The sequence below is a fragment of the Cyrtonyx montezumae genome, unplaced genomic scaffold (assembly GCF_038088225.1).
Source record: "Cyrtonyx montezumae isolate F1298 unplaced genomic scaffold, pur_monq_1.0 scaffold_13, whole genome shotgun sequence".
NCBI classification, from domain to species: domain Eukaryota; kingdom Metazoa; phylum Chordata; class Aves; order Galliformes; family Odontophoridae; genus Cyrtonyx; species Cyrtonyx montezumae.
In genome coordinates this window covers 37,189,376-37,333,554 of record NW_027071859.1, presented here as the reverse complement: position 1 = coordinate 37,333,554, position 144,179 = coordinate 37,189,376, and the positions used below count along the sequence as shown (strand labels likewise).

The window sequence follows — 144,179 nt, the reverse complement described above, 5'->3', positions numbered from 1 at the left end:
TGTGCAAGGTCTTTGACATTGTTCCACACCACATCCTTATCTATAAGTTGGAGAGACTTGGATTTGGAGGCTGGATTATTAGATGAATAATAAATTGGTTGGATGATCGCAGCCAGAAGATCCGTGGACCTCTGTCCAGGTGGTAGTCAGTTATGAGTGGAGTCGTCTAGGAATCTGACTAGTGCCTTTCAGTATCTTCGCTGGTGACACAGATGAGTGTACCCTCAGCAAGTTTGCTGATGATACCAAGCTGAGTGGTGCAGTTAACACAACAGAAGGAAGGGACACCATTCAGAGGGACCTGAACAGGTTTGAAAATGGGCCCATGGTAATCTAATGAAGTTCAACAAGGCCAAGTGCAAGGTGTTACACATAGGTAGGGGCAATCTCATATATGTGTACAGACTGGGAAAATAACTCATTGAGAACAGCCCTATGGGGAAGGACTTGGATGTCCTGGTGAATGAAAAGCTGGGCACCTCTCAGCAGTATGTGCATGCAGCCCAGAAAACCAACAGGAATCTTGGCTGTATCAAAAGAGGAGTGGCCAGCAGGAACAGGGAGGTGATTGTCCCTCTCTACTCTGCCCTCATGAAGCCACATCTAATGTATTGCATCCAGGCCTGTGGTACCCATCTTAGGAAAGATGTGGAGCTATTGAAGCCAGTCCAGGGGATTGAATCATTATGATTCTATGATGATGATCCAAGTTCTCTGTAACTTCTGACTTATCATGACATGCTATGAAATCTGCTTGGTGAGAAGGAAAAGGGATTCCTGGCTAGAAAATTCTCTGAGTACATAAGTCAAGGCAGTAAGAAAATGCCCAGTCTCATTACTATAAAATTTACTTAGCACAAGATTGACATTATTGAACAAAATGTTTCATCAAAGTGATAATACTATTATTTCAACTAGTATTTGTGAAGGAACTATGATCTTAACGTTTCTAAGTTACTGTCCCTTCAGAACACTGAACTCTTTGTCTACCATTGTGCTACTGTTTTTAAGGTAGTCAGTTAAGGCTTCAATCTGAACTTTCTATTTAAAATACACTGGTTTTATTTCTATTTTCTCTGGCATCATCTCTCCTTAAACTGTTGGAAGTAAATTCATCATATCAACCTATAAAATGAAGGTTAAATCCAAAGCTGGAGGAAAAAAGAGAAAAATAAAAAATCCTTTGGTGATCAGTCCAAAAATTGAGAAGGGAGGTAATTCTGGTAAAGACACCGGTGAGGCTACACATGCAGTGTTGTGTCCACTTCTAGGTTCCACAGTAGAATAGAGACATGAACATACTGAAAATAGTCCAGATTCCTCCTAGGAGGAAAGACTGAGTGAACTGGGACTTTTCACTTCAGAGAAGAGAAGGCTCAGAGGGGATCTTATCAATGTATATATAAATGTGTAGGAAGGATGCAAAGAGGATAGAGCCAATCTCTCTTCAGTGGTGCCAAGTGCCAGACCAAGAAGCATTGGATCCAAACTGGAACTTGGGAAGTTTCATCTGAACATCAGGAAGCGCTTCTGTACCATGCAGGTTGAAACTACTCTTCAAATATAATTTAAGTTGTAAATAGTTTTAATTACTGTGAAAATTAATCTGGGTAAAATTTGTTGAGATCATGTCTCACAGATCCAGAGATACTGATCCAAGTTCAGAAACTTTGTGAAATGTTAAACTGGTATGGAGTCTTTGCAGTCTTGAATGAAGTGAAAACACAAAAAGAATGCATTATAATTGTTAAACAGTTTAGTGAGGTACTATAAATTCTACAATGACTATTCAAGTGAAGCAATCCTTCCTTCCCCTTCCAGGCTCACTTCCTTCTTAATAGACAGATTCCAGAGCTTAAACTTGTCTAAATTAGAATATTTCATTACATCAGTGTATAAGTTAAAACTGCTTATCAGTGAATCCTCCAAACTAATCTTGGTGCAAAATACTTCTTGTGAAACAACTTAAAAGATGTAGGAAACTGTGAGTTCATACAGCTGACCTCAAAGTTTGTAACACCAAATTGAACCTAATATACAGTGAACTGCTTCTTGATGCATCAACTTCATTTGGTACAGAGGACTTTCCATAGTAAACTGATGGAAATAAGTCAATTAGCTCACCATGCACTCCATACTATTCCATGTATGTAATATATGTACATACAATATATTGACATCAGTTTCCTTAGCACCACTGGCAATCACAGCAAAAATAAATATGCATATGTTAACTTAGTAATATATTTTAAATGAAACTAAATTCCAATATATCTTGATTTTTTTTTCTCATTTCAGGGACAAAAACAGTGAGGTATTAAATGTATGCCAGGAACCCTGTACCAAGCATCTGGCAAATTTATGGGTTCTTGCATCCATTTTCCAGTGCTACAGTCCCAGAGGTGCATGAAATGAGAAGAAACATTTGTTGTAGTTCCATGGAGAGTTTGTAATTTTGTAACTCTTATTTAAGATACTTCCATGATAAAAAATTAAATAAAAGTAAAATAAATAAAAACACAAAAGACTTGTAACTGTGTTTACACTAGTTCCTTACGACAGGCATCCAGAATTTGAAATGACGTTTAGTATACGTTTAGTGGGGAACAATCCTTCATTAATGAGAACTAGGTGAAGCACAGTGATTTTCTATTTTTATCCACCTTTCTTTTACACTCTAGTTACTATTTTAACAACAGATGAGGTAAGTGTAAGGACAAACAGTGCTAGTGCTGAATAGCAGATGTAAAATGATCTGTTTTCAGCAATCTTGAAAAAGTGGTTTGTTTTTTCAGTGTTGGAAGAAAATATTTTCCAAGATTTTTCCGCACTGTGGTTGTTTGCTAAATAAACCATTATACCACTAACTTCAAACCCTAAACTTGATCTGCCTAAGACTTACCTATTCACAGGACAGAAAAAAAAAAGGAAAAAGATTTTAAAAAGATTTAAAAGATTACTAACTTCCATATTCCGCTTTCAATACAGAATTGCTCTATTAACTGTATTCTCTAATGGTCTGGTCAGCCTACCATTAAATTACTCAAATCAGGATAAGGGACCTGATTCTCATCTGACAGATGTCAGTATAGTTTCATTGATTTAAATAGGGCTATACCATTTTGCATCTCCTGTGAATCATGCTTATCATTACAATCAGAATAATTAAATGATTAGTTTCCTAGAATATTAGCATAAATTGGTAATAACTAATGAGTGCTCACAATTCTCTGCCTTCTTATAAAGCCCTTTTCAAGCATAGGAGCATTCACATGGTAGAAGATGGGGGGGAAAAAGTAACATGAGGACAAATGCTCAATGCAAAACTTACTTTGCAGCAAAGATAATAAACTAAAGATGTGCTGTGAAACTTGAGAGATAAAACACTGATTCAAAATTTTTGCCCATAGAATGAGTTCACAGAATCGTAGAATCACAAAATATCCCAACTTGGAAGGGAAAGGGAAGGATCACCAAGCCCAAATCCTGTCTCCACGCAGCATCACCCAAAAAATAGACCTTACATCTGAGCATTGTTCAGACGTTCTTTGAACTCCAGCAGCTCAGGGCCATAACCACTGCCCTGGGGAGCCTGTTCCAAGCCCACCACAGTCTGGTGAAGAATGTGTTCCTAACCCCCAGCCCTCGGGCCCTGTCATGACAGCAGAGCTCAGCACTGCCCCTCACCAACCTGCAGCCGCCATGAACCTCCCCTCAGCTCCTCTGCTCTGCACTGATGAAGGGACCTCAGTCACTCCTCATATGTCTTGCCCTATAGACCCTTCCCCATCTTCGCAGCCCTCCTTTGAATGCTCTCTAATAGTTTTATAACCTTCCTAAATTGTGCCCAAAACTGCACACAGAATAATGGCGATGTCAGATGATGTAGATTAACATATAACCTTGGAAAGAATATATTAAGCCAGGGTCCAGGCCAGCAAGAAGCATTTCCTTAGATTTTGTGTACTTCAACTACAGCTGTATTAACATGGCACATCATAAGATCAGAAATTCAGAAACAAGTTATATCTGCTCTGCATACAGCTTGCAAAATAGCCAGAACAGCTAAATAAAGAAAACACAGACTTTGGAAAACAGAATTAGAAATGATAATGAAATCATTAAAAATTGCTTTGAATTGAAAAGAAAGAAAAAATGGATGAGGTCAAAACACAGAGAGAACAAGAGAGAAAAAGAAAGAACATGAAACTAACCTTACTCACAGTCAAAATGCCATTCAAGTACCTTGTTTTCATTCCTAGAGAGTACCTTTATTTAACCTATTTTTATTAAAAGTGGGGTTTGTTACCCAGCTTGAATTCACTTTCTAAACATACATATATGTATACAGACACACTATCAATTTTTCAGTCCTGACCATAATAATTAATTTCAAATCCTCAGTTCATTTTTTTTTCTATCCAAGAACTCTTTGGAATTTCTGTACAAATTTAAGAATATCAAGACGTTGAGCTTCACCACAAGTGATCCCAAGTAGTTTGTATTGGCAAGAAGAATTTCTGCATGTATCTTGCTAAGACCATGTACCTTTTATATCATATTTTTTTAATTTTGCTGAAGCTTTGTTGTTTTTATACATTTGGATGAATATCTATTGGATGTGTGTAGCAAGCAATCTCTAATATGCATTTTACAAACATACATATGCTTATATATTTATTCATCAAACTGCTCAAAACAGATCAAGCAATTAAACTGATTTTTTTCCAACAATTAAAAATCATTAAACAACTTCCTCAACAACCCAGATTTCACTTTGAGATTCAAATTCACCAAACCTCTTAAAGATCCAAATTAAAAACAAAAACAGCAACAAGAAAGAAAAATTTCACGTGTCTATTTTGTCTGACTTCCCTAAAATAATTGAAACTTGGCAGTTACTTTAAATTCTCAGTTAAAGGAGCTGTCCGTTAAAGCTATTTTTCCAAGAGCCATGCTCCATTAAATGTATAAAGTACAGCCTCATTTTAGGTATAGCTTCCCCAGCATTTGCTCATGTTTTTTTGTCTCCTACTAAGGGCAAAACGTTAAACAGAACACAGAGATCCCATCAGTTGGATGACTGAGATCAAATGTGTTTTCCTATGAACGCCACACCTAGTTTAATTACTACTAGTATTTGCTGCTTGGGTACATTTACATAGAAACATTTCTTCTTCTCAGCTCCCTTTAAAGTCAGTGGGAGGTTTTCGATTGACTTCACTGATGTAAGGATGAGGCATTATGCAGCCAAAAAAAGCACTCTTGATGACCCACAGTTGGTGTGCATGTGTGCCCTTCTCAAGTTTTACTCCTTCACCACCTTCTTCCCTCTGAGACTAGAGAAATGCAATAAAGTCTGTATCTTCTCCACAACCTCTGTCTTACAGGGTGTGGAAGGAAACAAGAGAATGAAACTGAAGTGTTTGGCACTATATTTCTGCCACCTAGCAATACAATAAAAGTCCTTTTTGCAGTATAGAAACAAGACTCACGTATTCTACATTACAATAGGGGAAAAATAAGGGAATTGAACTGATTCGAAATACAGCTGTCTCGTTTGACTCTAATGTGTACTTCTAATATATACAAACAATAATATCTGCTGTGTTCTGTCATAGAGTGCAATTCTATGACTAAGCTATTCTTTGCGTAATATTTTGGTTAGGTTAGAGCTAGTGAGTTTCCTATGCTCTGAGTGTATCTGCACAGTATCTAATGAATATTTTAATTACAGGATCGTTGTCACTAGTTTGAAATTTTAGAGAAATATGACAATACTTTTAAGTTTATAAAGATCTCATAAACATAAATGTTATAAATGTAATTTATAAATTTTCAGTACAGAATGTGAAATAAAATAGCATTGGCAATCAATGTAAAGAGTGTTATGCTTTAGATTTTATATACCACATATCATTCAAGGGTTACACGTGGAAGAAGTGTGTTCCAGTTTGATACCTAATCGGTAGCCTTTTCCATAGTTACAGTTTTCCTGCTGTGCTGCCAAGCATCTGCATATTAATAAGTAACGGCATTTAATGAGAGGAAGCACTCCAAAGTAACACTCTTAACTCACTGTCTTTATTCACTGTATCATAGTAAAAATGTATGCTTATGCCAAAGGGAAGTTATGCCTTTAAACTGCAACTATAAATTGCAACTAACATTCTGAAGCAAGGATGTCACAGTTACACGTAATTACCATTTCTACAGAAACCTGTTTCCTGTGGTGACAGTAACATATTTAAAAGATACCATTTTCAGTCTTTGATGTCACTTTTCTCATACAAAACTATGGGTTTTTTTCACTAAGAGTCCCATTCAATAGCCCAGTCTTATCCAGTAAAGCACTTAAGCATATACTTAGATCCCATATTTTTCAAAAGAACTTAGGCCTGTGATTATGATTTTTTTTTCTGAAAAGGGATAGAACTTAAGTATATGTTTCAAGTGCTTTTTCATGCTGAAACCTAACTGCAATACTACTCATGAGCCCTATTACCCAGGATTTTTAGTAGCTACAAGTTTTATCAAGTTTTACAGCTTTATTTTTCCAAATAATATTTCAGTATCACCTTGCCTTATCATATAGCACATGCTGTAAGCTTATTACAAGCCAACAAAAAGTTTGAAAAAAACATTAATCGTATTTAAATCTTTAATTCTGTACCAGTGCTCCTCTTGGCTTAAAGACCTTAAGCTTTAAATGCCACAGATTTATTTATTTTTTTTCATATTTGAAATGAGAACACTGAGAAAGGTAACGGCTGCTTATACAGCAGGCTGTAAACCAGAAATTCAGAGAAGACAGGAAAAAACCCTCTTATGTCTCCTGCATTTCTCTTTCCATCCTTTGATTTCTCTTCTAGACAACCACTACAATAATATGGATGTTTTCATGGATAAATATTACGGGACAAAAATACAGTGTGATTGACTCCCTTATACTACCAATTTTATTTCCAGTGACCTAGGTGTAAGCAGTGCCTAGACTGTATAGCAAGGAAAACTACCCCCTGTTCCCCTTGCACTAAATACTTCTGCACTACTCAAAGCCTGGGGTAAGTCTTCCAGAGTAACCCTATAATTGAAGCCACCCTTTGCAGAAATAATTATTGTCCAATGTCTCTGTGTTTATTTCTTTATTTGTTGTTACCTTGTTTGTTTTATGATGTTTATTACAGCAGTTTGTGGTGGTTTTACGCTGTGTATACTAGTCACACTAAGCAAGCTGTCATCATTATTCTTCTGACAGAAAACTGGGTGGTGCAGTTTTCCTCAGGGCCCTTCAGAGATACTCATGAATAGGGTAGACCATAACGACTGTTGAGGTATATATTTAATGCATTGCCTCTTCTTCATAAGCTGATTACATTTTCTCTCTTAGGATAATTTCTTACAGCTAGAGTACAGAATTGAAAATTCAGAAATGTATTTTCTATTTCTCACTGGGCCACAGACTTCCTACGTGGACCTTGAACAAATTGTTTTACTTTACCTCTGCCTTTCACATCTGAAAAGTAGAGATAAAAGCAATAGGAGCACTTCATGGCTTACTTCATCAAAGCTGGCAAAGAACTTTCAGTTCAATGAATGGAGGCTGCTGTAGATTAACATATTACAAGTTTTAGTATTTTATTTGTGACCTATTTTAACTGATGCAAGATGCTTACAAAATAACAACACCAAGAAAATTTAACACAATGCCACTGGTATAGATGTCCAGTTTTATAGACCAGTAACTGTACCTGGAAAATATTAATGAGTTTCATCTCTAGCACACTTTAGGAATAACCTACTTCAGGTGGAATGCAAAAATGAAGCTGTATGTAATAGAAATATATATTTATATATATACTTATACACATATATACATCACATATGGAAGAAGTGTGTGTCACGCTCCAATATAAAGGAGGGCGACGAAGGTTCATTTGATTATGTATATACCCAGCGTGAGATTAAGAAACAACGGTTCAGATGTTGGTCCGACCAGTTTATTACCACTATAAACCAGGGAGATGGGGAAGGCGGACACTGTTAGGGTGATGGGGAAGGGAAGGTGAGCGATAGGAAAGATAGGAAGGAAGCAAGGGCTTGTACAAAGCAGGGATAGTCACCAGCCAGGATCCCAGGGGCGGTCCGGTTGCAAGCGGCTCCGACGGTCCGAAGCAGAAGAGCAGGGGCGGCAGAAGCGGGGAGAACAGCAGCAGCGACGGGCAGCCCTGAGCAGCAAGCAGTCGTCCGTAGAAGCAGCACCGGGTCAGCACAGGAGGAGGGGTGCGGGGTCAGCACGGGAGAAGCGGCGAGGGGTCAACCCCCGGAGGGGCAGCAGCGAACAGTGATCAGCTCGTGAGGTCTCTCCAAAGAGAAGGCCTCTCCAGGAAGCAGCAGGCAGTGATCAGCTCGGGAGGTCTCTCCTAAGAGAAAGCTTCTCCAAGAGAAAGCCACTCCAGAGAAAACCCTCCAACTTCGTGGCTGCAGGACCCCTCTATTTATCTCCCAGATTTCTCCAGTCTACGTGACAAACCCCTCGAACCTCTCCTGCTTGGGCATCAGGCGGGTATCGCCTAAGATGGTTATCTCCCCCTGGAGATGAGTTCCATAAACGAGTGTTCTCCGGTCATTGAGCTGCAGCATCAGGGGAGTATCACCTGAGATGGTTATCTTCCCTTGGAGGGGAGTTCCACAAAAGAGTGTTCAATGGCCACTGAGCTGCAGCTTAGGCCGCCCCAGGACATGCCCATCAGCTTGTCCCTGGGACAAAGGATTTCACAACCCTTTCCCAGGACTAACTTGGACATGTTCGGACATGTTCATCAGCAACCTTTGAGGCAATGGTAAAAGATATTAGTCTCTTACAGTGTGCACTGAGGTACTAGTTAAAAGAGAGAAAAGCATTTCTTCCTTGATTGTATTATAAGGACATAACTGTCAAGATCAAAGATAAATGTGGTAGAAATGCTGTGGAAAAAAAAAAAGATTTTAATTAAGTAATATAAGATTTTATATAAGATCTTTTGTTTAAAATATGTCTACATATTAATTGCTGTAGTTAAAGTAAAATAGGTAGCATACGAAGAAAAGTCATATTTGTATTTTTTTAAATAATAAAATCTATTTTATTCCAATGGCATTTTTCCTCTTTTTTTTTTTTTCCTTTTAAAAATAAAAATTCCATTTTCCAGTCTGAATTCAAAATGATTGACTGGAGCACAATATTAAGTAATAAATAAAACAGTCCCAGTGCCTGAAAGACTCCTGAATAAAGAGAAAATTATTTTTGGATTTTCCTTCTGATCAGATATGAAATATTCCGAAACGCCACCTCTATAATTTGATAAAAAGCTTGATATCCCCAAATGAAAATAGGATTCAGCACTTTCATTTTTCTGTCTCTAAAGGAACCTCTAGGTAAACTGATTTTAAAAAAATGAAAATCTCAAGCATAAAGGTGGGAGTAATGAAGGAAGTTTAAATATGCGCTGACCTTTGAAATGAACTGCATTCCATGTTGTTTGGCCAAGAAGCTGGCTGTGTTGCTGTCTCCATCAATTTCCACAGTATGAAAGATGTGGGATTTGGAGCTGCCCTGCTCTCTGGTGGATGTTGATAGGCATCGCTGCAAATACACCAGTGCTGATAGTAACAGCCATATGTTCATTGCTCTGAAATATTAAAAAGAAATCCACAAGGGATAAAAGTATAAGCATCTTCCTTTGTTGTTGTTGTTCACTATAAGAATTTACCCAGAGGTGGCTGTATTTTATTTTACCCTTCTTTGGTTAAAAAATAAAATCTGACTATGTTTTATTTAGTAGCACTATTAAAATAAAAAAAGAAAGCAAAGGAATATGAATTATTTGAGGAAGATAAGGCTATTGTACTGTTTGACAGTATCTAAAAACAAAGTAATATTAATGTTATGTGATTTTATTCAGACATTCAAAAATAAAAATGTAAACTATTTTGCAGTTTTGGTTACACAATTATCTCCTTTTCCCAATCTTGTTTTATTATCTAAGTTTCACTAGTTTTATTCATTTATAATTTGCTAATCTGAAGCTGCTTCAAAGACCTACAGGTCAAATAGCATTCTCTCAAAAATTTTAGTTTTTGTGTATCAAAACAGAAGATAACCACTTGAATAGTTCCAGTAACAACATAAACAACTAAATAACCATGTATCAATTCTTAATATTCTTTTTTCATCATATATCAGTAATATATTCTATTAGATACCAGTTTAAAGAGAATCTTACAATCCAATCATATAACGCCTAGAAAAATAAATGATAGAAAGATGACAAGGTCAAGATTATACATCTGAGAAGTACTACAGGTAACTTAATTAGGCAATGTTCATAGCTGCCTGAAAATTTATTCTATGCTCCCTAACACTACATTCTGGATTTAAAAATGTGACAGTAGCAAATAACGAAATCATCCTGATTGACACACTGATGTTTCACATGTGATAAAACAGGGGTAGTATTTAAGTAGATGTACTATTAGTTGCAAACAGAAATCCAAATAACTTTTCCATTACAATCCCATTCTTACATGTCTGTTAAGATACACTACTAGAATTAAAATATTAACTTTAAAATGGATGAAATAAAACATTTTTGCATATTGTAAGTGGTCACATTCATTTACATGCTCACAATGTGTGGAATAATTATTATTCAAATAGTCTTTTAAAATGACAGTTAAATAGAAGTTATCGGTGGGACCATACAAATAAATAGAAAAAGCCATTGTATCAATAAAATCTTTGAAGATATACATCTGTCTTTACTAAGCTATGCCTTTCAATTGCATCTTTCTTGGAAGACCCAGAACTAACATGAAGCAGCCAGTGACTGAGTTCTCCCCCCACCACACACGCACACACACACATAGAGTGGGTAGCTTTTTATAATATTAAGTGCAAATTAAGGTGTAACAGAAAAGGAAAAAAAAATCATCTCATAACTTGCAGTCTGCAATAATATAATCCAATTATCTTTAATAAGCGCTGCCAGACTGGAAAAAATATATGTACTTAATGTTTCTGCACAGTTAAAGATGTAACTCAGATCTTGAATGAGATCCTACTGGCTGGGCACTTCTGAAAAAGACTAGTAAAGGGCCTCATTTGGAATACCCTCCGATTATGCTTCAGGTTTTCTGGATTTGGATTGCCCTCCCACAGAGGTGGGGGACTTTTAGCCAGAGAAATGTAGCCTACATTTCTGAAGTTGCTCTTCCAATTTTAGCTATATAAGTAAAAAGGACACTACTAGTCTTCACTTGGTATTTTTTTGGAACACTGAGGATTGCAGTAGTGAGAACTGCAATTCCTTTATGTTTTGTAATATTACATCCCTTATGAAATGAATCTCAGTAATCAGTAGAAGAGAAACCATGCAGATTATGGAATACTAAATTTCATCTCCCACATCTCACAAAGAGATGAAAATTTCACCAAGTATTGTCCATATTAATGAGGCTGGATAATTCTTGTCTTTCTGTTTCTTCTGCTAATGCTGTTCTGCTCTGTCTGGACTATTTATTTATATGGTGATTGTGTAAATAAATAAATAAATAACAGACCTTACAGCTCAGTCTATTCTAAGCATTATTTCAACCAAGATTATCTACTAACAATTCTAATGCAGTCTAGAGCTATGTCAGTTTCTTTGTCTAGCTCACTGAACTCCTTATGCTGGCAAACTACCCAGGTGCACAACTGTCAGAGAATTAATTTAGCAAGTTCTCCAATCAGCCACAAACTTTGGCATACAGCAATGCTGTTGGCCCACATTTACATTAAGCTGAAGCCTAGGGGGTGTACAGAGAATAACAGAATCACAGAACTGTAGGGGTTGGAAGGGACCTCTAGAGCTCATCGAGTCCAACCCCCTGCCAAAGCAGCTCCCTAGCCCAGGTTGCACAGGTAGGCATCCAGGCAGGTCTGGAACGTCTCCAGAGAAGGAGACTCCTCCACCTCTCTGTGCAGCTGTGCCAGTGCTCCGTCACTGCACTGTGAAGAAGTTCCCATGCACATTTGCGCATCACTTCCTATGCATCAGTTTGTGGCCATTTCCCCTTGATTTATCACCACACACCACTGAGAAGAGTCCAACCTCGTCCCTTTGCCTCCCACTCCCTAGATATTTATAGATGTGGATAAGATCACTTCTGAGTCTTTTTTTCTCAAGGCTGAACAGACCCAGGCCTCTCAGCTTCTCTTCATATAGGAGGTGTTCCATGCCCTGTATCATCTTTGTAGCCCTCCACTAGACTCTTTCAAGAAGATCCCTGTCTTTTTTGTACCAAGGAGCCCAGAACTGGACACAGTACTCCAGATGAGGCCTCACCAGGGCAGAGTAGAGGGGTAGGATCACTTCCCTTGACCTGCTGGCCACGTTCTTTTTAATGCACCCCAGGATCCCTTTGGCCTCCTTGGCCACCAGGGCACACTGCTGGCTCATGGTCAGCCTGTCATCCACCAGGACATCCAGGTTCCTCTCCTCAGAGCTCCTCTCCAATAGGGCGGCAGAGAAGTAATAAAAAAATGTAGTTGATTATTTAGACTCATTCTGTATAATTTGTGCTTAATTTACAGAACAAGCAGTCTAAATCACCGTACCCCTAAGCGTTCTTTTAGAAAAATACAGGTCCATTGTTCTTCAGAGACATAAAGAAAGAATGCAGGAAGGGACTAACTAACTCTACTGCAGTACTGATAAAGAAGTTTTAAAGATACTCCTCTTCTCTGATATTTGTTGACATTCATTTTTCTGACTTCCAAACAAAGTTCTTCTGATAGCTACTCTACTTATGTAGAGATTTGCAGAATTTACTTACTTTAGGCTGGCAGATAGGTTTAGCCAATTTGATCTAACTGGACTGATGCCATTCTGTAGACATGTTTCTTTTTTCTTTTTCTTTTTTTAATTGTCTATGTATTTAAAAATAATTAAATACAGAAAAAAAAGTATATACAGATACACAATGCAAACAAGTCTGAGAATAATTTTTTGTTATGTCCTAGCTGCTTATGCTAACATTCACTAAAACAGAAAAGAAAATTCTAGGAGATTAAAGGAAAAACAATATAAAAAGCAGTAATCAGTGAAAGATTCTACTAATTTCTTCCCATTACCGTTATATTTAATCTACATCCACTTAAGACAAACTCATATTGGATATTTTCATTCTAATTATCAGTATCTGAAAACAAAGCATATGAGAAAAGTTCTTTACATATCTTACCTATACAAACACTACAGTATTCTTTATGGAAACATTTAGGTCTCACCCAATGGGGTATAGAAGATGGACTGAAATTTGGCCTGAGATGAAGATTTACCCAAAATTGGACAAAAATTGCAGGCAAAATAAGATCAAGAAAAAAGCATATGAGTAGAAAGCTTAAATCTTGAAAGATTCTCTCTGCAAAGAGTAATGCTCATCCTGAGACCGATCCTTTATTTCTTCTATAGTGAAATTTTCCTGCATTCCATTCAATGCACTAAGGGAAAAGGAAACCAAGGGTAAGTTACATAAAGGTGAATCTGTGTGTCTGTCAAATATGAAAATGGACCTCAAATGATTGTTGTTGGACATGAATGAAACTGAACATGTATATGAGAGGCCTTGGATTGATTGAATAGGATGACCTTTAGGACCTCAGTTTACACAAAAGTTGGTTCGAGTTAACAGGAAGTGCAATTAGTTAAAGGCAACTATAAAAAAGTCAGTTAAGATAGTAAGACTAGAAAGGCCAAACATTAGACAAAGAGAGAGATCTGAGTGATTTAAGGAGGCAGAGAACAAAGAGAAGGAGAACCAGCAGAAAAACAGACAGTTGAAGAACAGCTGATTGCAGAGAAACAAATATGGCAAGGATCTGGTACTGTGCAACTGAGGTTATCTGAGCAAAGAGGCTTGGGAGAAGGATGTTAATTCTGAAAGAAGAAAGAAAAAGGACAAATGACAAGGAAAACTTGATCAGGCTGTAAAGATCAAAATTCCTGTATAACCCTTAGGCTTGTTCTTCTCCAAAACCTGAAACCAAATCTAGACTTCCATATCTTGCTGTTCCACTGAAACTGAGAAATACAAAAGCAACCAAGCATATTAACTCCATCTGTTGAGCAACAGGGACAGTTAAAACTGGCAAGCTGACAAAACTGTGAGTGCATTACTTTAAATGGATTTAAGTTTTTCCTCTGTGTGTGATAATAGTTCTTCTACTGTGCAAATTAAATTCTCCAAATGAAAAGCTGAGATTTTTCAATACAACGCACCTACAGTAGCAGATCAGACTTTCTTTAAGAATCTGTAATATGGAACCATGCTATAACAGGAGAGTTTCTATCATTAGGTGCTGATCACATCAAAGAGTATTTTGAGTAACACTGAATTCTTTCAAGGTCAGTAGCAGATGATTATTGTGTTTTACAATTACTAGTCTTGAGAGTATTCTATGTTTTTTATATCCACAATTTCAATTTAAATTCTAAATAGGAATAATAAATCCTACAACAAAGCTGTAGCTTCCTGAAGTTATTGCACAATGCACGGTTCTGTTTCTGAATCATAATTTTGCTATGTAGGCACATATACACACAAAAAAAGATTATATTAATGTTTACAGTTACACAAAAAAGTAGGCAGATGTGGATCCAAATTTCTTAAGGTGATTGAAGTTAAGTATACTTTGATCATATTAGATGGTAAATAACAATTATTACCACCAGAAAGATTTGCAAACATATGGAAAAAAATAATGAAAAGTGAAGCAATAGTAAATTTCCACTTTTCTTCAGGAACGTCTGCTTGTTTATAAGATAACTGGAAAGAAAAGGAAGACTGAGAGTTCTTTCTTATAAATTAAAAGAACTGGCTTCCGTCCTGTTTCCACAGGGAAAAAATGATCACCATTAACTGTATAGTGAGATATTCTTTAGTTTCTGAGGAAACATGGCAAAAGTGCTGAACTACAAGCACCATTTTTTGAATTACAAGCAGTTCGCTTATAGGTTTTGTGCCCTATCCTGACTAAGTCCAGTTTTGCACCAGTTTGTGAAATGTAACAAGATCATAATTAAAGTTGATCTATGCTGCAAGGTACTCTGGTGATATGTCATAATGCCACGAGTTTGGGTACTGTACCTTCTTTTTTTCTTTCATTTATTTTATTGAAGTTTAATAACAGTAGAGATAGAGCCAAGATCTGAATTTATGGTGTTGTTACTTTCAGATAAAAGTAAGCACCAAATCATGAGGGTGTATTCAGAAGCATCTCCTGTGAAGTCTCAGACTTGTGAAGACAGAGTTATTCTCTTGATTCTGTTGTTTGGGCTTTTTTTGTATGTTTGTTTTGTTTTTACTGAAGAATCACAGAAGTAAACAGTACGTAACAATACACACCTTATTGCATTTTTACACGATATTTTGAGTGATATGTTTTGCCTTCTAAATGTGTTTCAGAATTTTCCAGTTTCCATCAAAATACTAACAACTGAACTAGAAATCTAGTAAAATTCAGTTACAGCCCAGAGTTAAGCAGATTTTCAGTGAACATCACTGAGAACCAAGAAACTTCAGAAATTCCATATATGGATTTTAATCTTGAAAACTGAGACATTTATGATCAAGTGAATTTTGTAGTTATTACTGGTTTTTGCTGGCAAATAAGAAGTAGGACAATTATACGTTGATCCTCGGCTGGATAAAAATAAAAATAATAAAAAAGAAAACATTAAAATTACAAAAGAACAGCTACCTAGGAATTTGAACTGACAAAACAGCTCATTAAAAGACTAAACTGCTATAAAGCTTCTGGAGCCAAAAAGGAGGAATTGTATCTAATCAGCACATTACAGTGAATTATGTGGCATTATCCTAGTCTTGTATTCTACATGCTGAGAGTTCATAAGACTTACTTCTAAGAAACTAAATGAAATACTTGAGGGAAAGATGACAAGCTTACAGGCATTCAAGACTTTCCTCCAATCTGAAGTGGAATTATCAGTATTTCAAACTAAATAACAGTTGAGAACCATTGCTCTGATTTAAATTTAATCCAACTTGGCAAGTAAATTGACTAAAAGAAAAGATACTTCAACAAAATGAAGTGGAGAAATATTAGAAATGGAAAGAATACATTTGTTTACACCTACAGGACAGGGAAAGAGAGATAGAAGTAATTTATTGTCAGTGCAGCATAGAAAGGTTATCCTGGGATGGCAAAAAATATAATATGCCATAAAACCAATGTCTCTGCTCAGTCCGTGGTTTTTAGAGCCCAGTAGAGTTATGAATTTTAGTTCCAGACTTATCTTTTGAAGGTATTTTGTATGTTTCCCTTGAGCTTCAGGGCTGAGTGGACAGAAATGAAGTGGCTGTTCTGTTTAAAACAAATGTAACATGGATATTCAATTTGGAATTCACAATTCAATAACATCTGTGCAACTATCCTACTTCAAAGTTCTGTTTAATTGCCAAGAATGGTCACAGCCAGAAATAAAACTAATGCAAAGCCCCTGCTTAAGACTTTTTCAGTCAGAATAGTGCAAAACAACATTCGATCAGGTTTTAATGATGTCTGAAGACAACCAAACTCTATGACGATGTAACCACTAAAGCAAATGGAAAATCTGTTTCTAGTATTAAGCACTTGTTGCTGTCTATTCTGACAAAAGAGAGAGAAAAGATAGAAAAATTCTGAATATAACTTTTTATCCAGCATAACCTTATTTAGTTGGCTTAACTTCCTTAGCTGTTGTAAAGGAGAATCCATATTAACTTGAGGGTCAGAAAGGAAGACTCCAAACTCTCGATTTAGGAGAACATTTTCCAGCTTATGCAGTAACACTGGCAATGTTGAAACAATGGTTTGAAGGCTCCAAAATTTATTTGATAAATTACCACAAGCACTGTTTCCATTCAAGAAGAATGTCAAGCTGCAGTCCTTAAAGAAACTGACTTATTTTAGAGAGTTAATTCTAAATCATATCTCAAACACTCTGTATTATTTAACTATCCACTGAGTGTCTTACACTTAAAGCTGCCTAAATTATGCTATCACTTGAAGGATGATATAATAGATTATGATAAAACATGGGTGTAAACTTTGCCTTTCTATAAAAAAAAATGTAAGGGGGAAAAAAAAACTGTTAAAAATGAACCACTTTCTTTGGAAACAACTGTGCAACAGAATTAGTATCTCAGAGTATTATCCTGTCTGACACCTAATATTAGATGGTTTGTTGGCTCTTCCTTACCTCACAGATTTAATGTTATTATGAAAACAAGGTTCTGAAATTATCAAAAAGGAAAGCTACTTGATATGTACCTTTCTGTCAACTGTTTAACTCATTGGATCAAAATAAACTGTTCTACAAACTTTACTAGTACTAGTAAGTAAAATTCAAACCAGAGAAATATTGCTTTCCTGTAGCAATAATAATTAAAAAAACCTTTAGTTTTTTCTTTAATAACATATTACAATGCTTCATTCGTCTGAGAAATATTCTATACAATCTCAAAGGACAACAAAATCTAAATCTTGCCTAAAAGTCAAGAAGTGCTGATGATGCTTCAAAATCACCTTTAGCTCAATACTGATTTCTACAGCCAATTAAACAGTGGAATTGATGGACTCTGAGAATGCCATTTAGTGTCCCCTGCTGAAAAGATGATCATTATGACACGAGGTCTTAAAGCTGGAAGGTGTGACGAAAGGGAAAAATAAGTGGAAGATCCTCTGACCTGAGGGACATGGATAATTCCTTCAGGGTGAAAGGAAGATTAAATGCTCACCTGGGCAAAGAAAAATTTCACAGAACATATGGTGTATGTATAAATTATCTTGACAAGAGCACAATTCAGCAATTTGGTTATTAGAAATGTAACTATTGGGAGTTACATTGATTATATTCAGAAATATCTTTATAAAATAGAAACCTGTCAAGCAGTTTAGACCTAACATGTGACTTAGAGTTTTATAACATAATGAGTGTCTTACACTGTCAAAAATATATCCTATCTGTACTTCATTCACTGACTGGTACATATAAATGTAGATGTGTATACTTCAAATTCACTGTGCAAAAGTTAGCAATAACGCTACTGCTAAATAAATAATAAAATATTTACACTCAGGAATATTTTCACAGAATCTTCTATCTTTAAAAAAATGTACGGAAATGCATTTTTCTAGGGTTTACTGTATCATAGCCCAAGCTGCAGATAAACACAAAAAAGAATAAACATTAAAGATATAGGCAGACTGTATGTTATGCCGAATGAAACTAGCTGTATGTTTCATAGGGCAACCATCAGAGGATGAAATAATTGAACTTGCCTACTTAACAGTATGCGTCTGTGTTTTTAACTGAAAGAAAAGAGAAAGATGTTTAAATATATAAATAATTAAGCAACGTTTTATTCTAAGAAGTAAGGGAGTCATCGTTTTTTCTAAGGTAATGAAGCATCCTGCACTGTAATGCCATACAGTAACCACAATAACAACAAAATTAAATTGTATCTCAGTGAGAGTACAATTATAATTGCACTTTTACAATTATAATTGCACTTGCTGCAAAACTATATGATCCCTAGTACTACCTAGAATAATTTGTAAATCAACACTGAAGTACTGTCATAGTACTGTCCATGTTACACAGGATTTTATAAAAATAGATGTCCATTTATCTTAGATTTCTCCTGCTAGACTACTTTGTTATTATGAATGTATACATAAATATAATGTTAACTTGTCTTTGAAATATTGCTATTTTGATAGCATTATACATTCTCCACAATATGGCACTGGAGGTACACTATACATGCATAATACTGTTTTTCTGGGATGATTATCATAGAAGAATCAGTGCAGTGAATTTTGGAAGAAACTAAAAGAATGTTCAATGGTGAAATTTGTGTTTAAATAATATGATTGATGGCTATTTCCCACAGATTACAAGTATTAACTCATAGCCACTATGAGCATAATAGTATGTGATTTACCTTCACCATATCTTTACACTCATATATCTAATGCATAGGAAGTGTTGGATTTCTATTAATGCTTTTTTAATTATTATTTGTCATTTTATGTCAAGTTTGATAATTCAGGAATATAGTTTAGTTTTCATGCAACATTTTAAGATCATTCTGCAACATAACAGTCAAGGGAAAAATGTTGTACTATAGGCAGCCATATTTGGAATACTGAAGTCTTGATTTATACAGACTGGTCAGGCAAAACACATGAGCTGCTCCAAAAGTAATGCCTCCCATTTTATTCTGCCTTCCCTCTTCAGCAGGACAGGAACGAAAACAGGAAGTGAAGGAATGAGAAAGCTTATGGGTCAAGATAATGACAGGGAGATTGCTCGCTACTTATCTCTGCAAGAAAAAAATGGGCTTAGGGAAAATTAATTTATTGCCCATTAGGACAATAATGTACTTACTAATTCAGGTGGTGGGAAACAAAAAGACAAATATTAAGACATATTTGCTTCACACCTTCCTAGGTTCAACTTCACACCTTCACTCCAGACTCCTAGTGCAGGGAAGGATGGGGCAGGCTGAAGTCACCTAACAGTGGTTTCTCTTGCCCACAACTTCCTGATCCAATGTACTGATGAGGAAGATCAACTCATGTGGGGTCCTCCAAGGGCTGCATAAAGCATGTGTTCCCTCTGATGCTTGTCACCCTTCTTGTTTCCTCCTCCTCACTCCATCTTGTGGTTTCTACCCTTTCTTAAATATTTTCTCACAGGAGCAGCAGAAGCTTGGCTCATAGGTTCAGCTTTGGACAGCACAGGGTCCATTTTGGAGCCAGCTGAAACCAGCCATGTAGGAATAGATTGCCAGTTTTCATGGTGAAAGCTGCAGAGTCCCACTGGGATCTGTACTATGACCTGCTCTGCTCAGAAGATTAATACATGTGCTGAAAGAAGGTTGAAAGATGACAAAGTAAAGGCAGTGGTTGTTTTAAATGTCATCGTTCTGTGTGATTCCATAACTAAGAGGAAGATGAAGTTCAGTATAGAGAAAATATAAATTGATTGACCAAAGGAAAAATAATTCTGCCTTTACATACAAAGGGATAGACTCTGAAGCATTCTAACGTGAAGCTAACAACAGATCAATATCAGGAAATATCAGGAATATGCTTAATATATTGTCAAAAACAACAAAATCACAAATCACTATGGAAGGAATATAAAAAACTTAATGTTGACAAATAAATTACTAGCTCAGCTCCAGACTCAATACTGCGTGTAATTCTAGTTGTTTTTCCTGACTCAGAAAGAATATTGTGTAAGTGGAAAAGGTACAGAAAAGGACAAAGTATGTATGAAATTGACACAATTTCTTTATGAAAAATGTCCTGGATTCTTTAGCCTGGAAGAGGGGACAGACAGAAGTGTCATTAAGAACATGAACAGGAAAGTAATTTTTACTATTTTCTCCAGTTGAAGAGATAGAAAACAGTTAAGGAAAATAGCTAACGGAATTAAAGGAAGATTTTAATCAAATAAAAAAGATAATTCTTCAGACATGTCATTAAATTATACCTTTGGCCACAGAATCATAGATGCTAAAATTAATTTTTAAATTACCATACAAATTTTTAAAGAAATAAAGATCTAGTAAGGGTTGTTAAAATAAAAATCCATGATAAAAAATCATCTACATTCAGGAGTTCTTTGAGTATTAAATCACTTACTATTTGAAGAGCATTCTGGAGGAGTATCATTTCCAGATAAAAACATGCAGAATCAAATATTTATATCTTGAATACAGAGCTATCAAAAGTAATGTCTCCTATACAAAGAGCACAATAACACTATTTGTTACAAAACACGATTTTTACACTATTTTTACATAGTCACCATGTAAGAGACTAATATTTTATATCATTGCCTCAAAGTTTGCTGATGAACATGTCCAAACATGTCCAAGCTAGACCTGGGAAAGGGTTGTGAAATCCTTTGTCTAAGGGACAAGCAGATGGGCATGTCCTGGGGCAACGAAAGAGAGATAAGCTGCAGCTCAGTGGCCGCTGAACACTCTTTTGTGTGGTACTCATCTCCGTGGGGAGATAGCCATCTCAGGAGAAGCTTGCCTGGCAGGCTAGCACGGGATTTGCCACGTAGGCAAGAGAAATGGAGGATAAAAGAGGGATCGACCACCATGAGATTGTTGTGGTTTTGTTGGTGTTGCTGTGTTGGTGTTCTTCCATCGGAAACCTCATGAGCTGATCCCTGCTGCTGAACTCCCTCCTGGGCCTGCTGCCTGAGACATGCTGCTTTCTCCTGGACCTCGCCGCTCCTTCGAGGTGTTCCAACACAAGAACATCGAGGTGCTGCAACAGATCCATGAGGAGGGCCGTGAAGATGGTCAGAGGGCTAGAGTACCTCCCCTACAAGGACAGGCTGAGAGAGATGGGGCTCTGCGGCCTGGAGAAGAGAAGGATCCAAGGAGACCTTCTAGCAGCCTTCCAGTACCTGAAGATGGCCTACAGGAAACCTGGGGAGGAGCTTTTTATAAGGGCATGTAGCAACCTTCCCCTTCCCCTGTAAGCATTCAAGGCCTGGCTGGATGGGGCTTTGAGCATCCTAGTCTAGAGGGAGGCGTCCCTGACTATAGCAGAGGAGTTTGAACCGGATGATCTTAAAGGTCCCTTCCAATCCAAACCACTTTATGATTCTACGATTCAGTTGCTCAAACATAGCTGCAGAGGGAAATATTAGACACCCAAGTTATCTGAGACCTAATGCTCATAAGCATGACATTAGAGGAAATCTGAGTCTTGGAATTCCAGATGGAGGTTATGTTAGATGTGGTAGGCGATTTTGAATAGCATTAGATGTCAGTATTTTGTTATTAAATCATACTTTTTAGCTTGAAAAAGTGTGGCTCAGGTCTATGGAGTCATCCAAATGTCAGTGCTATCTATTTCCATTTCCAAGAACTTGGAAGCCAATAAAAATCTTTCCTTGTATGTCAAATGTATGTATTTATACATGTATGCATGCTTATTGGTGCCACAATCAATCAAAGGACCTCAGATAATTTTTCTTTAATGTTAAAAACTAGCCCACTAGGAAATTACAACAGCTGGCTTTTTTGATAATGTTTACATCTAAACTGTTGAACAGCTTCTTTCATACTGGACTATCTAGTTCTGCTGTGTTAATTTTTTTAAGACCAGTTAGTATTTATTGTTTTTCTAGAGTTTGTGCTTAGAACTGAGGAGTAGTTGTTTACCACAGCTGAACATTTCAACTTCAGATATTGCAGTTGCCTTAATAAATTAATGGAGCAGTAGAGGAATTGCATATCAAACAGTGAAAAGAGATTTACATACTCCAATTCAAAAGTAATTCAAACTCTATATACATTTGAATAACAGCATTGTGGTATTTTATGAACATCTACTAATCTTTTCCAGGAAACTCCAGATTCAGTTAATGCTCAGAACAAATCTGCTATGATGGAAAATCGCGATTGCAAGTGTAATCTTTATTTCATTTGTCACAGCACCTGGAAACTGTGTAACAAATAACTGTACAATTGAAAAGAAGGTACAGTGATCAAAACAGGTGATAGTTTCCCTGGAAAACCTGAATTGTACCCTCCTGCAGCATTACAGATATTGATAAGACACTTGAAGCAAGCCTTTCTGATGCATCATTAATTGTGCCCCCACATCCTGTCAGCTTATTTCATAAAATAGCTTTGGCAGAAATGCTGATACCACAGCTGCAAATGTAATCCATAGAAGCTCCACTTTTAACATATGGAAGTTAATAAGAAACATACATGTAATGCTGAGTAAACTAGGTTCTGAGTTATTTTCAATTTGCATATCCTGAATTAGTGATATCTAATGACTGTGTGTCTCCATTTGACAAGAAAAACACCATTCCCTTCATGTTCCTCAAATCTCCAGAAGACTGTGAAAAAAATATTATGAATATAAAATGATAGTGTTGGAGCAGATCCAGAGGAGGGCTATGAAGATGGTCAGAGGGCTGGAGTACCTCCCCTACAAGGACAGGCTGAGAGCTGGGGTTCTGTGGCCTGGAGAAGAGAAAGCTCCAAAGAGACCTTCTAGCAGCCTTCCAGTACCTGAAGAGGGCCTACAGGAAACTTGGGAAGGAGCTTTTTATAAGGGCATGTAGCAGCAGGATGAGTAGAATTGGTTTTAAACTGGAAGATGTTATATTTAGACTAGATATTAGGAAAATAACTAGATACTAGTTTTCTACTGCAAGTGTGGTGAGACACTGGAACACATTGCCCAGTGAGGTTGTGAACAAATCCCCCTCCCTTCACCTCTCCTCCCTCAGCCCCTGTAAGCATTCAAGGCCAGGCGGGCTGGATGGGGCTTTGAGCAAACTGGTTTAGAGGGAGGTATCACTGCTTATTGCAGGGGCCTTGGAACTAGATGATCTTAAAAATCTCTTCCAACTCAAATCATCTATGATTCTACAATTCTATTATTAAGATGTTGCTTGACTGTCAGGAAATGGAGATACAAAGACAGTTTGGACAAGGAAAAAAGAGATGGAGGAGGGAAAAGAATTTGGAAAGAGTAGTCTGACAAATAGGCAAAGCATGTGGAGAAAATTGGGAGCAGTTGGACAAGCGTAAGTAAAGGGAATAAGAAAAGGATTGCAAGAGACACTTGTTCTATTACAGTACCCACACTAGATCAAAGAGTCTCTGACACACAGCAAATAAAGGAGAAATTTGCTGAAAGGGAAAAAAATGTAATAGCTGACATAAAGATGAACAAAACTGGCAGCTAGGAGCTTTGGATTAAAAATTGGAGTGGCTACATAGGAAGTCTGGGACTGTGTTCTTTACAATTACCTGAAAAAGGAGGTTGTGGTGAGGTGGGGGTCAGCCTTTTCTCTTGAGGAACTAGAAATAAGAGTAGTGGGAATGGGCTCAAGTTGTGCCCGGGGAGATTCAGGTTGGGTGGTAAAAAATAATTATTTTCCCAGGCAGTGGTCAGGCACTGGAACAGGCTGCCCGAGGAGGTGATGGAGTCACAGTTCCTGAAGATGTTCAATAAGATCTTGTATTGAGGGATGTGATTTAGTGGAAAATAACACTGGATGGTTGGACAGGATGATCTTCGAAGTCTTTTCAAACCTTGGAGATTCTATAATTCTATGATTCTTAGATCATAATCAGAAGCCACAGGACTAAGAGACATAAAATACTTGGATGGCAGTGGAACAAGGAACCATAGGCAAAGTTAATGTGATGGAGATGTCAGGAAAACTCAGGTTGGAACTGGACAGAAAATTAAAAATATGTCACGTCACTGTATTTTTCTTTGAAGTTTGAAATTAAAACCAGCGTTCTCAGTGGTTTTAGCCCTCTCTTATCTCCTATCTGTAAATATCTGTGAAGCCCCGATGGAAATCATGTTCTTCTCTCACATTCATCTGTGCAATGGATGCACAGGCAAATGTAATTTATCCCTTCATCTCCAAGTTCTAGCTTCTCCACTGAAAATCAACTTCCAAAAAAAATTCTTATAATTACTTTTAATTTCATCCTCCAACTAATGGTCTTTTTTTTTTTTCTCACTCTTTTAACATCAGTCTCAGCAGACTTTTTGTTATGAACATCAGACTTACCCAAGAACCAGTAGTTGGACTGGAGTAAGCAATGACCAGACTGAAGGAAGGTATATTACAACTCACAATTCTAATACCTCACTGCTATTCTAGTTCAGAATTACACTGAGAGAGAATTTTATGCTGAATCTGGTATGTGTTTAGAAGCCATGTATGAGAGGCACAGTGCCACCAGCAATGAGAGAACAGCATGTCTAGGGATGATGCACAAGTTCTTGTTAGATGTAGGAGATGCAAAAGGAAGAATTATCTTCAGTTGCTTCCTGTTGACATTATAAACTGTTGACATTATAAACTTGAGTATGCTTAGTGATCACAAAGTATTAACAAGTCACAGGAAGACATTACTGACTATATACATACTAAGCACACAAACCAGATTTCAAAATGCTGAAAAATGTTGGAGGAAGGGAATGAGAAACCTGTGAAATGAAGTCAGATTCCTGATGTAGAAGCTAGTTCCAAATCAAAACACAAGGGTAGTGAAACATTAAAACAGAAAATAGTTTCCTTTTTTTTTTCTTTATCTTAATTCCCTAAAATTATTGTGCTTTTTTAGTTTTAATTGCAATAACAAACTAGAAAAGGCTGGCATCAGCATTACTTCAAGTTCTTAAAATTAGCAAAGATGTGAACAAGTGAAATTAGGCCTTCAACACTATTGGCTATATATCCATAGCTGTTATATCCTTCCTTGGGAAATACTGTTCCTTTGTGAAGACCTAATCATTTGTTATTGGTACATGATAGCATCTTTTAGAAAGAGAGCATTTTTCCACAACAAACTTGGTAAATTTACCTTAAACATCATCCATTCTCTAACTTCACTATTTGTTTTTTGTACCTTGTCAAAATAAGAAATCAAAACATGATATTTGCTGCTAAGTTTCCTAACCTGTAATTTCAAGACATTCTCAAGTACACTGCTGAATTCAAGGATATGCTCAACTCTATTTGAAACACTTAGATATCCACACTATCACTCTGTCCATGTGGAAAAGTATTCTCACGTGCAGTAGTAAGTGTAAGTTTGTCTACTGAAAGCTAGTTAAGATCTCCCTCACTTGAGGTGAATCCTCTAATCACTAAACTCTCACACAGTATATATATAGCAATACAACTATCATTTACATTGTCAGACCAGTCACTCCCCTTCTTCATTTCGCCTGATTCTTCCTAAGGCTGCCATTTTGATAGGTTCATAGGTTCATAAGGTTGGAAAGGACCTACAAGATCATCTAGTCCAACCATCCTCCTATCACCATCCCTACCCACTGAACTACTAAATCAAATCCCTCAGCACCTCATCTAAACACTTCTTGAACAACGCTAGGGATGGTGCCTCAACCACCTCCCTAGGCAGGCCATTCCAGTGCCTGAACACTCTTTCAGAAAAAAAATGTTTCCTCAGGTCTAATCTAAATCTTCCCCGGCGCAACTTGTGGCCATTTCCTCTCGTCCTGTCATTATTTATCAGGGAGAAGAGGCCCACCCCTTCCTCACCACAACCTCCCTTCAGGAAGTGGCAGAGTGCAATAAGGTCTCCTCTGAGCCTCCTCTTCTCCAGACTAAACAATCCCAGCTCCCTCAGCCGCTCCTCATAAGACTTGTGCTCCAGACCCCTCCCCAGTTTTGCTGCCCTTCTCTGAACACGCTAAGCCAACAACAAACTATTATTTACTGTAGTAAACTGAAAGCAGAGAACTAAGACTGTATTTTAGAAAATTGGGAACATAATGTCACTTCAGTTGCAAAGACAGAAGCATAACAAGACCCAGAGGCTAGAAACTGAGGACAGGAGAACTTGGAATTAACAGCAAAATTAACTTTGAGGAGTACCTTATTGAAAATTGTGGTTGATACTCCAATCCTTTAAGTATACTTTTTAAAAAGCAAGGTGGAATTTTGTTTTATCCTTAGAAAAATATGACCTAGTTCAAAAGAGAAGAAACTGAAGACATCTATGAGGTCTCTGTTGTACAGTATGCCAAGCTAGATGATCACAGTGTTCCCTTCTGGCTTTTAATCCATGAAACTGTGTACATTTCCATTTCAATGAAACTGCGTCTTTCAATGAGCATTTTTTAATGGAACAGCTTTTCAGTGAGCTGTAGTTATGCCTTGAAGGCATAGCACTGTTTTGGGGGAGGTTTGTGAAAAACTTCTGTTTTTTTTCTGAAAACAATATGATGTTACTCTGAATGGGGACAGCATTCAGCCCTTCCTGAGCAAAGTTCGGGACCGTGCACAGTACATGTCCTTCTACAATTTGCTTTGTTTGACATATTAATTTAAAAACTAACTCTTTGTGGCAAAACCCTGGATCATTTTATGCTCACAGCTCCATCATGATTTCATGAATTTGACATGGGCTTAGCACAACCTAATTTTAACTGGTTTGGTTTACTTTATTTTTACTTAAATCACTACAGAAAAGGAAGTATAATGTTAGTACTGGACTATGTTTCAATTCTTATTAAGGGATTAAATTTCCTTAAAAGGAAATGTTCTGCTAGAACATCAAGCTACTTGGAGACATGAGCCACTATAAGACAAATGGATAATACTGTGCAGTTTGCATAGAATATTTCTTATTGCACCGAGACAAATTGCTAGGGTAGACATAGCCTTCAAAAAACCCCTGGCTATGGCAATCTAGCCGGTTTTTTATCATCCATCTATTTTAAACCACCACTATATAGTATTACAAGGATAATAAAATATTTTTTAAAAATCCACATCGTGGTATGATTTTGAAGCTTTTAAGTCACTGGTTATGACAGCAGTAAATTCAATCTAATGTATTTTCGGTACGTAATGTTACTTATTCATATCTATTTCATTTTCTTACAGTAGTTTCCATTTCATTGATATCTTCCTGTGATTTTTATTATCTCATTTCAGACATGTAAGTAGTCAGTCAGAAAAAAGGAATTTCTGACTGCTGACACAAATGTAAACCTGTAGATCCTTTACATGAAGCTAATTTTTCTGCAGGTAATACAGTAAAATGAGCAGACTTCCAAGTTCAATGACATATTATCATCTTAAATGCAGTTTCTGAATGATTATACTGTATAAAGACTTAAAACACAAGCATATCTTAAAGGCAGAGAAGATAATCACAGCTACCTGTTGAAAAGACCTCATTATTTTGTGATTTAATCTCTGTCTGCAATTTGTATGTGTTTGCTATAATCACACTTAACCTTGAGAAAATCATGCATCTGATACATTTCCAGCAGAGAGTCCTAGTACTAGTAAATGTGAGAACTATATCTGACTTTGTATTCGCTTTGACGCCAACAATAGCTCACTCAGTTATTTATCTTGCTTTTATGTTAGTGTTTGTGAATAACTTTTTATATTAATTGATCTCTCAATTTAACCCTTTTGTTAATATTTTTCATTGTCATAACAGCAGAGAGCAAATAATAATGAAAATATCCGTAGTTATAAATAAAATATTAGAAAATAATGCTATTTATTTTCATAGTTTTATTTATAACACTGCTTTCCACAATCTGCTTTCAAATGTGTAACAGCAGCTGATGAGATAGTAAGAATAGCAATAGCTATGTTTGTCCACAGTTACTGTCTGTCAGTCATTTCTTGAGTATTAACAACATTCCAGTCCACTCAAGGTCAGCTACATCTTATGTTGAGGGACAAAGCCCTTCTTACCAAAAGAAATGGGCAAGCCAATAAAATCCACTGCCAACTTCCAGATGAGTGCTTGATTCTGGCACAGTACAGTGCCCATGACTAAGGAAAGCAAAGCACTGAGATTATTCTGGTATTACAAATTGATGACTGAAACAAATAAAAATATCACTAGTAATGATTTTCACTTGGTATATGTCCACAATCAGAGAGCCAAATTAGTGCCCTGAGATGACTAACCTATAAACTTAGCATTCTAGAGGATGTCTATAAGAAGAAAATTCTCAGTTTTTAGAGTAAATATGCTAATATGTGTAACATTTCATGCTTCCCTTATTCTTATTACATTCACTATTGAATCTGATAAAAAATAAGCTAGATTGAATAGTGTGATGTTACAGATTTAGTGTAAGATCCTTACCAGCCACACAAGAGCTGAAGAATCAGGTAGATACTGCCTTAGTAGAAAGATGTGAGAGAAACAGGACAAGGAGGAAACCAACTTCAAGAGAACTTTTTTTTTTTTTTTTCAAAAAGTAGGCAGAAATAACCAACCACAAAGACAGTAAAAATAGGTAGGGAGGTAGAATATAGTGTTTGCTGCTTTCATCAGGTGCTACATAATACAATAAGAAATAAAGTATTTTATACTTTGATTACTCATATTATTGACAGTGGAAATTTTTTTTGTTCATCGTAAGTTAGCTTATTTGAATAGAAATTAATTAATTCTCAACTGCTTTTAGAAGGACAATTAAAACAAATCCATGAAATAGTCATCCACTCACATTAGAAAGGTATAGAAGTAAAGATTTATTCAAAGGTAGAAACAACAATAAGAAAAAATATTCAGAAGCTTTTTCAAGAGAAAAATAATTTCAGATTTTATATATTCTGAGCTACTCATCCTTTCTATTGAGTATGAAAGGACAGAATTAACATATTCCAGTGTTTTTTTACTGAAGATTTTAAAATAAATACTAAGAAGAGTCTAATGCCATGAAACAAATGGCATTACATCAATTGACCTTATGCACCAATTGTTTCATCTTTTTTTTTGAAAACAAAATTACTTTTTCTTAGATCTACAAATCTGATCTTTGTCCCATTGCCAATGCAGTCCTTGACACAAAGAAAAGAAATTCTGGTGGCAGCAGATTCTGAGGCATCAGAAATGGTCTGATCTCATCAGTCTTAGGATAGCAGTGGACTACACTATGAAATTTTCCTTAAAAAATATTCAGTATCAACCTACTTTACTCGTATAAGTTGAGCAATGCTGCTTCTCCATTGATAAATACCATGCAGACTGACTATTCTAAAATATCAAAGAAAGTTTCTCTTTATTCCTAGCTTAAACAGAGATACATTTTTTTCCACAGGGGAACATCAACTAATGAAAGTTGACATCAAGTTAAACACAGTTATAAATTATCTATGAGGTGTTACAGAGATTGTTCAAGTGAGAAGTGTTACAGCTCTGTTAAGTCTGAATTTCAGGGTTAGAATTATGATGTGTATTAAACAATACTGTCTGGACTCCATAGATCACATTTGGGTCTTGTCAATATAATAATTCAGTCTATAATTAACAGATTAACTCTACTCTCCCAGTCTCTTCCATGCATATTTAAAAAAAAAGAAAATATGAAAGAGGAACATGCAGGTGTCAAGGTAATGTACTTAATGAACTTAGTAATGTAGCACAAAAAATATGTAACAAAATATGTTCCTTGTCCCTACATAGAGTGTAATTTAATGTGAAATGACAGCCTACCTACTAGATTGCCATTGCCCAGAACTACTTGATCATCTAATCACCAGAGGTCTTATTGTTATCTGTATAAACATGAAATAGAAAGTATCAAAAAGATGACAAGACAAAACAGAGAGAAAGAAGATTTAGGGAGAACAAAGACTGAAAAAAAAATATTATTTCTAAAATTTCTTGCTTGTATTAAAGCAAGCAAATTTTTCTATTATTATTTCTTGCTTTTTGAAGTTTTGTTTATCTAGATAGTACTCAGGAAAATATATGCTTATAACTACATATTTTGACTACAATAATCCTTTTGTCACTTTTGTTCTTGGGTCCCTAGTTCACTATAAACAGATGTTTAATTCTAATGTACAGGCAAAGTGAATTATTTGGAATGTAAATATTGTTTTCATACATATCCTCCTTGCAAAGGTTGTAATTTCAGATCCTCACACAAGCGTCTCCAACAATGAATTTAGTGTGTAACATTCAGACTCTTTCATGCACATATTCAGTGGTTTAATAAATTAAACAATGATATTAGTACATATATACCACACTTTTAATTAGGTATAAAAATGTAATATATTCTCTAAAGGACAAATTATTATGTTTTTAAACTCTTTATACAGTGGAAGAAAAAAAAAAAGAGACTTAAGTTTGTTATATTACTGTTGAAACTTCTATTAGAAAATTCCTTCAGAGACAGTTAATGTAATAGTGCTGTCCTAGAGTAAGAAGACATGCTTGCTCAGCATGGTGTCAAAACTATCCACAAACTTCAAAAGGAGTATAGATTTCTCAGTACTGTCTTTTTCACCTTTATTTAGAGGCGTGTCATAGAATGACCTCATGGGATACACAGTCCGTTCAGTATTGTGAATGGGAGAAATAGAAAAGCCAAAGCCACACAAGAGTCACTTGATACAGGCATGTGCATGGCATTGTTAAGTACTAATAGCTTTAAACATTTAAAGTCTACTCCAGACTCTTTTGCAATCTCTTAAATACAGCAAGGATGTAAAAAAAATTCTTTCCTTGACTGCCCATTCACAACTAACAGCATTAATCACTGTGCATCTAAAACTACAAGTTTAGATCATTCATCTCCAAACGTTTTGCAATTGAAAATCTCATTCTATAGCTAGGTTAAGGAAGAGGCTCTCAATGAATTCTTGTATTAGTCTGTACATATGTCTGGAATTGCCCTGATCCAAGTGCAACACCTTGCATTTGGCCTTGTTGAACCTCATTAGATTCATGTGGGTCCATTTTTCAAGTCTATCCAGTTCCCTTGGGATGGCATCCCACCCCCTTGTTTCCAGGGTCTGGTGTTCTGAAGGCCAGCCTTGCTGGCAAAAACTAAAACAAAGAAGGCATTCATTATCTCAGCCTTTTCCATGTTCTGAATCAATAGTGCACCTGCTCAGTTCAGCACATCTTCCCTAGTTTTCCTTTCTTATAGAAACCCTTGTTGCCTTTGGCTTCCCTTGTCAGATTAATTTCTAGATGAGCTTCATCTTTCCTATCTCCATGCTCAGACAGCATCTGTCTCTGCATTCTTCCTATGTTATTTGTCCCTGCTTTCACCTTCTATATACTTTTTTTTTTTTTTGTCACAAGTCTTGTTTGTCTATTCAGGCCTCCTGGCATTTTTGCCTGACTTCCTGCTCGTTAGGATGGACCATTCTTGAGTTTGGAGCACATTAACCAGTTTTCCTGGGCATCTCTTCCATCCAAGGCTTTATGCCACAGGACTCTTCCAACTAGGTCCTTATAGAGGCCAAAGTCAGTGATCCGTAATTCCAGGGTTGTGTCTTTGCTTTATGTCCCGCTCTCTCCTCTCAGGATCCTGAACTCCACTATTTCATGGTCAAGGATGCATTTAGGCCTTTGCAACCCCAGCGAGCATTTCTGCTTTTGTCAGTATGTGGGCCATTAGAGCACCTCACCTTCTTATCTCCCTTATCCCTCGGGTCAGGAAGTTGTCACTGATGTTTACCAGACACCCCCTGGTCTGCTTCTGCTCTTCTCTGTTATTTCTCCAGCAAATATTGGTTGGTCAACGACCTCATGAGGCTGCCTTTGCCAGAGTCCTGAGAATGTGAAGTCATTTTCAGTTGAAGAAGGCTTCATCCACTTGTTCTTCTTGGTCAGACAGCCTATAGCACTGCTACCCACAGTGATCTGCTCTTTCATCTTTACCCGTAAGTCATACAGTTGGTCAAGCTTCAGCAGCCTATCCAGAACCTTCCAGATCCAGTCCCTATACAAGCAAAAAACTTCCCTAAACAACAGACTAGGGTGGAATTTGGATGCCACCATTCTCTGTAGCACAGTCATCTACACCTAACAAGAGCACTCATCATTTCCTCCTGTTGGTTTTGTACAGCTCAAAATCAGTTGGACCAGATGCTTTGCTTACAAGCATATGTAGCTCTTCCTTAGTGTTGAGAAATTTAAAGAAACTTCCTCTCTTCTCCTCTCTTCACAATATATACACCTTGTATTATATGGATGTTATGAGTTACATTTATTATGATTTCATATTTTTATGAAAGGCCTTAAAATGCCAGACAAGTATTTATTAGAAGGGTGTGAAAATCAGTGAAACAAAAAAAGAATAATTTTTATATATCCAATGCCAAAAACTTTCTTTGTATATTTTGTATTCTGAAGAATCTATGATATATGAGCCAATTAGACAAAAAGAACCATTCAATTTACTTTATGTTTTACACAAAGTGCCCTTGAAAGCAACGAAACACATCCTGAGTGTTCCTTCCTATGTACTTTTTAATCATTGCCAATGAAATTAGTCTTTATTGATTTCCTAGTTCACTAACAAAAATGTCAAAATAGAAGAGATAAATGAAAACACTACTGACCTCAGTTTTGTACTTTCTGTTCCTCTTTACATACATTACAACTTTATTAAAGTGTTTTTTTTTCTTTTAGAAGTTCCTGTCTAACACAGAACTTAAAGAACATCAGAACCTCACCTGCTGATAGTTGTCTTTTTTTTTTTTTTTTTAGCTTGAGGCAAAGGAAGATAACACAAATTTCTACCACACACCACAGACTTCTCTGGCCATGGGGACCATCCTCCACATTTTCAGCTTTTCCATCACATGCATATTCCATTTCTCAGCAGGCAGTAGCATCTGTAGGCTACATAGCAACATTCTTCCCCAAAGCCAGACAAAAATAAGAAAAAAAAAAAAAAAGAATAATGATTTCTAGATGTAGCACAGCTATTAGGAACTTTTCCTGGCTTCCCACCAAGTTCAATTATTCAGTGTTAACAAGACCCATATTTTCATTATGATACCAGTCTATTAAGTATGTCCATTCAATTTAGAAGACAATTATAAATAATTTTTTATAAATGCATTGGAAAATTGTCCTTCAGATCACACTCTAAGACACCTGTTTCATTATTCTCAAGTATACAGGATGAGATCTGCCATTACACAGGGAGACAGTACTCCTCCCTAAATACATTATCTCATTACTAAATGAAGCATGTCGGTTTGGCTGCCTGTTACAAGTGATAGGTAAGGAGTTTCTAGTATAACAAAAAATACAGGAAAAAAAAAATTGTTGAAGTATCAGTACAAAAACTTTACTGGCTACCTAACTAAAAAAAAGAAAAATCTCTGCCTGAATTTAACACTTCGACAAAGTGAGTTTAAATTATCCTCTTTAAATTCCAGAAAACTTAGAGTTAACACAAAGTACAAAGAAGTTGTAGCCTCATAGGCATCAAACCTGAAACTGAGTGACACTATTTTAACAGATCTGAAGATAAAAAAAACGTGAAAGGGGACAAAATATGAACATCAACAAAAAAAATCCTAGTGGAAAAATAACTGAAGTAGCCTGCTATATATAGAGCCAGTCAGTGGAATTGAAATAGAAACACAAAAAAAAAAAAAAAAAAAAAGATAAAATGTGGCTACCAAAAACTCCTGATAATATGTTAAAGAGAGACATCTAATGGATATGGAAAAACCAGCAAAACACCTAAGCTTGCTAGGAATTTTGATGAAAAATTTAATATAAAGCAGCATATTAAATGGAAAAGATTTCTCAGGTACTTAGAAATTCTGAACTTGAAAATGAGAAGTTCAAAAGTAGCCATCAATGTCATTCCTAAAAAAATGTGTAAAATGCAGCTTTCATATAGTATTTATCTTGAGGGCTACCTATCTTCCCCTTATGGATATACGTACCATTTTTACATTTTAGTATTTGCATAGAAGACCATATTTCCATATTTCTCATTTGTGATAACACACTACGACACAGAAAGCAAAGAATGTTCAGATTTTATGATAAATGTTGAGAGTTTCAAAAAAGAAACAACATATGATCAACAAGTTTTTCTTGGTTCACAAACTCATAACCTGAGTATTTTGTAAAAACATTAAAAATGATCTAAAAAAAAATAAAAAATTAAGCATATTACAGCACAGATTATCATAATAGGAAAAGGGATAAACAAACAAGTACATAAACACAAAAACATACAAAAACATGAAGTATACAAAAGCTTCTGTTTTGAAATAAATGACTGAAGACACCTCTACTCGTGGAATGAAGTTATCATTCATCCAAGCAAAACAAGAAGAGGATTTTAAAGCCACATTTTAAACAGTTTCTCCTTCATGCTCCAGTACTAATTTTCTCCCAGCTCCGTATCAAATACAGCAATTTCTATCTAAAAATGCCTATGTAAATTTCTCAGAATAGTGAAGTCCCTTCAAGAATCAGCCCCAGGATTTCCTATATCAGGTCTCAAATCTGCACCAACTTTTATGATATTAAGATAATTGAGATGTTAATAAGCCATCAGAACTATTTACTTTTCTGCAGAAGCTTTCATTGTTTGGTTTTGGGAAAATATCCTGACACAATATTATGTCACATTTATGGGCCAATGATGCTCAAGAAGGAAACTTAAATGAGCGTTTCCAACTAGAACAAACTTTACCCTTTTTTCACTGCCCCTTCTGATTCAAAAATCTCACTTTGACAGAACAAAGTAGTCATTTGCTTACAAGTGTTGAAGCATCTGAAATAAGTAAAATCCTAGTACAGATCAACAGATTTATGGATATCACATTTTCAGTATACCCAGAGCAAGAAGCCAGGCTGGATGAGCTAGGAAAAATGCTCAAAGAGCAAGAAGAGTAATGATTATTTAAGAGTAAGTGAAAAAAATAAAGAGTAAGTATGATTTAAGTACTCTTAACCTCTGAACCATAAACTTCTACATAAAACATAACAATATGAAATAATCAGTGCTTAAAATCTGGTCATGCATTTGGATCTACTGGTATGTGTTTGGTTGTGTGGAGTCTGATTCTCTTTAACGGGTTAGGACTGTGTATTTCAGTTTTAGGACACTGGCAAATTACAAGGTTACCAGAGGAGAGTATTTAAATTCAGCCAAAGCAGCAGATGTTCTGTGTTAGTTCAGTGGCTATTCAGGAGCACACATAACAGGTATCAGAGGGGTTGTTTCCAAATATGGTCCTAATAAAATAGTATTACCAACTGCCTACTTTTTACTATTTATCACTTTATGTTGCTAGACATATTCCTATTTGCTTTATTTTCATAGATAAAGAATATTAATGACACAGAGATAATACGTGAAATGACATTATTTTAACTGAAAATTCTAAAGATTTCTACAGCATTAAGAAATAAAAGTGATGCTTTTAGAAAGCACACAAAATGTCTAACTGGATGATTTCTCATTTGTTTTTTGCCATTGATTATGAAGTATTAAGGGAAAGGAGAGGATTATTTGAAACTAGAGAAGTGTTACAAACCCATTAAAAACAATTGTTTGAGAAAAGGGTAAAACAATGAATGCTAAACACTGTGAAAGAATAGAAAAAATGAAGAACAGAGAAGAGTGAGGAAATAAGAATGCAGCATATGCAGTGGAGTTTTCCAGGGTAAGAGAGAGAAGAAGCAGTAGTAGCTTTCCATTGGAAGCTGTTACTTCTAGAAATCTGGCATCTGATGTTATTCCTCAGGATATGGATCAGATTTCTCTGAATAAGAAATAATGAGGACGCTTAAATAAGTTTAAATGAAAGAAGCACCAAACCTTTTCTAAGACATCAGACTTTTTTGTAGATTCTGAGAGAACAGAAAACTTCTTGGACCAAAGACTATTGTTCCTTTCCATGTCTTCCTAAAACAAATCAGTAGTGTAACAACACTGTATGTCTCTGTGTTGCTCAGCTTCTCTTGATCACTTCTAGTAACCAATTCCATCTGACCACAGTGCACAGGAAAAGGTCTCAAAGAAATGGTATTCTTGAAGACTTTTTAAAAACAGGCAGCTGGGTAGGGTGCCACTGAATATGAAGTGAGTGCAACCTCTACTTAGCAGAACCTCTCTTTAAAGTTGTTTCTTGTCTAATAAAGGGTGAGTTTATCATGCAGTTTGTGTATTACTCAATTAAACATAAATTCACAAGCACAAGCCCACAGGATACCAATGTGTATATAGTCTTACAGAACTATTGCTTAAACCAAAAATATCTTACACAGATCAGTACACCACTCCTTCCATTCCATCCTCCCTCTGCAGTGCAATCAGTCCATTTCTCTTATCCTCTCTTACCTTTTATAGACAAGCTCTCTTGTGTCTTCATAATATTTATCGTAAGTTTATGCCACTTATGATTCATATAGGGTCCAGAAAGGAAGTGTCCTACACCTCTCATTACATGACTGACCCCTCTGTACTATCTGAAGTGAGGACCAGATGATGAGACGAACCAAAACACGTTCATGAGCAAAGCCCTGGTAGAACCTAAAGTCAACATGCCCAAGTCCAAGATCAGCTATTAGAAAAGAGGTCAGAAAGTTTTTGACTTATTTCCCACTATAATATTTTCTGGAAAAAAAAAAGGGGGGAGAGAGAGAGGGAGAGAGAGAGAGAGAGACTTCATAATACAGAAAGTATTTAATAAGTAAGGTATGTTTTAGACATATCATTATCTATGTTTACTAAAGCTCTCTGGAAGCACTGAATAATCCTGTACCTAACAGCAACTGGAGAACAATGCTATGAAGATTATTCATACCTTTTGTGTAATCAATGCCACTTAACAAAGCAGAATTTAGATAGAAGAATCTCCTACCAGTCTTACATGATACTAAGTCATGCATGACAGTTTACTTAACATTACTAATGATCTTTATATTTGAGCTGGAATAAAACCAAGCTCTTAAACAGTGCCAAAACTAATGAATTAGGAAGCCTTTTCAACTATTTAGTAGCTTGACAAGCATTAATATTTTGAACATTGATTTTCCAAAGTGTAATACTCAAAAATAATATGCAAAGAGTTAAGTTTATATTTGCAGCAGATCACTCAGAAGATATCTCCCATGTTTGGTTGGATCAAAGTAGTTCTTGAACCAGAAGAATTAAGTTCCTCTTGGTCAGTGCACAGCTGTGTCCAATTTAACCGTTGTGTTAACAGGTACAATATATTAGCTTGGATATAACAATACATTGATTCAGTGCTATTATGTTTGACATCTTAGTGTCAATTTCCTTCAAATATGGCATAATCAGTTTGATTAACACTAATTTTAGGGCTGGAAAAAATCTTGTGGGTTATCATACTGTTTATTTATAATGAATAGACGGCTTTTGTGGCTTTGAAAATCTGGTATTTAGCTTATTTCAGTGCTATTAATAGCTTGCTTTAAGAAGTATCATGATATGGAACTGATTTCAAAAAGGTTATATCCCAGCAGTAATTTACAAGACATTCAACTAACAAAGGTGACAGGCAATATTTATTTTTAAAATGTTCCTTCCCTTCTTATATAAATTGTGACTTAAGTAAATACTAAAAATCAAGATCAAAATATTCAAAATTAGTCATAAATGTGAATTCTAAAATTTTAGATATAAGAAACAACTTCCAGAGAATAAAGGTTTGGAAAGCTACATTACTTGGAAATATCTCAAACTGCATATTCAGAACTTGAAAATTAAAAAAAAATAGCTGATATTTTAAAAAGTCTTTTAAGTAAATCTACTTGAAAATAATGTGTTGGATTTTCATTATAAGTAGTGCTAGCCATTCTATTTTATCATATTTCCTATTACAATAAAATAAAATAATAAAAAAAATACTCCTTCAGATGAAGTCTAAACAGTTTTCATTATTTCAACCAAAAAAACTGTCACTGTTGTCCATTATGCTTAGAACAACAACAACTAAAAAATCTCTTTTCCTTCTGTGTATGAAGAATCTAATATCTGATAGTCCAAACATCTATTCGAATAAACATCACACTTAATAAAACTGCTAATTTTGTCAAGAATTTAAATGATCAGATCTTAAGGTTTGTTTTTTGCTGAAAAAGAAAAATATTTGTACAGTACCAGGACACAAGACAACACAACCTCCTATTAGGGATGAGCTCTGTGTGCTTGGAGTTGCATGGACTACTAGAAGTTGTCCCTTGGTGAAACACAGATGGCATTAATTCAGTGTAATTGAAAGTGTGTTTTTCCCCTGAAAGGAACAGAGATAAGAGAAAACCATTTCCTCAGTCCTTTCTCTAAAACGAGGCTGACATATTTTCATGGAAAAATCAGCTCATATTTGCACTCTGAACTGAGAGAGGTTATTTTTTACTGTTTAGTCTACAAAACATAGCCACTTATTGACAACTACGTTGGTGTACGCAGGAGATAAATTAAAACATCTTACACCCCTTATCAACTTACTTAAATTATTATATCTAATCTATTACATAATACCATTGTAACATCTTCATTTTTCAAAAACAGAAGTTTCTGTGTTTTGGTAAGAATATACAACATGCAATTACATCAGTTATATACAATTCATTACTTATGCCCACTAGTTAATGTGAGACATTTTCTAGTACAGTTTTCATGATAGTGTATTTTTATTTCTATAGATTAATCTCGAGATGAGACAGCTGTCGGTTTAATCCCTCTAGTCTCTAATTCCATTCTTCCAAACTTAAACTTCTCATGTCAGACAGTTTAATGTACTTCTAAGTCATATAAGTGCACCATGTAAATTAAAGTACACAACTCTCATAATGAAACCTGAGGAATCTCTAAAAATATCACAGTTCTTTGCAGCTACTGTGTGTGTGTTTGTTTACTAAACATTCTGTAGACAGAATCAAACATAAGGCACTTTCTCAAGTGGAAAATTACTCCACTGGCAGATGGACAAACTTCCTGTTCTCTATTCCTGGGAAAAAAATTGCCACTAGAGGTTTCAGATTTTGTCATCACACACAATCATGACCTCCTAGCTCATAAAATCTTTCTTTGCAGAAAGGATAGTGAAATGCATACTCATTCTTATATGAATATCTAGAGACAATATCATAAAAGTAGCATCATTTTCTGGTACTATACAGACCCAGCTCCTTGAAGGCTAGCTACCAGATATCAGGAAGAAAACTCCTCCTTTTCCATCCATGATAGACACTTCAGAAACATCCTTTTGTACAGTCATGCTCAAGTTTGCTATTACTAACAGCCAGAGAGACCATTTCAGCCAGATTTATTTGATTGCTGTCAAAACAAAGATTACATCATTTTACATCTCTGTTTTACAGATTAGGTTTTCAGGACATCTGCAAAATGAAGGTTGCACTCATTTAGTTCAGCAAACGCTTTGAGTTCAACTGATGAAAAATTATAACTGTAGATAGTTATTTTAATAATGTACTGGCTACTGGCTCATTTTCAGACAACCCATACTGATTTCCTCAGACATTTTTAAAAACATTTATTTTTACTAGTTCCTATTAGATTTTAAAATCCCTTTAAATAAAAATAACTTAGCTTCTTCACTATTCACTTTTAGCTGGGAAAAAAAAAGAAAGAAAAAAAAGCAATAAGAGATAAACATATACTTAGCATAGTTTGCTATAGTTTGTTAAACAGTAGTTCCATGACACACAGTTCAGACAATCTCATCCAACATGCTGAAATCAATATCATGGCTGACGCAATATAAATAGATGAAGCAAAGTTTTGGCACTACATGACTGTGTTGTCATCAGGTTCTGAGAAACAGAGCAATGGAAAATCATAGTAAAGGTGTGAAAAAAAATGAAAAGGGTAGTGATGACTTCAAAGAAATGGCAAAATAAAATTATAGAATTAAATTCAAATCTGGAAATTTCAACAGAGAATGTGTAATTTGGTAAATTTCCCTTACAATTCTAGAAATACAATACTGCTATAAAAAATATTTAATGTGAAAAATATTTCTCAGGCCACATACTAAATGACTGCCTACACAGGCTGTTCCTGTTTCATTTTAAAAACCAGCTCTTTCTTTACCTCCTCTCAGGAGACCCACTACATAGATGCTTAACAGAACTTAATTTCATTGACAGTTGGAAACATATGTTCATCTCCATACTTGTTGATACCAAGCAGTTTTTATACATTTACTCTAGTCCTGTGCTAACTCCCTAGAGTATCTACATGCCTTATGGAGACTTTAAATCATATTAAACGAGCATAAGACAGCACTGGTATGCTTTAATAGCAAACTAAGAGAGAAAACCTGTCCAAAAAGGTTTGAACTTTTCTGCGAAGTGCAGGAAGACTTCCATTTCTATTACACAGCTGAAGAACTGAGATATAAAGACAAACTGAGCTCCTGAAATCAGACAGATAAGCTAAGTAGAATGAGAGACTGAATTTGAGCAATTGCCTTTGTATCCTCTTCGAAAATAAAATATCTTTTTTCTAGGTTGATAAGTAAAGACTGAGATATGCAGAGTACTTTTTCTTTCCACTACAAAAATATTACTAATAAATTCAGAGGAAAAAAAAATCAACAGATTTGTTTACTTGTGAAGTACCCATCAGTCATCCAAAATTTTCATTTTGGCAGGTTGCACTGAGGCAAAGAGCACAAAACACTGAGACAATTAAAATGGGATATTACAAAGCTGAAATAAGAATGCACAAAATAATATACATTTGGAAATCACACATGCAGTTTATCAGAGACCCGTGTTCCTGAATTATTATTGTAATTCTCACAGAGATATTTTACTTTTTTATACACCTGTTTGACAGTGTGGTTTACATTCAGTGTCTTTATGAGACACAAACATGAATGCCCATACAGAACATTGATATGCTGTCTAAATTTACAGATTCTGTACAAGTTACGAGAAGAGCTTTGCAAACTAGAAAAGCAAGAGCCCGGTCTCGTTCACCAGCAGTGTCCAGGCAGTATGAACTGGGGATTTGTCATGACAGAATTATACTCTTTTCTGATTAAGCACTTTCATTTAAATACTCCTAATTACATACCCACTCAGTGCTGGTAAAGCATTGTGCTTTTAAAAAATCTGCACCAAGTAGTCTGTGATATGGTTTAACCAGAGGTTCATGCTGTTTGAAATTGGATGGCAGAGCTGCACCTTCCATCTACCAAACTATCTCTTTACATTTGATAATACCATCAAATATACAACAGATAAACAGAAATCCATCCACTAACTTCTAAAACATATGAATCTCTTCATATCTCAAAAGTATTAATTTCTTCCATGACTATGCATCATCTTCTCCATCACGTTCTTCAAACACACTCCTTGTTGATGTTGCCTAGTCTCTATTGTCATCTCCCAGTTCGATTTTGATTCTGAAGCCTGCTCACATTTATATTCAAGAGCTCGTGGTTCTGGATGTACTTCTGTCAGTCACACTTCCATATCTATCCTTGCTTCATAACCCTTCATGGACTGCCATTTCAGTACCACACCAGCAGGTTGCATTGCCTTTCAGCACCCCAACTCCACTTTGCATCACAGTGCCTCCCCCTTGCTTTATGACCTCATTTTCACAAAAATTTTTTGCTCCACCATACCACTCTCAACCAAAGCCCTTTTGGCAAAAGAAAACACAACTCTCAGTCTAACCTGAACTGATGCAATCTTTTAGCCATACATACAGAATCTGTCACACTGATTTATGTGCCCAAGAGACAAAACACTTTCAGCTTAAATGTTACTGGATCTAGTGTATGTTTGATGATGAGGGAGAAGGAAAGATAATAAACAGAGAACAATGAACAGAAATATTTTGAGGATAAGTTCTCTTTTGCCCTTATTTGGCCTATTTCTTCAAGCTTCCCACCACCCCAACCCATCACATTTCCAGGATCAAAATGAAAATCCATTGCAAAGTATTTAGGAGTTGAAAAATCTCTGCATTACTAGGAATTAAAAGAGTAGCAGTTAAGATAACTATGTAGTGTGCATTATTTGTAATGCTATTGTTGCACTTATTTATCGTTCTAAGATAGAACCTAAGATCCCTCTGTTTAAGCTTTCTACAAGCACGGGAATAAAAACTGTATTTTCACTAGAGACCTTACAGTCTAAACACAGAGATACAAGAAATAGGATACTATGAGAAAATAACAAACACACACACACACAAAAAGATAGTGTGATAGGGAGAGATTTCAAGCCAGCCTAACTTGTCAACTCATGTAACAACATAAGAGAATTGTAAGGAGGGATGCTTTGGGAATAGTAAAAGACTCCTAACCTTCAAACAAAGCATGGGAAAAAGTTTTAAAAGAATGGCTGGAAAGTTAATAAATGAGCAATAGAAGTTGGACCAAGCTTTTTAATTAAGAATATGAAATAATTCCTAGCATGAGAGCATGTTGCAGAAAACAGTGAGAATACAGAAGGAAAATATAGAATCACAGAATTGTAGGGATTGGAAGGGACCTCTAGAGATGATTGAGTCCAACCCCCTGCCAAAGCAGCTCCCTAGCCCAGGTTGCACAGGTAAGGTCCAGGAGGGTCTTGAATGTCTCCAGAGAAGGAGACTCCACCACCTCTCTGTGCAGCTGTGCCAGTGCTCCGTCACTGCACTGTGAAGAAGTTCCCATGCACACTTGTGCGTAACTTCCTATACATCAGTTTGTGGTCATTTCCCCTTGTCCTATCACCACACACAGCAGAGAAGAGCCCAGCCTTGTCCCTTTGCTTCCCACTTCTTAGATATTTACATAGTTCTCAATGAATGGCAGCACAGCCTTCCAGCGTGTCAGCCATTCCGCACAGCTTTGCATCATCAGTACAGATGACAAAACAGAACAGAAGCTGTTTTGAAGTAGAAAGATGTTTTGTGCAGTATTAAGAATCCTTATTCCTATTTCTTTCTGGCCAACTATGTATGTAGATAAGGACTGTAACAATTTATGGATTTACATTTTATAGAAGGTTGAGTATTTGAATGCATACAGTGCCTTATGCTATTTTTAGTTCAACTTCACACACACACAAAAAGCCCAAACTGAGTTTATAGTATGAATATTTATCACTATTGTACGTTATAAAATCTATACCTGGGCTCAAATCTAGGTTGGCATCCTGAAAATTCTGTCAGTTATACAGAATTTTACTGAATAGAAAACATGATCTGGTGAAACATTTCCTGGAAAATATTGGCAAACATACATGCATTTGAGATTACTATCAGAAACTCTGATTTCTGTCATTTCATCCTCTTATAGTAGATAAACAAATAAATTTGGAATTTAAAATTTTCTCAATCACTATTTGCTCTGATCATTTCTCCTTTGGTTAGCCCCATTTATTATTCAACTTAAAACAATGAATCAAAAGTAAGACACCCTGGCATATGTATCGATTATTCTTTCTACAATGTAGTACTGCCACTGTTGGGGTTTTTTTGTTTGTTTGTTTGTTTTAATATAAATTATGCATTTGAAAGGATTGCATTGTTAGGCTAGATTAAGAGAAGACATTTGGAAATACTTAAGTCATCATGCAACTTCAGAATTTAATGTTTATCACGGTTACTTGAGCTTGATGCAATATTAATAATAATGTAAAACAACACACCTTTAAACATATGAGGGTTCCTCCAAAAGTAGTGCCTCCTATTTTATGATAATGTCCCACAACATCAGTAGCAGATGTTAGTGATATGGCAGTAGAGATTGTACCACCAATATTTCATTATAATTTGTTGCTATGTGATGGATGGCAGCAGAGGTGCAGTCTGATACATGATACCCTCCATGAAAGTGCATCTGAAGCAAAGACATGTCATTACATTCCTAAATGCTGAAAAAATTACTCCCATTGACATTCAACAATGCTTACTCAGCATTTATGGAGACCAAACAGTGGATGTGAGCACAGTCATGTAGGTAGTGCATTTCAGCAGCAGTGACTGTGATATGAAAGACAAGCCATGCTCCATATAGCCATGTAGAGCTGTCATGATACAATGCACATATCACCTGAATTATGACAAGAAAACTGTGTATGGAGCTCCATGTAAGGCAGTGTTGGACTATTGCGAAGTTTGAGCTAGGTGGGTGATACAAGTGCACACACAGGTTAAACCAGCGTGAGGTTGAAGGGTGACAGTGTCCTGGATCACATTATTCTTGGTTACAAGATGTGGTGTCACTATTAAAAGTCAGAGTCAAAATAGTAGTCCATGAAGTAGCAACACGTGAATTCCCCATCAAAGAGAAAGTTCCAGACACAGACCTCAGCAGGTAAGGTGGCATGAACTGTTGTTTGCGATAGGAAAACAGTGATCCTCCTGGATTTCCTGGTATCCAGACAAACCAGTTAGTCAGGCTGCTAGATTGCAACACTGACTAACTCAAAGGCTCAAGCTTCCAGAGTCAGGCCAGAGAAGGAGACAACCTTTCTGCTTTAAGATAAAAAAGTCTAGACTCCATATCAGTTTGAAGACCATGGAGCACACTGCCAATCTTGGCTGGACTGTACTACCACATCCTCTGTATAATCCAGATTTGGCACCTTTAGACTCCCATTTGTTTGGACTGATGAGAAATGGACTGTGTGGGCAACATTTTCCCAGCAATCACAACATCACAGCAGCTGTGAAACAGTGGGCCAGCTCCACTGGTGTGGATTTGTATATTTGCAGGCTCATCCCTGGTGAAAATAAATAGCTACAGGTGGTAACCATGGAGAAAAATGCTCTTTTGTAGCTGTCAATTTAATCTATCTTGTTACTGTGCTCTTTGTATCTATTGTAGTTTCCAGGAAAAAAAAAAAAAGAAGGCATTACTTTTGGAGCTATCTATGTATTATGGGCTGTTTTTTTTTAACCTTTATTTAGATTTAAATTAAACTGAGTTAAAAATGTTTCCTCAACTTCTTAGTATTAGAATAGGTAAATAAATGAGTTACATCTCTCCAAAAAAAGTTAGCAATAGTCCTAAACATGGGAAGTAAGAGCACATATGAATTAGATACCTGTGTAATCACATAAAGGTCTTTTTTCTTTTGTAGATTATATAAAAACTGATCCTCTGTCACAAGTCATCTTTAATTCTTCCAACATGACTCTCCCACTGTTTCTTTGGAAGTGTTATCCTTCCATTCCACAGCAACTCGAGCATATATGAACTAAAAATGAACTCATCTTCATTTTACCATAACTGAGTATACCACAGTTTGATCTTTTCTAGATACATACTACAGATGTAGAATGAATTTGCTAGCCTTGTTAGAATTAGCTAAATTTGTAACTCTTTTTTTTTTTTTTTTTAATCTGGAATACACTATTCATCTTTACTGCACAGTTAAACCTGGACCTTAATTTCCAGTTGCCACTGATGATATTGCCACTCCCATAAATACCTTTCTCACTTGATTCTTTTATTGCCTCACATTGGGATTGTCCAATGCCAATATGAGAATTCCAAAGTGAATATGTGGAAAAGTTAATTTTTCAACTTCTTTTGGCCACCAGGATGTTTTAGAGCAGGGGAACACACTAATGTTTTGTCACTCTGACAGTACTTCCAGACTATGAAACAATCAATGGAGGATTTAACCCTTCAGATACACTTTTTAAGTTGATGGCTCATATCTGGACATGATCAAATCATAACCAGGTACTCATACTGAGAGTTAAGACTAACAGATAACATATACATACACTGGATACTGCTGGAACATAAACTTTTGAACTAAAACTCATTCAAATACATGTTGCATCTTTTCATATTGTTCTAGACTGTTGCTTGGATTAAGAGATATCATTACACTTGGAAGATCAAAGTCTTACTGTTAAGCCTCCTTTAAAACAAAAGGGAGAAAATTACCTTTATTTAAATTAAAATGTAGAATTTATTTATATGACAGCTGGAACACTGTTCCTGAGTCTGAAGCAGTGCATTTAAATAAAGAAGAAATAGAAAGAGTTCAGATGAAAGCAACAAGAATTAATTATCCAAAACGTAAGAAAAAATGAACAAACAAAAAAAAAATCCCTAAGATCTTCTTTTTCAAAATAAGAAAAGAACAAGTTGGGATTGTTTGAGAGTAGAAAAGAGTTAGAATATGATTAAGGAACTCCAATATGTAAATTTGCTACAGGAAGCAAAATAAGTTCACTGTAACCCCTGTGCAAAAAAAAAAAAAATAATAACACGCTAAAGAAACTTTCAGGAAGCCAGGCTTCGTATCAGAAATCAGGAAAAATATTTTAATGGCAAGGCTTGTGAAACACTGGAATAGATTATTTGAATAAGTAATCACAACAAATCTTTAAAGACAAAAGTCAGCAAGCACCCATTAAAACAAACTATTGATCTTTGTTTTGAAGGAAGAATGAGAGGGTGGGTATGAAACCTTCTTGGACTCCTTTTCAGCTGTATGATACTGATATCATATATCAGTACGATTTGTTGTGGGATATTGACTTGGAATAAAGGTCTCAAGTCAGTTTCTTCATGCAGGTGATCACTTGTTTCTCATGCAAACATCTAGTTATGTATCACCTAACTACTCTGATTTAGTCTGCAGCTTCCTTATTTAATAGTTTAATAATAATTACTTTCAGGATTAGGCTATATATAGACAATGTTTAGTCTAGTCACACTGTATAAGACTTTGCTTGCAAAGAACAGTGGCTCACTAACTGGTTCCTAGGCCTTTAAACAAGACAACACTAGCAACAGTTGATAACAACACAGTATTCCAGATGTAGTTTTTAATGGAAGAGTTCAAAAGGAATTAATTTCATATTGTTTACCTTCAAAATCCTAAATGTACCCAAGATCATTAATCCTTTATCTGCACTTAATTATCTTTTGTGTTACTTTTGGTGTTTTGTTGTTGACCTTAGTTGTGGGAATTTTTTTTTGAGACATTTAATGTTAGATCATTGTTAATAATTAGAGTAACCATCCTGCACATACTGCATGAGAATGTTTACTTCAGAGTAGTTTGTGTAGAGTTAACACAAAATAATTGAATAAGCTTCTCCAGTTCATCTGTTCTGTTTCCAATAACAATTTATGCTTGTTCAAATGCAAGAACTCAGGACAAATGCACAGCTGCCAGCCTGACAAGCCACTAAACATGAAAAAGTAACATTCTCCAATTTCATTTATACAAATTCCTTACGTTTAAATCATCTGACATACACCAGGTAAAGGATATGAGAAAAAAAAAAATCATGATGATGTTTTGGATGCTGAGAACTGAACTGCCACTTAGACATGTTTTCTAAAATGGGACATACAATGTAGACCACGCTAACTGAAAATGATACAGAGGTAAAACAGCAAGCATCAGGTGTTTACGAAGTTTCTACTCTTAACAAAGTAGCTCCCATTCAAAACACTGTCATCTGATAGAAGTTACAAGCATCTGTGCTTCAGATAAAACCAATATCTTTAAAATGCATGGAATCTCTGCTATAGGCAATCGCTCTCTGTCGGTGGGTACATGATTGCCCTTTTCACAACCTTTTTAAAGATGCATAAAGCAAGACTCCAACCCTTCCAACCCTCACCCCCCCCCCCCCCCCCCCCCCCCCCTTCAAACTCGCAATAAGAAAAGATGCCAAAAAGACAGAGTTCAGTGAAGCAGCCGTTTGCCCCTTGGGCTGCCTGTAGTATACTCACCGCGGCGGGTTAGTTTTGGAGACTTTCTTCCCCTCCCCCTGCACAGTAAGGGAGAGTGGAGAGTAGTTAAATTTGAACTTCCCTGCTTTTGTTAGCATGAGTCACCACCTTAACATTATCTCAACTGTAGACTTTTATCTGTGAATATCTAAGCCCTGTCTTGTGGAAAACTAATTACTGAGCCACTGAGAGGCTTCATAATGTCCTGCATTTAAGTCCTGAACATCATACATAATGCATAGGAAGCAGTCTCTGCACTCTGATTACAGAACACTGTCATTAAGAGAGCAAATTAAAGATGTGAATAATTCACTGGCTGAGCTTATTGTCAGTGCTGCATTGTGAAATTAGAATTTCTAATAAGTACTGCAATTTTTTTAACCCAATTAACACAGAGAACATCTTGAGTCTGATTAGTACAATAAAAATTATTACCTTATTCTTTTGCTTCACAACAGCCAAATTAAATACTGTACTTAATTATGCAGCATTCATTGCTTCTGTGCTAGAAATAATAACAAAAAAAAATCTCACTATTGCTTTAATAAGACTTCCAAGATTTAGAATACAACTGAAAAATAAAGCACACAAATCTCTAACCACAATTTCATAATTGCAAAGTTACTGTCTTTTTTTAAAGACTTTGCAAATATCAGCAGTTGACCATGATGTCACTGCTGAGGTCTTCTCTGGAAACAATACTGCATTAAAAACAAACAAACAAACAAACATAAAATGACCCCCGGAACGAGCTCTGAATATACATTGTGAATTAACTTTCTCTAGATTCATGTGAGGACAGAAAAAATACATGCACACTAACTGACTTGAAACCAAACACACAAATATATAAGCATCCATACATATATTGTAAAAAAAAAAAAAAAAAAAAAGCTTAAAACATGCTATCCAAAAGCAAGAGCTGAACCAGCTCTCTTACCTCAGTTCCCTCTTGGCATGGGATAGATCACATCCTTTCATCCTAGAAAGGAGGAAAGTCCAGTTCAACATCCAGCATGTTGATTTCCCCACACACAGTGCCTGCTGCCATGTTAAATAAAGAAAATGATCACTGAGGATGCAGCTTTTGTCTCCAAATATTTTTATGCAGCCTTTTAGTCTCCAGGACCCCGGGAACGTTCACACATCTGGCAGCAGACACCACTGGCTGCAGCTGCTGCAATGATATTTTCCTCATCCCTATTTCAATTCTATCTCTTATTTCTTCCCCATCTTGGGGAAGTTTAATCACTGAGCACAGGTGGGAAAAAAAAAAAGAAGAAAAAAGTGGCATTGTAATCATGAGCTTCTTTTTTTTTTTTTTCCTAGAGACATGGACTGCAGCAAACACCTTGCATCTTTGTCTAGTTATTTTAGCATATGTGCATGAGAAGAAAGAAAAAAAAGAGCCTGAAAATTATTCAGGCACAATGCAATAGACATAAAGAGAGACAAAAAGACAGAGAGGGAGAGAAAGAGGGAGAATGAGGCAGAGAGAGGAGAGAGAGGAAATGCTGAGAGGGAGAGGGGGCTGTCAGTACAGATAAATCTGCATATGGAAATCAGGGTTATCCTGGGTACAGTTTTATTTAACCATGATGTACTGTTTTTTTAATTAGACAGGAATTTAGTGGAGGAAATGAGGGATTCTTACACACGCAAGAGCAAATGAAGCATTTTTAAAGGCAGGAGTTTCCACAGCAAGCTGCAGCACTCACAGCAAAACTTTTTATAGCAACTTTCTGGTGAGGAACAGAAGTTTCACACACTGCTGAAAATTTATACATGCACAAAAGCAAAACTGGAAGGGCAGCTTGAAATGAAATGAAATCGAGACAACCCACAGTAATGCAATCATTATTGTAAAGAAGACCCAGAGGCCACCAATTCCACGATACGTAATTTAAACTAAGTTTATGGTAGGCACAGGCTTTAGGACTTTTGTCCCCAGTAGTTCCCCTGCGCTGTGGTGGTTTTCACAGCCAATGAAGACTTCTCAGGCAACGAGACCAGCCAGTGACCAGCTTGGATTTCAGATATACAACAGTGTAAAGCTTGTGTTTGGTGAGATCAGTGAGCTGAGCTGTGAGTAGCACCTGATCAATATGGAAAGGAAGGACAGAGGCAAGAAGTCCCGGACATTCTTCATGCCTGGGGCTGCTGGGATGACTGTGGTGGCAGAGGTGACAAATGAGGTTCTGGCATTGCATAGTCCAGGACAGGCTAGAGTAAAGGAAACCAGAAAGAGATAGTGGGGAAAAAAAAAACAAAAAACAGGAAAATGGGAGCGGCAGAGCGCTGTAGGGGTTCACTAGAAGATGAGACATGGCCAGAATCAATTGGCGGTGGCTGCCTAGCAAAGCAGTGACATTAGACTTGAGGTCACTGACGAGAGCGCAGCCAACAGCAGCAGGCCCGCGGCGACGGGCTGCCAAGAGGCAGAGAAGATCCGGGCAGCGGGGCGGGACGACGGGGAGCAGGAGGAGGGGCGGCCGGCGGCCAATCGGCGGCGCGGCGCCTGCGCAGTGCCGGGCTGGCGGTGGCGCGCGGGACGCGCGGATAGTGTTCCGGAGCGGAAGAGGAGCAGCGGCGGCGGCGGCGGCAGATTCCGGCTGCTGCCCGCAGGTATTGGGCGGTGCGATGTGGCCCTTTGTACCTCTGCCTTCCCGCTCTGCTCCTTCGGGACCGCTGCAGGCGGCGGCTCGCGCTGCTCCGGCCCCGGCTTGTCCCGACCTGGCAGGGAGGCCTGTGGGCAGGCGCGGCGGGAACTCGCCTTAGTGGGGAGGGAGGAGGCTGAAGGCAGGGCGTGGGGCAGTTTGGATCCCTTTGATTTGAGCAAGCGTTCGTTAAAGCGGCAGTGAGTGTTGCTGTGCCTTTTAATGAAGCTGATGGAGCCTGTTTCCTTTGCCTGCCTGCTTCTGCTGTGCCTGCGCGTAGCTAAACTCAGTGTTTAATGCTTGTAGTTATATTGTTTGCGTATTATTGCAGAACGCAGTGGTGCCTGTTGCCTAGTTCTCTATGCAGTGAACTTTTGGCCATGACCTTCCTTCTCAGAGTCAAAACAAAGAAGTTCTGACTTCTTTTACTTTTATGAAAACTCAAGTCCTGCTATATCAGGATCAGCCCTACAGTCATCTTCTAAACTTTAACACTTCAGGGTTCCATAATTATCACCTGAGGTATATTTACTGCTCTGGAAGAACTTGAGCTGTGGTATTGCTTTAAAGTTGTGACCAGCTGGGAGCTTGTAATGCAGGATGTGTTTTCATCGGGTGGCTTGTGCCGGAAGAGACCTTTTAGACTGTGTAGTTCCACCCACCTCCCTGCCATGGGCAGATGCTTTCCTATAGCAGTTAACTCTGTTCACAGAGCAACTTGTAATTCACTTCTGCCACTTTTTACACTGGTGCTAACACAACTTTGTGACAAGTCAATTTAGTCTGGATATAAGTTCTTTATTTTTTGCAGCAAAGGCAGTGAAGCGCTAGAACAGGTTGCCTAGAGAGGTTATGAAAGCCCCATCCTTGGAGATGTTCATGGTCAGGCTGGATGAGGCTCTGAGCACCCTGATGTAGCTGCAGGTCTCACTTACATTCATTGCAGGGCAATTGGACTAGATACCTATAAGGGCCCCTTACAACTCGCATAATTATATGTCTTTGTGATAATTTAAAGAACTGAAACAGAAGAAAATGAGTGTACTTTTTGTAGGATTAGCTTTTTGATTATATAACTTGCTGAACCTGTATTGATTGTGGAAGGTGAAGTTGCTCAAAACATCAGAATTATGTGGCAAGGCATGGGACAATGACTATCTTCTTGGTAGTTTCTCTTGGTGTTAGTTAGGCTGATATTGTCCTCGTTTGTGCTGGTGGATTGTGAAGAGCTGTAATAATGAAAAAATTGTTTGAAGAAATGCCGAGGTTTTTAATTTTAATTATTAATTATCTGTTTATTTTCTGGATTAGATGGAAACAGAGGATGATGACTTTATGGATTCTTTCACACCTCCACTTCTCAGTGACAGGCTGCAGATGGCAATGGAGGTGGAGATTGAGAAGTCAAAGCCTTCTTGTTTTTCCTGCATTTTTGACAACCAAAATGGAGGGAGAAGCTTCTCTGCAGAGTCTTACTTAGCAAGTGGGTCTCTTAAGAGGTACGGTTTGTTGGTTTTTCTTTTCTTTCAGAGTTTCAATTGTAATATCTTTTTAAGATGTTCTTTCCACTATTGTTTTATACCTCTAAATGCTGACAGCATTTCCAAATGAGTTTATTCTTGAGCTTTTATGATCCGAGATCAGCTTTGTGGTGTACCAGACCAGGGAAGGTACAAGGGAAGGGAAACAATTTTACTGATATTCTCCTTTGATCAGAGTTCTGGGTGCACATTCTAGTACTGTGAGCTTATTTTAAGATACAGTAATGGACCTGACACTGACTTCTTAAAGTTCTTGTAGACAACACACTTCAAAATTGGTCTGGGTAACAACATCTGAGACTTCTTAAATTTTGGATGAGACTGTATCATTGCTTTTTCCAATTTTATGCTCTCCTGGGTACTGTCCCTTTTGTTTTCCATGTGACAGAAGCAAATATGCTTTGCCCAGTTTTCCAACGCCTCTGATATGGTCTGTTAGTGCTTTATTTAATTCCATCTTTCTCAGAGCAGAACCTTTGTGTTCTTTCTGGATTTAAAGTTCAGAAGTCATGTGTGTAACGTTTTTTTTAATGTGATATTTTAAAATGTTGCTTTATTTAATACCTTCTCTCTGTGATCCACCTTTAGTTTTCTGTTTCATTTGTTGATCGTGCAGGGGCTGTCTTGCTTTTGTGCAGAAACATAATTTTTCCTTCTAGCTTTCTTTATACTTTTGTACCCACTTGCATGTTTTACTTTTATTATTTTTTTAACCTTTACTTCAGCAAGCTAATTTGTAAATCCTTAAATAGGGTTAAAGCCCTGCCTCCCCCAGTCTCTACCTTATTACTCAGTCTCTACCTTATTACTCTTACTTTCATTCAGAGTATGTTCATTCATGTTGATGTCAAGTATAGGAGTGTGAGAACCTATGTCTTTGTGAATGGATCAGTAGTAGATTCCACAGTGACAAAGAATGCATGACAAAACAATTTCATATGAAAACTCACTCAGGAACTTGTACAGGTTTACCAAGTCACTTTGGCCATGATAATTCTGTTCTGTCCTTTATTCAACTTATCTACTTGCATTGTAAACTACTGAAAAAGCTTGCATGTGAGAGACTCCTCTGTCTTCATTACCTGGATCATGGTTAAGTGGACTTAATTGCTACAGGTTTCAAAACAGTACAATGTGTAGGCAGTTACCAAGAAAGCTACAGATGTTGTGGGAGACTGAGTCAATTATTCAACAGATGCTCTTTTTATCTCTCATTGGGAACTGTACTGGGAATAGGGCATAGTTCAAGCACAAAAAAGTTTGGTTGTAATATAATGAGAAATAAGTGTTTGCCCAGAATCTCTTCTTTGTTTTTAAAATAGACATATTTCTTAAATCTTAGTGAATTGAGCTGAATTATTTTATGTAAGTTTGAGGGAAAATTCTGAAATAGTTTTTTAAATCTTTGTTGTTTTTATTATACATTTGCTGTACTTCTGTAAGCAGTCTTGAAGTGCGCTAGTGAAACATTTTTATATTTACACAATCGGTCTACTGAGAAAATATTTCAGGAAAAATGTATACCCTGTAGCTGATTATTAATCCTGAGACAGGTTCTGAGCATAAGTTTACAGTGGTATGTGTTATCTAATGCACTGGCCTCTTTTGTTAAGGACCATTTGTATGTTATGCCTCAGGTTGGCCCCTCTGTAAGATGTTAATTTTCCTTTATTTCTAAAATGTATCGTGCCCTGTGGCTGGACCATGTTTTTACAGTGTTGAAGCTAAAATTTGTCTTATTTTATATATTATATTGCTATAAAAGGTATAAGTCTCTTGAAAGCACTGCTACACCTTCTTATCTGTAGTATTGGTATTGCCATTACATTTATAAAAATCAGCACTTTAGATTTACTTGGTTTACTACTGAGAAGCATTGGATCTGTTTTACAGGGTTTTGCTGAGACTGGATCCTTCTCCAAATGACTATGAAGAAGATACAGTAGAAATATTTGGTTTTCAGTGGGTTACTGGAACTGCATTGGTTGAGTCCTGTGAACTTCTCTTTGGATTACTTAGGTATGATGTTAAGTGTATTTTATGATACACTTTCAGATACAGTTACTCAGTGTTTGATTAATTCAGTGTTGGTGTTTATTCTGGTCAATGCAAATACACAGATCACCAGTGCCTACTGATTATCCTCAGGTTATACGACACGCAGGGAGGATGGATGGAAGAGGCTTTCCTATGATTCTGCAAACATGCATGATATATTCCACCACTCCATCATAGTAGATTCTTCCATCCCTTTACAGTATGGCCAAGAGAGTCATGTGAAACGTCATTAATGAAGTCTGGTTGTTGAAATATGATGGTGTAGATGACAGGAGGTGTATTAAGACAGTATTAATTAGCTTTACTCATTTGACACAAAATTCTTCTCTGTGGTTTCAAAAATGTGATAATGAAGCAGGCAGGTTAACTTAGTTAAAAGTAATGCTGTATCCCATTTAGCATCCAATCTGATCTGCAGAGTAACTGTTTGTTGACTTAATGTTGCTGTGGAGTGAGATAGCGATGTAGTTAATCTCTTGAATGGAATCAAACTCTCTTTGTAATATAAACCCCTTTGTAGTTACCTTTGAATTGTAATAGGGATTAACATTTAAAAAAAAGAAAGAAAAATACCAATAAAATATATTATGCCTTAATTTATTCAAGCTGTACATGTTTTAAAAGGTACTGAGCTGCTAGCAGTAATGGATTTCAGCTAACTCTTTGCTATAAGAATTTAGTTGCTAAGCTGTCTTTTGATATGACAAGTCTCTGCAAAGATCTTATATCTTTCAGTTCATTTTTTTCAGTTATAAAATAGGATGCTTTCATTTGTACACCATTTGACAACTGGAAGTAGGAAAACTCCTCTTTCCAGTGTAATAATCTCTCATTTTGGAGGTTTTGCTGATTCTTGAAAACAAGGTGACTGGGAACAGTTCAAGTTATAAAGTGCAGATCATATCTACATTAAAACTCATGCTAGTCTTTTTTCTTAAGGGTCCACAATATTGAAGATTGCTATTTGACATTTAAAAAAAAATTAATACAGTTATATTATAGAGCATAACTATAAGTTAAAAACAGTAATTGTGCGGTAAAAAGAATTCTTACCTGTAATTTTTTTCATGTGACTGAATATGTGAGTCACAAGATTAACAGCTATTGAGCATCAATCTTGAAGATAAATAAGAAATTCTAACTTCACTTTGTAAGTTGTGACGTCTTTGTTATGCTACTCATGCTCCATTTTGGTTTTACTTTATGAACTCACTATATTCCCTGTTCAGTCAACTTAGTAGAGAGCTCTTCTTTTCATTTCCATACCTTCTGACTGTTTTTAACCTTCAATCTCCAAAGCCCTTTCTTAAAGTCCTCCAGCTTTAGATTTCTTTTTTAAATGATTAAAATAACTGAGAATTTCACACAGAAATTCAGCTTTGATTACTTTCAACTACTTAAGACAAAAACAAAAAACACTTAGGTTGTTGTCATGGTTTTATAGAAGCAAGGAAAAGCTAAAGGAGGTAATTTTAATGTGTGATAGCCTGTTATATGCAGTTTACAACCTAAATTTTTGAATCTTTGTGGGCATTTACTAATTTCCACAAAGTTTAGTTTTCAAGAACATTTGATCTAGGTTGGATTCAGTTCCACCGTTCTTGAATCTCTCAGTAGTTGCTGCTTTGACTCTGTAAGAATAGAGCAGACAGCTCCTTTCTCAATTTATGCAACATTTTCTTTTGTGGTCTGTCTTATCCTTTTGTGCTTTTCATGTATTTGGTTTAGTACCACGTTATCTCTGGAGACAGTACTTGAAGACCACTTGAAAATAACAGTTGCTATGGAATATGGCAGAGTACTTACCTACATTTTTCTTTATTTTCATTTGCTGTAGAAATTAGTAGCAACTTCTTTAAAAAAAATACTCTTTCCACCCTCTAAAATCGAATTGAATTTTTAATTTTTCTGGACACACTACTAATCTGCTTTAACTGTTACTGTTAATCCTTTGTGCTTAAGTTAGGCGGTAGACCACCCTAAGAAAAAAGAAGGAAAAACTGCTGGTAGAATTTCATAATACTTGTGCACATGTGAATTAATTTAGTGTGTGTTTGCCATGAAGGCTAACTTTCAGGTTTATCCTGTGATCAAATATAAAGCTGAATTATATTTACGAGGAATGGCTTTAGAATTTTTCTTTGTGTGTTTTTGTTTGTTTTTCTCTCCTATTTGGCTATTTTTATTTGTTGTTACTGTATGTAATGTTTTTAAAAAGAAGAAAAAACTCTATCCATTGTCATCCCTGCATGTTTAGATGTGCTTGTAGTCTTCCACCAATACCATCTTCCAGTTTACATTTGTGTAAGTTTTTCAGAAGTGCTAAGTGAGCCATACCTCACTGTTCTATTTAAAACCTTGCTAAAATGTAGTCAAATAACTTCAAACTATATAAATATTGTAAACTTTCTGTATCTTTTAAATTAGGCAACAAATATACAGACTGGAAGACCTAGTAGAGACGAATTCTTCTAACTTCAGTAAGTTGAACATATTTCATTTGATGCAGGGGTAAATATCTGTCTATGTTCTCATTATAGATCTGTATTATCACATTTGTGTTTCAATTCTTGACAGAGGGCTCATAGAGCGTGCCACAGAGCAACATATATCCACCATAAATTGCAGTAAGTGTACAAATGTAGACAATCAAGTGATGTATGGTGGTGTGAAAATAGATACCTGATTTGGCAAAGTGGAAATGCTGTGAGTCATTTGGGACCAGGTCTGCTTGTTTAGAAGGTGCTCAGGACAATCCTGACCTCACTGACTGTAGAGGGGAACTTTGTATTAATTTAACTTGAGCTAGGATGTCAGTCCTATGTTAGGATGTAACAAAACTGTTAACACGTTTAATTAAAAATTTAAACTTGCATCAGAAAAATGCTAGTAACTATTTAAGTTATGAAGGTAGTGGTTTGAGACTTTTTCCAGTTTTCTTTTGGCTTACTTTTTAAAAAGTTGGTTATATTTCCTTAGTTTGGAGTTATTTACAAATGTCATTTATATTGGCAGTAGCAATGATGAAATGTGATCGCTACAAAGCACTGTGTTTGAATTAAATACTAAGGCATGAGTCGCAGTATGTTTCAGAGAGATTATTGCTGCCTTGGGCTTATTGTAAATTTGAAGGCTGAATTATGTAGCAAGTTGCGAAGTTCAGTAATTACTCAGAAATAAACTGTCTGCAGTATCATCTTGGTATAGATGCTGGGAATACCAAGGTAACTGTCCTTCCCTGGACAGTGGAGAACATGACAGAGATTTTGACCATGTTTGTTAGTACTTAACACTTTTCAGTGGGGTCTGCTCAAACCCATTTGTTGTTCCTGTTTGTTATGCTCTTATCAATGATCACCTCATCCTTGATCAGGCACAATGTTGCAGACTGACTGAATGCTAGTCATGAGTGTATACATACTATGAAGTATTTAAAGGACTGCTTTTACCTAGTATGCACTAAGTTTTATTTTTCTCCAAGCAGAAAGCTACAAAACGTGTTTTTTTTTTCCTTTATGTATGTGCCTGTAATGATAAGGAAGTTGCTGTGATGATATTTGGAAATTGCTGTTTGTTAACAGATATTTACCAAATTGACCTCAGAAAAGAGAATGGCTTTTCAGTGGTCTAGTTTATTTACTGTAGAGAATGCAAGATACGTTTGTCACTGTGGGCACATCTGCTTTAAGCTGTTGATCTCTTTTACTTTAGGTCAAGCTGCCAACTTACACTCAGAAGCAGAGAAAATCAGACATATGTGCATAGGGTTTTTGCAGTATGTGAAAGTTTTTATCTTCAGGTGAGATTTGTGCACTATTTACTTAAATACTAAGCTTTGTGTAGCTGTATGTTATCCATATTCTCATTTGTGCTTATTTAGGTATCTGGAACCCCCTAAAATGGAAAACAGTGGAGTACTCCACCCATATGAAGAACTAGAAGCTAGGTTCCCATCTATGTTGGTGGAAGAGCTTCATTCTTTGACCCTGCACATTGGTCACCTATGTGAGCTCCCTGCTAGCGTCCTGGCAGCATTTACCATTCAACAACAAGCAAAGGTGGATGGCTTTTATAGTTGTAAATTTCTTTTGTAAGAATACACATTCAGTTTGATGAATTTTGTCTGAATAGGAAGTAATATTTCTTCAGAATGTTATTGGAATTGATTTTTCTTCATTTTTCACTTTATAAACTCAGTGCCATTCCGTTCTTGGCCCGCACAGCTAAGAAGCTTTGGATTTTATATTGTTTTGGTTTCTTTTTTAATTTATCTTTGCTTGATAGGTTTTTAGAATTCTTCCTGCAGCATACGTACAGTAATATAGGTAAATAAGTAGGCTTGAATTAGTGTAGCATGTTTTAAAAAAATCCTTCATAATGGCTAGAATTTCTGAGCATCAAGTAGGAGGGTCTCTTTTTAAAAAATAGAATCTGAAACATAATTTAAAATAAGAAATGATCATGCATATTGAGAAAAAAAGTGCAGGAATAAGAATAATAGTAAAAGTTATAGAGGAAACAGACCTGGGTTGATTGGTTGATGCTGAGCTGAATGTGAGCCAGCAGTGTGCCCAGGTATCCTAGAAGGCCAAAGGCATCCTGGCTTGTACCAGAAATAGGGCAGCCAGCAGGAGCAGGGAAGTAATTATCCCTCTGAACTCAGCGCTGGTGAGGCTGCACCTCTATTACTGTGTTCAGTTTTGAGATCCTTACTGCAAGAAAGACATCGAGGCCCTATCCAGAGAAAGGCAACAAAGCTGCTGAGGGTTCTGGAGCACAGGCCTTATGAGGAGTGGCTGAGGGAGCTGGGATCGTTCAGTGTGAAGAAGAGGAAGCTCAGGGGAGACCCTGTTGCTCTCTTTAACTACCTGAACGGAGGTTATAGTGAAGTGGGGGTCAGCCTCTTCTCTAGTGTAACTAGCAATAGGACAAGAGGGGATGACCTCAAGTTGTGCCAGGGGAGATTCAGATTGGATGTCAGGAAATACTACTTTTGTGAAACAGTAGTCAGGCACTGGAATGGGCTGCTCAGGGAGGTGGTGCAGTCGCTGACCCTGGAGGTGTTCAGGAAATGTTTAGACATTATGCCGTGGGACATCGTTTAGAGAGAACTATTGGTGGACAGTTTTTCTGGACGATCTTATAGGTCCTTTCCAACCTTAGTGATTCTATGATTCTAATTTAGTATTAAATGCATGTGAAGTATGCACATACACAAATCTTAGAGGTGCATATGTTTATAGTAACTAATGCTCTGAAGAAGATAATTGCAAGGTATTTCAATCTTTATGTTGCATAAACTTATATCTGGAGAATGATCCACCAAGAAGCATTATGAATCTTTCTGATCATTTAGCTTGTCAGTGGGACTTCTGATGACAGAAACTAATTTGAAGCAATCTTTAGGGAAGAGAGTAGTGAAATTTTGGAAATGCTTTAAAAGTATACTTTATATTAGCAGTCTGCGGGTTACCTAATATTCTGCTTGAAAAGCATCAAGACAGTGTGTTTAAATTAGAGTTTGGATCATGTTAAATACTTTACAGACATCCTCTACAGATAGGTTTAATTGTCATGAAGGCATTTATTTTGTTCTTTTCCCTTTGAATGACATGTTTATATGTTGTAGTTTGTTCATAGATATATTTTGCCTGCAATAAACATAATTGATATGCTCATTTTCAGAAGTATCATTAATGCAGTATCCAGAGTTCACTAAATAAGCACTTAAAAATACATACATTTATTTATTTGTATCACAGATCTTTCCACCATCATGGCACTTACTACACCTCCATTTGGATATCCATTGGCTAGTGCTGGAAATTCTTCATGTGCTAGGTGAAAAAATGATGAGTAAGTATGCAGGGCTTTTTTAAAACTTAGTCTTGTTTATGTTATTTATTTGTATTTCTTGTCTTAATTCATCCAGAGTAATTTATTACTTTCAGTAGTTTTTAAGCATAGCTATATTTAATTGTTTAAATTCAAATTTAGTGAAGGCAGTTTTTTCCTTTTCAAGCCTTATGAAAAAGTTTGGCCTGTGCATCTTTATTTAATTGTGCAGCAAGTCTGTGTGATTCAGCTTTCCTTCATTTAGCTTAAATGGATCAAAATAGTATTAGTAGTTTGTTTTATCAAAACTTGACCAAGATTACAGTTTGTTTTTAACTACTGCTTGCAATTTACTAGATGCTTAATGTCAAGACACCTTTTGACATTGCAAATGAAAATTATACAGTCCACAATGTATAACAATGAACAGTAAACAAAGTATGAAATGTTTCAAAGGATGGACCAGAACAAAGAATCCAGAGCAGGGAATCCATATTGCTAACCATATATTAAAGTAAGTAGGTGCTGGGCAAAGGAAGAAGGTTTAGAGGCCTTTGTTTTAAAAACAAAACCAACCAAACGAAAAATAATAATTTTAATGGATTTTAAAAGAGGAGAAAAATTGGTAAGATATTCATAGAAACTAAAAAATAATATCATAGAATGCAACTGTAGTAGTTCAGGTGGCTGAAGAATTGTTAAAATACAGAACATTTCTATTTTCTCTGTGAAAATTATGTATGTTATGATTCATTTCCATGCTAGCAAAATCACAATAATGTGTTTTCTCCTGTAGTCAGTCCTAGTGCAACAAAAATGTTCTTATCATATTAATTATCTAAAAGTTCCATGTTGCAGTAGTTGGAGTAACACTGAGGTCTAGAGAGAATGCACTGTATGTCTGGGCAAAGTAATGGTATCAAAATCGAGCAGTTAGATTAGCTTTTTTTCTGCTTTGAGTACAGTCACAACATGGTCTTCCTGCATCTTTGTCATTTATCCATGCATGTATTTCTGGATAATGCATGGATTGGCTACTCTATGGACAGACTGCTGCAGGCTGTGTCTCTTCCAGAATTCTGTATTTACTTCTAGGTAAATTTCAGAGTTATGATCTAGTAATTCACTTCTGTAACAGAAAGCTCATTCTTTTTAACAACAAAATTCACTAGTCAAGGCAACTCTCCATATACTATTGTCTTGTATTCTGTGTACCTTGCTGAATTCTTTACGTTCTCATCTTGTTCTGTAAAGTGTGCTGAATGGAAACTTCTCACAATGGCAAGGTATTGGATGCAGGGTTTCACCCCACATTTATAAGAATAAACTACATATTCATTCTATAGATCTTCTGTTCCACTGATGTCTAGGGAATTGTACTGCTGGAAAGCTTGTGAGATAAGATCTTGATAACTCTTAACTTTACCGTTTAAATCTGTTAATGTCTACAAAAGCCCAAGTTGGAATATGATTGTGTCAACTTTTTACATCAACACATCCTAAAGAAAGTGTTAGACCTCTCTAGAACTGTTTATCATAAACTTGTGTATCTGTAAAACATGTCATGATTTCAGAACATGTGCACTGGCATGTAACAAAGGGGAACCTGCAGATATAAATAAGTCCTAATTTCCCTGAAAAGCTATGCTAATAAAAGGCTGAAAATGGCAAACCTTTTGATTATCAGCTGGAATAATTTTAGCCTTGAGTGCAGTAATTAAGAAATTAGCTTGAATTTACAATTGATAGGCATTTCTAAATGAGTTGGTAAATTAAAATTACATACAACTTAACAAACCAATTCTAACATGTATAGGTAAGGAAATGTAAATCCTTTCTAGAATAAATAGATCTAATTTTTTATTTTTTTTTTTAGGGCAAGTTGTATATGCAGACCATTTCATAAATCTAACTGGAGAGAATTTAACCAATATCAGTTTATTTGAAACACACTGCAAAAATCTCGTATCTGATTTAATAAGCTTGTCCATCCTGAAGTATACCAAGGTAACTGTCCATGTTCTACATAAAGGAAATAAGTTATGTTTCCCAACAGAAGCATCTGAATTAGATATTGTACCAGTGCATAGATGACTTCTTGCTGCTAAGTTTTAAATGTTACGTATGGCTTATTATCTCCATGTTTTAAAGAGTGTTATTTGTTAAGAGCTCAAATTGTGTTATATTTATTCATGACCATCTGTCAGTTGAACTGAGAGAAAAGTATTGAAATGCACTGTGTACGGAGCAGAAGTGTGTGCCACATTTCATAAGTTCACTGTTCCAGGTTCAATGCCAAACATGGCACAGTCTAAAAGGTTTAGAGCTATAGATGCAAAAAAAAAAAAAAAGAGCTTTTCAAACTCTCTTGACGGGAACAAAAAATAGCTGTAATCCTGGCAGTAAGCTAACTGGACACTTAACAAACCGTAGTTTGTTATGATGTTCTTTACAATGCTTCTGTTTCTACAACCTCATCTTTCTTTACAGCTCTTCTGTGTTTGTCGAGGGAAAACTTGTCCTTTTTTCTTTTCTTTCATTTACCAGTTGCAGTGTTTTTCTCTCTTGTTTTGAGAACTCCAAGGCTACAAAGTTTCTATAGCATTAGCCAGTAAGAGCTGTGCGTTTTGACTGTGTCATTGTGAAACCTGCTTTAGATCAGCACTTGTGAGCTATGAATGCAGAACTGAATTGTATAATTTATGTTTTCATGGTACGAAAACATGAAAGATGAAATCGTCCTTCTTTTGTAATGCTGTTTATGGAGTCGGAGGGAAAAGTACTATAGTAGCATGTATGAACTGTTCTCTTGATCTGTCTCTCTGGTAAGAGTTATCTTTTAAAATTAGTTCTGTTACATTATCAGATAATACTGCAACCTCTTCTTTCATCTAAAAACAAATAAATTAGTATAAATTTATAAAGAAAGATTTGAGAAGTGTCTGTTGACTATTGTGCTTGATAGTAGCCTGTGAAATGTCAGATGTTTAAAATGACTGATTGATCCAGCTTCCACAGAGGCACATAACAAACAGAGATTGTTATACCGTGATGTTTTTTTCAGCACTCCCTTAGGCTTGGGCTGTATATCTTGAACTAGTTCTATTCAAGATTAATTTTTCAGATGAAATTTGGACTTGAGCTGGGTAACCCTTCTTCAGCTGGTGCCTCGTCTAGCATGTATTTGGTTCTATAATTCAGCAATGAATATAATATTCTTCAAAATGCTGGAAGGGCAACCTTGGATATGTGTACAGACTGGAGAACAATAGGCTGGAGAGTGGCCCTGTGGAAAGGGATCTGGGGGTTCCATTTGCTGGCAAGTTAAATATGAGTCAGCAGTGAGCCTTGGCAGCCAGAGGGGTCAGCTGTACCCCAGGTCTGTTGGGTCCAGCACTGCCAGCTTGGCAAGAAAATAGAGTGTCCTGCTCTCCTCTGTGTGCAGGTTTGGTTGCTACGATTGTAAGAACATAAAAACTACTAGAGAGCATACAAAAGAGGGCTACAAAGATGGTGAGATTCTGGAGGACAAGGTGTTTGGGAGAGGCTGATGTCCTTTGGTATGTTCAGCCCACAGCAGAAGAGGGTGAGGGGAGGCCTCATGGCAGCTGCAGCTCCTCACAGGGAGTGGAAGCACAGAGCTCTGCTCTTGTGACAGCGACAGGACCAGAGGGAATGACATGAATCTGTGTCAGGGGAGGGACAGGTTGGTGGTTAGGGAAAGGCTCTTCAGCACAGGGTAGGCAGTGGGCATGGAACAGGTCCACAGAAGGGGTCATGGCCTGAACTGCTGGAGCTCAAGATGCATTTGGACAGTGCTCTCAGATATAGGGTTTGAATTTTGGGTATTCCTGGGTGGAGTCCAGGGTTGATCCTTGAGTCCCTTCCAGCTCAGGGTATTCTACAAAAACTGTTGAAAACACAACTGAGACTTGTAATGGGTGTCAATGTCAGCACACTAACACGCTAATAAGCTTTGGGACAAGCATAGCTCATAACATTCCTTCATATCCTTGGAAGGAGGGATGTAAGCACCAATCATTTATACTCATACTTTCTGACCTGTATCTTGAACAGCTATGATGTCAAGATACTTAACATACTCAGCCCATTGTGCTCTCAGATACATCTAGCAGAGAAATACATATCCCTGGAAGTCTATTCTGTTCTCTTCTCAGCAGTACAGCCTTGATACCACACCTTTATTGTCCCAAAAGTAAACCAGTTTTGGTTATAGCGAATCCTACCAAGATACTGAACTTGTGAGAGAAGGTATAGACTATCTCTGAACAAAACGATGTCTCAGTTATACTTTGTCTATCCAATTTCTATACAGTGTCTTGCTTTGATAGTACTGGTTGTACTCTGTCCTGGTCAGATATAGAACATCATGCTAGCAGGATCTCTTCTGCCTGTAAAAAAAAAAAAAGCATGGTAGGTGCAAGTTTCTGTATCAGCTGGTATTCTTTGTAAAATGCTTGATAAGATGGGTACCTAATATTTCCATAAAATTCCCAAATGTTAGAGCAAATCTGCAATAATTTCTGTTCCAAGGGATCTTTTTGCTGCTGTGTCAACGAGAGCACTTTTGAGGCTGCTTCAGTTTTGGGAATTTAGCAGTTAAATAATTCATTTTTGATAGACTTTGGTGGTCTAGCTGATGTTTATTCTCAAGATAATATTTGCCAAAGATTAATTCAGATTATAGAGGGATTACCATAATAGATGTTTAGCTAGAAGCATGGAGAGACATAGACACTTGAAAAACTCTAATAGCAACTGTGGAATGTGAGGAATATGATTATTTATAATATTTCAGTCTTGTTCTCATGAGGTTCTTAAATTGACAATTTAGTAGGTTAAGCAAGATTCTTTAGAGAAAAAACTAATTGTCACATTTGTAAATAAGCAAAAATTCTTATTTAGATTTAAGTGTTAACAGTACTTAAAACTATTTTTAAGTACTTTGGAGGTGAGCAATAAATACAAATTCTGCATATTTATAGAATGTGATGGGTTTGAAACAGAAGTTGAGACTATTGATTATATACTTAATGTGAATGTGTGGATTTTAGTCATTCATTCCCACTTCTGTAATATCTCTATCACAATGCTGCTACTGTTATTGGCATTGCATATTTTGAATTAATTTTTAATTTTCACTGTTAGGTTGCCAAACCTGAAATTAGTTTAAGTACCAGTGTCATAGAAGAACAATTCTAAATGAATGGATCAGAAAGAGCGAGAGGATATAAAACCCAATTTCAACATATCTGATTTAGGCGTTGAGGAATTAGTTGGCTAGTTGTCCTGGGCTCCCTTTATTTGGTGGGAAAGTATAGTGACAGTTTTTTCCTCCTGTGGTGAGTTAGATGAATAAGTCTCTCTAGGTGCAGTTTCCCTCTTCAGAGGGATGTGGACTTGTTATTCAAACTTGGAGTACTGACTGTTCAGTGATAAGCTGACTTCTTACTCTTTTCTTACTTTGTTTCTGGCATTTTGTCCCTTCTGAAGGAAAAATGTGCTGAATTGCTATTTAAGCAAAGTTTTTCTCACTGTTTTTTACTACTTCTGAACAACTCAGTAGATTCGTAAGTCCTAAGACAAAGTAAGTAAAAGTTATGTCTATACAGTGATTTATTTCACAAACAGTGCTGGTAGGTCTTAAAAACATGGAAGTGCAGGGAGAATTTTCATGCGTTTAGGATTTTCTTTATCTGCTTTGCTTATTTTGTTTCACAACTCGGGAAATGTAAAACTGAAAGATGAATCACAAGAAGAATGCTTTGCATTTGAAATGCATCAGTCTGAGTGAATTTGATTAAATATGGAATAGTAATCAAATGACGTACATGACTTGAAATATGCTGTTTTCTGCATATTAAAAGAATGCCTTGCAGAAAATTTACCAAAAAGCAGATTTTGTGAAATATTGTGGGAACATTAACATCCTCATACCAAGAAAAACATATTCTACTAGCATTATGCCTAGTCATTAAGGATTTTTCAGTTAAAAGTAACAGCCATAATAGCTATTAAATCATTTGAAATCTTCTTTCCAATAACATCAAGAAAATATAAATATTCTTATCTTTTCCAAGCTGTCAGGCAGTGAATCAGTACTTATTGCAATTCCTTTTCATTTAGGCCTCAGAAACATATTTTTGTTTGATTGAATGAAGTTTGAAAGTGGCTTAGAAGAAACTAAGAAATAGTCCAATCTGTTATGTATGTGAAAAATGTTTTTTGTTGTATGAGATGTATTTTTGCTGTTAATGGATTGATATACTTTCTAGTCTGTAACTGTAGCCATGTTGTTTAACTGCAGAAAATAAGCAAACAAACCCAAGTCAAACCCCACACCAAAACCATAGGAAATACAGAATTTGAGAAATCTCACTTCTCTGAAATAATGTATTGCATATTCTCTTTTAGGTAAGACCTTCTGAGGCTATTACTAGTCACCATTATCCCTGCAACTGCATTAAGGAGTTGTGGGTTCTACTTATTCAGATGCTGGACTTCAGAAATAAAGGATCTCAAACGGAGGTAATGGAAGAATGCTGTTACATATGCATGCATGTTACAAATGCAAGGCAGTTGCCAAATGTTCCCAGACTGCTGTGAACACACTAGTTCACATGTCTGATGATAAAACTAAGCTTCATTTTTCCTTCAGAACTTCATGCTCACGCGGCTTTAGGCCACATTCTTTAATGTGCATCAAGTTCTCTAGATTTTTCAGTATACTTTTGGTTATGACTAAAGGTACTTATTTTGTGAAGGAGAAAAAAGGAACAAACTGGAAGTTGTATAGTAGGACATAGGGGAAAAGAAAACATCTTTACTCACTTCTTAAAGTTTTTATTTCGTAATTAGTGTTATATCATATAACGATTCATTGCCAGGTGCTAGAATTAGAAGACAAGTCATACCAATGATCTTTCTACTCCGTATTTCTGTCTGGTACCTATGCTTCAAACTATCTATAAAAGAACAACCTTTTTGTTTTTTGATGCTTGTAATTGTAGTTTCACCCGGCTGAGGTGGGTAAAGTGCAAATGCAGAGTAGTCCCAGAAAGGTTCTGTATAATTAGGGGAGACAAGCACAGGCTGGGAGTGGGCATAATATGCCATAGATGGGAACCTGAGCCAGAGCTAGTCAGTTTATCAGTGCTGGAACAGGCTGACTTTTTATAAGTCATCTGAATCTCAGTTTACTGTCTTCCAGAGTGATTCTCTACCATCTACTACTAGCTTTTTCTTTGTTAGGTTAGTCTGGGACAAAGAGTTTTTAAAAAATCTGTTATATGAGGTCTTCATTAAAGTTCTTTATTTTCTCTCTTGTGAGAACAAACTTGATGGATTCTGGCTGTACATTGTCATTCTGTCTGCTTGTAACTTTGCCTATGAGGTATTCTATCATGTTCTTTTGATGCAATCTTTTAATTTTGCATTAATTTCTACTAGTAATAGCATCTTAAGCTGGCTCCAGGTTTTCTCTGATGATACTGAGCACTGTTTCTTATCGTTTTCTTTAAATGATTGTCATATTGCTTGTTCACTATAGAAATGAAATGATCATTACAACAGTATTGTACAGAACATTGTTAATGTAACCTTTAATACTCAACACATTTCCAATTTACTTCTACATTTCCTCAGTGCTTCTGGAGCTTGGTGAACAAAAAACTAAAGACCATTTTTGAAAGACCGAGTAGTTCTGAAAGTACATCTGGTTTTGAAACAACTCAGTGTAATGATCCATTGAGTTTTAGCTGGTGGATTATTACTCATCTGGCATCACTCTACCAGTTTGACCGTAATGGAAATCTAGAAGGGAAGGTGGGTTTGCTCTTTCCTAAATACCTCAAAGTTGTAGTTTATTTAGGTCTGAAACTTTTCTTGCTTTTTTTTTGATGGAAAACATTTTGTGTAACAATAAATGAATTTTCATATTTGTTTAAGGAAAAAGTCCATTAATGCTGACAGTATTAACGAGTGCTTTATACAACTCCCTAATCTTTCTAGCAGCCCTTGACATCTTCATGTTAAACACTAAATATTCAAGAGTTTACTGTATTTAGGAAACTTAAGAAGTCTGTACTAATTGCTAGCACACTGTAGGATGTTTTAAGACCCTCTGCCAGTATTGTAAATGTTTCAGTTAGTTTGCCATTTATGGGCTGAGCACATTGGATAGTACAGTAAGAAGTATAAACCTTAAATATTGACTGTGCAATTGACATTATAACTTTTTAAAAAAGGGAGAAAAAAAAAAAGGTAGTTCTGCTCTGGAGAAATTCTAATCTAGTTAACATTTCATATTGGTATGCTGGTGCCCAATATATGAGCATGTAGTATAATTTTGTGTGGATGTATGATACTAGACACTGTTCAATAACTGCTGAATTCAACTTTCTGGTAGAAAATGGCAAGACATTTGCCTTTAGGACATGTTCTTAGCTTTTCCTACCATCTAGAATGTGATTATGAAGTTCTCTTCTGTGAATTTCATTGAGGGATTTGATGTCACCATACTCTGTGAGGGTAGCACCGCTCTCTAGATGAGACTTGTGAATACCATTCTTATGTCTGTAAGGTGTATGTGAGGCTTTGCTTGCTACTGGTGCATGAAATTCCTGCATGGGCCTCACTCTAGTTTTTCTGATCCTTCTTTCAGTATTATACTCTGATATTCATCCTGCCTAGTTTTTAATTTATAATCATTAATTTGGAAGGAAAAAGGAACTTGCTGAGAGGCAATTCATCCATCTGGAGAAGTATGAAGACTGCCAGTTTTCCTTAACTGACTATAGAGGGAGCTGAATAGAAGCTAAAGAGGTAGCTGAGGACCCAGCAATGTAGATGTTTTGTTTGTTTTACATTCCAGCAGAATTTCACTAGTTTCCTAAGCATCAGCTCTATATTTCTTACAGAGTGTATTTTATTATTTGTAGTTTAATTATGTCTGTTAAAAAGGTGTGACCTATGTGGTTTCTCTGTTCAAATATTTGCCAAGATACCAAAAATATTACCATTTTGACATAGGATGAAAGTTTAAAGCCTTGAAACAGGTTTACGAACTGCAGAAAAAAAAGGGGAGAGACGGATCAAAATAAACAGATCAGCTGACCTAATAACTTAAAATCTTTTTGATACCTTAAAATGCCTGTTTGGTCTTTTAATTTTTAGAAGTGTTTGTGTATAAACAGTAGAAGAATGAAAAATGTTGAAATGTTAAATTTCTGTGAACACCTTCAATCTGAAATGAAATTAGAAATTCTGATTAAAATAAGAATTTCATGTTTTTCATCTTGCAAACTGCTTGAATAATTAAAAAAAAAAGGAGAAAGGGCAGTAACTCAGCTAGAATATTTACTTGAAAAACTCCTAGCTATTTCTGTTGACTAGAAGTTTTGATGAATGCTTATACATTTATGGATTGACACATCCTTTAGTGTCTCTCAGGCAGGATGCTTGTTGCCAGTGATTCAGTTTATTCTAATGATACCATAGTAAGTCGAAGCAACTTTGTACATGTACACACAATGTAAAATTGTAGACTACGTCTGGCTGTTATACTGATGGTTGTCTCAACCTTTCCTCTCTTTTACTCTGTTATTATGGTACTGGGGCAGGGGGAGCCACAATCCACACTATGTTTCAGAGGAATGTTGAAAAGATAGAATTACTGCATTCTGTGCTTCTCAAAGGAGTTTAAATGGAGAGGAAAGGTTATTTCCAGGTTGAATGCAGAAACTACTGTGTCATTTATCCTGGGTTTCTTACATTTTTTTTTATGCCCCAATCAAAATGCAGTGATACTGTTTACTTTGATCATCGTTTTTTTTCTTGTCTCTCATAGTGATACATACCATGTATTTAGCCTCATGAGAGATTTTTTTTTTTTTGCCCAAGGCATTATGTTATTTAAATAAGCTAAGCAGATATAGAATGGGAAAAAGGATTCCTGTTGTTCTTATTTTAAAGTAGGAATCTGAGATGCTGCTACAGAAAGGGATTTGCCCAAGATTAAACAGTTTTTTTTCCTTAGAGCCCACCTAGGAGAAGAGAATTTCCAAGTCCAAATTTGTAAATCACAAGACCATACTGTGGTGCACGTTCCTTGATATTTCCCATGGTCTTTATGTTCAAACTGTTAGTTGTACTTTACATTTCTCTTAAAGTGGTTGTGAGTTTGTCCAGGGATCCCTGTTCTCTTAAGTGCTATTGATGCTTACAAAAAATATCAGAAAGAACAGTACACACCACAAGAATGTAACCTGTCATAAATAGTTGCATAAATAGTAGACTATAATCATTTCCTTTTTTGTTATTCTTTCTGAAATACATCCTCAAACATCCTTTGGAGATAGGATTAAAATAGCTCTTGATATGTATATATCAAGATTTATATATATAATATAAATTACATGATTTATATATATATATATATATATATATATATATATATATAAATAAAAAATATATATATATATTTTTTAAACCAGTGGAATTACATCAGAACTTGTCCTGTTTTGTTGGTTAAACATCTGACATGATAGCTTCATGGCACGTGCTTTCTTTTAATTAACTGTGATCAGAGGTGGGAGGGTGACGTGTCATAATGATGGTTATTCATGTGCTTCATAGCAAGAATTGCCTTTAAGCCTATGTCGTCTGTAGAAGATTTTCAATTTTTTAATGTGGACTGCATGGCCTTGAGGTTATTATGAAAGCTTTTAAAATTCTAAATAGGTTTCAGACTTGCTCTTTTTATTTTTCCCCTTTAGCTCATATAACATAATTTCAAATACGCAGTGATTCATATATATTGAATATATAATTCATACACATGAAACCATTTTTAAAACTAGGAAATTTTGGTTAGACTATAGATGCTGTTTTCTGAGGGAAGTACAGTGTATACCCGTTTCATGAACCCCACATTGAGGTCCCATTGCACTATTCTGAGAAGCAAGATTTAAAATCCAAGTGGTAACTGATGAGAAAAATTGCTGCTTGTGAACATTGCAGGAGTCAGTTTCAATATACTGTGGACTAAGGAAATATAAGCGGAATTACTCGAGGCTAAGAATTCTTGTCTTTGAATAATTTGAAATGACTACGTTGCAAGATATGCAAACATGGGCTTCCAGCTGAGAAACCTGGTATGGATCTTCCAGGTAGTGAGGTGTTAGCCTCTCTAGAAGTTTGTCTTCGAGAAGCCAGAGGGGCCCCATTTGAGTTTTTGGTTTCAGGAGCACTTTTACATACTTCAGGGTCTCCAGGTCCTGCTGATTTTAGGATTATTTGAGAGTAGAGGGGGAGAAGTGGTAAGCCAGCAGGTCTGGAGTAAGAGATTCAGATTCTACATATCCTCTGACAAAAGTCGATTTCAAACAGTTGCGATGCCATATTGCCAGCATAGCAGAGAATACTGTTAGGATGTAAATTTACTGAGAGTAGAATGAAACATCTGTTAAAAGATAGAGACAACTGAAGCTAAAAGAAGAGTGCAGCAGGTTGTTAGCACAACTCTTTCTTGAGTCTGACTTGAACCTGGATGTGTTTTTATGATCAATTTTAGTTGGTGACAAGAGTTTGCCATAGATAACTCCAGAATTCTGTATGGTGACCTGTACACTGCAACTGAGCTGGAACTTTGCCTATAAACACCTTTTGTATAAATGGGCTATGGAAGTGCTAAAAGCATGCTCTGAGAAGGCTGCTTCAGATAACCAGTGGTCTTGTAGCCATTTGATTTCTTTAGTTTCTGTTTTTCTCTGATAAATCTGGCCTTTGAGCAGTCAATTAGCTTCACTTGGAGTTTGCAGTAGGATCCTGCAGATAATCGCGTAATATCAGTTTCTAAAATATAGCAGTCAAAATACAAAGCAGCAATGCAGTGATCTCTGCTTCTGACAGGGTTTTAACTGACACAAAGTCTTTGGCGTTGCTAATAGCCTAAGAAGTCCTATTTACCGCCCAAGACACAATATGCCATTTGCTGTTCTAGTGCAATTATTTATGCCCCTGTTCTGTCATCTCAGTCAGTCCCTCCTTCTGTTTCTATCCTTTCTTTTTCTATTAATGCTCTGGATTAGATCACTGGATCAGTTCACACTGGGTCCCACAAGCAGAAGAACTACAACAAGACTGAGCAGTGAAATAGTATGAATGTGTGGGCAGGATGAGAAGGAAGCAGTGGGAGCTCCCTAATTGATACTGCTGACGTTTCTGAATAATTAAATGAGAGCTGTAGTGTAACTTTATGCAGATCTGTCCTTTCATTCGTATTTGTCCTGTTCACAGTCTTGCTAACATCAGCAGCCTTTAAGAATAATCTTTTTTTTCTTCACAGTGCAAAAATGTAAATCCACAAAGTAGTCAAATTGTGTTACAGATGTGTTATTAGATCTCTTTCTTAAAGTTGGTCTTAAATTGTTTCAGTAGAGTTACAAATTCTGTGTGGAACTGTCACCAAGTCATGGCATTAACTAGAGCAGTATCAGAGGACAGGGGACAATAGCGTTGCTGCTGGAAAGGAGTTATTTCGAAGCATGCGATGCTCTACACAGACATTTAAAGGACAAGTATCTGCAAAATCATTCGTAAGGTTTAACAGTTGTGATAGAGGAGATAGAAAAGCAGGACAAATGATGAAAGTAGTACATTAATGCATCTGGATAATCAACACAAGTTATTTATGTGACTGAGTATAAGAGGTGTTTTTTGTTACTCCTGGGTGATCTAGTTGTAGCTGAGAATTATAAATGTAAATGTATAAATCCCCTTTTATTTTTTTTCTTGGGAATAAATCTTTCTTACAAAACTATCTACCCTTTCCCACTTACCCTAAATACTTTTTTTTATATACTTTTCCAAGCAACTCTGTTTCGTAACATTCGTGATCTAGTTGATTCAAACTCCATCAATTCAAAGCAGTCATCTGTCTTTCCAAGATGGAAAATATGGATTATGGGCCATATTTGACCTACCCTGTATGTTTTTTATTTACTATCCAGATCCTTACTGTCTGGCCACCTCCATATTCAATGGGCCTTTGATTTTAGAATAGGAAAAATGAGTTTGAAGTAATTTTTCCCTGGAAAAACAAGAAAACTAAGGTTGTACCTTTCTCTTACCCTTTAACTGTTCCTTTTTAGTTATTGCAAAATGCACAAATTTTAAGACTTGTTTATTACTTGAATTAATTGAAAATGCCAGTTTACTTCTTTACTGAAAGTGAAGGTTGAAACTGCAAGTGGGCCATGTAAATCTGTTAAAATAGCAGAATTCTGGGTTTTTGTTGGTTTGTGGGTTGATTAGACTTCCTAGTTTGTTTTTGGGGCCTAATTTTTAGGTCAGGTAACAATCAGATTCATAAAATAAATTAAAAAAAAACTGCTTTTAGTGGTGACTACAGTAGGCTGTCATGAAATGAAATATTTCTGAAAATCTTTTGCCTTCTTATTTTTGTTATTATATAATAGTTCCTGTAAAATATACAAATGCTGGTTCACGCTGACAACCATTATCTTTCAGAAGCAGAAGGAATCCAATTGGAAGTTTGTGGAAGAACTCCTTAAAAATTCCATTGGTGCTCAAGTAAGTGTGTATAGGAAGAAAAAATGAATAGGGGAAGTATTGGGCTTGCTTTCTGGAAAAGGTAGTTCATGAAACAAAGACCAAATTACAAGTCTCTTTTTTTTGAATAATAGTGTATTTATCACAGGTGAGCTACATCAAGGATTTTCATTTAACTATAACAGTATACAGTGCCCTCCTTGTTAGCAGTTAGAGTTGCTTTTAAGTGGTTGTGCTTGATGCTAAATTGTCAGATAAAGGAAAAAGATAATTATCCTTGAAGGGTAGGTATATGGCTACTGAGACAAGATGTATTCAGAATAAGAACTGGATGCTTAGAAAATGTAAACCAGATATTGAATGTAAGGATATCAAGTTGAAGAGACATGATGAGGGAGATAGTCAGCTGCATTGAAAATTCAGCTATATCCTCATCACAGCGGGAAGGTGACTTGCCTTGCTGAGCAATTTGTCTTACAGGCTTGAATCAAACTCTTACTGATAAGGTTCTAGTTTCTGAGCACTCATTTCATACCTTATCATTTTTCTTTCTGCAGAACTGTTAATACAGTGCTTCATGGCCCAGAGGTCAGAATTGACCTCCTTTTAAAATGCTTTTAAATATGCTATTCATCATGTTTTTAAGTGTATAACGTTGCAGGTCTCTAAATTTGTTATCAAGTTGCATGGTACAAATTGCAAATGTTGTTACAGCAACAACTATAAAAAAAATATTTCTTTAAATTGTGTATGCTTAAAATGAGAATAACTATATTTATTTTTGTATTTGGTCTCGTGAAAGAAAAAAAAAAATCCTGCAAAGTTCCACTGCTGGAAGCATTAGAGGAATCGGTTTGTTTTTATTACTGTTACTGCCCTGTTCATGCAGTAGTGGTAGCTGGAGTTGAAACTAGAGTATGCAAAAATACTTCTTACAGTTATTACAAAAAGATATTTTGTAGTTGTTAGAATTGTTGGAACAATAGGCTGGCTATTAAAAAGCTGAAAAATCATGTTACATGTAAACTTCCTGTAGTTCTTTTGGCTTAATAAAAGGTTGGCTTTTGAATGATTTTGTGGTATATAGTTGAATGTATGCAATATGCATATACATTACAACTATAGTGATTACCTCATTTTTGGATGCTTACCATTCTTTGAGAGAAACTGAATAAATTAGGTGATATGAGATGTATGAGCTATGAGTAGTCTATTAGCCATTTTCCTGTGTTGCATCTTCTGTATGTCAGCAATGTGAGGACAAAAAGGTGACACTTGTAGTTACACATGTAAAAAAAAAAATAAAAAAAAAATCTCCTTTTCTAGTGAGATCTTACTACTGTTGAATATTGAGTATTTGAATATGCCCAAAATATACTATTTTTAATGCTTTTTTTTAAAGAAGTGTTGATTTGTAAAGAGTTTTAATAGTCAGCTAGATAGCTGAGTTCAGAAAATTTTAATCACTCAATAATGACACAGTAATACGAGGCAAAAGTCTGTTTTAAGTTCCGAAGGCAATTACTATTGGATTTTAAAACAAGCCCCCATTTGCCAAAGCTATGTTTGTAACTATTACCAGCAGTCTTAGGAGTCATCTACCTGTCTCTACACATGTATGTGTAAGTGCATGTTATGTATAATAGAAAATGCACTGCTCTTCTTCTTGCCTATCAGTTTTCTTCACAATGTCTAAGAGTTTTCCTTCACTTGTAGATATGTCCATCTCCTCTGTTGGTCTTCCAGCTTCATATGGCTGCTCTTACATTTTCAGCTATCTTATTGTATCTAAGAAGTATCTTTTAAATGAGTATTCCTGAGATCAGAAGAAAGTAGGAATGAGAAGCACAATGAAGTATCAGAAAGTCAGTAATGTAGTAGAAGACGGATGAACAGGGAAAGAAAGAAAAAAGGCAAAGAATATTCTTTGTAATGACAATTGGACGGATGGTACTGAAGATAATGCCTGCTAAGCCTTGATTTTACTTTTTTGCTGAATCTTACCTAGACCATGCTTTTAAACATGACATCTTTTATCTAGAGTAGAGTTGTGTAGTAATAGCACAGCAAGTAAGCTGGAAGAAATGTAGTGAATCTCTCCTTTGCAAGACAGGGCGGGAATTAGTAATTAGTACCTTTGTTTCTGTTTTGATGTTAATGACAAAGGTGAGGCTGATCTACAAAATGAAAATTGCTGTGATAGAATACAAATGTTTGTTAATCAATTTGATGTTTTCTAGTAATATTAAATTTATGGGGTGTTAGTATAAGATAAAGTTTTTAAACACAACTTTTACTGTAAATGAGAATCAAAAGGTTTTTCGTTTGTAGAAATGATAGCAGTCTGTCTCATTAGCCTTCTATCATTTGGAGTAATAAATGTTTCATGATTGTTTGATTTCTGCTTCAGTTTTATTATGCCTTCACTATTTCAGTGTTTAATTCTACTCCAGAAGAAATACAGAGTTGTAGTTGTAGGAAACCAATTTTGTTACTTCAGTAGGAGGTCATAATGGAAAAATGTTGCATTTAGATAATACTATCAATTTGATAGTGTCTGATGTACCTCCCTTCTGCAATAAATTAAAAGCTGGCTACCTTAAGAGTTCTGATAGCATTTCCAGCAGTGCAGAAGACCATTTTAAGCAAAAGAGCAATGAGAGAATCCATTAATCCCAGAGGAGTTTTAAGTCTGGAGAACTCTTTCATATTAAATTTGAAATAAAAGATTCAGTACTCTCTTGGTTTTGGAAACTATTCTAAAACTACTGTTGGATGCATAAATAATGGTTGTAATAGAAGCTGCTCAAAATACCATGTTTATTGTTAAATTAATTTGACTGAAACAGTCATTGTTGAATTACATCCTAACTGTAATCCTTAAACGTAAATTACAGCATTAAGACTAAGCATTCTCCTTACAAAGGATGTGTACATGTGTGTTTTGTTTGTTTTTCTATTGTCCTTTGTAATTGAGTAAATGTCTGTAGAGAAAAGGATATGTTCATCTGCTGTTTGTTTTATATCCAGACTCTCTTATTTGTGAAAGAATAGCAATAGTTGGAAATGGCTGAAGTTCTGTCCTTTGGTTTTGGGATGAAATTATTTTTTTTATGGGAGAGACTACCTATTTTATAGGTAGTTATGTCATAGTTAACAATATTTAAGGATCACTTTTCTTTCGTAGACATTTTTATTGTATGTGTTGTTATATGTAATGTCACAGGAAATTGCACATTCAAAACAACTTCTCAATTTTCAACTTACTTAAATATTTAAATAAATAAAAATATTCTACTTAAGAAGCCGTACACCCTAGATTAATTGTTTGTGAGAAGACAGACATGATTAGAAGTTAAACTGATGAGTAAGGGGATGTAAAGAAATAGTCAATCATAAGAAGGAGCATTGTGAGTGAGAGCAGAAGTCCCTTTCTTCAAGTAACAGATATTTAATGAAAAGCCATTAAGAATTAAATGGGAATTAAATGGAAATTAAATAAGAATTAAATGGAAATTAAATTCTGCAACCCAAAATTATATTTTCCATTACCATCACTGGGTGGTGTTCTTGTTTTGTTACATTTTTTAAATTTGTATTATTTTAGTTAAGCTTTTTCTGAATTAAGTCAATTTGGGATGTAATTCAGGACCCTGTCTGTAGTCCCGGGTTCCAGCGCACTGGAAGATATAACTTTCAGATATTTGTCTGAGACACAACAGAGATTCTGTACATTCTCCTTCCTGACACTCTGATTTTAAGTTCTAAGACTCATCTTACAGAATTGTAGAACTGTATATGTTGGAAACAACCTTTAAGATCATAAAATTCAACAATTTTGTATCGTTTATTTTTCTTCCCCCTTTTGTCATTTTTTGGCTTACTTTATGCATTTAGGATTTTGAAAGTTAGAAGTGGGTTGGGGTTTCTCTCTTCACTTAAGAAGTGGAAGCAATAAGCCCTTCCAGGGTGTTATCATCCTAAAGTAGATGTCTAAAATAGGCTAGATTAAACACACGATTTCAGCTTGAGTGCAGAATTCCTGACATCCTAGTTTGATCAAAACCTCCTCACACCCCAATTCTCTGCATCAAATGCGGCATGGGATAGCTTCCACTGTCAGTAGCTCATAATTGCAACCTTAATGCTTCACTGTGATCAAATTGTTTGAAACTGATAAAGATTAAAAATGTTTTTTGCACAGAAACTCATTGGTTCAGAGGCTTATTTGCTGTTCATTTAGAGTCTTCTGGGATGTTATCAGTATAGCAAGGTTGCAAAAGTTTTACAAGGGACATGGTGCAGAAATAAATGATCTTCCTGTTTGATACACTGACGAAAGAAACATGAGCTCTGAAGAACCTCTGTCTTCCCTCCATATCAGTGGTGAATGAACTTTGGATATACGTGACAGAAGAATTTAAAAGTTAGCTGATACATGCATTCATGCACTTTATTTTCTGTGAGGTCCTTGACCATGCAATCGTGTTTCAAGTTAAGCTCACAGTATTGAGGTTGCTGTTATCTTAGTGTGTCTACAACTCTGTGGACACCTCAAAGGATGTATAATGAACTACTGACTGGGTTGCAGAGTGCTTTGCATGGCAATGTCCGTGTGTGTTTGTCAGCTTGTCTTGTAACATACAATTCACTCAACATTATGTGATCAAAAATGATGTTTTTATTAGGAAGTCGTTCTTAATAGTCTGATAGTATTGGATTTATGGGTAGGCAAGGTGATGCTCCCCTCCTAAAATAAAATTTTTTGTTTTCTTTGCAAGACTGGTGTGTTAGAAGAACAGTTACGATTGCATCTTCAGTGCTGTTTGACTCTGTGTCATTTATGGGATGGAGGCCTACCTGTCGTCACCATACTTTGGGATTATTACTGCAAGAACCTGGTAAGTAGATGAGTATATAAAAATACAGAATTGCACATGGATATTCCTCAGTTTTTAGCAATTCAGATTCTCATTTAGCCAAACTACTATACTTAATGTAAAATTGAATAGACAGTGGCAGTGACTTTACATTTGTTGTATTTATTTAAGAAATTGTGTTTAAACATATGATCTGTTACGTTATGCCACAACAGAATAAATTAGAATGTATTTCTATTCTGAATCAGGACTACTTATTTGGAGTTTTTATGAAGACACTTTGCACCTTTACAATTTGTTATTATATTTGGACTTGTGTAGGAACTTCCCCTTTAGAATCATAAAATCATTAAAGTTGGAGAGACCATTAAGATCATCTAGTCCAGCCATCAACCCATCACCATCATGCCACTAAATCATGTCCCTCAGTGCCACATCTTCTCTTTTCTTGAACATCTCCAGGGATGATGACTCCACCACCTCCCTGATCAGCCTGTTCTGAGAAGAAGTTTTTGCTGATATCCAACCTGAACCTCCCCTGGTGCAACTTAAAGCCATTAATTCTTTATTGTTTGTGTGAAGGATTGTATCTTCCTGTCTCTTGAATATTAACATTTATTATTACTTGTCTTCCTAATTGTTTTATTTATTCTTTTAGAACAGTTGCTTTACTGTTCCTTGGCTTGGTCTGAAGGGTCTGGCAAGTATCAGTAAAACTTCTTTGTCAATGCTTGAGTTGGTGAAAAGCTGCTGTTGTGAACAGCAGATTCCCACCCTGTACAAGTCCAGCAACAGTTACCTCATTTTTCTCAGCATTTTGGCGCGGATGATGAAAGAAGAGTCGGAGAACAGTGGTGTGCATCCTTGGAAGCAAATCAAAGGACGGTATGGCTGATATTTAGCTTGTCTCATGGATTAAGAGATCTAGTCAATCTGAATGCATGGCCCTTTGAACCACACACTAAGATAAAATGGGCTATTGTGCTCGTGAGAAAGTAAAGGGGATGAAGAATGCAGAGTGATTCATAAGTTGAAGAAGGCAGTTCCCTTAAGTTTCAGTTGTCAGCTAAGGCTGTAACAGGTGTATAGCTGGGTCCAAGAGTCACCTTGACATATGCAGCCTGTGATGATTTATTTACACTGACCCACCAGCCAGGAATTTGGTATACTGGCAAACGACACAGAGGTACAACTCTGTTGCCAGTAGGGTAATACAATTAAAGCACAGAAATTCTGTTTTGAGCTTCATGTAAGCCATGTTGTCCAGGAACATGCAGCCTGACTCTTGCTATGTCTGCAATTCCATTTATACTTACTTTTTTATGGTTGCCAACATTTCTCAGTGTTTTTTTGGTTAGAGCTTTGCTTTTTATTTTGATTTTGAAACATGCTAATTAAGATAATATATTAAGTCATGTTGTTAAAAAAAAGATTATATTTATGCTGTAAGCGTATACTTATTGCATCCTTAAAACTTTTAGTAGTTATATTGTACTGATCATTAAAGGTGCTGATGCTTAGGATTATTTTCATTAGATATAACAGACTTAGAATTAGTTTTGTTTTTAGGTTTTGATTTTTAAGACTTTAAGTACTAAACTCGTACTTTTGTATGGAAATTTAAAAAAATAGATAAAATGCACATGTTCCAGACCTTACAAGGCTATGTGGTATGTATCTTCCAAAAAAGAAAGGTTGTTCTTCCTGTGAGAAGGGGAAAATATGTGCACTGTTTATATATGCTCCATGGATTGTTACAGTCAGTAAATTTTGGGTTTAAAACTTGCTACAACTACATACTGAAAGAGATATATTATTAGATATGGAATCAATTTCTTGCTTTAGTTAGTAATTTAAATTAGCCTGTTTCATTTTTGCTGAAAACAAATTATCCTTATGTTTTTGTGTTGTTATAGCTTGTTACTTTGTCTAATTTAAGAGGGGGAATAATAATACACAACACACGCTTTGTCAGTCTGCTCAACCAGTATTCATCACTTCTGACTTGAATAAATCAATTACACAAGTAGCAAAATTTAACAGCCTACAGCTATGATTTTTGGGATGAACTCTGTTTTCAGCACCTAACCAAGCATTAATTGATGCATGAAGAACATAAATGCCTGTCAGTAGTAATTTACTACCAAACAACATTAATTGGATTTGCTATAATTTTTGGTGGCTAGATTTGATAAACTCAGCACCATTTCCAACAATTTTTCCAGGTGACAGGATAGAAAAATAGCCTTTAAGGATGTTTAACTCACTTTATGTATGTGGAATTCACTTTAAATTAAAGGTGAAGCATATACTGATGTTTTTAATCTCACAAATAAGAAGTTAAGCTACGCATTTTCATCTTATTCCTCTATCAAAAGAACAGTGACATTTACTTAAAAGTCAAAGGCTGGGCAAAAGTCACATGAACGACAACTGTGTGAAAGCTTTCTGCTTTGTGCTTTTCTGCTTTTTAACTTTAAAGTTGCAAAGTAGCAGTGCTTCTCACCATCACGTTCTCACTACGTATAACTTGAGTACTATCATATAAGCAGTACAGCTTAAAATTTCTTAAAATCTTCCTGCTAGAATTCTGTGGGGCTTTTCCCCCTTTTTTTTTTTTTAATTAAAAAAATATTGAAAAAAATAGAAGTTTTGTTAGTTACACTGACTATATTATATATTTTATATGCAACTCAATTCCTCTTCACTTAACACAACTCAGGCAAGCCAAAGTGTCAGACACCCATTAGCTAGGTTGAGGTCTCTCTCCCAAATGCCTCACTTTCCTTGTTTTCTTCCAAACTTTTAGTCCTCAGTCCATACGACAGATGTACAATAAAGGACAGTATAGACTTCGGTGAAGTACTTTGTGGGAAAGGAGCTTTCTGTCAAAAATCTTCCATTTCATTTTACTGCAATAGTGGTTAAAAAGGTAAAGTTCAGTAGTACAGTGTAATAACAGAAACGTGTATCTAAATAAATTGGTATTCCCTCCTAAGGATGGAGGTTCCCTAGTTGTTAAATTTAGTGTGTGTGCAAGTCTGTATGATGTGTTTTGTCTTTTAGTTTTCTGGATGCCACCTGGAAGTAGATAGAAAGTTTGCAGATTTCAAGAAAATTTCAGTTTTGGTGGGATTTTTTTTAATGTTTTGTATTTGTTTGTTGTTGCTTTTTTTCCAATGTAGAATTTATTCCAAGTTCCATCGGAAAAGAATGCAGGAACTGACAGAAGTGGGGCTGCAGAACTTTTTTAACCTGTTCCTTCTGCTAGCAATCATTGCAGAAACAGAAGATATAGTGAGTCGAGTGTTGGATCTTTTGGATTTCTTGACTCCGTCGTTTGTTAGCCCGACTCAGAGAGCTCTCATTTGGAGAGGCCATTTTGCTTTCCTTCTGATTTATGTTGAGAAGAATATGGACATTAGTGTCCTAGCTGAGAAACTCTCAAATGCTTTTCGTGACAAGGCAAAGGAGTTTTTAGTAACCAAAAATGACTACACACAGAAACAACATCTCTGGACTCTACTTTCAACATACATAGATGGTGTCCAGGAAGTATTTGAGACCAGCTGCTACTTAAGCCTTTCTGAGGAAAAGTTGATAAATGATGGCTTTACTATGCTGCTGCCTGCTTGTCGAGGAGCTGAACTGAGTGTGGTCTTGAATTTTCTTCAGGTTGTTATAGCTCGACTTCGGTAAGTAATTTTGTTAGATTGTGGATATAGACTGGCATGTTGTTTTTGTGTTCAGAGTTAAACTGTAATTCATATTAATTTCCCAATGAAATAGAAAAAAAGGAAATAGACAGCTTTGAAGGATTGTGAACGATACAGTAAACTTTTATATCCGCCAATACATTGCTGCATTTAGAATCTTGAAAATGTTTTCCTACTATTTCAGGTCATTATGTCATTACAAAATATCAGGGATACCAAGTTTCAGAGAACACTATCTTTCTTTTGGCACAGAAAACTACGGAACTATTATCTGTACTAAATTGCAGTGGCTTTATTTATTTATTTATTCATTTATTTGCCAGTGAATATTCTGTTTTGCGGACTTCATTCTGGTTCCCATTTTCTCGCTTCATTCATCAAGGTTGCAAACAAACAAAACAATTATGGAGACTTAAATACTTATCTGGAAATACCTGCCTAGAAAAGGAGATCATATATGACCTTGAAAACTGCAGTTTTGCTTTGATGTGTTAGTTCAATTTTTAGCATCCCCCATGCCCTTCACTGTTTCTGTCTACTGACGCCTTTTAGAGGTAGCCTTCCATTTTGAAGCCCGAAGATATTTTTAAGATAGTCTGAGGCAGCTGTTGATCTGCCATTACTTTGCATATGCAAGGCTGAAATATGTGGAAAGAGCTGTAGAGAAGTGCGTAACAGAAATAGTGAGGCCCTTATGCAAGTTCTTTCTTTAACTAGGTTCCCTTTAATTGTCTAGTAGTTTTGACTGCAGCTGTCAATAGCTTATACATCCAAAGACAGCAGTTTTTTCAGGCAGTCTTTTGAGAAAGGATGAAGCCTGTAACTAAGTTTACTTGATTTATTATTTAGTATTTCAGTTCAACTGAATGTATTTACTGGAATGAATGGGAGATTTCAGAAATGCTTTGGCATTTTCTCTGTTTGCTAATACAGAGCATTTGTTGCTTCTTTAAGATGAAGTAGAGAGAGTTGTGAAAACATTGCCTACTTCATAACTTGAAAGTTGTCTGAAAGCTTCCAAAATCTGAAGGTTATGTAGTCCTCTTGTAACATGGACAGAAGAACATAGTCACCTTTCATTGACTTCTGAGGAGATCATGGACAAGATACCATATTCATACCTTTTCTTACTAAAAGCAAGCTGCTGAAATATTTGAGTTACTGAATGGCTCAAATACCAATTGGCATGTGAGATATTATTAGAGCCTTGTTTTTAACTGTTCTTTATTTCAATGTATGGCTTTGGTTACCTGCTTATTTGTCACACCAATTATGAGGTCTAATTTCTGTAAGGTTTATAAACTTTTGTGATCCTGATGCTATGGGAAACAGTAGCGTTGCCAGTTGCCTCTCCTACTTTTGAGAGACTTGCTGAAGAGTTAGTCCTTTGTTGATGTATGAGTAAAACACCACTAAAAATATTTTCTTTGTTCTGAAGAGTTGGATGACTGTGCTAACCAGAGGTGGAAGTGCTACTGGCTTAACCAGACTGATAACAGCTGATCTGTTTGGAAATGTGCGAAAGGATGAAATGGTTCAATGCAATTCTCTCAGCAGATGTTAAAATTCAGGCAGATAAAAAATAGCTGGCCTTTCATAAATGTAATTTTTCTGCACAATGCACTCTAATAATTTTGTAACTGTACAACAGAGAATTTACAGGTAGGAAAGAAGGGAGATCACTGATTAAAGAGAGAAGCTGCTCCCTCTAGGCTGTTAGGAAATAATATCTTCATTTGCCACTTTCTGCTAACCCCAGATGATGGCTCACAGGAGCATTCTTCATTGCTGATTACAGAGTATTATGAAAATACTGTCTTAGTTGTGTTAACTGAATGCCTCAGTATTTAAAGCTAAAAATACTGAATAGTTTTAGCAATCCCCTTTAACATCTTACTGCATTACTAGAATAATGTTCCAGGTTTCCCAATTCCTTTTATTTGAGGCTATTGTAAAAATAGCAATCTTTCATTTGCAGAGTAAGGTGTAGCCAAAAGCCCTTCTTTAATTATAGGTATTCATGCTGCTATGGTTAAAGGTCTGTCAGCATTTTCGTTATAAACCTTTATTTTCAAGGGTTTGTAACATAGCTGTGAAAACTTGCTCTGGGCTAAAACTTGGAATACAAAATTTTGATAGAAGGCTTATTTTCTTCCTTTCTTTTTTTCTTAAAAGGCATCTGAGAAGAGACCCCCACCTGCATCATTTTTACACTACTGTGTTTTAAAATAATCCTTTCTGGGTATCTTTATATTTTGTTGTCTGATAGACAGATACTGATAGTTTTCAACTGTTGTATTTTCTTCTGTATTTACTGTTTAAAATGATTTATTTAAATGTATTTAAATTCAAATAATTTTTTAATATCTATATTTTTTATCATTACAAATATTCCATTGTCCATATATTTAAATAGAACCATGACTTGGCAGGAGAACTCATTTTTGTTTTTATTTGGATATATGGTGAGTGGATAATTGGAAACAAGATGCTACTTGCTGGCACCTCCAAGTATTTGATCTTCATAGTGAGATTCAGTATGAAGTGTAAGATTATATTTTAATACAGTCTCCTTTTTAGAAGCAAGTGTAAAATAAACAATAAACAACCAAGAACCCCACAAAAACACAAAGTGCTTCCTTCCTGTGTTTGCTTGAAACATTCTTCATCTAGCTCAGACTTTAGTTTTTCCTTTTTTTTCATTTCTGCTTTTAAACAATGCTTTTAAATTCTGATTTTTTTTCTTCTTTAAAGAAGGTTAACGCAGGGTGCTTACTCGTGTGCTTTCACTTGCTCCAAATCTGTACTACTTCCCATCATCTGAGTGCCTCATGACACAGAAAGAAACCTTAGGTTAATGAAAATGCAGGCATTTAATGGATTTGACAGAACTCACTGTACGAATGGACACAGGCTCTGAGAAATTTGCTGAGCACCTGAAAACAGTGGGTTCCAGCACTGCAATGTTATTCTTAAAAGAAGTGCTGGAAGCATGTTAAAATGTATTTTATTATAATCCAGTAATGCTCTGGTGTGAGCTTTTGCTTATTATCATCATCCTGTTATTTGTTTTTTTGTAGTGGGTTAGCACTGAGTTACAGGATCATAAAAATGCAGGTACATGCCTGGATGTGAAACGACTGCTGGTACACCAAACATCTTTACCTAGTTTCAGGGAGACATACTATTGATTCCCATAGGAGAAATGAGAAGTACCACAAACCTAATAACATAATAAACAGTAATTTTATTTTGAAAACAGTTCTTGGGTATTTATGCCCCTTGTGTACTGCATTGAAGGACATGAATCTCAGTGTGTACATTTTATAAGCTGTAAATGAATACTACTCAGGTAAGTGTGCTGCTAATTAAAAGTTACAGTAGTAATTGGGCCATGGATAACAGCAGAACTGAATGCTTCTATCTGTTAGATTGTGTCTAGCCTTGAGGTTGTAAGAGAAATCATGATAGGAATGTTTTATCCAGTATATCTTTGCTATGGAAATGCGTAGTCATTTGTAATTTTTTTTTGCGTTGTACTTGCCATCAAAACACCCTGTGGGGAGCTTCCTGAGACCAACAGGAGCCTCCCCCCTCTTCTCTGTTACTGTGTAAATCAGCAGATAAGCTCATGAGGAGAATAGAAAGGTCCTTCCTCCTCCTTCCTCTTTTCTTCCCCCTCAGGGGTTCTAGCATTAGTCTTTGTAAAATGTGTTTTTCTGATGTTGAACTTCTGAAAACTATATCCAGAGGAGTCTGGATGATCATGAGCCTTCTCTTACCCATTCCATCCCAGAAGTATATTTCACATCACCAACTGTGATACCAAGATAACCAGAATGTAGCTGTAACTAAACCACTGAACTCTTAGTCAGGAGGGCTTAGTTTGGCTCTTAGTTTTGACTCTTATTAATAAAGCTGGCATTTGAATGAATGTAAACAAAGTCTTAAATGCTTTAGAGTGTAGGAGGCAAGCCCTGCTCTAGTGGTATTTTGAAAGATTTTCTGTGCCTAAATACTTTCAGGTAATATCTTACAGTTTTCAGTGACAATACTGGATGTGTTTTTAGCTACAATTGCTGCATTAAGACATGAATTAAAATAGAAATTTTCTCTTAATCCTGCTTTATGAGGCCATTGAGATTCTTTTCTAGGATTTTGTTTTTGTATGTACAAAATAATTTGTACCTTTGTCCCTTCTGCTCTGAGCTTTAGTTTGTTAGCTAAAACTGAAATGTCCTCTGTTCTGAAAACATTAATATGCAAGTGAAGGAAATGAGGTACAGCATGTCCTGCAGTTATATACCCCCTACTTCACCTGTACGAAGCTTCTGTGTATGCCAAGCATTGGTTGGGGTTTGCAAGAACATTCACTTCCAATTCTCACTGTCATGTTTCCTGAATCAGAAGGTCACATAAGAGCTGATTAATTTATTAAAGTCAATTTCATATTGATATTTAGGATGTTATAGAGCATCTGCCTTAGAATCACATTAAGACAAACTGGAATAACAATCAGTCAAAGAAATTTCTGGTTGGCGTTATTTGCACATCAACAATTTCAATAGATATACAAAGCCAAAGGAACTCAAGTATGCCAGTGTGACATTAACTAAGATACACAACTCTGTCCCCTGTGCTACAGACTGAAACATGTTTCTGTCTTTTATCCTTTGTATCACTTTTTATCTAACAAAAAATAATTCACATAGGCTTTGTGGCCTACCTGGCAGCAGCACAGGACTTACTGTTATGAAAGAGCAATTCCACAAAAGAAAAGTAAAATCATATCCAGGTGAACTGAGAACCTGCTGGCTGGGACCCTGCAGTTGTTGGGAGAAATCTGTGCTCCCTGAAGGACGTCAAGTGCAAGTTTGCTTTCCGATGGAAGCGTCTCACTTGTGAAACTGTTTTCTCCCCAGTTTCTCTTCTTTTATTCTTTACACAGGTTGTAAAAAATGGCTTTTCTTTTGGAAGATTTTTGATTGTGGGATGTTAGACAGTCTAAGAAATGTTTTCAACAATAAGACCATTATATAGTAGTTGCCTTCTAATCACTTAATTTTGATTGTTTCTTCGTTACCTTACAAGATATATATATCTTTTCTCTTTAGGATATCTCTTGTCAGATTTAAGGCTTATTTAAAATGAAAAGAAAGCTGAAGCAATTTTCTTTATTCCATTTCAGTCTCCTAAGGCCTATTTCCCCCTGGTGAGCTCATAGCAACAGGGGGGTTTAAGGGAATTCAGCTTTCTGCAAATTAATGTCTCACATCATGAAAATTCAGGACTTTTTTTTCTGTATCTTGAAAAAGTAATACAGTGAGTGCGAGTATTATTTCTTGCCAGCGGGTGGAAGATGAATGATTTTGTCACAGTTTTACTGCTTGATGAGCAGTGTCCTGAGGGTCAGGCTTAAGTCTGTGTCACTATGCTGCTCATTACTCTTGAGCTAAATAAGGGCTGATTGGATCTAAATTGCCTAGCACATGGGCCGCAGATGAGCTCAGTGAGTAGGGGATGACCTGCTATTCAGACTGGGAGTAACCCCGGTGTGCAAATGCTGCATTAGAACACCGTGGGAGAATGAGAGGCTACCGACCGCTGCCAGCAAAAGAAATCGAAATGTAAAAACTCTTTGATGCTGCAGTGTTAGAATTTGAAATGTAGGAAGTGACAGGTTGATGGTACTTATCAGCTTTGGCTGGATTAGAGAACAGTGTCATCTTGCTTATATAATGACAGAAGAATGAAGCTAGCTCCCAACTACTTTGCTGTATGAAGTACTGCTCTCAGAGCCAATACTGCCTCCTACTGACAGCCTATGCCGGACAGTGGAGAAATCAGATGGCTTTCAGATGTGTGGCTGGCATACTCAAGTGACAAAGCTGACTGATAAAACAGCTTTTTGAGACAAGCACAAGTCACTGTAGTCTTGAAGAACAGTTAGACTAGGCACCTACTTGTGCTGAACTACACATACACGTCACTGTTACATGAAAAATATTTCTCTTCACACTTATCTCTCCAATGATAGACCCCAGGAAAGGAGATGATCCCTGGAGAGAAGTAATTTGTGATGGTGTGTTTTAAAGAAAGCTGACCTTTAAAGTGGAGAAGAAAATCCAAAGGAACGCAAAGAGACCCTGTATGCTAACTGAATGTATGGATATAGTTGTCTTAATAGCAGAAGATGAAAGGCAAGTGTTGAACACAGGCATGCATTGCAGTTGTTTGTGTAGTTTGGAAGGATTTGGTGGTTCAGTGGAATATATTCTTTTTGGTTTTGTTTCTTTCCTACCTGTCACCAGTGCTTAGGAAACTGAGTAACAGCCGCTTCCTTTAATTTTTTTTTCAAATTTTTCTTACTGACATCTTTAACCTAGCTATATCCAACTCTCTTCTTACTAACTATAAGACTATCTTATTGGCAGAAACAACTTGATTCTCTTATTAGAGCATAAGTGAAGAGGAGATGAATATGAATATATACTATTTTCTGGTGTTTTTCTGTTGTTGTTGTCTTTTTTCTTTTTTTTTTACACTGCCTGAGTATATATCATTTGATTCTTCTTCCCCTGGGATGATGTACGCATGCTGAAATTTCTCAGTGGACATACAAACAGCTTCTAGTTTGCTTGTTTCTGGGTATTTGTAACAAAAAAAAAGAGAAAGGAAAACAGCAGCCTTACATGCTCAAACAGTATTATGATAAGCCCTGCTGAAAAGGTCTTGGGGTTACTGGTGGATGCTAAGCAGAACATGAGTCAGTAACATGCCCTCTCGGCCCAGAAAGCCAACCATATTCTGGGCTGCACCAAAAGAAGCGTGACCACCAGGTTGAGGAAGGTGATCCTGCCCGTCTGCTCTGCGCTGGTGAGACTTTATATGGAGTACTGTGTCCTGATGTGGAGCCCTCAGCACAGAAGAAATGGACCTCTTAAAGCCCAGTTAGAGGAGGGACACAAAGATGATCCAAGGAATGGAACATCTTCCCTATGAGAACAGGATGAGAGAACTGGGGCTGCTCAGCCTGGGAAAGTCTTCAGGGAGACCTGAGAATAGCCTTTCAGTATCTAAAGGGGATCTATAAGAAAGAAGGGGAAGAGTCTAGTGATAGGACAAGGGGAAATGGTTTCAAACTAAAAGATGGGAAAGTTAGACTGGGTGTATGAAAGACTTTTTTCAAAATAAGGTTGGTGAAGTGCTGGAACAGGTTGCCCAGAGATGTAGTGGATGCCGCATCCCTAGAGGTTTTCAGTCAATAACTGAGTTGGAAGGGACCCTTAAATTCATCTAGTCTAACTGCTCTGCAATGAACAGGGATGCTTCTTTTGACGCAGCCGAGGATACAGTTAGCTTTAAAGGCCAAGAAGACACATTGCTGGCTCATGTCCTGCTCCTGTCCATCTACCAGTACCCCCAATACCTTTTCAGCAGAGCTTATCATAAAACTGTTTGTGCATGTAGGGCTGCTGTTTTCCTTTCTCTTCCCTTTTTGTTATAAATACAAAGTCACATTGCTAGCTTGCATCCAGCTTTCCACCAGTATCCTGAAGTCATTTTCAGCAGGGCTTTGCTTTGCTGAATTCTTTCATCTCAGCTTGTATTGATAGTGGGGGTTACTGCAAGCTGGATGCAAGACCTTGCATTTTTTTTTTGCTTTGTTGAACTTCATGAGATGCTTCTGGGCTCACTATTTGAGTCTGTCTGTGTCTAGGCATCTCATCCCCCGTGGGCACCAGAAAGTTAGGTATCATCTGAAAGCTTGCTGAGTGTGTATTTGATCCTACAGTTGATGTCATTGATGAAGATATGCATTAGTGCCAGTATTGATGCCCTGAAGGACACTACTTGTCACTGTTCTTCACCCAGACATTGAGCCACTGACCACCATTTTCAGTACGTGTTGCAACCAGTTCTTTGTCTGTTGAACAGTCCATACATCAAATCTATGTATTTCCAATTTACAGAGAAGGGTGATGTAGGGATTGCGTTAAAGGCCTTACAGAAATCCAGACAGATGATGTAATGCTATAACAGGATAGAAAGTACCACAGATATAGTGGGGTAGGAAAGTCTTTGGCTAAAGGAACAGAGAACAAGTCCAAACACAGCCGCCACAGAAACAAAGGAAAGAAGCTACTAACCTTTACAAGGCCTCAGGTATGCAGGGAGCTCCACCAAAAGAAGCCTTTGCCTCCACTGCTAACCCTTAAATGAGGGCTGGGAAGGGGTGGATCTTGACTCCACCCCTTCTGATTATTCAGGTACATTGCATGCACCTGAGCTTCCCTGTGTTGACCCTGCCTTCCCACCAGGTGCTCAATCACTGTTGTAGGTCATGACTTAGTATTGCCATTATGGGGGATATCAGGGTCTCTTTCTTATATAGTCCACTGATGTAGCTACATGGTGATTCAAGTCGATTTCTTAATATATTGAAAAGGAGGGTGAGCTGGGCACAGTTCTTATATGTTGATCTCTGTGTGAATACTTATTTATGTGAATTTATAACAATGTATTGACTCTAACAAAGTAATTATTTATAATTTACTGAAACCTGCCCATTGGTTAGCTTTTGTGACAATTACCTCTTCTTGCACACAGCTTGTGTTAGGTAGCAGGGTTTGATGGGATTGCTTAGGAAAAAATAACGAATTCCACTATGGTATTCAATTTTAATAAAAACTTTTACAGGTGAGAGATAGGAGCTGCTTGTTTCATCTTTAGTTATAGTTCTGTATACAGTTCTGGACATATCATTTTGCAGAACGCTTAGGAATAAGTTGAAGACTGCGGAGATTCACAGAAGTTAATGATGAGAGTTGGAAGTTCACAAAAGTTTGAGGGAATTGAGAAAGATTGAAAGGAGACATGCTAGAAGTCAGCTTGCATGAATAAGGCTGCTGGAAAGCAAACAAGTTTTCTGTTGTTCTCTCTGCTAGTGAAGAAGGAATTGTCTTAATATGTGGCAGAAGTGGGCTAGCTTGGCTATTTTGAGGAGGCTGCAAGCAATGGTGCTGTCAGGCTGCAAAAAGTAGTCAAAATCACGTGCAATTTTTTTCTCCTTTTAGGGACTACCTTAGACAAAGATTTGTTGGAGTAGTCTTTGTAAGATGTTTGGAGAGCTGAGGTGGACTCAACTAATTTGAGATACTCCCCAGTCTTTCACTTCTTTCTGTGATTTGAAAGAAAGGAATTCCTGATGCTGCTGGTGCTGCATTAGTGAGGCTGCTTTCCTACACTGTAACCTATGCTTTTGCTTGCAGGACTAAACCCCACTGGACTTAGAAAGTGGTAGATACAAAAGAAACTACAGCAGAAGCTGTAATGTAATAAATAACTTCAGAAATCTGCCATTCATTTTGATTTGTGCATTCGTTAATAGTGTTTAATTGTGTTTGTGCTTTCTGTAATTTCTGTTATTAGAAGAAAAAAGGTAAATGTCTTTACTTTCTCCACTGTATTAGTATTTGGAAGGTCAGCAGGGGGTGATTGAGGGTGGCCTGCATTGGCTGCACAGGAATGGCTTCGTTGAAGGTTGTGCTGGATTTTCAGTGGTTTTGCGGTCAAGTTGGGAATCTGCCTAGAAAAATTACTTTGAAAATGCTTTTTAGACTTTTTTTTTTAAGGATAGCTAATTGATCCAGGACATAAACGTATGCATTGCCATGTTTTATTTGGCTTGGAGCAAGTCCAAGTGCCATTAATTGCTGATGCTTAAATGCTCCAGCTTGTCTTGCAGTGGTACTAATCAGTAAAAACGTGCATAACGTGAAATGAGCATCAGCTCGTCTGTCTTGCCTAGAAACAAAATGGGAGGGATAGAGCATTCTCTGTAACGGGTACATTGTGCATCTTCTCATGTTCTTGTGGGAGTCGCCTTCTGACACTGTTATTGCGTGGGCCAAGTAGAGGAAGGTAGAAATGGTTGGTGGCTTGTTTTGTTCTTGGATAAGCTGGAAGTGCTGTCTGTTCTCTTCTTTTTCATAATGAGAAGGCCCTATTTATCTCTAATCGGGGTTAATTAAAGCCTTAGGGCAATACTGAGCCCCTGCCAATGGCTGGAAGGTACAGACATAATCAAGGCTGTGGCTCCTCGCTGTAGGGAATGGAGAGGTAACAAGGGGCTGTCACTGGCTCCGAATAGAGCTGCACTCATTCCTTCTGAAAGAAAAGGCACAAGTGAACTTTCTTGTTAAACAGTTTTGTTCACTTATTAAAAGAATGGTATGAAGGCTCTGTTGTGATGTGTGGTCCAAGGAGCAAAAACATCTTGGCAATGTGTGGCCTACAGCCACAGCAGCCATTATGCTGTCAGCAGGAGTGTGCGCTGCAATGCTGATCGTGTGGCACCTTTTACTGAGGGCCGGGAGAAGGGGGAAAAGGCAACTGACATGGACTTACCAGGGCAATGAGATTTTCTTTTACTGCTTTTTGTGTTCCTGTTTTACTTAGATCAAGTCATTGTGAGAAGAAAAGCAAATATTTTCATTGATGTTCTTTGTTTTCTTGAACGGGGTCATTGATTAGCTATTGGTGGGATGCATTTGAAAATACTCGAATTAGCGTTTCAGGTATCTGCCTAAAATATTTTAAAGGTGTGAAAGATTTGCTTCCAGGGAAATTTTCAGATTTATGCTACACCTGTTATATTGAGGGGATTCTACATGGGGGAGACAGTGTTTTGGGAGGGGGGAAGTGTTTTGGGTGTCCATGTTTGGTGTGTAATATTTACGTCGGGTTTTGTATGAAGTGCAAAGATGACATCAGCAAGTTAAATACTGTAATCATCTTACTTCTTACATAATAATTAACTATAGTACAGTCATGATTATCTAAATGTCACAGAGTAAAATCAGGCAATCAGGGGACTTCACAATGTAATTATTAGACTCTGGAGAGACATGACCCTGTTCAGAGTAATGGGGGCTATAGTTAATCGGTGTTAGGATTAATGAAACTTTTTACCGTTTAATTATTCTGGGACTCTATTCGTAGCAAGAAAATGTCTGTGCTTCGAGAGAAAAAAAAATAGAAAACAATCATAAAAATATAAGCATGAAAGTGAATCTTGAGGTTGCGTTACATTGCTGCTCTGAGTTAGGCATCTATTTTTCTGAGACATCAAGAACAATTACAGGTGTGGGGGTTTTTTTCCGAGTCAAACTCAAAAATTGTAGGGTTTTTTTTTTTCCTGCAGGCAATAAACTTTTGCTGTTTTCTTTCTCTGAAGAAAACTTTTGATACATGTACAATATGAGCATTATGACAGAAAATATATGACATCCTCCTTGTTCTTAACTGTCTTCTCCAAGTTTTAGAATGTGAGGACATTAAACAGTTTCATTAGAGTTCTTTGTGAAAGGATTTCCACTGTATTGCCATGATACTTTGGAATTTCTGATAACTCAGCCTATCCTTTGAAAGATTTGCAGATGAACTGTTGTGTTGGTATTGTCTTACTGAAAGTTTTTCTATTCTCTTTTTCTTCCTTGAAACAGAGTGATTTCTGAAAACTCTTCAGCAAACCTATCTCAATGTAAATTAATACTGTAAATTGTGCTACTAGTGAGGGTGGAGGGAGTAGTAAGAGTGGGTGGGGGGAGAGAAGAATTAAAATCATTCAAATAAATGGTTTAATTTATGCCTCAGCAGTTAAGCATGCTCCTGGTTAACAGAAATACCCTTCAGCTACACAGGATTTGGGAGGGTTGGAGGGCACTCATTTGCACATAAATAGCCATTAACTGATAAATTCCCAGAGGTCTCCTGTTGCATGCTAGTGGTTCTGACCTACTTAGCTAGCTTAAATTTGTTTTACAGAATTATTATAATTCCATCCTTGGTACTTAAACTTTGTGATTAATGCATGCCTCACAATACAATTAAAGTATAATTACACAGTTTTACAGTTTGCTATCATGGTGTTATTATTATTACAAAGAGCTGGATTTTGCAAATATTAGAAGAATTAGGGTTCTGATACCCATCACTTTGCTGTTATTAAGTGATTATGTTAAATGGGACCCCTTTATGGTTGAAGAATGAAGTGGAGAGAGGGGAATCATTAACTAACACATCAGATGGTTTCTGTGTGATAGTGGAAGAGATGTGCAGTGGATTGTTTGCTGTTTTGTTTTTTAACACATCTGTATACAATAGGTGCAATACCTTTTATCTTTGCCAGCTGCCTGTAACATGCTCCTAAACATCTGTGCTTCAGTGCTTAAAAAAGTTTCCTAATAAGCACTTACTTTGTGTAATCTGCTCTCAAGTATTTGCTTGCGTTACTGTACAATAAAATCAGATGTTTACTGAAGCTTTTTATTACCCTGATTAACAACATTAATGGGCAGCTAGAGTTCCAACAGATCTATGTAGTGTAGGTTAGGATGTGTGTGAACTGATAAGATCTTGCATGCTCTGTAACTTGCAGCAGTTCTCTCTGAGGGATCCTGTCTTCTGTATTCATGTCTGTGATTGCATTTGATGTTTATATTGGCTGCGGATAGCAGTAAGACACAAACACCACTGTTTTTTACCTTAGCTGTCAGGGTTACCTGGCCTTCCCTATTCTAATTAGTTCTGTGTCTACTTTTCATTCTACAAGGAGTGATTCACAAATCATTAATGTGATGTGTATATGATGTACAGGAATCACTTTCATATGGCAGTATTTTTAGATCCTTACTTTTGCTAATGCAACCTCAGCAGAAAATTTTGGTATTTATCTTAGCAAGTAACATAATCACTAACTCAAAGAAGGACTGAAAAAATGTTTTTCATAGTATTTGACTATTCTGATGTAAGCTACAAATCTAATTTTCCTTTATCTATGAGTGTGTGTTGTACCACACACACTTCACTGTTGGGATTGGAATAACTGATGCATTTTCTGAGTTATGCTTTATGTTCTTCTGAAGCTTTTAAAGTTACTCTCTAGATTTTTTTTTTCTTCAGCTAGAGTCATGCAGTGGAAACTCCAGACAGTGTGCAGACAGAAATTGAATGTTTCACCCTCAAGTCTTATTTGATCCAGTGCTTTGGGTTTCATATTTTGCTTAGTTTGAAAAGACCTGTTGCTTTTGCGTTTTTGTTTAAATTATGCTACTCATTTCTTCAACAATGAAAATATTTCTCCTTCCTAATTTCAGAGCACACAAAGGGTAATAGGCAAATAGAAATCTTTTTCTTACAATGATTTCTTTCACATCTGTAGTTTCAGTCTGTATTTATCCTGCCACTACAATGATATAATCTCTGCTTTCACTATTATCATCTGCTGTCATTAAGCTCAGAAAACATTGGTCATTATTACTGATGCATGGAAGCATACGAGCAGGTAGCATGTAATTATGCTTGGAAGAATTTAGTATATATCAGTGCTTCCTACTTGAATATATATGAATTGGTTTTATTTCCAGTCTTTAAAAAAAATTACTGCGTAGAAGTGATTTAAATCATTTTCATGTGGCACAAGAAAAATGTAAAGGCACATTACCAGAAAGAAATGGTCAGCAATAAGAGCTGTTTTGCAAAGTTGGCTTGCAACATCTACCACACTATATGGAGAAAACAGTTATCCTGTAATAATAAGACTAATGAATTCAGAAATTCATTGATTGAACTGGCTCTGGGTAGATTATGTGCAGGCTTGCTTCAAGGAGAGGAATTTATGAAATGTTTGCTGCATCCAGCAAGCACTGCTGCTATAATACAGCTGACTCCTCAGTGGTTTGCTTTGATCCTGTGGAATGAAAGGACAGGAGGATCAGCTCAGGTCTAAATGAGATTACAGCTGGTTCGGCAGCTTATCTGGTCTAATGCCAACTAGTGTGGCTTTGCACGTCCTAAGGGGTTTACAACAGAAACTGTTTATTGAGTATCATCGGTTTACTCAACACGAGCAGCCTAATCCTTCCCAGCCTCAGCATGTTGTAAGATTGTGCATGAGCCAAACCAAAAGCTGGTGTAGCCAGGGCCTCCAGAGCCCTTTGTCTCGCTTCATATTGATTTTTTTTTACCTGTGTTAAAGACAGTAAAAAATAAAACCAATAACCAGCCCTATTCTGAGCAAAAGGTTAATCTGACCTAAAAATCTTACAAAAGCATCTTTTAACCCTGGAGGGGATGGTAGCCTTTCTCTGACTTTTCACTCTAGGGATTTCCTAGTTTAAGGTTTTGAAGAACAAGATAGGAAAACAGCTTAAACATTTAACTCCGCGTGTCTTGCAGCGTTTCTGAAATCTCTTAACAGCTGCATAGGAAACTTGAAAAATTTATTTTTGAGTACAGCCATTATTAACAAAATACTGTATCTCTGTGGCACCTAATGCCATGGAGTAAGGGCATGACATACCGAACAGAATTAAAGAGTGGTGAGAACAGGTAGGTGTCCCTGGAACCATGCTGGTTTTTCCCTGCAGTGTTTGTTATATAAAAGCATCAGTAAATACCTTGTTCAGCTGCTTTCTCAAAAAGGAAATCAAGTAGGTTAATAAGGAATTTTAAAATAAAACCAAGCTGGCCCACAGAAGCAGAATGTTTTTAAAAGTTTAAAAAAAGTTTAAAAAGTTTTAAAACAGAAATTCTGTGCTGCAAGCTCTTACTCTTAAGCAGCACTCTTTCTATTTTCATACGAAAAACAATTAAATAGTAGATATTATTAATATTTTATTGAGCCTACATCCTCTCTGAGGTGAGTCTCTTTTGGAAGATAATACCGTATATGTCAGATGATTATACATAAGATGCTTTTTATTATATAGAGAAGGAGTAGACTAAGCAGAGGTCTTGCAGAGTAGCAACAATACCTTTGCACTGAAAGAAAGACAGTAAGTTGTTGACTCTGTATTGCTACAATTATGCAGAAATTTATTAGTTACCTGTGTTTGTATATTGTATATATTATTAGGAGTAATTAAATGGATTCTTCTGAGACACAGGGAACAGACTTTGGTGGCATCCCTATCTGTCATTGACTGCATGTGGCAATCTTGAACTGGGAACTGTTTCAAAGATTGCTGAATCCTGGTTAAAAGACAGCAGTAGCATGGGGAAGTATGGATGCTGTTTTCTGTTTACTTCACCTAATTGGAATAGATGTGTATTTTAAGCTATATGTAAGCATAGAGGTTTCCATGGATACCATGGAGGCACTTGGGAATATTTTATGGGGAAATTGCTAAAAATGATGTTGAAGATAAACATGAACTTTACTCAATATTTAAACGTAATGGACAAGATATGTACAAGTTGAAAATGCAATATTTATCCAATCACTTCTATTTTATCAAATCTGCTCTTTAAAGCAATAGGTTGCTCTCATGTATATATAGTGTTATACTTTTAGCACATTTGGAGATAAAAGCCGTTGTTGGTGATTGCTTAAACTCTTTGTTCAAGCATCTGAACAGTACAAATCAAAGCATTTTGTCAGACTGCGAGAAGTGTCGCATAGATAATGCTTCCCACACACGCAGGTCACCAAATAAATTATGTGCGTGGCTTTACAACGTAGCTGGTGCTGGAAGTTAAATGGATGCCCAGTGGTAGAACTCATAAAACATTTTTCTGTTAACGTGACCAGGCAGAATTGACATTGTTGATGGTAGCTTTGATCTAATAAACCATCAGTTCTAGAAGTGATTTTTACTGCATTCGTAGGGGATGATGATAAAAGTTTAGCAAGCCCACGGTTCTTCCTGAATGATAGAAAATTATCTCTACTGTCTGTTACCAAGTGTTAGGAACAATGTTAGTAGGGGGATATTTTGTACCCAGAGTAATCTTCACTAAGAAGATACATTGGGTGAAAACATCCTTTAGCATCAGAGATACTTTATAAAAAGAAATAAAATTGATTTTTCAGAGATGAAATACAGTGTATTTTTTGGAAATAAGTTATGTCATTGTTTTGAGCACAAGTTTGTCTGCCTCCCTGGTTTTTGTCATACAGAGACTTTTCCTAAACTGTCTACAGTATGTGAGTCCTAGCAAGCTGCTAGACTATCCATATTCATACAGTTCTTGATTTTCTGCAAAAGGAACTTCAGGAACAGGAGAGTTTCATTTAAAAAGTAAATACATAGACTTTTACATTGGAACAAGAGTTCCTCTGTCGATGTTCTAACTATAACTAAATTAATAGAAAGAAAAGAAAATCTTCAAGTTTTAAATAAGAATGGTCTGGTAATAAGCATATGATGCATTTGCAATGTTAAGGCAGGTATATTGTTGGAAATTATGTTCCAAATAAGTAACTATGAGTAATAGTATCGCTTATTTGTTGGTTTTCAGTATCTGAGGTTTGTTTGATGTGGTTCCTTCATTTCCACTCAGGACTTTGTGTGGTTAACCTCAGAGTCCTTTTCACATCTGATCAGATCAGGAACTTTTATTTAAGGTGACACCACATCCTCGTAGATGGATGGATATTCTACCAGTTCTTTTCTTGTCCTGGTGCCAAGTGCAAGAAACTGTGCATCAACAGTTTTGCTGTAAAGGAGAATATTGGAGAGAGGTGGTGAAGTTGTGCTCAGTTAATTTGTTTGAAGCCATTCACCAAACTTTAATTTTCATAGCTTGCCTGAGAAGAATTTTAGTTATCTTTGAGTGTAAATTTACCATCACATATTTCAGATTGTAAGCTTTTCCAAACCAGTATGTGTGTTCTTCATTCGAGTGAAACACCATGAGCACAAATGGATTTCCATTTTAATACATAATGCGGCTGTCTTACCCCTGATGTGGGAAGTCCATTAAACTACTGGGCTCTGAATGCTAAGGGAGTCTGACTAAGGTTAAGTTGTATTTTTTATTTGTTTTTTTTTTTAATTATTATTTTTGCTATGTGAAAAATTACCTTTTTTAAGTATGTAAGCAATATCCTGGGGAAAACATGAATCTCTTTTGCCACTATAGTAGTCAGCTGGAGTTTTTCTTATCTCAGAATCCCAGAGAGCAGCTGAAGGCAGGATGATACTTCTTGGAAATGGTAGTGCCTCAAAAGGTGTTTCAGCACTAGCCTTTTAGGACCAGCTGACTGGCATTCCAGTTCTACTGTGTATTGTTTTCATAACTCATGGCATTTTTTTCTGAGTAAAAGGCAGTGGGAGATACTAATGGCAGAGGATGAACTTGTAAATACTCAAAAAATATGCTGTGTCATGGTGTGGGCCATTACGTAGACACATTTTGTCGACTTTCTGTTGTTCTTGAGGAATTTCTGGTAAGTTGTTTTATAAATAAGCAGCATACTGGATTCCCAGGACAAGACTTTGCAATACTTCTGGGTTAAGTCAAGGATCACTGGACCACTAAGCTGAATAGGACTGTGTGGAGTATGTGCCCTGTGAGATGAGGCAGAGAAAATTGGGTTTGTTCAGCCTTCAGTAAAAGAGAATTGGTGGTGGTGGTGGGGAGGTGGTGGGAGAAAGGTATTTTATTGTTTCCTACAACTTGTCTAATAGGAGGTAGCAGATGAGATGGAATCAGACCCTTCAGATAGAGGTAGGAAGCAAACATGAGATTGTGTTGAAAAAAATACCTGTATTACATTTAAGACTAAAATTTTCACAGTAAGAATAGTCAAACATTGCAACAACTTTCTAAGTGAGGTTGTAAAATTTCTGACCTTAGAGTCACTCAAGACTGGCTGTGCTTTGAGCTGGTTTGGACCAGGTGAAATCTAGTGATTTCTTCCAACACCAGATGTTCTGTGATCCCTAAGTAAGAATGGAGAATGTGGGGTTTGTGCTCAACAGTATTTATTCTAGGTGTTATTCTGATGTTATCTGTTGTAGATAACACCAGGATATTATTTAATGTACAGCATCTTTATTTAGAGTTTTGAAATTAAAGAGCTTATTTGAAAGACCTTGACAGGATTGAGTGAATTCAAAAGAATTCTGAATATTTTGAAGAAAGCCTGAAGTCCTCCTAACTTAGGACTATTTGCTATCCCTGTTGCTCTCATGGCAAGGAAAAGCTGTCATAGAAGATTGTTAAGAATGGTCTTGTGTGCTTGCAGTGACCACTGTTTACAGCTAAAAACGTAACAGCTAATACTACCTGTTCCTTTTATGACATACACTAGAATTTATATTCCTAATGGGGTATGAACTTGAATAAAGATGATTTTATCTAGACTTCCTGTTTTTCAGAACATAAACTGCTTCAGAAAGAAAACTGAGCACTATGAATCTTAAATACACAAATTAAAAAGAAAAATGGAAAAAAAATTAGTTATAATTTAAAGTTACAAAAATGTAATTGCAAGTTCTCAGTAGTTCTCTAGCAAATCTTTTTATATAACAGGTGACTCCATGTTTAAAACAGTGAACAAAAATTTAAGGTGAATGCTTTGAGGCACTTTGCAGCACAGAGCTCCCTAATTCCTATAGGCCCATTGCATGCTGTGACAGAAAATATGTCATATGGTATTTACTAGCAGAATATTTGATATCCTGTCATTCATTTGGGGGAGCTATCAGTGGTAGCTCAGTTTGGAGTTTAGAAGAAAAACTTCCATCACACAATGTGATGTGCCTACAGACTCCATCACGTGGATGAGTGTGCCTTTTATAAAGGATGTTTTAGGGGCTGTGTGAGGAACTTGTTTTGAATCCTGACACTTAAGCTATGAGCCTGCATGTACTGACACATAAGCTGTGATCCCAAGCCACCTTGAAGAGAGTACTTGCAAAAAAGTGCAGTAGGGCCCAAGACATGTGCACTGTTCTGAAGTTTTGCATCTGGCAGGGGAATTTATCAGAGACTTTTATGTTTTGAGGTAGGAAGTAATAGGAATACTGGGACTGACTATCCTGGCTCTTGGAAAGATATATTGGAACTGCATAGGATAACTGCGTCCGTGTGCATGTGTTCCAGTTTATACTGTCTCTGCGTTAACCAAACAGTGAAAAGTGCAATCTTAACTCCCCCTCAGTACTGTACTGACATAAGCTAACTTGGCTAAATACTACTGAAGATAACAAAGGTATGTTGCAGTTGAGCTCAAATTAACTTCAGGGTTTCCCCGAGACTGTTCCACAGTCTAAAATGTGAAGTAGTTGAATTCACACAGGTTGTATTGTCTTTGATGCTCTTCCAACCATTTCAGTTAAATGTGGCTAGGAAAAGAAAACAGTTCTCTGGCACAACTTTGCTAGGTTGGCTGAAGCAGATGTATTATTCTCTCTCAGTAGACCTAGCAAAAGCAGTCTTTTAGAGGTTTAGTGCTTGCATTTAAATTATGGTCATAACAACTTGTCTTTTTGGTGATGTAGTTGCACCCTCTGAGAAGGGTTGAGGAGACAGTGCTAACTAATATCCTGCAGCTCTGGATGTTTAGCTTTTCTTTGCCTTTGTGTTTAGGGTTGTTTGTCCTTATTAATATCTTTGTCTTTGAGCATAATAAAGATGTTGGGGATTTCTTGTTCGCCTTGTGTAATTTAAAAGTATTACTGAGCACACTCAGCATGCTGTCCATAGTTAACACAGGGTTCTCTATTACTCTGTTACTAGCTATAGAGAGGATTATATTAAACTCAGTAACCTTGCTGAAGCCCCTTTGTACACTGCTGCTATATTGATAATCTTCACATGATTCAATTGAAGTTGAAAACCTTCTATTCAGAGCATTAACACTTCCCATTCCAGTGAAGCTGAGAATCTTTGATATCAGGAGATGAGCTTTGTGACATTCAGATCAGTATTCTTACAGAGGCTGCTCTGAAAATAATGCCTCCTATTTTATTATGTTGGCCCATGATATTAGAGTTGGATGTTGGTGGTATAGCAGTAGGGGTTGAACCTTCCTGCCAATATTCCAGTACATTTTTTTGGCATGTGAACAGATTGCAGCAGAGGGGAAATCTGATAGAGTGGCATCTCACATGGAAGTGTGTATGAAGCAATGGGATGGAAATGAACTTCTCCATGCAGAAAAATTTGTGCCCATTAACATTCATCAGCACCTGTTGAAGATTTGTGGAGTCCAAACGGTGTATGTGTGTGCACAGTGAGGTGGTGCATTTCAATAGTGGCAACAGCAACATGAAGGACAAGCCATGTTCTGGATGGAATGCACACCTGTCACCATACAATGAAGAATCTCAATCAACTCATCTGCATGAACGACAGATTGACACCAGACAACTGTGTAAGGAGCTGAGTATCAGCTTCAGCGCATTGGAAATGATGGTGGCAATGCTGGAATGTCACAAAGTTTGCTCTAGGTGGACCCCACAAATACTCGAGCAAGAACAGAAAGAACACGATATGCAAGTTTGTCAGGATCTGCTGAACCAATACAGGCCTGAAGGTGACAGTTTCCTGGATCATATCCTTAACCAGTGATGAGATGTGGTCTCACCACTACCAGTGGAGTCAAAGTGATGGTCCATGGAGTGATGATGTGACTTCTCCATTGAAGAAAAATTTCAAGATGGCTTCCAGCAAGTAACTTGATGTGCACTGTCTGCTGGGATAGGAAAGCAGTGATCATTCTGGATTTCCTGGAATCCATACAGACCATCAACTTTGGCCTCTACATCATGACCCTTACTAAGCTGAAGGCTCAAACTTACAGATTCATGCCAGAGGAGACTACCTTTCTCCTGCAATGCAGTAATGTCAGACCTTGTACCAGTTTGGAGATTGTGGAGCATACTCCTAATCTTGGCTGGACTGTCCTACCATACCCATTGTAGAGTCCAGATTTGGTATCTTCCAATTTCCATCTGTTTGGGCCAATGAAAGACATGGGCAACATTTTACTCGCAACAGTGCTGTCATAGCAGCAGTGAAACAGTGGGTCACCTCTGCTGCTGTTGAGCTTTATGAGTGTGCCACGCCTTCAATCATTATTGGTGAAAATGCATTGCTAATGTTGGTGACTGTTGAAAAATAGTTTTGTTGCTGAGAGTTTGTTCACTCAAATACTGTTACTCTATTTGTATTTTCCATGCAATAAGTAGGTGGCACTGTTTTTAGAGTGACTTACATATTAGTCTGATCACGCAGATGTTGCAAAGGGCATTTCTCCACCTGAACTTGGACATAGGATACTCATTAAGACTAACCATGTCCTAAAAATGTTCAGTGGTTATCTAAAGTGACTGTTACACTGTTTGATCACTGATAAAATAGTGAATGTTTTTGGAATCTACTATGGACTTATTTTCGGGTTGTAAACATTTGAGAGTAATTATTAAAAAGTTTTCTGGCATTCTGCATCTAAATTTAAGCAGTGTTACGTATGTGCCAGTAAATTATAGAAACAGAGTAAGATGTATTGAGATTTTATATGTGTATGTTTATACTTTATGTTTGTATTCATATGCAGGCCTGTTAGTGAACAGCTTTCCTCCGAAATGTAAGATAAAATGCTTGGAAAATTATCAGGACCTGTTGTCCTACCTCCAATAATGAATATTATAGAATTGTGTCTTTGGTTGAACTTGCTGGATTTAGGGAATTTGACCCATAGGGTTGGATTTAAAGATTGATTTCCTTTTTCTCTCTCCATGATTTTCTGTGTTATTTCTTTTCGACGTATACTTTCTATATCTTGTGATTTAATAAGAGATGTCTGAAGTAGACTGCTGGCCCATTTGCCAGTATATTTAAGAACTACATCAAGCAGTAACAGATATGAACACTTGTAAAAATTTTCCATGACAGCTTTCACTTGCATGTCACGATTGTGGCATCTGTATGGTCTGGATCATTGCAAGTCTCACTGCATCCACAGTCGTCTGGGAGAGTCAGAAGGACAGGACAGGCTGTCACATTCTCTAGGTCTTTCTTCCACGATATAGTGCATGGGAGAAAGGTCGAGGAAAGGAGAATGTGATCAAAGAAGTGCTATAATAGAAGAGAGGAGAGATGACTGTGCTTGGAGGTCATTTCATTTCTGTTTATTTATTTATACTTGCAGAGTTAAACTTTTCAGCATTTGCTGTCTGCCCACTGTCCTGTATGAAGCATTTCCACGTTTCTTTGAGTGGAATACAATTCTTTGAGCCTTGAAATTGACTTTATTTTTTTCTTTTATACTTCCTGTCTTTGCCAAACTTAGTGGTGGCATACTGGGAATTTATGTTGCCCTACAACTTTGAGAGGATCCCTCATATTTTCCCCAGTCATTCATAAGTTTAGGGAATAGCCCAAGTAATGTCTGAGAAATGAAACTTGGCTTTAGTCTTTGAATGGCTTTAAGGGAAAAAGTAGTTGTCTACGATAGTTAACTGTAGTTAAGCCTATTTGAAAATATTTGTATTTTATGAGATTTCCTAGTTTTGTAATTAAGCAGAGTCATTTAGTTCAGGATATTTTCAGCTGGCATTATTTTACTTAGAGAAGTGACATGAAGCTAAATTGATGCATGTGATTTGAGCTGCTTTTCATAGTTTGACTGGGGATGATCATCTGGATTTTTAATATGCATTAATTACATTGCTCTTCTAAATTGTCACATCTGAAGCTTCTTAACCGTTGAGTCTGTTCTGTCCATGAGCCACTAACAAAAGGAATATAGTAGTTTCTTCCACTGAGATTTGAAGATGTATATTATAAGCGAAAAATTAAAAAGGCTCTGTTTAAGCTAGTTGTGTGCTCTGGGAGAAAGTATGCAATCTGCTTCTGCTATGTGCCCTGGTATTTTTGTTTTATATGCATATATGATGAGTAATTCAAGATATTCTCTGTAGATTGTCAGATAGTGGTATGGTGATGCAGGGATTTGTTCAACTTTTACTCCTAAGCACTAGGCCATCTTCATGCCTGACAGATCCGTTCTGGTGAGGAAGAGGAGGCTCGAACTTGGCAGACTGCTGCTCTCAAGTTGTCTGAACCTCTCCAGCAATGTATGAGGAGCTAGTGGCCTAGAGTAGCAGATCCAGCTGAAGAGCAACTTGTTTGGAATGTGCAGCATATATTTAAAATCAGACCGCTCTGAATGCCTTGATAGCATCTGAAGACATAAAATAAAGCTATGATGAATAAATGAGTTGCCTGTAAATTAGTTGATTTGTTGTCTAAGTGTTAGGCATGTGTCTTAGAGAGTGAAAATCAGGAACCAGAATTAAGCATTCCTTTTGTAAATACTTCTTCCCACATGCTTACAGAAAATCATCCCTCTGAATCTTGTCTCCCGTGTGTGGGTTTCTTTCATGCCTGCCGAAAATGACCACTGGAAGACTGAATGCAGTATTCATCTGTGGGGGCCCAGAAGTGACTGATTCAGTATCAAGAAGAGCAGCATTCCATACTTCAAACCACTGTGGAGTCCCAGCGCTGAAGCTGCATGCTTATACTTTTTTCTGTTTTTCTAATAAAAAAGCAACAGATAATCCTTTAGACTACCTAGTGGTTAGGGCATAATGCTGGAGCATGATGAGCTCCATTTCTCACTCTAAGGTTTAGTGTTGTGGGGGTTTTTTGTGTTTGTTTTGTTTGTTTGTTTGTTTGTTTGTTTTCCCCAGTGATTTAATGTAGAATTCACAGTCACAGGAGCAGTGCTGGATCCCAAAAACAGTTCATCAAAATGATCCAGGTGCTCTGCTTCCCGAGGCTGTAACTCATAGGTTTTTATATATAAAAAATATGTGTTCAGGTTGTAAAATTAAGGCATCTACTGCTACACCTTGCTTTTGTTGACATGGGTTAGCCATGATCAGATTTCTGAACTCCAGTAGATGGAGACTAAATTTGATGCTCAGCTCAAGGCATTTGTGGGCATTTAGGGGTGTTGAGATGAATTCTAGGTACCTTGGGAACTTCCAGTTCAAAATATAGCGATCTGGTTACTAAGTGGGCAGTTTGTGAATTATGATTCAGCCATTTGAGATCTGTTTGTGCCCCGATTTTTAACCCTTGCACCCATCTGTTGCTTCTCATGTCTCTTTCATCCATGTATGTGAGGTCACTTTTTCTATGCTTCACATTGCTGTGCACAAATGGATGAATTAAGGCATTCACTCCTGGATGGTTCTGTTCTTAAAAGCATCCTTCCCATTTTTCCCCTCTCATCTCAACAGACAGTGATCATATCACACGCGCATGAAACTAGGCTTATTATTCTGACATCTGTTTTCCAGTAAACACTTAAACACGCAGTTTATTTTGGATTATTGAAGCAGATTAAACTGAAGGGAGAACACCAAAACATAATTCCATAAATACTATGCTAATGATGATACATTAATGTTTGATAATTTTTTTTCGTGTTTTTTGCAGTTCTGTTTGTACAGTCAGCACAACAGTTCTGTGGTGATGAGGTTGCTATCACTATGGTATACATGGTGCCAATGCTTTCACTATGAGCAATTTCTTTTCTTCAAATGTTTCTTTTAATGAATGGGGAATGTTGGGTTTGGCCTTAAGTTTGTCATGTTGCTTATCCTTCCAAAACCTACTTTTTATTTCCCTAAAGATGGGTTAAAATTCTGTACCTTTTATTTACTTACTTATTTTCAGTTATCAGAGTGAAAGTGCTGCTGCTCAAGTATTACAAAAACTCTGTAGAAATTTTGTATGTACACTTTGCTATGGAAACAACTTAAGTTGAGAGATTCTGATTTGAGGTGGGATTATTTCTGTCACACTGCTACTTCAATCCTACCAGTCTCAATATACTGTGTACTATATATAAAGAACTTCTGTCCCAAAGCGCTTCGAAACAGATTTTAAAGAGGATTTGGATGTTTGAATCAGGCTTATGTAAAATTTAGTCACCTGCCTTCATGCATGTTCCACAGAAAATACCTAATGTGAAAATATCTGAAAGTCTGCAGGGGACTCTATTCTGACCACTGAAGTTCCTTAGGTACTTCTAGTGTGTGTGTGCCCAGAAGTATTAAGGCTATTTTCACAGACCTCCACTGTTTAGCAGTCAGCTTAGCCACTTTGAGATCATAAACTTGATGTTTTGGCACTTAAAATTCTTCCAAGCATGATATCAGTGCACCTAATAAACACTGATAACTAAGAGCAAAGCTCAGCAACCCTACCCGCTTGTATTCGAGTACAAGAAGAAGGCAGATCACCATTTTATGCAGTAGGTCAAGTGGTGACATAGTTCACAAGTGAGCTGGGAAAAGCTGAAAGCCTTTATTAAGGGAATCCCACATTTGTGACTTTCCGTTAGTATCTAAGCATAGTTAGGCTGGAGCACTTTCTTCTAGGTGTGCTGTTGTGCAACTAGTGTGCCACTTCTTTGAATCCAGAATCTTTTTGTGAATCTGCATCTAGAAGTAGAATTGTGTGGCTGGATACTTCAAACTTGGAGATAGTTGCTGAAGTGAACAAGAAAGATGTCTTTATGTCTTTTCTTAATTAGTTTGTATGAACTAATTTTGATGTAATTGCTCTCAGTTGCAAGCTGTTACTGATTTCTTTGCTTGGTTCCATCTTCTCCAGCATATGGGAGAAGTGTAGTTTATGACTTCCAGTACATTAAAAGCTGGTCTGTATCTAAAATGAACATTATTGTGTTGCTTTCCAGGTATCATAGAAATGTCAATTGGGACCCATGCAGGTCTCCTAGACAGAGCAGGCTGTCACCTACATTAGGTCACATCAGTGATGATGACTTCAGAAATGTACATATATTTAGTGAAAACTGCATATTTGAAGCACAGATATTAGTAAATGCTCTTGAGCAAATTACTAAGTAGAAGTTGAACAGTTTGTCAACATGAGATCTGGTGTCTGTATGGATCAATGAAATAAGTGCTGTAGTTGTGATTTTCTGTAATTACTGTGTAAATGAATGCCATGATAGTCAACTATATGAATACCTGTGCCAAACTGTTTTGAAAGTTATATGGAGAGCATCCAAGGATTTTTTTTTTTCATCTTAATTCAGGATAGGACTAATTAATGGGAACGTGTATGTCTTCTGCAAACAACTTGCTTATGGTTTTATTCACTCTGAGAAACCTCATTTCTGGTGAAATGAGGAGGAAATGATAAGAGATACTAAAGAAATATTGATGCATTATAGCATGTGAAGAAAGTGGAAGTAGGTGAATAATTATGGACTAAATTCTGAAGTGCTGCATAGTAAATACTGCTTGTTTATTCAAGCTGAGTGAACTGCTGTCAAGCAGGGATCTCACAGTTGTGCACCTTTAGCAACAGCACAAATTTTTAGTGTATCACTGCAGTAAAATTAATACACCCACAGAAAATGTGGCTGGATAGATTTCTACAGGAAAGCCCTTCCATTACATTTGTAATAGTGCCATTTAATTTCTGTATGTTGACCAGTGAGGAAGGAATGGCAGCAGGAGTGTTACGAAATGGAGTAGTGTCAACGCTGCCTCTTTTATTTTGGATTTTAATAGATCCTTATTGTACAATATGTTGCTAATCTTTTCAGCGGGAACAAAAATAATTTTCATTGTTAATGTAGTTTATGAGTTTGGGAGTGATCTCAAGTTGATACTTATGTTGTTGTGCACTTTTCCCAGAAGCTGATATACCTTCTGTGTCTGGGATTTGTTGAGAGGATGTAAGGTTCTTCTGTTGTCTTCACTGATATAAAAACTCATACTTCTTTTATTCTAGCATTAACTAAACTCCATATCTTTTCCATTCTTTATACTGAAATCTTTAAGGCTTTCCCATTGCTGAAGAAGCCTCAGCTTCCCTCAGTCTAATCTTTCATTTTAATACCGTAATGGCAACATTCAATTAAGACATGATGTGTTTGCTGCTGGAATATCAGAACACGAAACTGCACTAGTAATCTTGAGGCAAAATGAGGCAGATTTTGTAAGGAAGGTCTCCAAGCTGAAGCACTCTTCCAGTCCTTTGATCTACAGAGGACAAGAGGGCCGTATTTTCCATTTTTGAATCCGTGTGATAATGCTTTGTTTCATTTTGCTTCTGCTGACTTTTCTTTGAAAGGACTGATGCTGAAAGTTGAAATTCCAAACATGAAAGCTATTCATGATTTTGAAAATAGTTGTACATCTCTACTCAGTCTGACTTGATTTATCCAAGGATGTTGGTTCTATTGGTTTGGTTTGTTGTTTTATTTCCTTCAACATTTTAAGGTCATTCAGGTCTTCTTAAAGGACTTTCCTATTCTTAGCTGTGCTGTGCATCTGAGACTTCTGGATACCATGACTGGATTGGTGTAATCTGGGAGCAGAGGGGCTAGGAGTACTATCTGTGAAGAAAACAGTGCCTGTATCTGTGGTCTGGAGCCACTGAGAATGGCAGCATGTGTCTGTGGTAGTGCTTGGCAGGAGGAGAGAGGAGTTGTGTCAGCGTTGTGCAATTCTGAGCCACTGCAGTTTGAATTGAAAGTCTGAAAGCCAACGTGTAGCCATGGCAGGTTATGGACTAGCAGTGACTTCTTCCAATATATGGGCAGCCATCGACACTTGGTGCATCGTTTCCAGTTTGACCTGAGGTTCCACTTTGTTTTAATAATCCAAGATTGAGGTAGCACAGGCAGAGTTTGATTCCATACCCATGTCCAGATAAATGATTGCAATTCCATATCCAGGTGTAGGACTTAAAAAATAATCCTGCACTGTTATATCTTTACATCCAGCTCAACTGAATTTTAAGTAGCACAAACATTCTCTTATTTTATGAACCTAGGGTTTATTTGGTCTGATAGAAAAATGAAACAAAAACAAACAAGCAAAGAAAAACAAAAAAAAAAAGAACGCAACCACTTCTTTTTGCATAAATAAAAAAATTCAGGATTTAAAATGAGTAAGAAACCACACCAAGTTATTATTACATTTGTAGTGAGACAACTGGTGGTTCCATAGGTCTTAACATAATGGAAAATCAAGCGTATGTATGTGTTTTCAGAGCTTGGGTGGTACTTTATGGTATGCTCGTGTAGTGTCAGAAAAATGTGGAAGTCTGAATACAAAATAAAACCGTATTTGTCTGCATTTTTATGGAATTAAATAAATTTCCTTAATTGTGGAAGCAGCTGGCTACATGAACTGCAGCACATATTGATGCTCCCATCGATCCTAAGCATTTATGTTATTGCAAGCATTTGTGTAGGTTACTATGAATAAACATAAATACTGATTTGTATGTGTTGCCCTTCCACTGACACAGAGATGTATTGCCTTACTTTAGAAGTCTGTACACCCTTCTACTTTGCATAGATGTCTAAAGGAGATGCAAGCCACCCTTCTTTGGAGAGACAGTTTAGAGGAGACGTAAAGGTCTTTGTGCAATTTTACAGTTTAGTCTGAGTGTAAGTTGGACAGAGTTGGTCTTGGAGGTTTTATTTTCTGCACTGTGAGGAAACGTACTTTCCTTAACAAAACAAAAGAGAATCCCTTTGTGCTTTTACTGTTTACCTTTCTTTGTTTAATGGACAAAAATATATTTTTAACTTGCTTGTCTAGTCCTTCTTTTGCTTATTCATTGACTATCCTCTAGACCTCACTATTTCTGCACCCTTTATTTTGTCCTTTTTTAATAAGAGGTACTCCCAGAGAAGTATTGCTTGACTTTATAATGCTAATCTCACTTCTCTTCAATTCGTGTTGACTTGGAGAATATACCTTGTAAATAGGAACACCAACAGACATGCTGAATATAATCCTCAGTTTCTAAGCACAGATTGTTTTCACAGCATCCTTAAAGGGTAAGCTGTCTTACTATCCAAATATCATGGCTGGGAAACTGAGGCTAACAAAGGCTGTATGAATTATGTGAAACCGCACAGGGAATAAATGCTAGGCTTAGAATCCCCATCTTCAGTTCTGTGTTTGGACTAATTCCAACTCTCAAGAATATCCTCGATTCCTCCTAATGTTACATAACCTTCAGTGTCTGGTAAATGTAGCTATTCAAAAAGTAGCTGGTTCTCAATTTTCTCACTTCTATCTACTGAAGCTAATGGATGCCCACAGGCAGGCATGAGGTACCGTTACCTTTGACATCCAGTGTGTTTTATGTTTTAAACCATGTTTTAGGCAGAATTTTTGGATATTAAGTTGGAATAATGAGATACTTTTCTAATATCAACCCTAGTAAGTGAAGGCCTTGCAGCCAGCCTACTCTTTATTTAAAATTATTCAATTTCAGATGTCCTAATGAGTGCTGTGAGTTGTATAATTCTTCTGTAATTTTCCCACTTTCCCAGGAGGGCATTGAGGACTGGAGTTTTTTGTTTTTGTTTATTTCAAATTAGGGTGAGCCCAGAAAGAATATCTAAAGGAAGTGTTTTTGCGAAACTCTTGCGATTTTGACAATGGCAATTAAAAAAATGCATTATAGTCTCCAAATGTTAGTGTTCAGATAAGTCTCGATGGCTCTGCTGTTTGCCATTATCTTATAAATATCTTGACTGAGACTTTACAGTGCTGTTTATGGAATTTAATAAAGCAAATGTAATAATGCTGCCTGTGCTTTAATGCACAATCTCAATTGAGTTGACCAGAAGATAAATAGGAACAGGAATGATAGTGCATTCCTACAGATTGTTTTTAATAAGCATGTTATTTAGTTGATCAGCCCAGTGCCGTAATGCCTCCTAACCTACTCTACCAGACAAATATATTAATGCTTTCCCCCAACCCCCATTTCTCTGGGAACATTGATTCCCTGCAGACATATCTCTATTAAACCTCTAGAAAATCACAACTTCCAAATTAGATTAAGTAGCAGGAATGGTACTAGAAGAATCAAAGAAAATTGAGTGCGTTATTGAATTCATGCCACATTGTCTCAGGAAGAGATGGGAGTTATGTGTAGTGGTAACTTTTGTCCTTACTGTACTAACAAAGCTGTGGGCATTGCTGTCAAACCTAATTGTCTGCAGCACATCAGGATAAAATGAATCTTTTCCCTTATCAAAACTTGTATCTAGTGAGGTTTTACAAATGAGAAATAGGTTTCCAAAGGAAGCCTTACAATTGCTCAAAATCATTTGCCATTATTTGCAGTGCACAACACTACCCAAAACTGGCAACAATTTTAAAACGCAGCTGGCGTTGGATAGTAAGCAGACTTTCCTGTCATGCTAGCAGTTGCAAAATGCAGATATTCATTTTAAAACTGCCTATTCCTCATTTTGATCTGACATATTAAAAAGCATATAATTAATGGTTGACATTAGTAATTAACATTAACTTTATGGTGCTTAATATGCCATCGTTCATCCGTCAAACAACTGGTATGCATAATGCCTTTGCATAAAGGTTTTAATTACACAAATGATTTTTCAGTTCTCAGTCTCCACCGTTTATAAAGCAGTTGTAAATGCATTTTTAAAAGATCCGATTTTTTTCATTTATTGAATGTAAACACTGTTTTTGTTTCTCCCTAGGAGTGTGCACAAACGTGTAAGCCAGGGACTTCAACCAGGGAATGCAGAATCAAATGCTCAGCTCCCATTAGTGGCTAAAGAGCACCACCTTGCTGTCGCCAGTGCTCTCTGGAGAAATTTCTTTCCCTATTTGAAGAGCCAGAGAATGTCACAGATGCCACCTTCCCCTCAGCTTGCTGATACAGCAGCAGGTTAGCACTAAGCCTCCGTTAAAAGCAATGAATTTTTTTCACTATGTTCTGGGTCACAAACTTTCAAGGATTTTCTTTTGTGATGTTTCTGCTTCCATGTACTAATATGCATAATTGCAAAAAATTAGATTCTATGCTAAATATTTTGTCAAGAAGAAATATTGTAGTGTTGAATTAGCTGATAGAATACAACCAGACTGAGAACTCCATAAGATTTTCAAGCCATACAAGCCTGACTTTTTTCTCTCTTAGTCACAGACCTTGATCGCCGTTGCAAATGTTACACTATTTAAATGAGAATAACTTATTTCACTGTATCTAGAATTTATATCTTTTTGCAGAAGCTTATCTTTGTGTTGACTATTCTTTTCCCTGAGTGTGATTCAATCAATTTTTGTTTTGTATAATATTTTATATCTGAAGACAGTTTTTAAAAGGTTATTTATATGTCTGTTGCTGTTTTTTTGCTGAACCTTTATGGTCGTCATGGTCATAAAACTCTTTCATAATTCAGTTTAATTTTTCATTTTGCTCACACTGAGGAGTCTTAATCTTGACCGACAGTATTCCATATGAATGTGTACTCCATGTGCAGCAGGAGAATCAGCATGTCATCAAATAGAAAGAAATCTCATTTTGATCTTAACTGTTAGTAGTCAACATTGTATTCTGCAGTTAAAATCATCTTCTATCCTTTTAGCTAAAGTATAGGGATTTTAGAAAAATGTGTTGCTCTTGTTTTTTTGTTTTTTGTTTTTTCCCTATCATGATATGAATTAGGTAAATTTATAAGTTCCAAAGCACTGATTTGGTAATAGGAACATGAAAAGACCCTTCATTTGATGAAGCTCTGCAGTAGTTAGTAGGTGACTTTAATGAAGGATGCAGCATGCAGTGGTGGTAGTGGTCTCATGCTGCTGAAACATTTATAGAAAACAGCAATACAAATCAAATGAAGTCATTGTTAGTGTCACAACTTTCGTTCGTTTCCTACAGTGTTACTTCTTTTTATTTTATATTAACACAATGAAATAGCAAGAAGAGCAGCCTGATATAAACTCTGCTTAGAAGTAGTGGAGTGCAATTGTGACCTGCTGTATGTAGACAAGTCAGGCAGTACTACCCAGGATAAGGCAAACCCTTTCCACATTGTGTGAGCTTCTTGCCTTAGAGGTTGCAGCCCAGAGGAGAGAGCAGCTGTCGTAGCTCTCCTGCTCCCCCTGCCAGGCAAGTAGCTCGAGTTTCACATTATCATTTCTGTCTCTTCTTTCTCTCACAAATATTATGGCCGATGCCGCAGAAACAATGTGATAATCTGGGAGAAGGCTGGCACAAACTGCTTCCTCACCTAAGGCAGAGTGGAGACTCAGTCTGACCTCCTTTTTCATTCTGAAGCCCATGCAGAAATGTGAAGTCATTCATGGCTTAAGGCAGTCCATCTCTACACCATTAATTACAACGCCTCATTGTTGACATTCCTAAAAACTAGCCTTTTTCATCTAAATCAAAATGGGCTTCTCAATGCATGAAGTTTTGTAAATAGTTATCTTAATAAACTAATATGGTACTGATACTTAACTAGTATTGGAAAATTTGGGAAACAGTGAGCCTGTTATTTTGGTGCCCTCCAAAGTAGTTTTCCCGACTCATTTGATGTCACACATTTGCTATCCCATAATAACTCCTCATCATTTCAGATTACATTACATTGAGCACATTTGTTATTTGCAGCATAAAGATGGTACTTTTTATACCTTTTCATGCAGGCAGTGTTGGATATAGATTCCACAGTAAATCTGGCAGGAACAGCAAAAGCTTATGCTTCGTTAATAAAAGCTCTAGCCCATGTCGTACTACTCCACTTTCTAGATCTGCAGCTGCTACATGAAGATCCTTTTTTTTCAGTTGTAAGCTTGTCTCTAGTACTTTATTTACACAATAACCTCTGATACCTGTAAGATTTTTCTAAAAATAGGGCTCCGGCTTTTACTGGTTCATCCTTCCCAAATACAGTTCTGCCCTGCAAGAGGTGTGTAAATTAAATAAAACTAAACTCTATAAAATGATATTAATTCTTACGTGTACAAGGGATACAGTGGTGAAGCTATACCTTCTTCATAGAGACAGCTACATTTTTTCCATGTGTATAAATGCCATCTGTTCCAGTAGTTGCCTGGCATTAACTGAGTTTTCTAGTACTTCCAGAAATGCACATTATTAATTGTAATCAACTTTAAATGTATTTTTCTTTTCTTTTGTTTCATTTTTTCTAAAACAGGAATGTACTGATAAACCATTAACGTAGTACTATGTTTTTCTCTCTTTAAAATCAGGTTTTGCTCTTTTGGCGTTGGATATACCCAGCAAAGCTCTATCAGATCTTCAACCACAACCTGTTCTATCAATGATGCAGCTGTTTGGATGGGATGATATGGTGTGGCCTCACCTGGTGTCAAGATATCTGAGTCACCTGATTCAAAACAGGTGAAAAATTGCAACTACTTGTTCTTTGAAGTTCTTCCATACCTTCTCATTCCTTATTCAGGGGGAAATTTTGCTTCAAACAGCAATGCTTCATTAAATTGACCCATGTTCTTAGCATCTTTTGAAGTTCTAGATTTCTTGAAATTATCATATTTGTTTGGACTTTAATGGCATGTAGTAGGTATTAATTGCGTTGGTTGGATTTCTTGTTTGTTTTTACATGTAAATAGTTCAGGATAGTCAAAATTTCTCAGGATGGTAGGTAAGAATGAGGTTAGCAAAGTGTTAGCCTCCTGACTCAGCTGTGCTTTAATTTGAAACTTAGTAAGCTCTAAAATTCCTCGTTAAAAGTACTGGTCTTATTCTTATGCCTTTTACATTTAACAGAAAAACTTATATCTTAGAATAAGTTGAAATATACATTATCACAGACATCTGAAGACACTATATGATTAATACTAAAATGTCTTGACCTCTTTTAAATGAAGAAGTTCTGAAGCTGAGGAGGATGGGTTGGATAGTACTTAAAATATAAAGAAAATGATTGTCAGAAAATGCATGCATTAAAACTTTCTTTTTCACAGGCTTGAAACGCTTTTTGAACAGATATTAATGTTCATGGAGCTCATGTGTCTGAGACCTGCTAAATGAATTCTTTAAATTAAATAATGGAATAAGAAAATTTATTACATTCATATGTTTTACATACCAATGATGAATTTTCACAGAATTGCTTAGGTGTTGGAAGGAACCTCTAAAGCTCAAATAGTCTAACTTGTCCCATTATCAGCTCAGGTAGGGTCAGCTAGATTACACTGCCCAGGACTATATACAGCTAGAATTAAAAGGCCCATGTAAGCCTAAAATGGATGGTTTTGGTTAGTACTTGTTTTCCTAGTGTATTCTCCTATTACTGAATCAGGCTTTGGAAGCAGAGGTGAGAGATGAGTGAATGTGTCTGTGTCTGACTCTACTTGAAAGTGAAAAATGTTGCTTGTTTTGGGAGGTAAATACTGCACTTAAGAACATAGCATTCAGTCCCCAGATTTTTGTGTTCCTCTTGGGTGATCGTTGTTGAGTCAATGCAAGGTTTCAAATATGTAACACATGCTGAATGAAGCAGGAGATGAACACATATAAACACTTATTTATAAATAATGTAAATTCCTTACTCAGGAGGTAAGATCAAGGAAAACACTTTTATGCCTAAACTGGAGTTTTAGTATCATTTAGGTGCTCGGGGATAGTTACCAGTTCTCCCAGTCTACACTTCAATGAAACCATTTACTTTATAGGATAGAATCCTTTGAGTTGGAAGGGACCTTTAAAGGTCACCTAGTCCAACTCCCCTGCAATGAACAGGGATCAATCTCTTCAGCTAGACCAGGTTGGTCAGAGTTCAGTCCGATCTGACTTTGAATGTCTCCAAAGTAGGATCATCCACCACTTCTTTGGGCAACCTGTTCCAGCACTTCACTACCTTTATTGTGGAAAACATTTTTCTTGTATCCTTATGTGTACTTAAGTATATGTTATTATCCTTATGTAGACTTAAGTATATATTAGCAATTTTTATTAAACACTCTACGTATCATTTTATATGTATCCACAAATATATACACAAATATAGCCATCTTGGCTGAGGTAACAGTAGCTATATTTGGAACTGTGGCCTAAGAATTCACTCTCTCAAGTGTTTTCATTACAAACAGAGAACCTGCACATATGGCTGATGCTGATTTTCCCCCTATGGCCCTGCTGCCATAATTTGATCTAAAAATGCAGGTAGCACTGATGGTAGTTAGTGTTGAGCAGTTGAGCAGTTTAGAGCACTTGTTGCAAGAATTGGGAAGACCGAAGGTGAGTCTTGCACTCCAGAGTTCAGACTTTTATTTCCAAATGCAAGTTTAGGAATGAGAGGCTCTTGCCTCTCCTCCTGTGGACTGTGCCATGGAATAACTGAAAATGTTAAGTGCATGGATCCATGTCAAGAAAACCCAATGGAAAAGTCATGGTTTCATAGCTCAGTTGTGATGGATATGCCTTCCGCTTGCATGTGTGTATATTCTCTCTCTTTCTAGTTCTTTCTCATTCGTTCTCATTCTTCCACATTCTTGTTTTCTCTTTCTGAATCTGTCTTGCTCCTGTCCCGAAATCTCCCACTGGGAGCATGGGACACAAAGCCCTTGTACCAAGGCAGATATTTCTGCCTCTAAGCAGATGTTATGACTGCCAAGTCTCAAGGAGAATTGTCATAATTTCCCAGCAAGGTAAAAATGTTTTGAGCCTAGAACATGTCAATTCCTGCTTCATCAACAGAGCTACTAGGAGCTCATACTTCCTTGTGAAAGGACAACTTTATTTGATAGAATTTAACAGATGTACTGTACTGTAAATACTGTCATTTTCTTATATGCTAATAGGGCAGCCTTTTTGTGAGGGCTTTTTTTTTTTGGTAGTATGCTTCCAGTACTTATTTACCTTAGGCAGTTGTAGAGCAAAAGTTATCAAAGTGTCTCAAGTGCTGGAATCTTAAGACTTAATGGTTACTATGCTGTGATAATTTTCACATCAGACATCCTCAGTTAAAAAGTAAAAAGATTATTTTGTTGCTGATGCTGTTATACACCCTGCAAGCTCAGCCTGGTCTCTTTCAGATGGAAGCTCTGTTTTGCCTATCAGCTACTTCAGTGCTGATAATAAAAGTTCTGATGGGCAAGCTGTGCCCTTGGGAACATGTGCACAAGCTTGGGTATTTCTACTGCAGTAGTGCTTAAAGTTCCTCTCCTGATCAGTGTTGTGTAGTACACGATAGTATTAGAACAGATTTAAATTATCTTCGAGCGTATGCATGAGCTCATTGATTTAAAAGAACCACTAATCATGCCTCTAGCAGGTAGTTCCTGTTCTTTCCTTTCTGAAGGAGTGGGTACATATTTCTCTCCAGCTTCAGGAAGATGCCTGAGTTGCTTACCTGCAAGGAAGAAACAGAAATAAGGGCGAGACGCAGCAGAGAGTGTTTTTCTAATCCTCTGAGTCCACAGAGACTAGTGTTGTGCATCCAAATTATGTAAGGGTTATGTTGGACTTTTTGTGTTGTTGTTCACACATTACTGCAAAGGACACAATGTCCATAGGCATCCTGGTGCTTTTTGTTTTGGCAGTAGAATTTAATTTTCAAATTTGTATTCTTTGTTGTTGTTGTTTGCATTTGGTCTCCTTATTGTCAGCAGCATTTCAACAGGGATGTTCAGCCAAAATGTACAGTTGTCTTTGGTTTTAACAGAGTAACGAAGAAACCAAAAATCTTTATTAATGATGTTCCAGTTTGGCTTCCACAGGTCCATCTGGACTCTGTTGCAAGCCTGAGTAAAAATTCAGTAGAAAATAAGTAGATTTATATGTACATATATCAAGAATAGGATACAAGCATTTTTCATTAAAGTCAAAGCACCTAGGACTGGCTGGGGAAGAATCTCTCGAAGAAAAATGTTTAGCTATTTTTAGGAAGTTTCAGTGACCTGAAGCACACGAGGAGCTCATCTGATAGGAATTGCAAACATGGTTCAGAACAGATCTGCTGTCCATTAGCAACAAGGCTGTGCAGAGTTAATTGTACGGGACTGATGTACTTAGGAAAAAGTCACTACAGCAGCTCCTTGTGGTGGTGAAGCAAATAGAATTTGGGCAATGCTGAACAGCTCAGTAGCGTGGTTGCACATTGGGTGTTGATGGTGCCATTGATTCCAGCCTGTCTCTTGTCTGAAAGAGGAAGAGTGAGTGATTGAAAGTACATACAGCAAGTTTGCTGCGTGTGTGTATGTATACATAAATGTATACATATACACATTTTCAAGTGTACATCAAGTGTAACAGTTTCCTTTCTCATCTCCTTGCTGCCTTTTTTTTTTTTCTTCTGTAATTTAACAGAACCTATCTTTGTTTGCTAAAGGAGATCTTTTCCATCTTCATAGGTTCATAAGGTTGGAAAGGACCTACAAGATCATCTAGTCCAACCTATCACTGTCCCTACCCAACTACTAAATCAAATCCCTTAGCACCTCATCTAAACGCTTCTTGAATCTTACATGTAGCTGGGACTGAGCAGACTTCAGAGTGGTTATGGGTTCCTGAGTTAGCTTTCTGTGAAAGGCTGGAATAGCTTAAGCAGCATCAGTGTGAAGTTCTAACTTGAATCAGATAAAATTGTTCCGTGCTGTATACTGATAGTTTAGATAGTACAATGAAATTATCCGTTGTTGAAATAAGACATTCCACATTGTGTGGATTTTAGTCTCCCTTTGTTTTGTTTAATGTAGAGGAAACATGAATGCATCTATCTTTTAGGTTCCTCTGCGTGGCATTGCAGAGTTTATTGTTTTATCTTTAGGTGTTGGGATATTGTGAGCAAAATCCCCAGAGCACACAGGAGAAATGCCAGTTTTCTGTTACTTCATTTCTAATTGTGTATTTCTACATGTGGACAGCCAAATGAAATGCTCTGCCACCTTTTCAAATACTTGTATTAGTCTCTTTACCTTTTTTTTCTTCCTTTGCTACTGATGCAGTGCACTGTGTGAAGCTTTTTCTAGTATGGGATACACATCCTATGAAGCTTTGACAGTACGTTCTTGGTTTCGATGCGTTTTGCAAATGTTCATAGATGAACCGTGTGGTGTGCTGGCCAAGACAGATGCTGAGCGAACAGTTGGTAAGTGTTCACATTTCCCTAATGTTTGCAGTAACAATTCTATATTGCAAAACTGGCAGACATTTTCAGCTAATTACAAAATGTATTTTTGTTTGTATTCCTTGACTTTTACCTAATTACAAACTGTGTTTCTTTGCGCTGTTTGTGCTATTTATTGATGGCCTGCCTGCTCTGCATATGACAAATTTATCACAAACAAAGATAAAAGAGCTTGTTTCCTTGGAAGCAAAGAACAAAAACTTGCTCCCAAGGAGACAAGCTATTTTTCCCCCATGGAGAAACTGCTCTGAAAAAAAGTGAAAATCTGAAGTAAATAGTTGGAAATCATGCTGTGAACCCCCTAAATGAAAAAAAAATCCAATTGCAAGTACTTTTTTTCTGTTTTATATTGAATATTTTGCTGTCTTAGAGCAATACTTCATTTTTTCCTACCAAACACTGCAGTTCTAATTATCTGTAGAATACATATTACGGCAACTACTTTTATGTACATTTTGTAGATTTCTAAGAAAACCATTAGGAAAATGGAAGACTTGGTTATCCATCTTTAATATTCTTCATTCTTGTGTATCTGTATTAGAAAAATAACTACTTCAGCTACTCATTCTTTGTCAAGAAAAATACTGTCAGTTGTGGAATCCATATTTTAGATGCTTTAAAATCATGTTTCACTTTATGATTTTGTGACTAAAATAGAAAAGCATAACTGTGTGATGTATTTACTGCTGTGGTCTCTTGTAACAATCAGGGAAAGCCTATATGGAACAGCTGACTGAAATGACAAGATTGATTTTTAAACTCAAAGAAGTAGAAAACATTCTCTCAAAGGCTCGTGTTGAAGAATCAGTTTCGAAGCAAGATCCTAAAAATGCTCTTGTCCAATTCATTAAGGTACTGCATATCTTTATGTTAGTTCATGGTGCAACTTAAGTGAGAAGGAATTATATATTATCTTTGGTTTGTGTGTATAAAAAGAAATTATTTTGATGTTTTTGTTCTCTCAGGCTGTTGGTAGAAACTATAGTGGACTTCAGACACTCCCTGAGAAATCTGCCATGGTACTAAAGGCTCTGGAGTATTTAGGTGATGTATTAAAGTATGTAAAACCTTATTTGAAGGCAAAAGGGCCTCCTGAAGGTCTGCAACTTGCATATTGGATCATAGGTAATTATTTTGCAACTTCTTCTCTTTAAGGAAGTTATTTAATACTGAAACAATGAAATGTGACATTTAATTCTTTTGGGTTTTGTACTGTCCATCTTAATGGTTTAAAAAAAGCAAAGTCACCAAGATGTTACAGTTAAATATTTTAATTTTCTTCCTCTAATTATCTTTTTTTTTTATTCTGATGCTGTGAAGTCTAACCTCCTTGTGATTTTTTTTTTAGATTATCCCTGCAAATCAATGTTTTCAAAATTAAGATGTTTTAACATCTTTTGCCACCAAAAACACTTTTTTTACCCAAACAAAATCAGAAACAATAGATCAGCTAAGCAGTATTGCAATACTATGTCATATTTACTGGGGCTGTGATAGCAGATGGGTCTGCTTAAGCAAATTAGAGATCTTATACATACCCTTTTTAAAACTCCTTATGTACAGCTTGTGATTCTTAAAATTCAAGTTCTACTGTTTTTTTCATTAAAATGAAGAAACACTGATAGGATGGGAAAAATAAGAAAGCTGTTTGTTTTGAATGAATATGTCATTCACTTACCTTTGGAATTAGGGTAAATCTTAATTCAGCTTGAAGACAGAGGTAATGATTTGCATGCTTACACACTGTATATATATCATGACTAAAAGGAGTAGAGCATAAAGCACATCTGCCATGCAGAAGCTGCATAAAATGTAATGGGATTTCAGTTTTGTTGAAGGATTTTTATTTTCTGTTGCAAGATCTGTGTATTTTGAAATGATTAATGTTCAGCCATGCTGTTGTACACTAGAAATTGTTCTTTCTTGTTAGTTAAGTAAAAAAGAAGATTCTAAAAAGGCTTAAAATACATATTTTAGTGTATTTCAATCACTTCCTAACATTGTGAGCTTGTTTATTTATAAGGACAAAGCAAGATTCATAACAGATCAAGACACTTCTCATTTGTGCACATTGTGCATGTCAGATTGTGTCTTCTACTGCCCCGTACATCATGGCAGGGATAACGGAAGGACTACTTCTAGCCAGAATAAGCACGTTTCTTTCAAAACAGGGAGCTCCAACAACATTATTAGAAGTACTGTTAAGTGGTTGTTCTCTTTCTCTATGATTGATCGTGGTGTTTTCTCTCACTCCACAAGATTAATGTTGTTTTTCGTTGTTTTTAGAGATGGTAACAAATGAGTTTGTAGATTCTAACAGCTTACTTATGGTCTCTCACTAATTTCAAAGTCTTCAACATATTTTTGTGGAGTATCCCTGTGGTTTCCTCCTCCCAGCAACATTTTTTCTCACTTCTAATCAAATCTTAACTTAAGAATGTTTGTGATTCCTACATAGGAATCTGCTTAATGAGATACCGTATTTTATTTCATCCGTGTTTTAACACTCTTGAGCAAATTAATCTGTAATAAATATTTGTAGCCTCAGAGCTGTGCAAATGATACGTTAATGTGTAGGAAAGGCATCCTCTGTGGCTCTCATTTTTTGAACTTGGCCCAAACTGATTTGGAGAGAGTACTCGTTCAGTAGAGTCTGGTGCCCTTCGTTCTTTTCAGTCTACCAAATGAAATGCATTAAATATTATTTGAAAGACATTTAATTTAATGTTTTCCTAGCATTGAATGAGCAAGTAGATGCTGAGGTGGCAGCTACTGTTGTTAGAAATACAAGTAGAAGGCATAGGCAGTGCCTCTGCTGTGATCAATGCACGTGGTAAAGTCTGTGTGCTCTAACTGCACATGTGCTGGTTGCAGAGCACTATGTGCCAAGGTTAGCTAATTTTGTGCAGGACTATGAGAGCTTTACTGTACTTTTCCTAAAACACCTTCACTTGCATAACACCTTGTAATTTATTGAAACAGCTTGCTGTTTATGAACTGGAAATGGACTACATCTTCACTGAGCTTTTTCTAAGGGAATATCACAGAAGTAGAATGCAAGAATGAGACAGTTGCTGTTGTTATTCTTGGATGATCTGTAATTCCTTTCTTTCTTTTTAGGCTTTCTTAGCTTTTTTTTTTTATTATTTCCTTGATTGTAAAATGCTTTGGACTTTCTTGATTCTCTTTCTACAGGATGTCTTGTAAAATTCTGGGCACCAATACTGGCCACTTCCAAAGCACAGCAACTCCTGTTCCGCATCATAGATTGCTTGCTGCTGCCTCACTCTGTGCTGCAGCAGGACAAAGAGCTGCCTGGGGCTTTACTGTCTGCCATTCAGGAAAGCCTACACCTTTATCTTCAGGTAAATATGTGAACTCTATTATCAGCAGACCAATGTAGCTTTAGGAAAAGATTCATACAGCAGAGGAAATTTTCTTATATTTTTTTCCAAGTGTAGACTGAATTTAAAGAAGCAGTGAGAGAAGATTTTTCTTCTTGAGGAATTTGAAGGAAAATTGCACCCCCATTGGCTTTCCTGACATTGCATGCAGCTATGCTGTGGTACACTCTAGAAGCTGCTGTTCTGCTTGCTGTAAATAGAGAGGCTCTTAGTCAACCTGCTGCTTACTCTGTGCCTCATGTAAGAGACTTCTGAAACAGTGAATTGTGATACACAGCAAGACACTTGTTGAGATGACAGAGCGAAGAAATGCTTTAAAGTGTCCTTGATTTTGTTAACTGTAGATAAAGATTATTTTTCATTGCTCTTAGTAACAAAAGACAACCCTTTGCATATCATGGCATTATTTTATCTTAATAGTTTGAGGGGTATGTTTCGCTGAATCAAATGCCTTTTCTACTGCTTATGCTAACATGAATCAAGCTTACCATCCTGTTGTTCCTCCCATTCTTCCCTCAGCTTGCCTTGCACTCCTGAAAGGCTTGTTGCGTTGTAGAAAGGAATTAATTTCTGTGGGTGAGGAAAAGGATGTATTTTGAAAATGTCAGCGTATTTTACCTTGCAAAACCTTGCTTTTTTTTTTTTTATTTTGCTTCCTTTCTCCCTTCCCAATATTAATTTTGATTGAAGTTCTAAGTGATTATTTACAGGATTGTATTGTGAAACAATGCAGTGGTGATTCTGTAAACATCCCTTGGATTTATTCCCTCTTTCAAAAATTGCATTGTGATTGACTGCACGTCATATGGAAATGAATATGACTATATAATGATGTGTAGATATGACTTGCTTTTCTGCTCTCTGGGTACTTTCAGAAGCTATATACATGTAGGACCATCTGGACACTGATGCTACCACAGAGTGTGACTGTCTGCTTGCTAATTCAGTATTTTAGTCAGAGAGCACTGTTCTTCTGTAGTCTGCATGCACGGATGTAGTTTTAATGTGAAGCCACTCACGTTGGTTTTGAAGTCCAGGTGTTATAGACCTTTGTTTCCTGTTTTCTCTGTCAGTCTCTGACTTTCTGACCCTGTGTAGGCCTCTTCAGCAATCTGCAGCTCAGTCCATGTGCTTTTAGGCTAAGCTAGATGATCTTATTGACTGAGTAGTTTATTTTAGACAATGCTATTCCTAAAAAACTACAGATTGTTTATTTTGACAAACTCCTTGAGGAGGAGGACAAAGATTTTTCTATTTTGATATAGAACTTTTAAATTCTATTAATTGTATTTACAAGGCTCCAGTGTTTTAAATTGCTACAGACCGGTCAGAAACACTTTCTTATTCTTTATTTGCAAAACTTAGGGTTAACTCAAAATTGAAAATATTTTTATATCAGTTACTAAACTTATTCTCTTAGGGCTGTTTCTGAGCTCTTTTGAGATCAAACGAGTTCTAGGGACTCTGACTTCTCAAGTAACCATTTCACAGTTGGCTTAAGCCAAGTTGGCTTAAGGATAAATTCCTTCCGTTTCACCCCACATGCATTCCTATTTAATTTGCTTAATGATTTTGTGAATAGGAGATGACTCAAATGTGTGAGTTGATGCAACTGGCAAAAATCTCTGCATAAATAAATAAATAATGAATCAGCCATATCAGAAAAGCGATAAAACAGCATATGTGTGAGCATGTAACCATGCTGGGAGGAGATGCAGAGAAACTTCTCCTCCAGGAGAAACTCACTCTTAATAAGCTTAAGCTGCTGGTGAAATACTTTATCAGACCCTCCTTGGGAAGCTGTCCTATGTCCAGTGCCCATTCGTAGAGGTGGAAAGCAGAATTCTAGTGCAAGAGTCCCAATGCCCTTTTAATCTGTTTTGGTGGATTTTTTGTTTGTTTCTGACTAACGGGCTACAATAGCAGTACTATTACTTTCATTGTGCACCATCTGTTTTGATAGTATTTTATGACCTTGGGATGATTTTCATAGAATCAAAGAATGACTTGAGTTGAAAAGGACCTTTAAAGAACCAAGTCTATCTAGTTCTTCTCCCATACCTCCATGGGCGGAGATGCTTCCCAGTACATCAGACTGGGATATAGTATCAGATTTGTCTTTGGAGTTTTCTGGGTGACAAATGTCAAGAAGAAAAACGTGGAAGAACAAGAATGAGCGATCATTTCATAATTCTACGAGACTGTAATTATGTGATAATGAGGCATATAAAATCTATCATGTGATATTTTGCCTTCGTTTATACAGAACGAACACAGTTGATTTGTGTGATAGCTGACTGTTGAAACCCATTACTCAAAATTTCTTTATCTGGATTTCTTGGATAATGCTTTGGAGGAATTTTGATATGTCTATCAGTAATCTAGGAAAGAGCGGAAGCATAAAACTTACTCTAGAGAAGAAATAATAGTTTAAATACATCTTGTAGATTGTAGGTGTAGGTGCATGTAATAAGCATAACATACATAATAATAGGCTAGATTTATTAGTGTTAATCCTGTCCAAATACTGAAGATGGTTTACTTCTATCTGAATACAGAAGAGTGGTGAAAGATCTTTATTTTAAGTAGTGTTTGGCACATACATTTTCCAGTGATTTTAATGGGCCTGTGCAGGCTCAGCATTTGTCAGAGTTCAGACTTTAAAAGCCCTCCTGCAAGCCACATCTGTGGTCTGATATTTGAGCAAGCTTATTAATACATCTTGTGAATTATAGTATGTGTTTAATAGGAATTGTACAACATTAATTGGTGAACAGCAGATTTATTCCAACAGCGGGACTGATATTATAAGTCATCATTAGGTAGCTTGGCATTTCTGCAGTGAATAGTTCCAGTAATCCATACTAATCGGTTCTTCGCTCTCCACAGGTGATTTACAGATATATGGATAAATCAGAAGAGAGGCAGCTCTGGCTACAAAAGGTTCCTGCAGTGAGCATACACAGGAATCAGTTGCTTTTCTGCTGAAATGAGGAGCAGATGTTGTCATGCTCCTCTACTCCTCTTAAAATGTCTTTGGTTTTTGGTGGGGCTTTGTTTTTGTTGTTTTCCTTTCTTTAATCTCAGAAGATATCTAAAAAACACAGTTAATTAAAAAAAAAGAGAGAGAGAAGTGCTCTCAAGTCTTTAATGTCCATCTGCTTTTTAGGGATTGTCCTAAGGGTCTGATGTGATTAATTTCAGATCTCTGGTCCAGAATTGCAGTCCAGTAGCATGTGTTTCTTTTCTCTGTCATATGAACAGCAGCTTCCTTCATCTCTGTTAATTACTTGTTGGATTTAAAAGAAGAAAGTACTCTGTGACCTCCTTGTAATTACACCCTTGGCCAATGCTGCCCAGGGTAGTTTGCCATTGTACTCAGGGATTCACAGTTGCCGTGCAACATTGGTAGCTTATCCCTAGTGCCGCTTGGGATACAGCGGTGTTAAGCCTTGTGCAGGTCTGCTGCTCTGTAGACTTTGTAAGAAAAAGGAGAATCTCAAAATAAGGAGTATAATATCAAGCTAAAGTCAGTGAGATTTTATGTCCAAAACAGAAAATCCAAGTTAATCTATGGAAACTTTTGACACAATAGAAGTGTGGGTGCCCAACCATCTGACGATTCTTGCCTGAAGAGGTTTGATGCTGTAAATGTTCTCTAATGTGTAGGGGCTGATTGGTGATTTATTTTATTTTTTTAAGCATACAGAAGTGCGTATTTTGGGAGAAGGGAGCTCTGATGACCCACAGAATAGGTGATTTTTCTCACTGTTTTCATTTGGAAGGAAGAATTTCTATCTTGGAACAGCGTAATGCTAAACTTGTCACTTCTGTTGTTAAGCATGAAAAAAAAAAAAGAGATTCCTCTTTACTGAGGAGAGTTATTGGTATTACTGCATGGTTTTAAAAATTATGTTTTCATGAAGAGGCAACTTCTCTGCCTGACCCACCAAAAAAGAATTTGCAGAATGATGAGGATTTCCATCAGCAGTTCTCCTTATTGAGTATCAAGGGCACTCTCTATCCTCATCACATGATTAAAGCAACTTCCATCCTTTTTATTTTCTCTCTAGCAAACAAGAGTATCTTTGGTTATGATGTGGCAGGGTGTTGTCATTAAATTTAATCCTTTCCATCTTTTGCAGATTGTTTCTATTCCCATTCCACACCTTAAAAAAAAACAAAAACTGAATCAGTTTACTTCAGCTCAAAAATGAAAATGTTTTTTATGAATGATCAGTCTAGACTTATTGATCCATCTTCAAATGAGACTGTTAAAAGAGACGCAAAAATTACTCTGTTCCCTCAGAGATCTCAATTCTAGTCTTTCTTGCTTATACTTCATCATTAGGATCATTTCTATAAGAAGAGTAACTTAATAACAATTGTTTGGGGTTTTTATTGTGATACAGTGTAGGATTTGTTGGTCCTCAATTTGAAGAACTGTCATTTTATTGACTAGAATTGTTAATTCTTCACAGAGCATTCTATGTTACATTCTTCTATGCATTCTTGCAGGTATCCTCTGTGAGGTCATGATGGTCTTTGTGTCCTTTTTTTTAGATAGATTCTCACATGTTGTTTTGTAGTGTTGAAATACTTAAGAATGCCAACTGGGATTATGGAATGGTTTTCTTCCTCGTGAGACCTGGACTAAAGAAAGCATAGGCAGTTCTTCAATGTGCCTGCTGCAACATCTCTCTGAGAACACCAAACACTCAGGCTTACAAACTAAATGATCACGAGCAGTCTTTCTGAGCCCTTCTGCTTGCCAGGCAGAGGCATTTTAAGAATTCTGATGTAGCAGCAGCTGCCTTTTACTAAAAAATTTTACTGTAGTAAAGCAAACAGTTGAGCATCTGAACTGCTTATTCCCTGGTTCAGGAAATGTGGCATTTATCATCAGAACATACCAAAGTTTCCAAGTAACTTCAGAGGCATGTGAAGTTCAGCCCTTGCTGAGTATGTTTGTGTTCAGGAGGGCTGCCTACAGCAAATCTTCAGGCAGGTCCTGAAGCACCTCGTTCACTGAAATCCCAGATTTCCTGCATTTGTGTACTGTGGAACCAAAAAGCTGTAACTCCCCGTTCCATGGAAGTGCCAAGAAGCTATTTCTCATTCAACCTGCTTTTTTGCTACAAGAGCTGCTCTGTCATACTCGCGTAGAGAAACGTAGACTAAAATCATTGGAGTCAGAGATCCCCTATAAAAAGCAACAGAAATGCTTTGTCAGGAGCTGGTAAGGAAAAGCAGTTTTCAGGTATTTCTGTGTTTTACACCTTAGAGTCTTGATCTATTCACTCATATATTAGAGATGTTAACTTGCCTTGGTAACCATCAGCGCTCAGGAACACACTCATCCTACAAACTCTGGAGTCTGGTTTGTGGTGCTGACGGTGGTTTGAAGTACTTGCTGAAGCTGCTCCCTAATGATGTCTGTGCTTGGACTTCTTTTGTATTGTTATTCTTGATGGACAAAACTATTGTGTAAACTGAATTCTGAAGAGACTTCTGTTTGTACTGCTTGCTGGAGCCCTTGTCCTAGGAGACAACTGCGCTTTTTATTCTTTTTATTCTCTTAGTGGTTCATTCTTCTTCCTCCTTACAGTAACTCAAGGAACAGGAAGTAAATTCCTAACTTTTTCTCATAGACACTTTTACCACTAAGAGAAATATTTATTTTCTTACGGATGTAATATCTACATATACGTGCTGTGTAACTGTGGGTAGTGTTTATGCAGTCACTTTCTGTTTAAGTTTCTCCTTTCCTAGACTGCTGATATTTCTTTGTCATGCAGCAGTTACTAGTGCAGCAGTAGTTTATAGAGTGTGTAATGAGTATTTAACCTACTGTTGTTCAATTGTTCATTAATAAGGATTTATTCAATTTCCCTCTCTTTTTTGTTGTTGTTTTTTTTTTTTTATCTTTCACAGGGTCTGTCCTTTGTATGTTGTCAATCCCAAGCTCAGGGGGCCTATTTAAATCAACTGCTTGGAAGCATTGTTCAACATTATTTTGGACGATTTCTCCCTTCTTCACCAACTGCACTCGGAACTGGGCAGCATCCTATGTTGACTGCTTTGTGTAGTTCCATTACAGTCCCTCAGGCGCTCCGTCTACGAAAGACCACTCTGCATGTCATAAAGTAAGGCCCAGTGATGTACAAAACATCACTTATTCAGATTTCACAGCTACAGAGGAAGAGAATGTCACTGTTACAGTCTCAGTAACTGTCAGGCTGTAGGAAGAGCCTATAGGTTGCCGGACAGGAAGATAAGAAAGGGCAGAGAATATAGAGCAGGAAAGTAAAATTGAGAAGATCTGAAGACTGGTGAGAAGGTCACTGAGGATGGAAGTCCTGGGCTATAATAATACTGCATGTGGCCAAATAAAAAGCAAGCACTCCACGACATATCATCCTATGGCTGCATCTCAGGCTGTGTTAGGATCACAGGCCCATAGTTGCAACAGTTGCCTGTGAATGCGAGGACTAGAACCTGTTGTACATGTTAGGATACAGACGTGCCAGCTACCAAGGGGAAATAGAAAATTGGGGGTATGGAAAGAGGGAGATGGAGAACTACAATCTGCAGTTATTTGTCCAAGTTGGGAAAAAAAACTTATCTCCTTCAAATAAAAGAGGCTTGCTTACATCTAAGGTAATTGCACATTTCTTTATTAAAGAGTGAGTATGCACATTTGTTAAAAGAGTATTGGTGATGACCTCAGATAGATACAGTAGGTAGTACTGTAGGTAAAGCCTATATTATCACATATTAAGGGAGTGAGTTAAGATTTCACAGTCTGATTCTGATTTTTTTTTCCTTATGAATACTCAAACTTTCTTATCTTAAAATTATTTGTGACTGTGTGCATGAATGTGTGAATTTTAAGCCTTACTGTGGAAAGAAAGTTCTGAATGTGTAATGGCATTTGGTGACTTGTAAGATGTGAAACGTTTCTTACTGATCTGGGAAGAATATATTAGTCTGATTTATAAACTGTGGTGGTCAGAAGACTGTCACTAGATCCATACATAAGTACATACAGAGCTAGCTAGCCTTTTTGGCATACAGAAGCTAATGAATATCTTGCTGCTGCACAGAGGAAATTGAACCAGAGAAATCTATTACCCAGGTCAGATGATCATTTTACTGAAGAATGCCACCCCGAAAAATAGTGTGCAATTTTCATAATAAATTAACAGAACAGAAGATTTCAGAGATGCTAATATTAAGTGAGCTAAAACCACAAGGTGCTGGGAATATGGAAACATTATGATTTTTATTTTCTCAATGATGTCAGTGTGCATTCAAATATTGAGGTCTCTTTAAGTCATTTTTTTTATTTTAAAGTGTAAACAAAGTTGTATAAGTATGCGTTATTACGTTTTTAAGAAGTATAGCAGCTTTTAGTTGATGCATTGCTCAGCAAATGAGTGTGCCATCTCTGAGTAGCTACTGGTAACTACTATTCCATATTTAAAAGTCATTTTGCAAGTTCTTGGAGTGTTTGTTTTTAGACTGATGAATAAATGTATTGTGTGTTTTCTCTCCACTCCTCTGGATGCTCCAATTTAAGTAACTGTCTTTAGATTTCAGTAAAATCATCTGTAATGTCAGCTCAACAGTGGTTCAATCTTTCACCCTTTTGGGGTAAATCATTACAATTGGGACTATTCAGTGTGTGTGGTGTCAGAATTTGCTCTTGATGCAGACCGGGAGGTTACCTTTTACCTTTTTGACAAATTTTGTACTGAAAATGATTGTGTTAATTCTGATGGAGCAAAATCAGAGATTCTGCCCCATTTCATCGTACTGTTTTACAAAGATAACAGTACCACAACAGAACTCTTACCACAGGTAGAACTGTGAGCAGAAAATAGCACATAACATTCAAAATACAATTCAATTACTTTAGTTTTATTTCAGAATATTAGAATCAAAACTCCTCCTTTTGTTCAAGTTTTTATGTTGCTTTTTTATATTTTAACTTATATCATCACATTTGGCTTTTTAACTATAATTACGTCTGCTATTTCTCACTTCCCTCAACAGAAGAATCAGAAGACATCACTGTCCTGATAAATTGGAAGCCATTTCTAAGACTAAGATAAATAGAAGCCATTACCCGAGTCTAGATAAAGATAGAAATCTATGTAATAGGCCTCCTGCTGAAATATCACAATATTATTTCCAATTACATGGTGCTTGCATTGAATGGAAGAAAAAAAACCCACAAAACACAACATATCTCAAGCTGTTTTGATTTGTTTTGTCTTCCCAGTGAGAACTACATGCAGTTCAAAGGTAGCATTCCACCTCCTCGCTTGGCCTCAGTTCTTGCTTTCATTCTTGAAGTACTTCAGAGAACCCAGACCAGTGAACTGTGTGACATTGAACTGGTTCTCCCAGCTGTGTTGAAGTGCATGGTATTGGTTAACGAGCTACAAGGTGAGCTACTTGTTTGCTTTAAGTACATCTCTGTACACCTGTAAGGTTTTCATACTGCTGAGCATCTTTTATCCCAATACACAAGCTGTTCTTATTTGTTGTTTTCTCTTAGTTTAGGAGAATGAGATGCGTTAGCCAGATAAATTGGACAAGGTTTGTTCGTTCATTAAATAGTCTGTTCTCTGAGACAGGAATTTCTTTCTGACTCATGTGCTCTGATGGATTCCTGACAAGTTGATCCTTAGTTTGAAGAGCATTTCCCATCACTCCCACCTCATTTCTCCCAGATTCATAACTGTGAAAGTATTCTTGTACTTACAGATTTTAGACCAAATAAGACTAGTGTATGTTCTCCCCTTAGACACATCAGAAAGTAACATGCTAAATCAAGTTTTGAAGGGATCTTTGACCCTTTTTTTTTTTCTTCTTCTAGCATGTTCTGCTTGGTAGAGATACCTTCTATATTTTTAGCTTCTTAAAAAATATTCTATTTACCTCATAGTTGTATAAAGAATGTGAATGTGCCAAAAATGTTCACTCCTTGCTGCCAGTAAAGGTATTAGGCAAAGTGGGGATTCACCTCTGACTTCTCCTGGGAATTCTGACTAATAAGCAATTTTTGATGCTTTTCTGTAAAAGCTCCAGGGACAAGATAAATTCAGGAGATTAGCTGAATCAGCACACACCTTTGTTCCCCCTTCTGCCTTTTTAGCCACAGCTGTCTGAAGCTGGAGCAGATGAGCTAAATGTCCTGTGGTTCTGCAGCCACCAACTCACAGGACTCCGCCATACTCTTGTAGAGAAGTTGCAGCTCAGTTCCACTGTTATGAAGGAAGAGCTTTATCTTGCAACTTGAATATCCATTCGGGAGAACTGGGCTCTTGTTACTGTTTGAAAAAACACAGAAGGGTGGAATTCAGAACACTTACTGAAAGAACAGCTATTGAAAGTTAAGGAATAGTTCTGTTTAGCTCTGGACAGGCTTTAATGCCATATGTGCTTTTCCCCAGTTCAAGTATAGGAACAATTAAAGAAGAAAAAAAGAACAAAAAACGAGTGGAAATAAATTTAAGTAAAAACTCTAAATGTGAGTCTCTGTTCTGACTTAAGGAGACAGTGTTGTACTTTAAAATCTGTATGTTTAAAGGATAATGGTGGTGAAAATTGAACTTTGCATAAATCTGAAATTCATGCTGTTCTTATAGCCAATCTAGCTAACTACTCTGTCATTTTGCTTGCATCAAAGTAAGATAAAAACTATTATTTTCTCATTTAAAAATTGTAGTCTTCATGAAAGACATTCTCCAGATGGTCAGTTCAAGAGCTCTGTGTGAATCTTGTGATTTTTTTTCTTTTACAGTTAAAAAAATATCCACAGTCATTGTGCAGTACATGGTAGAAGGCTGCCAAGCAAGGTCAGGAGGAGAACATGCCACCCAGCTGACTTCTGTATTTAGGTAACCAGAAAATATGCCAATTGGCAGCGAAGCTACTGCAATCCAATTGACAGCAAACATGTTTTTTTAAATAACTAATTATCCTTAACATACTGCATTGTCACTTGTTTATGGTGCTTAAATTACGTTACTTTTGGCACTGGTTTTAAACATAACTTGGCGAAAAAGCCAGAGCTTAAAAAAACAGAGAAACATATCTGCTCTTTCATGGATTGGGTACTGTTTTGAAAGGACTATAGTGGAGAGCTCCGCTGCTGCTGCTGCGTAACGTGCTGTGGAGCATGCCTAATTTGAAGTGTATATAACAAGAAACAAATGCTTATACACCAAGGATTGTTTATTTGTTCCTGTGACAAATGAATAGATTAATTTAATGTCAATTTTACTTATTCCATACCTCAGCAAAATGAATCCACTTTCTCATGTGGATGCAGTAGAAGAGACATAGGAGCTAAGACCCAAAGGCGTTTTGCAAACCTGAACACTGCTGCTGTGTTGGGTAATGTAAAGATGAAAGCCCTGAGAGACCTGAGAAACCCTGAGAGATTTGCTGATGAGTCCTCATGAAAGGGATACAACCCACGTGATGCTTCACTCCTAGGGTGTAACTTCCCAGTCAGATGTTGTCTGTGATCATTAAATACCTCAAATAGACAAATGGATCCACTTCCACCCCATGGTCTGCACTGCCCAAGGAGCTTTATAGGAAATGCTGACCTTGTTTCTGCAGACTCCTGTCCACATGTCTTGTTTTGCTGGACTTTTTGGTTAAATAATAGTGACTCTGTGTTTCAGTTTTCCATGTTTTCCATTCAGACAGATGTGTTACTAGCTAAAATGCTCTGGAACAAGTCAGCCCTGGTAAAACAGCAGCAGAATCTGCTGATTTGCTTGGAAATAAATGTGTATTTTTTCTTAGTGTTAGCCTCCACAGCATGGCTTTGTTTGTAGAAGGAATTGCAAATAGAGTATTTCAGTGTAACAATGCAATCACTTCCATGCAACCAGATTGCTTGTTCTGATCAGCTTCTTCAGTTGTTCTTGGCATGTTCTCTGCATCTTGTTCTGACCTTCCATTACATGCCTCTGTGTCCCCCTCAGGCAGTTTATCCAGGACTACACTGCAATGTATGATCACCGGGTGTTCAGCATTCTAGAAACAGTGGCAGTCTTGGATCAGACATTAGTTACCAGCCTGATTCCCACGCTGACGCAGTCTCTGAAGGATTCAGAGTACAAACAAGGTCTTGGAAGAAATGCTGCACAAAGGTTTGTTTTTTTTTTCTATTTAATACTACGTTTTGACAGTGAAGGGTAAAGGTATGTTCTCTTGAAAAAAAGAAATGTTAGCTAGCAGTACAGATATTCAAAAATGAGTGATTTTTAAGTGCATTCAGTCAAAATCTCCTTTGCTCAGACCTTTCATGGTTTTAGGCCATCTACACCTGCTAAGTATTTTCAGAGAAATTATGACACTAAGGCTACAAACCCACATACAATTTAGGCCAGGCTGCCTCAGTTCACTACACTGTGTGTTGTGAAACAGATGGGTAAAAAAAAAAAATAGAATTCCTGCCCAAAGAATACTCTTATAAGACCCTGTTGTAGAGCACATTATGGTTTATATACAACATTACAGTAAAATCAGGTATGATCTGAGACACTTGGGAAAGAAAGGCTCGTTTTCAAGAGTTCTTTCATAATGTAAATTTATGAGCATTGTGGGCATTCAGAACAGACTAGCCTCCTCTCTGATAGGCACAACAGAATCACACTCTCTCCATTTGCCCCCTGAGAGCTTAGGACAGAAATATTTCGCTTGTGAATCCATTTAGCCTTAGGAAGCTAATGGAAACTGAGGAGAGCAGCTCAGCACAGATGGCAGCAGCTCTTGGTGCAGATGCAGCACTGAACTTCCAGCAGCCATATAAATGTTGTTACAAAAACCCAAAAAGCTCTCCACCATGTGGCACCTAGGCCAAAAGGGTTCCTTCTGTTAGGTCTCCTAATGGCCGTGCAGGGCCTTGAACAACTTGAGAGTTGAGGCCAGGAAGTGGTTTCAGTGTACATGTTAATGCACATACTGAGACCCCTCAAAGAGTAGATGCTGCTCATAGCTCAGGCTGGAGAAGTTTTGAAGTCAACTTTGGCAAGGCCTGGGCTATGGGGCCGGGTGGGGAGAGGGGTGGAACACAACAAAAATAGCACCAACAAGAAAACAGAGTTGTGCAAGAATGTAACTCATGAGACATTAGGGATTGTTCAAGGAGTATTCACTTCCTATTTAAATGGAAAGCATGTAAGTAAGTATTATTGGCTTTTTCTCATGAACGCATTTGCTTTTATTTAAAGGAGCTCACACTTGATCAGACAGAAGGACCATTATATGCAGTATTTTCATACTACATGCTTTAGAGTCTTTTGATGATGTTTAGTTCTTCATAGTTTACCGAGTAAAAGGAATGGTGTGGTGAGCAGGGAAGGAATCCTGCCCCTGTACTCAGCATTGGTGAGGCCTCACATTGAGTGCTGTGTTCATTTTTGGGCACCTCAGTACAGAAAGGACACTTGAGGTGCTGGAGCAGGTCCAAAGAAGGACAACAAGACTTGTGAAGGGCTTGGAGAAGGGCTTGGGGCTGTTTAGTCTGGGGGAAAGGAGGCAGTGGGGAGACCTTATTGCTCTCTTCCAATATCTGAAAGGTGCTTACAGCAAGAGCAGGGTTGGTCTCTTCTCACTGGTGACAGGTGACAGAATGAGGGGAAATGGCCTTAAGTTGCACCAGGGTAAGTTTAGGTTGGATATCAAGAAACACTTCTTTACAGAAGGGGTTGTTAAAGCACTGGAATAGGCTCCCTCAGGGAGGGAGTGGTTGAGTCCCCATCCCTGGATGTGTTTAAAAACCATTTGGATGTGGTGCTCAGGGACATGATTTAGCAGAGGGTTGTTAGAGTTGGGGTAGCATGGTTAGGTTGTGGTTGGACTCGATGATCTTTGAGGTCTTTCCAACCTGAGTGATTCTATGATTCTAAGCATTGTCGCAACACTGGCAGCTGCAGACTGTTCTCTTTCTTCCAACTTGGCCACGCTAAAAAATCTCAGCAAACAAAGCTGCTTATAGATAATAACTTCCTCCCTTATGTGTTAGTAACCCAGTGTGTTAGGACATCACATGCTTTACTGCTCAAATGTGTGAAATTGTTTAAGTAATGTTACATTCTTCTGTTTTTCAACAGGGAAGCTTATAAAAGGCTCTTAAATCACCTCTCAGAGGCTGGACAAAATGAGATAAGAAAACTGGAAAATGAGGCAGGTTAGCAGTTGCTGGTGATCATCCTTTCCCCTTTGACATTCCAACACTGTTAATACTTAAATCTGCTCTGTACAACACACTCTGCAGGTTCTTGATTTTTTTTTCCAAGTTATGTATTTATTTTAATAATTCCTTTGGTATTTGAACGTTGTTGTGCATCTGAAGAGTTAGTTACTGTTGTACAGTGATTGAAAGATATGGCAAATGCATTAAACAGTCTATATCAGCAGAGCCTGGATTGCACCATACAGAGCAGGATTTTAAAACAATGTGAATTGAGTTTTCTGAAATTATTTTTTATCTATTTGAGTCCTGACCCTCTTAATATTGTAAACCACATTCAGTATGTTCGTAAAGAAGTTGTAACTTTGTAACTTCTAATTTATTATTTTAGAACAAGAGAAACTTTTTCTGTAGTGCTGAATTTGCTGATTGCCAGCACCCACCAGTGAGTGGGGCACTATGGCAGAGCTATCTATCTTAAGTAAATGGGGGCTTGTAATATATTGCACAAAATGTACATAGCTGTCTTAATCTTCCCTGTTATTTAAAAGTCTTTCAGTTTCCAGTGTGTAATCTCTATGTGTGTGGGTAATAAAAGGAAACAAATATTCAGATTTTTTTTGTCCTCTTCAATACTGGTCTCAAATTAACCCAGAACTCGCAGCAATCCCGTAATTATATGTCTAATCAACACTGTCATAACTAACTAAGAAATAAAACTATTTGTACCTAGTCTACCTTTAAGAAAATAAGAGAGGGCAGCTGGGATTCTGAAAGAAATGCTCATTTAGGGAATTTATTTATTGCATCTGACCACAGGTCAGCTATTACTTCTGTTTGCCTGGAAAGCCCTGGACTCACCACGTATTTTGGATTAGCTCTTGAGCCTTTCCAGGACAGGTCCAGCTCTGTAACTTTTTGTACGTTCTTTTCCAAAGTTCTCAGGAACATTTCACTAATGCCTATGGAATTCCAGTGCTTCACTTCCCATGCTAACCTGCATTTGTATTTACACAGCTACAGGCAGAGCTCTTGGAACAGTAAGTAAGTCCACCTTTCACGTCAACACTGTTGAACAGGCTGCTCATTTTTAAAGTTATTCAGATTTCAACTTTATAATATTAATGGGAAGGAGAAACTATTTTTGTCTTAAACTCCATGGAAATCCCTAAGATCGTGTTCTGAGCAGCTTCACTTTGGTTACAGTAATCTTATCTGATGTGAGTGGATAGTCTTTTTCCCTTAATCAGCTATTGTTAGTTCAGATAGTGCAGCTAACTAAAAACCTCTTTAAAGCCATTTAACAGCGCAGAGCATGGTGGTTCTTGTCATTATGGACGTGACTTATTGAACTCCCACTGTAGCTTCTTGTAAGTTTCTGTACCTGGGAGGAGTTTGATTAATCTCATGAGAATTGTGCTTCTAAAAAGCTTTTAATTTCCCCCAGAGGTGATTTTTTTTTCTTTAAGTTTTTATTTATTTATTTATTTATTTATAGACGTCTTTGAAATTTGAGCCCTGCTGCCCAGATTATAGAGCAGGTGTCTGAGTTGTAGTAATATTTCCTGAAAGGAAAACCATTGACCTATAAAGGGTAGAGCAGATTAACAATCTACTAATCGTATCATTAAATGATTCGTTGTAGGGTGTATTTCATGCTGCCTGTAGTGGGTGGAAGCTTCTGAAAAAGCAACGCAGCTTTATGCAAATGTATGACAGCTCTTACTGGGCAAGAAACTAATTTAAGCAGTTTGGAAATTATCATTCTTCTCTGTCAAAAAGTTAATGTGAACAGAAATAAAGCATTTTGTACAGTATTCATCACCCACTGCCAAATGGGCAATTGGGGGTGATGAATTACCTACCATGTATACAACAGAACAGCAGACCAAAATCAGAAAAAAAGAGGAAAAAGTGCTAAATTTAAGTACATTTAGAAAACTAAACACTGAAAATCACATTGAACTAAAGTAAATTACATATCATAGCAACATTTTACAGAGAGCACCTAATAAGACATGTATACAAGACAATATGTATTATAGAAAAGTTTGAGTAATGTTGTCCCCTAAACTACCTTCATATGATTTTGAGTACGAATAGTTTGTTTTGAAAGAAATAAGAAAAATCTCCTTTCCTTGCCCAATGCATGGGGAACTGCTTACACTGCGGCGGGAAATCCTGGAAAGCCTCCACATGAGGTCTGCCACTGACTGGAGCAGTTTATCTGTATATAGATGTAAGATTTGGCTCCTGGCCTTGTTCTGCGTTAGTTTTTGGATTCTTTGTTTCTCAAGAGTAATGAGTTACCAGACACTTCCACTAACTGGGCAGGTGTTGTTTGCAGGGTGATCCATTTGCTCTTCTCTAAGCAATATAGATTATAGAATGGCTTAGGTTGGAAGGGACCTTAAAAATTATCTAGTTCCGACCCCCTTTTTGTGGGCAGGGTTGCCAACCACTAAATTAGGCTCTGGATCTGGCTGCCCAGAGCCCCATTCAACCTGGCCTTGGATGCCTCTAGAGATGGGGCACGGAATGTGTAAACATCATGGGAATGGTATGGCCTACTCTACCCGTCCATCTGTGTGGCTGTGCCTTGTTTTAACAGGCTGGAGACCTTTGGCTTCAGATCTCCAGCCATTATTAAAAGACCTTGTACTGTATTTGCCTCTGCATTTAAAGACAACCCTTCAAGAGTAATCTGTCAAATGTCTCATGTTTAGACAGACAGATGCCACTGCAGTTTTGCTGCTTTTACCCAACTCTTTTAGGTTTCTATGGCCTCTCATAGGGCATTATCAAGGCTGTAGTTAGCATTGCTAATAACATTCAGTCCTGCTCTGCTTTTTTGTATAAAAAGTTGATTGTAATTAATGTTCAAAATAGTTTAATACCATCAGTTGCAGCATCACCATACTTCAATGGTGTTTTAACAAAATGTCAAATCTCAGGAAGCTATTCCTTCTCTGAAACCTGTTGCCCGTTCCACACCCCATGTCTTCCTTTGATTTAGAAGTGCTAATGGAACTGACAGGAGACCTCACTGAAGCACAGCAGCAGTTAGCCTGGTGGGTATTTTCTCCACCGGTCCCATGGGTCAGGGGACTACTATGCCCTTTCCTTTTTGCAATATATGGGAATGGAGAGCTGAATAGAGAGTATTTCTCTATTTTTCACTATTTGAGAATTCAGCATTCTGATCAACCTCTGCCCCCTTGTGATGTGAAGCAGACCTCCAGCCCATTGCCAACAATGGCAAGGAGATGGAAGTCTGGTTTCTCTTTCCTTCAGTAACCCTAAAATAGCTGAAAAATGAGGGGAGGGGAAGAAAGAAGCTGCTTGTTCTAAATTCATATCCAATTTCCATCAGTCCTACAAAGGTGTCCATTTATTTTATAAAAATTTCCCATTTTTATTGTTATTAAAGAACAGGAACATGGTAATTCAAATTACTCCTTGCTTTCATTTTCAATGGCAAAAAATAGGGGGGATGGGGAGGGGGAAACTGCACTTGTTTCAATAAAAGAGCCTCCGAAATAGAAAAATTTATGCCTTTTATGCTGGAATAGAGCAGCAGATCTATGCAAAGAAAAAGGTTCTGCGTAGCTGCTGTAATTGCAAAGAAGAGGAGCTGCCAACAGCAGACACTGCTTAGGGAGTCATTTAAGGAACTCCTGTAACTGTCCACCTAAACGCAGTGCATTTCCCTCAGGAAACAGAAAAGAGGTTTTACTGCGCTCTGTTTTTACTCCTTTCCCTGTCTTCAGAAAATTATGCATGCATGGGTATTTTCAGTTTTAAGTAATAGTTTAATCATATTTTATAATTTTTAACTCCAATTCAGTGCAATCGGCCCATCTGTTAGCAACAGTTACAAAATTATGTTGAAGATTAGAGATCTGATGCGGTGTCAGTATGTCATAGCATAATTAGGCTTGTTTTATGATGAATGACTGGGATATGGCTTTTGTCTGCTTGAGCAGCTTGGAAGGGGTAACCCTTCTGTACACTCAATATGTGAAACCTAAAGGTATGTGTAACAAAACCAGGTCCTGCACTGCAGCTGTGCATCTGCACAGAGCTTGGGAAATGCCAGCAGAGTAACTCCGTGTCATAACCAAATCCACTGCATTGCTCAGTCCATCTGGCCTGACCTCAGACACACAGCCTTTTGTGAACCATGTCTCCTAAACAGGCATTAGAAGCCCGAGTCTGCTCAATTCATTGATTTCAGAGTGGGCCAACGCTGCCTGCATTGCACTGGTGGAAAAATCAGCTCAGCTTTCAAATACTGCTAAAAGAAGTTTTGTTCTTCAGCGCTTTCAAGTGCTGCAACAGAACCTCATCTACCTAGGTAAGAGTTAATTAAACAATATGATATTTCTGTGAAACTATACATTATTTATAAGTACTTTAATTGAAAAAAAATGCTCTGTATGTGAATTTCCCCCATTAAAATGCGTCCTTGAAAAAAATAAAATAAAGCTTAAGTTCTAGTAAAATTAAACCGTGGAAGCCCTTCATACATCCGTGCACTAAACTTTCTGCAGTCTTCCTCCACTACAAACCCTGACTGCAGATGAAGTGTGTTAACCTTGCCCTCTTAATTTATTCTACATTCTAATTTTCAGTAAACAGATGCCGCCTCTCTCCGTGCTTGTTTCCACATTGTTCCACGTTCTGCCTGCGTTGTTTCTGCATGTGTGAATATTCAATTATCCCCTTCTCCATGATTCTGCAACTAACGTACAGACATTTAGTACAGGTTTGGGGGAAGGGATCTAGAGATGGCAAAACTTAAGGGAAAAAAAAAGAGTTACAGAAGTTTGAGTGATCCTCAGAAGCACTCTGCCTGAAAGCCGCTAAGTTAAAACCATAAGCAACAGCTCGTAATGCCAGGATTCTGGACACAGTAATGCACAGACTGGCTGCGTGCTGCCTCACAACACATAGGGGTTTCTTTGCTCAGCAGAGACCAAAGAGGCAGAGGAAGCTGTTGGAGCTGGTGTCCTCTTGCTGCTGCTGCCACAGCACATCGTAGAGTTGGAAAAGACCTTGAAGATCACCCGCTCCAATTGTCAGCTCACCCCCACCATGCTCACTGATGGTTATACAGAAGAGGCCGACCCCCACCTCACCACATCCTTCACTCAAGGAGCTGTAGAGAGATAAGGTCTCCCCTGAGCCTCCTCTGCTCCAGACTGAACAATCCCAGCTCCCTCAGCCGCTCCTCATAGGGCCTGTGCTCCAGACCCCTCACCAGCTTTATCTGAACACGCACCAGGGCCTCGATGTCTCTCTTGCAATGAGGGGCTCAGAACTGAACGCAGTACTTGAGGTGCAGCCTCACCAGTGTTGAGTAGAGGAGGACAATTACTCCTGCTCCTGCTAGCAACACTATTTCTGACACAGGCCACGATGCCATTGGCCTTCTTGGCCACCTGGGCACACAGCTGGCTCATGCTCAGACAGCTGTCAGCTAACACCCCCAGCTCCTTTTCCTTCACACAGCCACGGCCCCAAGCCTGTAGAGTCGCATGGGGTCGGTGTGACCAAAATGCAGGACACAACACATGTTGGAGTTCATGCAATTGACCTCAGCCAACTGTAGGCACTCTGCAAGGCTGCCTCTGGAATCTGCATATTCTGGATAAAAAGCACAAAGCAGCTGATGGCTGTTTTGGTTATTATAACTAAGAACAGATGATAAGACACTTTAGGACTCAGAGGTGAGGCATGCTGTATAAAGAATGAAATGCTGAGAATGACCTAAAAATTGAGATCACAGGATAGATAAAAAAAAAATAATAATCTCTTGCAGAGTAAGAGTGCAAAGGCACTTTGTTACAGCTCTCCAGACCCCGCCTGCCTGCAGCTAGGAGCAGATTTAATCAGTAAATGTAAGAAAATGCACAGAACTTCACTGGCATCCAGACTCAACAGCTCACAATGCTGCTGTGTTACACAGTTGCAAAGATACCTCCAGTTCCTGCTGGCTGGAAGCTACTCGGTTCCCTTGCACAACATCCCAGATGGGAGCCCGAGTGAACGGTGCTGGCAGCTGCTTTCACACCGTGCCGGTCTCACTCCAGGAACAGAATGATCCAGCGTGGAGATATTCTGGGCATCCTCAAGGCTCTGCAGGAACACTGAGCTGAATGCTTTCTCAGAGGTACGCACCAAAACTGCTCACCAGTCAGAGAGAGTGCTGGGGTTCAGAGGGTTATGTTTGTCAAGAACAGTACAGAACTGGGAGCAGAGGAGGTAGTCCTGGCACTCAGGAACCTGTAGCTGGTGCAGTTTGAGAAGTAGTGACACAGTGCAGAAGAGGCAGAGCAGGGACAGGTGGCTTCGGGGGCACTGAGCAGCCTCTGCAAGCCATGGCCCTACAGAGCTTCAGTTGAATGTGGAGCTGACCCGGCCTCTGCCCACCTCTTGCATTGCCGCCCTTCTTGCTCCTCACCCGGTGAGGCACAGCCCACTTACCTTGCAAGGGCTGTGAGGCACTTTCTGACATCGAGTGCAGCACAGCACCTGTTTGACAGTCCTGCAACAAAAGCAGGACCCAGATAGGAAAGCGAGGCACAAAAAGCTGGCCACAGAATGGCCGTGAAAGACCTCTCTGTAATCACTGGAGCCTGGTGATTAAGAGCCAGAGCAGCATCCTGACACTAATAGGAGCACGTGTGTTGTCCTGAGGCTCTGTGACTGTGCTCCTCCTAACTAATTCAATGCACTTGCACAGCTGTTTAAAATCGCTATTCACCAGCGCAGACAATTGGTGATAACAGCCAGAACAGTAGAAGTGTCTAAAGGGCAGAGCAAACATGACAAACAACCCTCCTGCTGCACGTTCCCGCCTCGCAGCCCTCGAGCTGCGTGAGGCAGCCACCCCAGCTCAGCGCCAGAAAGAACGGCTGACACGGGATGCAGAGCTGCAGCTGTGGAAAGCTACAAGGCCTAGGAACAAAAGCATCACAGAGGAGTTTAGACAGGCAGAAGGACCACTGCATCTCTGTCTGGAGGCGTGCTGACGGTTCTGCATGGCATGAAAGCTGCTCCCTCACCTGGCACGGTCCCTCTAGGGCCAGGCCCGGGGCCACACGTGAGCCATGACTGGGAACAAGGCCTGGGCCACACACAGACCATAGAATCATTAAGGCTTTCAGAGACCAACCAAAATCACACAGCTCATCCCCAACCCACCCCCACCAACTACATCCCTCAGTGCCACATCCACGTGTTTCTTGAACACCTCCAGGGACTGTGACTCCACACCTCCCCTTGCAGCCCGTGCCAGTGCCTCACCACTCTTGCTGAGAAAAAAATCTTTCTAATATCCAACCTGAACCTCCCCTGGCACAACTTGAGGCTATCACCTCTCAGCCT

The 144,179-nt window shown here is 37.1% G+C and overlaps 1 protein-coding gene across 1 annotated transcript; it reads left to right on the top strand.

Annotated features, from left to right (window-relative positions):
• The first annotated feature begins 52,084 nt into the window (after positions 1-52,084).
• On the top strand, positions 52,085-136,878 carry MMS22L (MMS22 like, DNA repair protein). Its single transcript, XM_065731041.1, has 24 exons — positions 52,085-52,275; positions 54,211-54,336; positions 56,803-56,855; positions 58,087-58,174; positions 58,256-58,433; positions 60,138-60,231; positions 62,087-62,217; positions 66,646-66,759; positions 67,876-68,055; positions 73,762-73,824; positions 78,585-78,704; positions 79,342-79,568; positions 81,869-82,378; positions 112,734-112,924; positions 115,258-115,408; positions 119,977-120,119; positions 120,868-121,010; positions 121,124-121,283; positions 123,354-123,523; positions 129,497-129,708; positions 131,850-132,016; positions 133,377-133,473; positions 134,575-134,742; positions 136,708-136,878. Exons 1-24 carry the CDS (start codon positions 52,088-52,090, stop codon positions 136,787-136,789), a joined length of 3,756 nt encoding a protein of 1,251 aa, XP_065587113.1. The 5' UTR covers positions 52,085-52,087; the 3' UTR covers positions 136,790-136,878.
• Positions 136,879-144,179: the final 7,301 nt, after the last annotated feature.

Coding starts and splice junctions, on each gene's coding strand:
- MMS22L (XM_065731041.1), top strand. CDS start 52,088: ATGGAAACAGAGGATGATGACTTTATGGATTCTTTCACACCTCCACTT. Junction 56,856..58,086: donor GACGAATTCTTCTAACTTCA/GTAAGTTGAACA, acceptor CTTTTACTTTAG/GTCAAGCTGCCAACTTACAC. Junction 58,434..60,137: donor CCATTCAACAACAAGCAAAG/GTGGATGGCTTT, acceptor TTTGTATCACAG/ATCTTTCCACCATCATGGCA.